Raw genomic sequence first — 143,035 nt, 5'->3', positions numbered from 1 at the left:
TTCTTCTTAACACCCTTCGCCCTTTTAGTATCCTTTTTACCTTCTACTTTCAGCGCATACATTTTTGCTCTGAGCCCGACGAATTCTGTCATTATAGCTCCGTTATTTTCATTTTATATAAGTCCTGGAATTTTTTTGTTCGTAAGCGATGTACCGTATATGTTATTTTGAGGATAATCGCTCGTATCAAACCCATAGAGCTAAGAATCTATGGACACAGCGCAAAGCATATAGGTTGGGAAATATGCGGTAAGGGGGGTATAGTGCTGTCTCTTTCTACAATAGGACACCGTCGGGTGTTTCCGCCACATACACGATGATTTCCGAAGTTAACGAATATAACATATATAAGTCTTTTCCCAGCAAATATAATATTACATGTAATGTGCATGTTAGTTGTAATTTCCTAATCAACAATATAATTGTTATATAACACTGTTATATAACAATATAACTGTTATATTGTTACAACAATGTAACAGTTATATTGTTGAGTAGAAAATTACAACTAACATGCACGTTACATGTAATACTGTGTTTGCTGGGGAAAGACTTATATATGTTATATTCGTTAACTTCGGAATTAAGATACGTAATCTGAATTGTTTCTAATCGTTAATTTAATGAAATATAGATGTATATTTAACATAATTAACATTAACATAAACTACGTTTACACAGCAAAGTTAATCCGGATTAGTAACAACCGTAGTTAGTGAATTTTTTGATTCGATTGGTATATTCTTTTAAATCTAAAAATATACTCTAATCAGATTCGAGACTGCACTAATTACGGTAGTTACTAAGTCGAAGTTAGAAGCCATGTAAACGTAGTCATACACTAAACATCTAAACTTACTTTAAATATGACTACATTTCACAATGTTTATAAACGAAATAAAGTTCAAAATCAAACAATATTATGTACTTGTGAAATGAAATTCTGCTACAATACTCTAGTTCGATCTGCAAGGCTCTTTTTCTTCTTGGATCGGTCCGATTAATACAGCCCGAAATTATGCAGGACGGCATTGTCAAAGAAAAAACACAAAACTTTCTTTTCATTCACAATAAGTTGAATAAAAAACTTCGAAGCTCAATCTCTTTGACATGTTTATTAACTATATATTTTAAGCTTCGGATATCTTCGGTCAAATTCGTTCATTAGCCGACAGTGTCTTATTGTAGAAAGAGACAATAGGTGAATAAAGAAGGAGAGTGCTCTCACTCCCCTTACCGCAAATTTCCCAATCCTCTTGCCACAAAGCTTACTTTGCGCTCTGTCCATAGATTCTTAGGCCCATGATCAAACCTAGCAATGTCACGTTTCATTAGCTCATACACATCGTCGGAGATTACATGGTAAATTAAACTATCTGTGTCCGTATACAGTACTTAACATTTCTCGCAATACAGAGGTGACATGTACTTATGGTGAAATTCATACAAGCAGGTCTTAGATATGTCGAGAATACACATACCCACATAGATCGGCTTGTTGAACTTCACTTCGAGTTTTCGCAATTCAGCGGCAATTAAATTTTCTGAAAAGATACTCCTGCTATGAAAATTTGGCATTGCGACCATTGCCTCTGCATCTTATCGTCCATCCCATTTTGTCAAAAGTTTTACATCGAAATGATTGCGAACATTTTCCATTGTTTTGCCGTGTTACGTCCTAGAGGAGGAGTGCAACTTTGCCGTTCGCGGTAAAAGCGAACCTCGTTGTACACACGTGTCAGGGAACGGGTCAGGAACCCGACGGGTCCCTTTACTCGCTCGCTGACGTACGACGAGCGTCCGTTTTTCGGTCAGGGAAGCGAATCCCTTTATCGGGGATAGGACCATGAGTCGACTGTTGGAAGGTGGGGCGATTTTGAAATTAATTAATGGAAAATTAGATATTTAACAAATTTATTAAAATACAGATGACAAACAAAATGATATAACGGCGCTATTTAAAATATGACAATTATGGTTATGCGAATGATTGTATGTGTATGTGTGTCTGTATGTGTGAGAGAAAAGGAAAGAGAGGAAAAAAAGAAGAATAAGAGGAATTAATAAAATGGTGATAGGAAAGGTAGATAATAATGAAAGTAAAACCTACTGCTGGTTCCAAAGCAGAGAGAGAGAGAGAGAGAGAGAGAGAGAGAGAGAGAGAAAGCAACCAAAAGAAAATGCTGCTGGTCTGTGTGGGTGTGCAACGCTGGCTCTGTCGCTCACAGATTTCCAATTCGGCACCGGTTATGTTACACACAACTATGTGTTTTTTTTTCCTTAGATAGCAGATAATAATTAAAACTGAGTGTAAACTTTCAAAATCAAACGACAAAAAGAGAAGTATCAGAATGCCGAACTTGTCGTTCTAATTCGTGTGCTGGTCAGGCGAATAATGTGCTAGACTTTTCATTTTACTTAAAACGTCACCTCGGTTGAGAGGATGGGGTTGTGGAAATTGTATCGGGGATCTAAGGTCTATCTCCATCTATTAGAACTTTGTTGTTAACATTTTCGGAGGTTGGGTTTTAGAGTTGCGTCAGGTCCAGGGTGCAGGGGTCCAAGGTTTATTAGAACTTTTCCAGAGGTGGGATTTTGGAGTTGCGTTGCATTGTTGTAAAGGATGAGGTATCTATGGCGATAGGAGTTTTCGTCATCTCGTTAGGTTTAGTGAGAATTATTGGGTAATATGATGGGATATGGAAAAGTTGTGAGTTCGTGAGGATTAACGAAATCAGATATCGACTGGTCAATCCGGAAAGTGACTCAGTGGATTTTCTTGACAAACAACTAGAGGACTTTGGTCTAGAGGGAGATAAAAAAAAGGAAATCGGTATGTGATGTCATCGTGCTCGAAATATCGCGGAACATGTTTGTTGAATATAATATTTAAAGTGTAGCGAGCAACATAAAATCAATTCGCTCTATTTATAAAAGGGGCTAGAATACGCGGAGTCCGCAGGACGCAGGACGCAGAACAGCCGAACAGCCGAATACCGTGTTGTTCATCAATTTGTATAAATGTTTCTCAAAATCGTTTGTTGCATGCGTTCGAAACTGTATATTTAATTCTATATAGTTGCGTAGCCATGGACATCGTGCGAATTGGAGTATGCGATGAATCTTTCCGATACGAAGACCATTGCGTGTGCATTGCTGCAGGTTGCGATAATGAATAACATAACGCTGCCTATTATATAAAGTCGCAAGGAGTTTTTTTTGCCTTTTGCTCGGGGGCTTCGTTTGCATCGGATAGAACGGTAAATCTATGTGTGCATTATGCAGGTGTTGGGGATATTCCAAATCAACCTCGAGAATATAACCTGTGAGCGAATCTAGCGAGATTGATGATACAGTCTGTAAAGTAAGAGCGTGTACGGGTTAATGTGTAGAAAAATTTATTTTTAATGATTTTTAAGTACATGGATTTGTTGTACTCCATGAGAAGAAAAATGCTATACCATTAATAATGAGTCCAGTCACCACCGGCATTGATAATTGCCTGGCATCTCCGAGGCATACTTTCCACTAAGTTGACTACGTATTCATTCGGTAAAGACCTCCAAATGAGACGAATTTGTCGTGTCAGCTGCTTCAAAGTGCACACTTTTTCCTCGAAGCTTGTGCTTGAGATATGCCCGCACATTTTCAATGGGATTTGCATCTGGCGACTGTGGTGGCCAATCAAGTGTGACAATGCCAGACTGCTCTTTCCACTCGGTGCAAAGCTTGCTCCGGGTTTTGGGTCGTTGTCTTCCTGTAAGATCCAGTCTTCGTTTTTTTTTTTTATGAAGCATCGTTCAGCAATCGGCAACAAACACTTCTCATAAATTTTAAGCATTTTCGGAGCATTTAAATTGTATGTAAACAGATGTAATGCTCCAAAACCTTGTTTTGAAAAGCAGCCCCAAAGATGAACTTTTACAGGGTGTTTAACAGTCCGTTGTATTAATCTATTGGTCAAGGTTGACCAGGAACGTCGGATGGCAATATATATCCTCAAACAGAAGCTTCGTCCGTAAAGATCACGTTGCTCCAATCTCGGTCCAAATTTTCCTTTGCCCAAGCGAGTCTTTTCGTCATATGTTTTTCGCAGTGGTTTCTTCACTTGTGCTTCGATATTTGAGGTTATGCGCAAGGAGATGGGTTCGAATAGTTGTATGTGATACTTCTATATCCTTCTGTTTTAATTTTGCTGCTCCTTGTCGCAATGTTAAGGTCGGGTTCCGCTTAAATTCACAATTTTTTTCCATATTCGACGTCACTTTGCCTATCGAGCCACGTTCTGGCAAGTCATCGATATTTTTTATCTTTTTATGATTGCTGAACCCAATTAGCGATGAACGATTTTGACTTTCCTATGTATTTAGCAGCCGATCAAAACTTGAAATGCGCTAATGGGGCAACGTGTTGACATTCAAAGATTTCTGCAGGCCAATTTTTACAAGTCATCATCTCCCCCGATGCGTATAGAAGAATTAATCATAACGTTATGTAAGATGTACAACTCACAATTTACATCCCGGCACGTTTTTCTCTGGACATATACGTGACGTCACGGTCGCCATCTTACCCCATAGAATCAAAAAATTCTGGGGAGGAGGGGTATCAATAAGAGGGGGTATCAATAAAGAGGGGGGAGAATGATAATTAAAATATTTAATTAGTAAAGTCAGGATTGAAAATATTTAATTAATAAAGTCAGGATTGAAAATATTTCATTAATAAAGTCAGGTTTGAAAATATTTCATTAATAAAGTTAGAATTTTGAAAATTCACTTTGAAAATTGGGTTAGAACTCGCCTTGTTTAACTACTTATACAGGGTGTTTGATAGCTGATCATGCAGACGAAAGTTGGAGATAGATTGGGTGTAGCCGAAAAGAAAAGTCATGTACCATAATGTCAAATTGCCAATAGTTATCGAGTTATTAATTAAAACATATGAGCCAACGAGCGCGTAGAGAGCGGAGGGCGACCGCAGTAAGCACGTAGACATTTGATACAGGCGGAGTCAGTGAGTGACGGTAGGCGAGCGCGCGCGGCGAGGGGTAACGTAAACAACAAGAGGCGAACGCGCGCGACGAGGAGCGAGCGAGCGCGAATGACGAGGAGCAAGCGAGCGCAAGCGACAAAAGGCGAGCGAGCGCGACGAAGAGCGAGATAGCGCGAACGACGAGGAGCGAGCGAGCTATAAGGAAAAAGCTATAAAGAAAAAGCTCGCTCGCTCCTCGTCGCGCGCGATCGCCTCTTGTCGCTTACGTTGCCCCTCGCCGCGCGCGCTCGCCTACCGTCACTCACTGACTCCGCCTGTATCAAATGTCTACGTGTTTACTGCGGCCGCCCTCCGCTCTCTACGCGCTCGTTGGCTCACATGTTTTAATTAATAACTCGGTAACTATTGCCAATTTGACATTATGGTACATGACTTTTCTTCTCGGTTACACCCAATCGATCTCCAACTTTCGTCTGCATGATCAGTTACCACCCTGTATATAACGTCTTTTTGGTTGGAAGGCTTGGACCCTGCAGGGCCTAACTTTAATGACTATCCGGAGCTCTGTCTCTCGTCCTCTGACGCGCGTTTCGTAGACATCATACATACAGACCAAGGATACTACGGTATTAACCTAAATAGAGGCACAGTGGATTTCTTCCCGAACGGCGGTTATCGTTTACAACCCGGTTGTCAGAGAGCTCTCTATATTTACCCGTATGGTATGTACGATGTACCTTCGAACTGTGAAGCAAATAAATGATACTTTATTTTGATCGTCCGTCGTTTCAGATATCTGCAGTCATAAACGTTGCTGTGAAATCTACGCTGAGTCTGTGAACAATGAGTTAGCCTTCCTGGGGGTGGAATGTTCTTCATGGGATAACTTTTTATCTGGCGAGTGTAACAATAATACTCAGGTCATCATGGGTTACGGAACTCCGAATACTGCGTAAGCAAAAGGACTTTTAAGAATCAATTTAAAAGAAAATAGAATGTACTTGTTATAGAGTTAAAGTGTGTTCTGAGACACGTAACTCTCATTTTCCTCTTTTGTCTTGCAGAAGCGGCACTGTTTATTTCAAGACGGCTGCGGAAAGTCCTTTCGGGTTGGGAGAAGAAGGAGTTTAAAATACGCCATCGTCATGTAGTACGATGATCGACGACTGCATCAAATCGAACTGCAACTTCATTGTATTGTTATTTATTATCCAAATATGTTGAATCTAAAATAATGTATATGAATAGAGTTCTGTCTCACAAAATCATTTGGAAGAGAGACAGTATGTTCTGGTAACCTATTTTTCGTGTAGAATTTGATAAATTAGATACTCGTGAGCCAGCACCTCGAGAACGATAGATTTCAGAGCCGTTAGTGTGTTTAATTTCAAAATCGAATAAGATGCACTACATATCACGCAACGAAAATTCATAGAATTATGTTTGTAATTTGCTTCATTATTGATCTGTTCTTTGTAGCTACACTGTTGAACTGGTGCAATAAGTTAGAGTGAGAAAACCTATATTTGTCTCACTTTAACTTATTGCACCAGTTCAACAGTGCAGCTACAGAGAACAGACCATATGATATCAATTTTATCGGCTTGGTCTCTGTACAATGTCGGATCGATTTTTATGTATCGATTGGAGTAATGGACGAAAGTATTTATGCTAACCTGAATTTTTCATAACTGTAATAGGACAGAATTACTGTTAAAAAGACAGCGCGACTATAATAACGTATGACAGAACTTCATAATTTACTTTACTTATGATTATTCTCCTACTTATATTCTGTATACAAACATATTGAATTACAGTTATAAAACAATTAATAATTTACGAGATATTTTATATTTCATGTAAAAATATGCCAAAATAACAATTTACGCAGTAACAAATGGCGATCATGATACTATTATTTATCATATGCATTCGGAAACACAAACATGTGTACAATAATAATAAAGTTATATGTTCAATTTACAATTAGTAATAGATAAAGAATTAACTGTAAACAGTTTGGCTCATTTTCTTATCGTGTGTATTATAGCGGTATTGAAGGCCATTGCATACCGGATCAACTGTTGAAAAGGCTCCGATTACTTCAGAGAAGAATATACTGATAAGGGAATAGGGGAAGATACAACTGATTTCCCACTGATTTTGATGCATTTATATATTAAGTGCTTGAATAAATTTTCGCTGTTTTTTGCAACAAAAACTTATGTTTATTTTAAAAGAATGGTTATTACATTATATTTCATTCAAAATATTTAGTACATTATATTTCATTCAAAGTATTGTCCTTCGGAAGCTACAACTTTTTTTTACTTTTCGGGGAACACATGGATTCCGCGGTAGACAAATTCAGGTTTTTTTTAGGCAATCCAGTCATCAAGTCATTTTTTGATATCTTCGAAAGATCTAAAGTGCTGCCCAGAAAGACCATGCTGCATCGACCGAAACAAATGGTAATTTGAAGAAGCAATGTCTGGTGAATAGGGCGAGTAGGGTAAGAGATCCCATTCAAATTTCTCCAAGATTTCCTTCACTGGTCACACATGTGGTCTAACATTGTCATGGAGAAGAATAATTTTGTCATGTTTTTCGGCATATTGCGAGCGGTTTTCTTTGAGTGTTCGATTTAAATTGAGTAATTGTCGTCGGTAGCGTTCAGCATTAATACTTGGACTCGGTGGCAGCAGCTCATAATATATTACACCGACTTGATCCTACCAAATGCACAGCATGACCTTCTTTCCATGAATATCCTATTGTGGCGTTAATGTTGATGGTGCGCCGGAACACACTCATGATTTCTTGCATTTAGTATTGTCGTAACGAATCCATTTTTCATCGTCAGTCATACTTCGATGCAAAAACGACTTCCGCTTTTGTCTTTGAAGCAGCAATTCACAAATAGTTAAACATTTCGGAATGTCTCTTTCTCTCAATTCATGTGGGAACTAATTTCCTAGCTTCTGGATCATTCCCATTGCTTTTAAACGTTTGCTAACGGTTGACTCATTGACATTTAGTGTTTCCGACAACTCTTTGAGCGTCTGACATGAATCTTCTTCCAATAATGCCTCCAATTCTCCATTTTCAAACTTTTTCAGCTGACCAGGGCGCCCTTTGTCATTCACGTCAAAATCGTTGTCTTTGAATCGTCTAAACCGATCTCTGCGAGTTGTTTCAGATAGAGCATGCTCCCTATAAGCTTCCACTAACAAACGATGACTTTCAGCAGCAGATTTCTGAAGGTGATGAAAGCAGAAAAGTAATGTTCCCCGCAAATGCTCTTTTTTGGTACAAAACCCGACATCTTTAATGCAATAAAAAATTGTGTTCTTTGCACTCCTATCTAACGTCACACATTGATTATTAAAGGCTGTCGACAGTACTTTCATCTACACCAGGGGTCACTTTCGGCCATGTTGAAATAGCAACTACTGACATTCATTAGTCAATAGTGAGAATTAATTCAAGCACCTAATATGATGAAAGTAAATCGAAAATGAGCACATATATATGAAAGCTTTTATTCAAATAGCTTTGCTAATAACATATTTCATACTTGAAAACTTAATTATTCGATTTAAGTTTACTATATAAGGCAAAATGAAACAAAATAAAGAATTTTTAACAATAGCACGTAGCACAGTAGTCAGCGCGTCTTATAAATAAGATGGTGCTCTTGTGATCGATTGTAATCTTTCTTTTTAAATAATCTATGTTTATTATTACATTAATATAAAAGGTAATGTTAAATTATATTAATTTAATTAATACGTAATGTAATTTGGTGTATTTATATAAGATTTTACAAGTAAAACTTATATAAAACTTGCCTTTTTAAACAAAAAGGTAAAAAAAGGGCGCCAAGTACAAGCGCAACACGTATTGTGTTATTTTTAGAAGTATCAAACTCAAATTATTTTTTTATTGTATATATGTGTATATAAGTTTTTACGAGTAAAACTTATAACTATAATAAAACTCTGTAACACTCTTCTACTGTACAAAAGAATTGATATATTAGAACAGTAGCGCCCACTGAGAAACCTAACATATATATATGATTATTGTATACTTAACTTAATATTTTTAGAAATCTCAAATTCTAATTATTTGCTTTTTTAAGATATATATTATGTACATAACATAAGTTTTTATAATATATGTACATAAACTTTTAAAAGTAAAAATAATATCGTGTTATAAAAATTTAACATGTTTGTTAATAGTATCCAATATTTAAAAAAGTATCTTTTCAAATATTATGTACATAACATAAGTTTTTATAAGTAAAACTTATCAAATTATTTTTTTTGTAAGATATATATGTACATAAACTTTTAAAAGTAAAAATTATATCGTGTTATTAAAATTTAACATGTTTGTTAATAGTGTCCAATATTTGAAAAGATACTTTTTTAAATATTGGATACTATTAACAAACATGTTAAATTTTTATAATACGATATTATTTTTACTTTTAAAAGTTTATGTACATATATTATAAAAACTTATGTTATGTACATAATATATATCTTAAAAAAGCAAATAATTAGAATTTGAGATTTCTAAAAATATTAAGTTAAGTATACAATAATCATATATATATGTTAGGTTTCTCAGTGGGCGCTACTGTTCTAATATATCACTTCTTTTGTACAGTAGAAGAGTGTTACAGAGTTTTATTATAGTTATAAGTTTTACTCGTAAAAACTTATATACACATATATACAATAAAAAAATAATTTGAGTTTGATACTTCTAAAAATAACACAATACGTGTTGCGCTTGTACTTGGCGCCCTTTTTTTACCTTTTTGTTTAAAAAGGCAAGTTTTATATAAGTTTTACTTGTAAAATCTTATGTATTATCTTTAAGTTTTACTTGTAAAAACTTATGTTATGTACACATACATACATTAAAAAAATAATTTGAATTTGAAATTTTTAAAAATAATACAATATGTGTTGCGCTTGTACTTGGCGCCTTTTTTTACCTATTTGTTTAAATTATAATATATCATATTGTCTTATACTATGTTACATTATTATTTTATATATACGTCACATACATACATCATTAATATATAAATATTATTAATTTATACTTACTTGTTAATTATCCAGCTAAATCGCGTAATACCTGCACCACGTATAAATTGTATGAAGCGGTCCTTATAATTGAAGGGCGAACACCCTGGACGATGAATCAATAAACACCGGTATTGATTTTTCGATGGCATAGCTCATCACATCGTCTGCTCAGCATCAGCTGATCTGCAATCAAATGACGTGCGTCATAACATACCAACGCATACCAACACCTTACCTTTTTATGCCTCTCTCTTTTACCCCTCTCGCCCGTTCTCTTTCTCGCTTGTTCCCACCCTCCCTCTCTTTCTCTCTCTCTCTCTCTCTCTCTCGCTCTCTCTCTCTCGCTCTCTCTCTCTCTCTCTCTCTCTCTCTCTCTCTCTCTCTCTCTCTCTCTCTCTCTCTCTCTCTCTCTCTCTCTCTCTCTCTCGCTCTCGCTCTCTTTCTCTCTATCACACATTTTTACCTCCTGTATTCTAGCAATATTCTTCTCTCTCTTACTCTCTATCGCTTGTTCACTCGCACTCGCTGCTCTTTGCTTCTTCAGCGCGCTCGTAACGCCTCTGCTGTCGGATAAACGAGATGCACAAATCCCGTCTCCTCGGCGACTTAGCGTTTCTTTCTTACTTTCTTACTGAATCGTAATTTTCCGTAATTTGGACTTTGTCTTAAAATATTGTTACGTCCTCGGGCAGCTTTTGCGAGATCTCACTATCACTCACTCACTTACTCACACCCGAAATGAATCAGTCGACTTAGAAAGTAAAGGAAATTTATTAATACAATGAAACAAGGTAGTCAAACAAAATAGAATTGCCCGAGAAACATTAATTCAAGAACAGTCTCGAATGCATTCGCTCGTTGCGGAAGCCAGACCAAATCTAACATGGTGTCAGGGAAACAACAGAAATACAGGTTGTTTATAAACAACTCTCCTAGCGATGATATTCAGGGGTTGAGAATCCAGGGACGTAACAATATATATACTTGGAGACAACGTACACAAAAAACACTAGGACACTTTTCTTCCTATTTTTTAAGGCTGAATCGATTGGGACTAAAAATACGTCGATCGGTTCAGCCATTGCTGAGATATGAATATCTCACCTCGTTTCAATCGCAGTTTCGCGTATAATAGGCACAGTTCGCGCCGTTCGGGCGCAACTTCGTTGCGCTTGAACTTGGCGCGAGGCACTGCCGTGCCTCTTAATGTAATGTAATTTAATAATCTCGCAAGATTCCGACTGAAGCTGGTGCTTAGCATCTCATTTTCTAATTCTACTCACAGCAATTTCCATTAGAATCCTGCAAAGTTATTTTAGTTAATGGTCAGTTTAACTGACGCTTACAAGCAAACCTACCTTTGTGTCAATCGTCGATTTTATTTAAACTCAGTACACTTGTAGAGTAGTAAAAAATAATAGACATGTATTTTTTTATATCGGCAATGGTGCAATTTTAAGGGTGATAACACTCTCTGAAAGGTAATTTGACATATTTGGTTTTGAGCGAATATCTTCGAAACCATGAGAGATAAAAAAAATGTTTGAAATGAAAGTTTAATGGTAATTAACGTTCTTAAAGACAGTATAATCAAATTTTGCAATAATTTGATATTTTGCAAAATATCCTCACCACCATCAATTAATTTTGCAAAATTAAAAAATTTTTTACAATAAAAATTAAAGAAAATTTCACTCCAAATTCAACCATGTATAACAAAGTTGGTTTCCGAAATGCCATTTTTGGAAAATAATCCGTAAATAACTCGATATGGTGGTATTTTGCAAAATATCAAATTGTTACAAAATTTGATTATACCATTTTCAAGAACGTTGATTACCATTAAACTTACCTCAAACAATTTTTTATCTTTCACGTTTCGAAGATATTCCCCCAAAACCAAATATAGCGAATTACCTTTCAGGGGATGTTTTACCCCTTAAAAGTAAGATTAGGCACGTATAAAAAATACGTGTCTTTTACAAATAAATCTACCTTTGTGTCACTCACCGATTTTGTGGGAACTACCTCTTGTATTTACAAGAACTAGTAATTAATTCGTTGTATTTAAGCTCAGGTTATTAGAGATGTTTTTAAAATCTAAGAAAATGATAAGGAATTTTCATGTCGCTGAAAACAAATCCGATGTAAAAATTGTAGATTTAAAAATGGGCTTTATACTCCATTTGTGGACCGTAAGCCATGTCCTCCGTCTGTCATCTCTGAATACGAACGCTCTTCGGGGCTATCGCGTGCCTGTACTTATACACAGAGCGGAAGAATTCACTCACTACAAAGCAAGTGCCGCATACCGTCTTGCAGTGGTGCGAAAACTAACATAGCTTTCTCGCGGACTGTATATTGAATATAACACCTCTGTTCAAGACCGTGCCTGAACACGCGACGAGTCAAGGTCTTGACACGGATCGGGTTGCCGTGCTGCCGACGCGGCCCGAGCGCGCGAGTCTCCCGGGCTGCGAGGACGCCGCGACGTGGCGAACTGGGCTGCCGTTCACTCGCGTACGAGTTCGGGTCGCCCAGGGTATATAAGTACCTAACCTATGTTTATTTCTTCAAGTATTTTTCTTTTTTTCTTTTTTTCGTCAATTTCCTATATTTTAGGAAATAAAATGGCGCTAAATCCAAAGAACATTTTAAAATTGTTAACAATGGCCTTTGATTTGCCTCAATATAATGTTGAAACTGTTATCAGCGAAAATGAGAAAATATTTAGTTTGCAATTAGATAATCTGATAAAAGATGCCATTCAAGATTATCTGTATATAGAAACCTACACTACTTTGAATTTAGAAGAAGCAAGTGTTATTCCACAAACAGTTTCAATTGCGGAAAATGATGATGACGATTACATTAAGGATATTACGAATTCTAATTTAAATTCGTCTATCAGATACACAGAAGAATGCGATGAAGAATATAAACGTAAAGTTATTGAATTTTGGAAGTCAGGGAAAAAATGTAAATTAAAGTTTGCGACAGTGCAAGCCAGATTTAAACGTGTTACTTCAAAGAAACAACTATATGATGGGAAAAAGACATTTTAAAAGGCGGAAGTATGTGCGAAAAGCTTCAGAATATATATTCACTCAATTTGAAGATGCTCTACAAAAATCATTACCAATTCATGATTTGGATATTCGCAGATGGGCTTTGAATGCTAGAAATCAATTGCAATTATCGGCAGATTTCTTTAAAGCATCTGAAAAATGGATTTTTAATTTCAAACAGAAACACCACATTGTTTCTAGAAAAATAAATAAATTTATAACGCAGAAAACCTTAACAGACATAAGTAAACTAAAAAGCTAAACTAGAAGCTAATAAATTTGTTGAAAAAGTAAAAACAGAAATTTCACTAGTTGGAGAAGAGAATGTTTTTAACTTTGATCAATCAGGTTTCAATTTAGAAATGCACACAGGACGTACTTTATCTTTCAAAGGATGAAAAAATTGAAATAATAACCCAATCACCAACCTCTATGGCTCACAGTTATACAATTCAGCCTATCATATCAGCAAGTGGTTCTCTTTTGTCACCGCTATTAATTATTTTACAAGAAAAAGATGGAGAATTTGGGCCTCGAGTAAAATCAAATCTTTTCAAGCCTGATAATGTTCTTGTGTTAGCTTCAAAATCAGGTAAGATGACGACGAACCTTGTACAAACATGGTTCACAAATGTTTATCTTCCTAATTGCAACCACAATAGTGTTTTGCTTTTAGATTCGTGGAGTGGCCAAAATTCGAGAACATTTGAAACAATGGACAAATTATAAAAAAATATAAAAATTTTAACAGTTCCCGCACGAACGACTGGAATGATTCAACCTCTCGATGTTTTCGGCTTCAGAATTTGGAAAAATTTTCTTAAACATTTTTCAGATATAGTTATTTTATACAATTACGATGTAAACTTACATTTACGAAACAACATTATCAAACTTCAATCGCTCATTTATAATCAACTATCTTCTCCTCGGTTTATAATATGTTTAAGTATTCGTGGTACAAAAGTGGATATTTACAAGAGAAACCACATGAGTTTAATAATCCCGTAGATTATTGTTTCAAAAATTGTGAAGCTAAATGTGGATTATGCAATAATATTGCAATTATAAAGTGTGCTTGGTGTGCAAATTCTTTGTGCATAAAAGAATTTTTTTTTTTAATATCATTTCTGCAAAGAATACAAATATAAAGAAATTAACATAAACGAGGTGTGAAAAATGACGTCGTTGCAAAGAAATAGAGGACATTAGTAACACATGCGAAAAAAAGAAAAATAGAAACAATAAAAAAAGTACAAAAGAATAATAAAAAAAATAAAAAAACAAAAACTGAAAAAACCAAAATGGGAATAGATTCTCGCTACCTCCTCGTCGATTATTCCTGGGTTCAGCAAAGAGCGAGATAAAATTGTTAATTGTTTTGATTGATCAGGTCGCCATATTGGATCCGTCATTTTTAATTCCACACTTTTTACATCGGATGTTTTCAGCGATATAAAAATCCCTTATCATTTCCTTAGATTTTAAAAACATCTCTAATAACCTGAGCTTAAATGCAACGAATTAATTACTCGTTCTTGTAAATATAAGAGGTAGTTCCCACAAAATCGGTGAGTGACACAAAGGTAGATTTACTTGATAAAGACACTTATTTTTTTATACGTGCCTAATCTTACTTTTAAGGGGTAAAACATCCCCTGAAAGGTAATTCGCTATATTTGGTTTTGGGGGAATATCTTCGAAACCGTGAAAGATAAAAAATTGTTTGAGATAAGTTTAATGGTAATTAACGTTTTTGAAAATGGTATGATCAAATTTTGTAACAATTTGATATTTTGCAAAATACCACCATATCGAGTTGTTTACGGATTATTTTCCAAAAATGACATTTCGGAAACCAACTTTGTTATACATAGTTGAATTTGGAGTGAAATTTTCTTCAATTTTTATTCTAAAAAATTTTTTAATTTTGCAAAATTAATTGATGGTGGTGAGGGTATTTTGCAAAATACCAAATCATTGCAAAATTTGATTATACTGTCTTTAAGAACGTTAATTACCATTAAACTTTTATTTGAAACATTTTTTTTATCTCTCATGGTTTCGAAGATATTCGTTCAAAACTAAATATGTCAAATTACCATTCAGAGAGTGTTTTCACCCTTAAAATTGCACCATTGCCGATATAAAAAAATACGTGTCTATTATTTTTTTACTACTCTACAAGTGTACTGAGTTTAAATAAAATCGGCGATTGACACAAAGGTAGGTTTGCTTGTTAGTAAAAGTAGCCCTTAACCCATTAACGTTCAAAAGTCCTAAAATATTAGCCTTACTTTGCAACTTGTATTTTATGTAGAGAAACATATTATATAAGGGTGGAATAGCATTTCCTTATGTTTTCGGAGTCGTTCTACAAAATTCCGGCATCAGAATTCGTTTAGATTCACAATAAAATCCAATATGGCGGTATTTTTGGGAAAAAGTCGTGAGAAATCGACAATTTTATGTTTTATAAGCTTGATTTCATATCAAAGACGTCACTTTGATACAAATACAAGTGTCACATCTTGTCTAAAAAATGTTGAACTTTCAAGGAATGCATTGGTGAAAACGTGAATTCAAGATGGCTGCCTCAAAATGGCGTTTTGAGCGAAAAAAACTTAAAAAATAATATATTTTTAGAATAACTTCGCAAAATCCTAGTATTTAGCATCAGTTTAGTATCCAAAGTATTAATTTTAGAATATTTGCTAACAACTAATTCATATTAGAGAATTTCAAAATGGCGGATCCAAGATGGCGACTAAAAGGTACGAATAATCGTGAAAATTTCCAGATTCTCATGAATTTTCTTCTATTATTTTCATATTCATGAATTATTTTCGAGACATACACATGCACATATTCAGGGTGGGTAATTATAAACTTTATAAAAAACATAAAAGCTATTGAGATGAGTACAGGACAACGGACGGGAAAAAATAGAAATTGACTACGTAAAGTTTTGAGAGAATTTGCTAAATAAATGAACGAATAAATGCTTAGTGGGCATGCGTGTGGGCATCGCAGGTATGCTACTCCGCACGGCTTGGGCCGAATTGGCAGGCAACAACAGTGGACCGGCGCGCGCCGTTGTTGCCTGTCAATCCGGTCCAAGCTGTGTGGAGTAGCAGGCCCGCGATGTCCGATACTGTGCATTTATTCGCTTATTTATTTAATAATTTTTCTCAAAACTTTACGTAGTCGATTCCAATTTTTTCCTGTCTGTTGTACTTATCTCGATATATTTTATGTTTTTTATAAAGTTTGTAAGTTTATAATTACCCACCCCGTATATACGCGTGTGTACGTCTCGAAAATAATTCATGAATATGAAAATAATAGAAGAAAATTCATGAAAATCTGGAAATTTTCACGATTATTCGTACCTTTTAGTCGCCATCTTGGATCCGCCATTTTGAAATTTTCTAATACGAATTAGTTGTCAGCAAATATCTTAAAATCAGTACTCTGGATACTAAATTGATGCTGAATACTAGGATTTTGCGATGTTATTCTAAAAATACATTATTTTTTAAGTTTTTTTCGCTCAAATCACCATTTTGAGGCAGCCATCTTGAATTCACATTTCCACCAATGCATACCTTAAAAGTTCAACATTTTTGAGACAAGATGTGACACTTGTATTTGTATCATAGTAAAAAGTATATGTATCATAGTTTTTGATACAAAACCAAGCTTATAAAAAATTAAATTGTCGATTTTTCACGACTTTTTTCCAAAAATTCCGCCATATTGGATTTTATTGTGAATCTAAACGAATTCTGATGCCGAAATCTTGTAGAACGACCCCGAAAACACAAGGAAATGCTATTCCAACCTTATATAATATGTTTCTTTACATAAGATACAGTTGTAAAGTAAGGCTAATATTTTAGGACTTTTGGGCGTTAATGAGTTAATTCACTAATTTATTCACTAATTTGCTCGGAAAATCTTGCATTCCTTTAACGATATGAACTTTCTTTCGATGCGAGGTAAGATGAGAATCTTCTCTGTAAATCTATACCTTTCGAGCATTAGACATGTACCTCGCTTAGGAAAATATTGAACAAATAAATTGATTATTCGCTGGACAACGTTAGCTCGCTGCAAACCAGACTGAATCACAACAGAAAGACGGTGCAGCACATTCATGGCTATACGAAAAATCTGCAGAAAGAAAGCGTGTAGATGGTGATGGAAGGTCGTTTCTTGCGTTAGACGATACGAACAATCACCCATTGAAAGCCAACTGAACAAACCATTGCATTGTTTCAGCTTAGTTCAAGAGATACGATTATAATATTGTTGTGTCCGAGCCACAAGGTTTGTAGCAGCGTCCGTTGTCCGTGAGCCTTAGGCATCTGATGCTGATTTTGACAACTGAACGAAGATTGTCTGGACGACGGAAAATCGATAAGAAGAAAACAACAACAGCTGACAGAGAGTCTCCGGCAAGCTGTCATCGTAGACAGACGGGAGAATTGTAGATCAGAGAATTATTCTTGTTTAAAGCTTGAGTGAGCTGTTCTGTTAATAGAAAGTTCCTTATTCTTTCACGAGTGTTTTCATTTACCCGTGTGCAAGTGTGAATGTTGGCGTGAGTGCAACAATATCATCGAGTTAAGTTACACTAAATTTGCGAATGCAACATAGCCGATAATGATACAGAAGGCTTAAAAAATTGCAGCCACTGTTGCGTTCTTTCTCAAACTCATGGTAGAGTAAAGTTTCGACCTGGCAGAATTGTACATTATCGGTTTTTCCATCGGCAGCTACATCACTGACAATATCGGCAAGTATCTCCTTTTCCAGCTTCCTAAAGTCATAGGTAGATATTAACTTTTCGTCAGTTGATTTGGTTCCGTGACACACGCGAATGTTCGTAGTACAAACGGTGAGGGGATTGAAAAATAGAATTGCAAAACGCACAATAATTTCCTTCTTATATGCCAAATGTTTGCAAGCTTTCGTGCAGTATTCGACAATTTTGCGTCGAACTTGCCTCGACCGAGGTTATTGAGAAATAAAAAAGATGTAATACTGAACTTGAAAAAGCAATTATAGACGAGTCAAATGACTAACGAAACTACGCGAGATTATTAGGTGATAAACTTAGTTTCCGCTGCTCACGATAGATGATTCCAGTAGCAAAAGTAACAAGCTCTGAGCTAAAGCTAAAGCTAATTGTCTTTTAAAGGTTAGACATCTATCAATAAAATTCAGTAAGCAAAGGTTAATTTTGGTGAAAACAGAAATAATTTTTCAAACGATTTAAAAAGAATCGTGATAAGAGTGGCTTCTTCGACATATACTTCTTCACTACTTTGATTTGGAGAAAATTGCAGCTAAAGCATCGATTGATTTCTGAAACTTATGGTAAACAAGTTGCATCAGAAAAAACGTGTAGAGAATGGTTTAAACGATTCAGATGTGGTAATTTTAATATGGAAGATAAAGAACAGTTTCGGACGGCTGAAAAAGTTTGACGCCAAATTGCAAGCATTATTGGATGAAAATTCAACTCAAACACTCGAAGAATTGTCAAAAATGTTGAATGTTACTTCAATGGCTAAACTAAAAATTGGCTAAAATTTTTGAACGTTTCATGCTATGGGAAAAATCTAAAAGGAAGAAAAATGGCTACCACATGGTTAGTCTCAAAATGAATGTCATCTTGAATCGTTTGTCCATCGCGACTTCCTTGCTTACCGGATTAAAAAAGAAATTTTTGTGGCATGTTTTAATTGACGATGAAAAGTAGATTTATTTAAATAATCCCAAGTGGAGAAATTTACGGATGGATTTCGGCAAACCATCCACATCAGCGACAAAAAACGAAATATTCACGATCATAAAGCATTATTCTGTATTTAGTGGGAAGGCATGCTTTATTATAAGCTACGGTAACTGAACGAAATAGTCACGGCTGACCGTTACCAACAACAATTATACCCGTTTAGCCTACTTAATAAAGACAAAGTTGCAAACGGAGATTATTTCGGAAGGACTGAAATTTATTATACGAACGTCTTGTTTAATCTAAAATAATGTTTATAAAGAGAGTTTTGTCCGGGGCGCAAAATCATTTAGGATAGAGAGACAATATATTCTATAATAGTAACCTATTTCTCGTATAGAATCTGATAAATTTGATATTCATGAGCCAGCATCTCGAGCACGATAGATTTCAGAGCTGTTAGCGAGATTAATTTCAAAATCGAATAAGATGTATACATAATTCACAGAATTACGTTTGTAATTTGCTTCATTATGATATAATTTTGTCGACTTGCTCTCTGTCGACTACAACTCTGTCTACTATAATGTCGATCCCTATATATCGATTGCGATAATGGTCGAAAGCATTTGTGCTAACATTAATTTTTGATAACTGTGATAAGACTGTAAGATAACTATAAACGTTTATACAAGCAACCCGACTAGACAGTTAATAACATATGACAGAACTCCGTAATATTGTAATGTCTCTTATGACGACTGGCAAAATTTATGTTTTATGAACTATCTATCGCAGCGGAAGTCGAGGTAATTTTTTTTCGTACGTTGAAGGCGATAAAGAGATGTAGTATGATGGTACTACAATAGTGATAAGAGATCACAATATGCAATTTTACGATTTCGGGAGACTGTGGTATCCGCAACGTATTTTGTTCCTGATCTTTACTCGTGAAAATCCTCAGAGTCTTCGCTCATGAGTCAAAGATTATATACACTCTTCCCTTGTCATTCGCGTTATTAATGTACATCGGCTACTGACGACTTGTTGGCTGTTCGTTGACTTCAATCAAATATCGGCCGTACAATTTCTACTCTGCCATCATGATTTTTTTGCTTCACTCGTTCGCATTTTGCAGTCTGGTCGATTGCATCTTAATCGAGGACCTCGACATCTTCATCAAGAGATTCTCGTTGTTTCTGTCGGTGCTGGGTGTGTGCTGCAAGGTGATGAACCTGGGGTAATACGTCGGGACAGAATTGTCGATCTGACTGAGATACTACTGAATGAAATTTGCGTGCCCAGGAACAATTACGAGGCGAACATCCAGCAACGATTCGATCGTAGTGCGCAAAGTGCGTATCGTCATAGGTTTGACCCAGAAGAAAAAGAAAAGAAAGAGAGCTTCAAATTATCTTGTAAATTAAAATTTAATGTCATATAAATTGCTTTTCGTACATAAGAGATTAATATCTAAGCAATAATAAGGTATTAGATATACAAATGAATAATCCAATTTTTTCAGCTACATTCAAGGTTTATTTTAAAAGAGAGTAAATTAAATTGTTCGATCAAAGTATTCGCCGTTGCTTTCTATAACTTTAAGCCATCTTTCAGGCAGCTGATGAATTCCATCTCGGAAAAATGTTACGTCTTTGGACACGATAAAGTCGTCAAGTCATTTTCGGATCTCATCCACTGATTGGAAGTGCATATCGGACAAGGCGTGTTGCATCGAACGGAACAAGTGATAATCGGATGGAACAATGTCTGGTGAATACGCCGGCCGTGCTGCAAGACGTCCCAGCCAAGACTCATTATGGTGTCTTTTGTATTGGAAGCAATGTGTGGCCTGGCGTTGTCATGTAACAATCTCACTGGACGTTCTCTTTTGCCAGTATACGGGCGTTTTCGTTCCAATTCTTGACTCAAGCAGATTAATTAACGTTGGTAGCAGTCCGCAGTAACTGTTTCACCCAGTTCCAACAACTCATAATAAAGCACGTCCTTGATATCCCACCAAATGCAGAGAAGAACCTTCTTTTCGAAGCGATTGGGTTTTACGACCGATTTTGATGATTCGGCGGGATTTATCCATGACTTTCTGCGTTTCGGATTGTCATAGAGTATCCATTTCTCATCGCCCGTAACGATTTTCCACAAGAAAGATTTTCGACGCTGCTTATTGAGAAGAGAAAGATACGCTGCCACTCGTTGATTTTTGTTAGTTTCAGTAAGTTCATGCGCAACCCATTTTCCTTCTTTCTGGACCTTTCCCATCTCATGTAGGCGTTTAGAAATCGTTTGCTGCGTTACTCCCAACTGTTCTGCAAGCTCTTTTTGTGTTTGTGCCGAATTCTCAGCGAGCAGTTGTTCCAAATCATCATTATCACACTTCGAAGGGCCTCCAGGGCGTTGTTTGTCGATTAGATTGAAATTACCGCTTTTAAACCGCTTAAACCAAATGCGCACGCATCGTACGATACAATACCTTCGCCGAGAAAGGAACAAATCGATTCGCACGCTCTTGCAGCATTTTTTCCTTGTTGGAATTCGTAAAAAATGCAGTGTCGGATATGCACCTCATATGTTGCCATTTTCGACTGTACTGAACTGAATACTTTTGAAGGTTATGTTGGACCTTTCGCCAAACTATATGTTCTTTTTAATAGCTATATGTCAACATTGCATAATCACAAAAGAGCGGGAAAATCTATTCAATTTAAAATTAATTTCATAACTGCTTAAAATAATTTAGATTATTCATTTGTATACCTGATAAATATTCCTATTTGTGACCATGACCCTATCTATGACCACTCGCGAACTTTTATTAAACTAATCATAAATTTTAAGTAATTTAAAAAAATATTCTTTATGTTTAGCAATTAATGAGCTACGGTTTGATATATGGTTTCAGTGGTATATGAGTAACAAATACGTGAAAATAAGGCGCTTGTGTCACTATTAATGACAGATCGAGGGCATGTTTGTCGGCACGTAGTAAATGTGACATTTGTCACGGCACAATAATAGTTTGGTTACGTTATCAGAAATAAAGGTTAAAGAGTAATTTTGCGCAAAAAGTATCAGTAAAGGACTGACGAGTGTTATACTATTTATAGATTGTAAAAAAAGTTAGTGGTTTTGAGTATTTAGGTGAAAGTTATAAATGGGTACAACTAAATACGCATGTCTCTGTTTGTGACCGGCTCAAGAAAATTAATCATAATAGTAAATTTCGCTGCTATTTTCTAAAGAAACATAATTAATACTTATCTCCATACGCTTTTAAATGAATGTAATTTGCATTTATATGAATAAACAAAAATATATTTGACATATGCTGGAGGGAAAACTAGCGACACCGCTATTAGTCAGGTTAGGTCACTAATTGGATCATCGTGTATTTTGTACCTATTTGTGACCACAGTTTCAAATTACTTACTTGTCCAATTATTTATTGAGTGATTTTTTTATCAAATACAATAAAATATTTTATTGTATAATAAAGTCATTTGATCAGCACTAAATAGAAAACAACAAATCTAATAATCCGATTATAGAGAAAAAACGAGATCACTAAGTACACTAGAAAAAAAATGGTACATTCAATTTGATACCCCGGTCATCAACCGGGACAAATCACGATCACAAATAGGGCCAAACTTCAATTAAGCAGTCACTAATATGTACATTTACATAGTTTGCAATTTCTCTTTCAATATTTATTAGATTATGTTTAAAACTCGAACAAAACAATTTTTTCAGTATAAAAATGATTAATCTTGAGTTCGGTATAATTTTCTTGTTTTGAATCACTCTAGAGTACTTTTTTCTTATTAACTCATGTGAAAACCTTACATGGTCACAAATAGGGACATTTACCTTATCTAAGAAATTTCTAAACGTATACCACCAATTTATGGAACCAAGAATATCTTCTCAGGACGATCACTATGCGAGATACTCAACGAGTTGGCTGTTTTTCTCGCCACAGTTTCCCAGTTCCGGTATTTCGCCAACATCCACATCCTACTGCTGTCCGACTAGGTATCCTACAACATCACACCGATGAATAACTTCTGGGCCACCATGTTGCACTAGACCATCGGTTTGATGGTTGCACTGGAACGCCAGCGTCGCTCACGAGACGCTCATCTTCGGCTTCATGCTACAGACTTGTTCCCAACTGGACATACACGTGCTTTGCCATCGTGCTCGCATGTTGCCGAACACGTTGAGAAGAGAGTCCCAAAAATAGCGTAGCTGCGCCTCGAAAAGAAATATGAAAACGCACGAACGATGGATAATTCGCAAGTTTGTCCGCCATCATCGCTACATATACGGGTGAGATCGAGGGAAAAAAAAGTCACTCGAGCATAAAACGCATCGATTGACTAATTTTACATCTTATGTAGACTCGCGGAACGCATCAATTCGGTGTTCGCAGTAATGATCTTCGTACAGTTCGCCGTGAACTCGACGGTGCTCTGTCTAAGTATTTACAAGATGTCCACGAAGAGTCTGTTGAGTTTCGAGTTTCGAGCTTATCTTATCTGGGTTGCGTGCTAATGCAGATCTATTTGTATCGCTGGTTCGACAACGAAGTAATGCTCAAGGCCGGACACTTTAAAATTAGTAATTCCAAGTTAGTAGTTCAAAGTTATATTTCTGTCGAAATGTATTCCTCGCGTTCACTTCGAGTTTAGAATTCACCAAGCTTGTCTTGTAAACTTTGGCCCTTATTCTTACTTGCGCTTAGAGCGCCAAAATCGATACCGCTGTTTATGAAATAGATTGGGAAATATTTCCCGTCGGCTTGATGAAGTCTCTCTTGCTGATTTCAAAGCATTCCAAGAAGATCTTTTAGAATAATGAGCCATATAATCGTTTTATCTAACGATTCGTTCATGAAGGTTAATGGAGATGATGTTATACTAATGTTAACGACGAGATGAGAACACACTTGAAATAACATGGGAGCGCATATTTTGTTCACAAATATTCGTTTGTCGATTTGCATGGTCTTTTAATGTCCATTCTTTCAGATCATCAAAATATCTTATTCGACATATAACGTTCTCAAAGATTCTTAGTCACGAGTGACGTATCCTCTTCGGCTTTGAGTTGTAAGAAACTCCGTGGCCAAACATAATTTCATAATCGAGAATTGCGCTTGATATTCAAGTCCTACATATTTTGTCTTAAACTTTTAAGTATTCTCAAATGTCTCTTGCGTAATTCGGAGATTACGCCGCGTTTCTTCCACTGGTTTCTTCCACAGACTTGACACTCTTATCTTGAAGCGTAAGATCGTTAATAAGATGACAGCAACAACTCGCAGGAATCGGGAATAAATCGCGAATGATGTCGCCTTGATAGGAGATGGCCGTCAGTTGGCGATAAATAAGTTTCTGCTTGCACGTTGTACTGTATCCTAAATTGACACCATCGATTGTTTTACAAGAAGTGCCTTCATTTCTAGAAACAGAACATACGTTACGTTACTTCATAACGTTCCATCTTACTTTCATGAAAGTAAAATATTTTGTAAATAGCTTTTCCACTTTTAATATATTATATAGCTGTATATAAATTTTCAAGACTTTTCCATTTTTAATATTAAGCCGTAGCGTACAAATTAATATTTTAATTTTGACACAACTTTCTGATATAATTACTTTTTTAAGAAAAGTAGATTTAATATAAAATTGTTCTTCTACAATATATTTGTTATTTAAATATTTCTTATTTTTATGTAGCCAACTATATTTCCAAGCTAATTAGATTCAATACTTAAATGTTTCAAATTTTTTAATCCTTAAATTTTAGTTTTTAAAGCAAAACTATTTTATACAACAGTTTTTTATATATATATATATATATTTCTTTTTTTTAATATCAAGGCTTGATATACAAATTTATATTTTATTGGATATAATATTTTTTTGTATTTTATAAAATGCCATATTTTTGTTTAAGTTAATATTTTATTGGGTATAACATTTTGAATGTCAAATATGATATAAATGATGTACAAATTTTCATTTTTATTTTGGCGTAACTTTTTAATATCATAATTTTTTTTAGAAAAAATTGATTTAAACAGATTTTTGTACTATATGACTTTTCTAAATATATTCTTTATTAAAGTTTTAACTTCTTATAATATATTTAACTAATAAACATTTTTATATAGCGCGTGTACTTGGTGCCATTTTTTACCTTTTTTAAAAATTTCAAGAAACAGAACATACGTTACATTACTTCGTAACATTCCATCTTACCTTCATGAAAGTAACTACTCATGTTCATGTATACCCATGTGTCTTTTCTCTTGTCATATGTTTGTATTATATTGTATTATACAATACATAAACATTAAAAAACCGCCAAACTATTATTTGTAAACATTTCTTAATTCAATACTCACCCGCAAATTTCGACTCGTACAGCTTGAGTGAAATTCGAGTCCTCTGATTGTACGATAAACAGCCAATCGTCATTTATGTTTTTGGCCGATCTGGGGTTTATCAAACTTACCTGAAATTACACCACTTTTATTAATGTCCGCGCAATCGAAAGCTGCTACATTGATAGTAAAACCCAAGTTTGAAGACGTTTCTACATACCATAGAAGTACAAAGCTCGTCGTCACCTAAGCCTGCCCGATGCGAAATAGTTTCCACCTGTTAATATGAGAAAAAAAAATTTTTAAAGATATAAAAGATAAGAAAAGCATACGGAAAAAGAAACGGTTCTACTGACGGCGTCCACAGTCGCGTAATTCATCAGACTGGGATTGTTCCTGAGGATTTCATTCACCAACTTCGTGGGATAATATGGAACTTTTTCGCAGAAATTTTTCTCATTACAAGTTGGCACCAAACCGTATTCAAGATTTGCAATATCATCGCCGGTACGCACTTGCAAGATGTCTTCGTCCGGAAATATAATATTGTTTTCCGATTCTTTGGGCTTACGAATCTTGTCCGCAGCTGTATACACAAGAGCGTTGCGTTTAAACGAAGATTGCATTATTATTTTGTAAGTTAAATTGTGTAAAAACAGAGAGATGATCTTTAACCACAACCCAGCTCCTAGTTTGATTGTTGAAATATTGTTTTGAGATCTTTATACATTACCTGAAGAACGCATCCTCACTTTCTCGTTTTTCACATTGTCGGGATCATCATATGATTCCGATATAACTATATCGGAATCTTTTGAATATTTACTATTGTCAGAATTATAACGGAACAATTTCAATGGATGGTTCGCACGATAATATTGTGCCTTTAGAATGATCTGAAATAAGTTAAAAAATATAAATGCGATTCTTTATTCCTCTTTTTTGTCTCATTGCTTATTTATCTTTCTAAAATATTATTGAAACTACATTCGCTTCTTTCATTGATGAAGTCTTAACGTACACAGATCTTATTGATTACATTATGATTAAAATATTTCGGCAATAATTTGATCAACAGCCCTTTAGATTTATTGCCTTTAAATTAATTGCCTTTAGATTGCCTTTAGATTTATTGCCCTTTAGATTAACAGCCCAATACATTTCTTCTTTCTTTTTACGAAATGGAATGATTGATTATAAATGTATTTACAATTTTATGTAAACGATTTTTATAATATAGCTAGATCATACAGTGTGTATAAAAAGTACCGGGACGTAGCGAAATATCTCGAAAACTAAGCATTTTGGAAAAATGTTTCAGACAAAAGTTATTAAAATTAATTGGTAGAAAAAGATGATATAATAAAAAATTGGGAAAATTTCCGTTTAAGAAAAATAACGGTCAGTGAATATTTCGAAAATGGCGTTATCTGTAAACAAAATGATATAATTGTTTTATGTCTCCATGCAATTTTTGTCTGGAATACTTTTTTCTATTAAATTAATAAAATGCTTAGTTTTCGAGATATTTTGTCGTCTCGGTATTTTTTATATACTCTATATATGCAGGGTGCACGATTTATCTGAAGACATTGAAATATCTCGAAAACTATGCATTGAATAAAAAAAAAGTGGTTAATGAAAGTTGTTAGTCTCGAAGGGGGATATCCAATGATACCAATGTCGACCTCCCACCTCACCCCCTGGGGGTGGAGGTTGGGGGCAACTTTGAAATCTTAAATGGAAACCTCCATTTTTTATTGCAGATACGGATTCTACGCCACAAAATACGTAAATTTTGTCCGAAACTTTTTTTTCGATTCGTGATAGATGGCGCTGTAATCGCAAAAAATTATATTTTCCGCAATTCTCCAGAAATGATCATTGGATTGAGAAATAAAAAATACCTGTTCAATATTTTTAAATCAACAAGTGCCAACAACTCATGAAAACATGGTAGAACGCATAAGAAACGCTTGCGCTGAAACTCCCGCAGATATGCTTCTATCCTGTGTACAGTCATTTGAAAAAAGGATCAATAAGTGTATTGAAGTTGAAGGTAAAAATTTCGAACACTTACTCTAATTAATTGAACAGTGAGTGGCAAGGGGACTCACATTAAAAAAGCACCCCGGTCTGTGAGAGGCAAGGGGACTCACATTAAAAAAACACCCGAAGGGAACATAAAACTACTACGTCCTCGTCGTTGTTCCTGTGTAACGCTAAAAGTAGTTTCTCGGAAAAATTCAACGCTATCTATCACGAATGAAAAAAATTGTTTCAATAAAGTTTCACGTACAATCTAATTCTGCAATGAAAAATATGAGTCCCCATTTGAGATTTTAACGTTATCACCCACCCTACTCCGAGAGGATGGGGGGGGGGAATAACTTTTATTATTTTCTTTAAAAATATTGAACAGGTAATTTTTATTTCTCAATCCAATGATCATTTCTGGAGAATTGCGGAAAATATAATTTTTTGCGATTACAGCGCCATCTATCACGAATCGAAAAAAAAGTTTCGGACAAAATTTACGTATTTTGTGGCGTAGAATCCGTATCTGCAATAAAAAATGGGGGTTTCCATTTAAGATTTCAAAGTTGCCCCCAACCCCCATCCCCAGGGGGTGGGGTGGGAGGCCGAGTTTGGTATCATTAGATGTCCCCCTTCGAGACTAACAACTTTTATTAACCACTTTTTTTTATCCAATGCATAGTTCTCGAGATATTTCAATGTCTTCAGATAAATCGTGCACCCTGTATAGATACGAATTGATGTTTAGAAACTTATTTACTTTCACGTTAGTTTTATATATATCGATCAAATATTGCACCACTTTTCAATATGTTAATCTATTAGTAGTAAATTTAGTATATTGCATCTCGTACTGATCGTATTGTTAAAATTTCTCAATGACGTTTTAGACCTTCGGTCGAAATAGTTTGAGCTGCCGGTAAATGTTTAGAAGAGATTACATTTTATCAATTCTATTTTGATATTAATATGTATTGGAAGTATACACGGAAGATAGTTGGAAACATGATTTCCGGGAAAAACTAAGTAAAGGACAGCATTTGTTGTCGACATATAAAAATATAATATAAAAAGTTTTGCTTTTTTTCTATATACGAGGGTAGTCCCAGAAGTACCTGACCTGACGTATAAATAGCGGTTGTTGTTAGAAAAGAATGACTATAGTAGAAAGTATCAACCTTATAAAGCTTAAGTTTAAAGTTTGATGACGCTACGTTGTTTGGTATTTGTTTGGCAGCCATCAATAGTGAACGCTCTCAGTGAATTTGTAAACATGGAAAAAATTGGTCATCGTTACGTGATACAATACTTTCATTTGAAAGGCCTCAATCCAACCAATATCAAAGCGGAGCTAGATTCTACTCTGGGGGAGTCTGCTCCTTCGTTTACAACAGTAAAATATTGGGTGGCAAGGTTTAAACGAGGCCGTATGAGTTGCCAAGACGAACATCGCAGTGGTCGACCAAATGAGGTGACCACGCCAAAAATCGTGAAGAAGATCCACAAATTGGTATTGGATGACCGTCGACTGAAAGTGCGCAAGTTAGCAGACATGGTAGGCATTTCAAAAAGTGCTGTACATCGCATATTGACTGAAAATTTGGATATGAGAAAGCTGTGCGCAAGATGGTGCCGCGATTGGAACAAAAACAGCGTCGTGAGGATGTTTCAATCGAGTGTTTGGCGAAGTTTCGCAGCAATAAAGCCGAGTTTTTGCGTCGATTCATAACCAAGGATGAAACATGGGTCCATCACTTCACACCTGAGACGAAGGAACAGTCAAAACAATGGACCAAGGTGGCTTGATGGCCATTTTGAGGAGCTCGACGATTCCCATTATAAACAGGGTATCGAAGCTATTGAACATCGCTGGGAAAAGTATATTGAGCTGAAAGGAGACTATGTAGAGAAATAAAGATATTTTTTCCCAGATTTTTTGTGTTTTCTTTGTTAGGTGAGGTACTTCTGGGACTATCCTCGTATGATCTGTGACACTGTAAGAAATATAAAATTTACATATGCTATATTGATTTGTTCATCTTTTTAGCAAGAGAAAAAAGTTTTTGTTTGCACTTTCTTAAAAAATAATTATATTAGAAATCGTTTTCAGCTATTTTTGTAATGTCTAAACTGATTTTGACGTGCAACCACACAAATTATTTTAATGTATTACATTTGTGTATAGAAAATATTTTGTTGTTGCTGAATTTTCTGCTTTACTAAATTGATGAGTTTATCACATGCTAAAAATGGAGATTTTGTAAAGATTATTAAAGATCTATTAAACTTTTGAATTTTAACCAATGTAAAACGTAACGTAGATAATAGTTTCTTATGACAAATACATATAGAAAAATATGTATATTGCATTCAAGTAAATGTTACTTCTTTAAGTTGTTTCAAGTCGCTTCAAGTATTTTCAAGTTGCTGAAGTATTTCGTAAATTTATATATTCGCAAATCTATTACAAATTCATCATAAGCGTCAAATTTACTTAAAATATATTCTGAATTCTAAGTAAGTTTAATACTTATAATAATAAAAGATATTAAGTTAAAACAAAGTTTCTGTATTGCTTTCTATGTATGAAGGGCCCCCTGCAGAATCTTTATATAGGATGTCCGGGATCTTTTGAAAACGGAAAATTGTGAAGATTAATTAGATCAAACTGAAGAGAAAAGTAATATACCATTTTGCAAAAATCGCAATAGTTATTAATGATTTAAAACGACTATATCTAAAAGATCTTTTAATTGATAATTTGAAAATTTACGTATTTATTTGCAAAATGGTAAAGGACTTTTTTATTCAGGATAACTTAATTTACAATTACATGACGGCTATTGTGTCTAACGATAGATATGGATATATTGAATTTTGAACTCTGAATTTTAAACCTGTCGCTATTATAATATAGCCGTCATATAATTGTAAATTAGGTCATTCTGAACAAAAAAGTCCTTTACCATTTTGCAAATAAATATGCAAATGTTCATGTTATCAATTAAAAGAGCTTCTAGATTGTGATGTTATTAAGTTATTAATGATTGAAAATGTGATCATTTTAATAACTTAATAACTATTGCGATTTTTACAAAATGATACTTGACTTTTCTTCTTAGTTTAATCTGATTAATCTTCACAATTTTTTTCATTTCCAAAAGATCCGTGGTGATACGTTTGATTGTGGATAACTCTTTGAAACTCTTTGAAAACGAATGGAATCTTCGAGAATGTTTTTGTCTTGTATATGTAAGCTAGATGTACGCGGCGCGGAAAATCCTGAGAGATCAAAGTGACCGAACAATAAAGACGCATCCTGTATAATCCTCACTATTCACGTGTTTTTTTCCTACAATAGAAAATGGCTTTCGGCTAAACTTTTTAAAAATTTTCTACATAATAGTTTTTGATATATAGATCCAAAGTATTAATGGATTCAAAGTTCTGTACAGCGGCTCAAATTTGCGGTTTCTGGGAGTTTGGGGGCAAATCTTCAAAAAATTTAGCCGAAAGCTACTTCCCCTAAAGATTCTGCAGAATCCTTTAATAATATTATTGAAAAAAGAATAAATTCTTCTTTTGAGTGTTCTTCTAAAATTTCTAAAGAAAAAACAATGAGTATATTTTAAGACTATTATCAAGAAAATATTTTTTAACGGAGATAACTATTACTTAAAAAAAGGAAGAAACTGAGTAATCGCTTCTTTTAGCGATATCTCTTGGTTCATATCAATGATATTTTTCATAAAACATGATATTTTTCCCTGTATATGGTGAATAATAATATCGAAAAAATTGGTAAGATATAATATTTCTTAAAACATCAACATACACACACACATACCGGTAAGATGACAAAAACTGTTATCAAGAATGTCGGAGATAATTTTTCTGACACCATTGTCACAGTCGTATTTCTTCTTTCTTTCACACGAAGTAAAATATAAATGTAACACACTGTGTAACGTGAAGGTAAGTAAATTGCACGGGAACGATTTGAGTAAAGAGGACAAATGGAGCAGATACTCTCGAAAAATTGATACTAATTAAACAGTGGCTGCTGTTGAACTTGTGAGCCTTAAGCCGACTCTTCGTATTTAAGTACGCCTTTCTCTCCCTCTGTTTAAACTGACTCGGATATATGACGACTTCCTATCGCGTCAGTAAATGTGGGTTCTCTCTTATCAGCCGCATATTATCTGCTTCCGAGACTTTTATCTTAGATCTTCAGACTACCAATCACGAGAACGTTGATTTTTTATTGTTGCAACAAAATGGATGGATTAGCTCTATCTGACGAAGAGAAGGAAATTAATCTCTGATAAAATCTTCCGGAAATGTGTTATGTCCCTTAAAATTACACTATTTGCCGAAATATCGTGAAACAAAAAGAGACTCGCGGGAATTGATGTCGCATAGTCATGAATCTGTAACCATCGAGATCAGAAATTAACTTTACAGTTTTCTTTTCTTTGCTATTTAAATCTCTGAATAACATAAAATATTTTTATTGTTCCGGATGTGTATGTGTATGTCCTAGTTATCTTGAAAAATGTTCCAAAACTGTTTCAAATGTTTTATCGCTCGTATATCCAGAAGGATCTTAAGGTGTTTTGTACTATTCGAATTTCCATATCCTATCAATGTCTGTCTTCCGATTTTGTTGTACATAGTTTTACTTACGACTGCGCTATTTTAATATTTAATTAATTATTGTTTTACGATTCTTTCTTTTAAGGGCACGGTTTTGATTCACTGCTATTTATTCTGTAGGAAAAATTAGCACAATCGATAGATTAATCGTCAGAAAGTAGTATAGGAATGGCTGACGATTGCGATGTAAAAGTATTTCTAAGATTTCTAAGATTTCTAAGATTGCGCGTCCACTTTAGGCGAACGAATACCCGCTAATTCCTCTCGATTATCTCACTCGTATGTAAGTCATTGCAAAAAAACAAAGTATATTTAGCGTCTAACACCGCCTAACATCGTCAGCAAATGCGGTCAGAACTTATTAGATTTAGACCGCCAGCAGGAAATCTGATGTCATATCCTCGCCAGATAGACTGCACCGGTTTAGTCGTTAGTTAGTAAGCTAGGATTATACGATTTCGAACTACATACGCACTTCGTCTGGACGTTCGTCATTTGCAACGGATAGACTGCAACAATTTTAGGCGCGCTGAATCGGGGATTGCACAATTTTCTCGCCGAGTCGCACGCGATATTCGTCATCTGCAGATAGTGAACGCGCACATTAAGAAAGCTTGACGAAAATCACATCGCAAGGATCCTACGAGGCATCTACTTCCATTTCTGCAAGTATCTTCGCAGAAAATTCGGGTGAATTCTCAAATTGATCGTCCACATATACCGAATGAAAGAGATTGCTAAATGGACGTGGTTCAACATTATTGCGAAGTTACACATATGTGGTCCATTTGATTGAATGGTGGAATTTTCAACTCCTCATTAATTATACGTAATCTTATTTGACAACGTCCACAAAAAAAAATATTCTATTTGTAAAGTGATTTTCCCCATAGTCTCATATTCTTAGCGAAGCCTCTTATAACAGAGGATTTCACTTTCGATAAAGCGATTAAAATAAACCATTCATCTAAAATTTATTAGATATTATTCTAATTATTCTCCTCTTATTTCAAGAAGATTTCCTCTTGTATCAATTAATTCTCCTCTTATATCGAGAGGAACTCTTGTCGACATTTTTCTTCTTCCATCTACTCACACAGAGACTCTCTGCATATGACAATCGTCGCCGTTGTTTTTTGTCTTATGGATAACGTTGAGAAATATAGAGCAAAGGAGAAAAGAAGAAAAATCATTATTCAGTGTATGTTGTTTCGTCATGAACGAAGTGCAAGAATTTTTAGAGAAAAAAGTCTTGCTTAAAAATATATTGGCCTATATTTTAACGTAAATACATACATATAATATATCCATTTATTATATCGCGTTGCACACTACATTAAATGCCATTTAGAATACTTAAAATTACAAATTTGTTTTTTCTTACTTTTACAGCAGAAAGTCACAAAAAATTTAACTAGAATTTTTTCTGGACAGTTTTCTAGACATTGGAACAAACATTGTTTTTTAATAATTTTTAAAACGTCGTGCTAACTTCACAGACACGACGTGCTAGAGACACTCGCTGCCGAAATGATAATAGCGTATAAAAAATTGCCAACCTAATTAACGACTTTCGCATTGGCGCGGAAAAAGAGGAATTTCAGCTGCACCGGCGCTTTCGCGTAGATTCGTGCATTTTTCACATCGCAGTTGTGTCTCGAGAGATATAAATAATAAATATGCTGGTGCATAAAAATACATATATAACAGCGTAGAAAGGATCGATCGTTCAAGCCGAATCGTTATCTTTGAGAAGTTTTTCGAACCTCTTCGACTAATCTTGAACTGCATTCCGACATATCCATTGCCAGTACTGAAAATCTATGTTTCATGAATCACTCGAATTAGAGAGGTTCGACTGTCATTTTAGTGTTGGAGCGGAATTTTATTTTTAAATATGAAGGATGCTGTTCAAAGCTCTTCTTCTTCTTTTATTGCTAAAGTCGCTTTAAAAGTGACTTATAAGCCTTCTGATTGGCTGTAAGTCACTTTTAGAGTTATTTTTAGTGATAAAAAAGAGTTCAGAATATGGGCCTACGAGGGCAGTCTGAAAAGTTTTGAACCTTAATATGAAGATGGCTCTATTCCAAAACCATTCTGGTACTACAATGATATATGCTTTGAAAGATGACTGAAAAATTTCAGCCATTTTGGACGCTCAGTTGTTGTTTGGCAGTCGTTTGTGTTAGTCGATGTCAGTGTTTTTGTAAAAATGGAAAAAATCGAATATCGTGCCGTGATTAAATTCTTGCATTTGAAAGGTAATACGCCTGCGCAAACAAAAACCGAGTTGGACGCTGTTTACGGGGACTCTGTCCCATCATTTGCCACCGTGAAAAGATGGGCAGCTGAATTTAAACGTGGTCGTACCACCTTGGCTGATGATGAGCGTTCGGGACGGCCAAAAACTGCGACCACCATCGATAACATTGAAAATGTTCATCAAATGGTACTGAACGACCGTCGAATCAAGGTTAGAGAGATAGCAGAGGCTATGGGCATATCGAAAGAACGCGTTTGTCATATATTGACTGAAGAATTGGACATGCGTAAGCTATCCGCGCGTTGGGTGCCGCGCTTGCTCACTTTGGACCAAAAACGCAATCGGCGGTCGCCATAGCCAAAATTCATGAATTGCACTTTTAATTGGTTGACCACCCACCGTACTCACCAGATCTGGCCCCCAATGACTTTTTCCTTTCTTCCAAGCTTAAAGTTTCGCTTGGAGGACAGAGATTTTCATCGAACGAGGAGGTCATCGCATACGTAAACGCCTATTTTGCGGAGCAAGACGCCAACTACTATTTGGAAGGGTTAAAGAGATTAGAGCATCGTTGGGAAAAATGTGTCGACTTAAAAGGAGACTATGTTGAAAAATAAAACTACATTTGACCGAAAAAATACTTGTTTCTACGTTAGGCTCAAAACTTTTCAGACTGCCCTCGTATGTGTAAAACCGTACCCTTTTTTAGTCCTGGCTTAGTTAGTTCTTCGATGGTCTAGTTTCTATCTATGGACTAACGATGAACTAAGGCTATATTATTTAGACATTTGTCCGAAATGGTTGAAATTTGATATCCGGACTAAAGAAATTAAGCTCTTCCGACAGTATTCATTCCGATAGTAAGATCTTATATTTAATAATTTCAAACTTATTTTCAAATATTTCGTAGCGAATGAAATGTAATCACCAAGGAATTGTCAAACTGCGGCTTTTGAGGCTATAAACATGTTTACATTTTGAGATTCTTCTTTTTTTAATTTGTGAGAGTAAAATTATTCTCAATGGATACAACAAATAAAAAAGTAGGAAAGCTACTTGGACTACAGAGCAGAAAAGTTTCCTTAAATATAAATAAATATAAATATAAATAAAAAATAAATATAAATATAAATTAAATATAAATAAATATAAATATTAATTAAAAAGAAAGACATTATCGAGGGAAGATGTGCAGACATGAACACGAATAAGGCCAGGGCAAATAAGAATGTTGGAAGGAATTTCTTCATGATATCAATAGATATACAGTGGCGTGCGAAAGTTTCGAGCCATAGTATCTTTCTAAGATACATGACAATATATTGATTTACTCTAAAAATTAATTACATAAAATAGTTGACATGACATTCTTACAAATAATAGTACAGTTACAAAATTTTGAAATTACATAGTTTTTAATTATTTAGTCATATAATATTTACATGTGTTCAAAAGTATTGAGCCGTATTCTTGTTGTGACTTTATGAGCCTGGTTTGTTTACGTTTCTTATGAAACTCCTTCGTAAATATTTGCTTTAACTAAGTTTCAGTCTATTGTCTACCGCAATGCCGAAACATACAAGCCTTCAGTTACGCAAAGCCGTGGTTAATCTTTCTTGAGAAGGAAAGGTTTCTCGCGAAATTGCTAATTGCTTATTAATTGATAAAAGTACTGTAAATAGGATTATTGCTAAATATAAGTTGACGAACTCTCTAGCTGATAAACCACGAAACAATAGACCTTGCAAAACCTTGCAGAACCTTGCAAAACTACAAAGCGCGTCGATAAAATAATTAAAAGAAAGTCGATAGCAGATATTAGAAAAACTGCCATGAATATTTCTCGAGAACTACGAAATGAAAATCTTGCTGATGTTAGTCGAAGTACAATATCTCGACGTCTAAAAGAAGTAGACCTTTTAGGACGTGCTGGTGTAAAAACAAACATTAATTAGTGCACAAAATAAGAAAGCTCAATTAGATTTTGCAAGGAAATTTGAATATTGAGCTGAAGTTGATTGGCGAAAAGTACTTTTCTCTGACGAGTCAAAGTTTCAGTTATTCGGAACAGAAAATAAGAAACACTCGAATAAAGCTGAATTGTGGCAAGATTTGCAAATTCAATGGCAAAATTTATCTCAAGATCGCATTTCTAATTTAATAGCATCAATGTCTTGTCGTTATGCTACAATGATTGCTTCTAAAGGCATGGCAATAAATTATTAAGTTTAAAAAACGTTGACAACATTTTTTGTTATTATTTTTCAATAATATATTTTTCTTATGCATAAGAAAACTTTTTGGCGCAATACTTTTGCACTGTTTGTAATAAGACATTGTGTAAATATAAAGTATTTAGATTATTAGGAGTTTGTAAAGTTTATACAATTGTAGGACAAATAAATACATTTTGTTTATATATATGTGTAAAGTTTTTAGCGCTCACTATGAAATGAATATATAATAATAATTGTGTGGCTCAAAAGTTTTGCACGCCACTCAAGACGTATCTCAAGACGTATACTGGGTGAGTTAGTTAAAGAGTTACAGACTTATATCTCGGAAACGTAAGGCGACAGTCCGCGAAAAGTGGAGGGGATAACATTGGTACCAATGAAAATCTCTGCACGATATAATTTTAGTTTCTGTAGATTAGTACCACTGTTGAAGTAGTAAGTCTGTTAGTTGCGTAAACCTTTCGACAGATGTGCGCGCGTGTAAATAATACTGTACAACTATTATATAGAAAAACGTAAATATAAAATATATTGTAGTATTTCATTAAAATAAAATTAAGAAAAAATGACAAGTAAATGGAAACCTAAAATACGTAATAAGTGAGATAAATAAATGAGAATATAAGTAATAAAATAATAAGTGAGCATACAAAGTGAACAAGAGAAAAAAATAAATAAAACAAGAGAAAAAAATAATAAATATTGTATTTACATAAGTTGCGTGTGTGTGTGTGTGTGTGTGTAAGTAGATAAACAATAATTATATGTAATTAAATAATTTTAATTTTTCACTGTTTTGACATGTCACAGTAAATATTACTCGTTGTTGGAGCATAGTTCTTCGCACTGGAATCAATTTACCTTCATTGTCATCAACAAATATATGTCAGATAAGTAATTTATATTTACATAAGATAAAAAATTAAATATTCATGTGCTGTTTATAATTGTAGATGTTGTTAAATTGATTCTTTCCTTTGATTTAATTTTTGTTCCAGTTTTCCCAGCTATGTACGCGTTTGCAGAATGTTAATAGAGAATAATTATTGTGGAATAAGGTTGCCAAATTCCAAGCCTTGATGAACATCACTCATGGTTATAGCATCGTTCTTCGCACCTGGATCAATTTGCCATCATTGTCATCTGTGGAATGAAATTCATGCATGATGAGAGAAGTGTAAGCAAGGAAATTAGAGAGATATAAATCAAGGATAAACAATTATATCAGATAAGTAGTTTATATTTACATAAGATAAAAGAAAATATTTATGTTCATGCTGTTTATAATTGTACATGTTGTTGAACCGATTCTTTCTTTTGAATTTTTTTTCAATTTTCCAGCAATCCATATGCTCGCTGAAAGTTGATACCCAGAGAATAATTTTCTGTGAAATAAGGTTGCCAAATTTTGAAGGTACTGTGTCCTAGTTATAAACAGAAGTTGAAATTACATTCTGATGTCAAATATCCGTCACCAGCAAAGCCACGACAGATTGACGAGAACAGATTTGTAAAATTGATGTTTACTATTATTTTTTATCGACGTTTTCTATAGATATATTCGATGTTTATTACCATCTTGTTGAGTGTACTGAATCATATGTTTTTTATCTTTCAGCTTTTATCTTTCAAATAGGATTTATTGCCAATACTTGCCTCTACAAATATGGTTATTAGGATTTGAAATCTGATACAGAAATATATAGTTTCTCCAAAAATTGAGGATCAATTTTTAAAAGAAATACCTGTAGCAAAATAAAAATCATGTATTATAAGTAGATGTATAAGCCATGAGAAGTCAGATAATCGCAAGTTTGTGCAACAAGAAGGAAAATTAAAAGAAGAATAAAAAAATTAAGAACGTGTTTATAAATTTATTTCTCTTCCTATTAATTCTGACAGTTCGTATAAAATTAATAACATATCTATGTTTGTATTATTATTTATTTTGCTCCAAATTTTTTGTAATTTTTCTTCTTTTTCCTTTAAAATATTATTCTCAGATCTTGACCAAAATGCAAGGTGATTAATAATACTGTATATATTTTTTTGATGGTCTGCCAAGTTTGCTGTAAATAATATTTAATTATAAAAACATTAAAAATATTCTGAAAATAAGTGTAACACTGTGTACAAATATCTAAAAATGCGACGATTATAGAATGTTTATTCAGTTTTTCTTTGAATCCTCTATTATGTCGCTCTGATATATTATTAGTTTTATGTAATTGTTTATATACACAGAACGACTCGGGTTTAAAACCGTTAAGCCATGTTCTTTTATAATAATTAAGAAATGGCTCACTATATTTGCAATTGGCAAAAATTATTGTTGAAATTGTATTGAAGCCTTCCTTTATTAAAGATTCAGGCAACAAAGCTAAAGATATTAATAATTTAATTGCACCATATCCTATTTCTTCATTATTATTTTTGTCCTTTAATATTCTATGCTTTTTTGCATTATGTACTAACGCTTGTAATAAGGAAGTAATATAAAGAAAAGTGATGTACATTTCATGTTTATTATTATATGTGTTGTTATTTTTTATTACCTGGCTATAATGAAAAAAGCAGCCAATTACTTTAATACTAGGAAAAACAATTTTTAATGCGTTTCGTTCTGCTCTTTCAAAATCTGCTATTCCTATATTTGGTTGGATTGGATATATATATCCAATATATATTGGACCAATATATATTGGACCAATATATATTGGTCCAAGATGGAAGTATTGTTACAAGATGGTAATAAACATCGAATATATCTATAGAAAACGTCGATAAAAAATAATAGTAAACATCAATTTTACAAACCTGCTCTCGTCAATCTGTCGTGGCTTTGCTGGTGACGGATATTTGACATCAGAATGTAATTTCAACTTCTGTTTATAACTAGGACACAGTACCTTCAAAATTTGGCAACCTTATTTCACAGAAAATTATTCTCTGGGTATCAACTTTCAGCGAGCATATGGATTGCTGGAAAATTGAAAAAAAATTCAAAAGAAAGAATCGGTTCAACAACATGTACAATTATAAACAGCATGAACATAAATATTTTCTTTTATCTTATGTAAATATAAACTACTTATCTGATATAATTGTTTATCCTTGATTTATATCTCTCTAATTTCCTTGCTTACACTTCTCTCATCATGCATGAATTTCATTCCACAGATGACAATGATGGCAAATTGATCCAGGTGCGAAGAACGATGCTATAACCATGAGTGATGTTCATCAAAGCTTGGAATGTGGCAATCTTATTCCACAATAATTATTCTCTATTAACATTCTGCAAACACGTACATAGCTGGGAAAACTGGAACAAAAATTAAATCAAAGGAAAGAATCAATTTAACAACATACTACAATTATAAACAGCACATGAATATTTAATTTTTTATCTTATGTAAATATAAATTACTTATCTGACATATATTTGACAATATATTTGACATACATTTGATGACAATAAAGGTAAATTGATTCCAGTGCGAAGAACTATGCTCCAACAACGAGTAATATTTACTGTAACATGTCAAAACAGTGAAAAATTAAAATTATTTAATTACATATAATTATTGTTTATCTACTTACACACACACACACACACGCAACTTATGTAAATACAATATTTATTATTTTTTTCTCTTGTTTTATTTATTTTTTTCTCTTGTTCACTTTGTATGCTCACTTATTATTTTATTACTTATATTCTCACTTATTTATCTCACTTACGTATTTTACGTATTTTACGTATTTTAGGTTTCCATTTACTTGTCATTTTTTCTTAATTTTATTTTAATGAAATACTACAATATATTTTATATTTACGTTTTTCTATATAATAGTTGTACAGTATTATTTACACGCGCGCACATCTGTCGAAAGGTTTACGCAACTAACAGACTTACTACTTCAACAGTGGTACTAATCTACAGAAACTAAAATTATATCGTGCAGAGATTTTCATTGGTACCAATGTTATCCCCTCCACTTTTCGGGGAACTGTCGCCTTACTCGAATGCGTCATGCGCATGAAACACAGCTGATGCCGCTCGCTTCATCCTAATTCCCAATGGCCACCGAGGATCCACGGGGATCTAATGGGATTTAAAAGTGCGTCGCAACATTTCGATGTATGCCCGTCGTTTGCCGCACGGCAAACGCAAGAGATATGATTCTAAGGTGAGCCTCTGAGTTGATTGATTGTCTTCCCTGCTCTCGTTGTCCGACGAAGACGTTGGATATCACCAAGTACTACTGACTTCCATGAAAATCGACGGCACGTCTGTTTACCGGGCTCTCGAAGCAGGTGACCAAACCTCTCCTATTACCCCGGTAATAGTGCACACTGTCATTAGTTGCCGTCGTTGGAAACATCGCTGTCATCGCAAAACGCAAATCCAGCAGAAGCAGACATGAAAATAGCAAAATCCACCGTTGTCCTCCTGATCTTTGTGCTGATGCTGTCCATCTTCGTAGCGAACGTGGCTGATCTTATCAATGTTGACTCTCATCTGCAGGATGAATCAGTACAAGAAATTGATGCGGAGACCCATGGGTCTAGACCAAAGTATTATGATATAGGAAAGTCATATGATCATGTGATGTGGTTCCTACAGGTTTGTTAATATATTCGTTCAGGTAATTAATAGCACGATTTACTTTGGCATCTTGTTATACCAAAGAGATACATTGTAATAGAGTTTTTTATGTCTTCAGATATCAGACATACATATAAGTATCTTTCAAGATCCATCTAGAATATCAGAATTAAAGAAATTCTGCAATATAACAGTAAATGCGATTAAGCCTGTAGTTGTCCTTGCTTCAGGTAATATACATTTTATCATATGTCAAGCTATTTTGTACATATATCAATTGATGTATCAGATTGAAGTATTTCACAGTTTTATCTTTATAGGAGACTTGACTGATGCCAAAGCTAAAGATAAAATGGGTTCTAAGCAGATACTCGCAGAATGGCAGTATTATAAACATGTGATAGATGAGACTAATATTAAAGAAAAAACATTGTGGTTAGATGTTAGGGGAAATCATGGTGAGAAAAACTGACGTGTAAATTTGCATAGTATAATACTCAGCAAGAGAATTATGTTATAGGATTATTAATGTGCTTTCAGATAACTTTAACGTGGTCAGTCTTAATTCCAAAAACAATTATTACTCCAATTACTCTGTTCAGGGAAAAAAGCACCCGAGATCTTACATATACAATGTTGTCGTTGGTTCTGAAACATATTCCTTCCTTGCAATCGATGCATGCTTGAAGCCTGGTCCCAAGAGGCCATTTAATTTCGTGGGTGTTTTAGATCAACGTGAGATCAATAAGATACAGCACTTGATTAATCAGTCCAGAGATATCAGTGCAGATTACATCATTTGGTTCGGTCATTACCCTACATCATGCATATTGTCACAATCTGATACCGGTATCAGAAATATTCTAGGTAAAATAATAATTATATAATATATATTATATAAGAATTGAATAAGTACACGAACAATCCTACTAAATTCGTTATATATTAAAAGGCAGACATAAAGAAAGCATGGTGTATTTATGTGGTCATTATCACACGCTCGGTGGTATGGTACCCAACATGTACACGTTGCAACAAGCGGGCTTCCTTGAGCTGGAATTGGCAGATTGGAAAGACAATAGAATGTACGGCAAATGTACTTTGATATTTTCCAGAGAAACATACAATTGCAAACATATAACTTCACTTTCGCTAGTTTTGTTTTCTGAAATATGCAATGTTTGTGATAAATATCAATTACATAATATATTGGGCGTACAGTATATAATTTTAATAATGAATTTATTTATATAATAAATATATAATAAATATATAAAATATTAATATAGACTGCTTTGCTTGGTCACTTGGTCACCTGAATGTTTCTTTGCTGTCAAGATACATATAATTTTTAGAATAACCATGCTTGGAATATTTTATGTTTTAGAATGTTATATTCTGCTCTTAACTTCTTTGTTATTCTGTTCACATATATTAGATACGCTGTTTATATATGCTTATCTGATACACGCTTTTGCTAGGTATCGCCTTGCGGCAGTAGATCATGGCCAATTCTCATTCATTGATGTAAAGCACAATGATTGGCCTGTAGCATTAATCACGAATCCGAAACACGCGTTATACATGATGCCACGAAGAGAAAATTTAAAATCCATTATCGCATCCACGCATATCAGGTAAATGTGTTCTTTAACTTGACGATTCTTCCATTTTTAAAATGTCCATAAAAATTGTGTGTTCGCTGCAGAGTGCTGGCGTTCTCAACAGTTCCGGTGAAGACCGTGGAAATTCAATTGAGCGATAGTGTCTGGCAAACATGTGATCATGTAAAGGGACCACTTTACGTATTGCCGTGGAATACAACAATGTACAAGGACGGTATTCATCAGATCACAGTTCAGTAAACGTCTCGATTGCTTATCAATGTTCAAGCACTATAAACTTTGCGTCAAATGGCCGAATCTATATGGTATATTTCAGGTACGTGTAGTTGACGAGGAAGATAGAGAAAAAATTTTATCGCATCCGTTTTCTCTGGACGGCTCGAGGCTGTCGTTCAGAATTTTGCCCCGATTGGTGCTCATGTTCGACGTCAGCCATATTGTGAGTTAAACGCTCAAAGATTGTCATGATTATGATTATATCTCCATATATAAGGACGTGCGTGTTATAACTTAACGTCATCGTTTCATATAGTTTCAGTTCCTATTCTGCACTATATTGGCATTGCTGGTAGCTCCGCTGTGCTTACTTCGCTTTCTTCATATACTCTGTGAAAGTAAATATAATTTATATGAATCTTATCTTATACCTCTCGATAAGAAGCATGCATACTAAAGTATCTTTTAACGCAGATAAATATATGCATCGACCGCGGCTGCCCATTAGATTTTTTCATTGGTGGTTAAGGAAACTGTGGATACTATCTACTATCGATAGATTATTTTTCCCGTTGGTACTGTACTCTTTGTATTTGGCCGTTGGTGAGTATTCAAGTTTATATTACAAAAGACACTTATGTGTACATTTTCTTCTTAATCACTTATTGCAATAATATCACTAATATGTACGTCAGTTAATACACACGTCATTTTTAAATGTTTATAAATTCTAAAACTTTGGTTCATCTTTGCAATATAGGCCCTTGGACAGTGGGAGAAGTAATTGAGAATCACATAGGCGTGATCTTCGCGTGGGGTACATTCGTCGGAAATGCGTATCTGCCGGGTGCTTTCACCTACGCTTATGGATTCTTTCAGCTGTTCTCTTTCCACCTACCACTGATGCTGATTTTGGCGCATCAAGTCGATCGTAGGTGCGTGATATCGCTATGAGGTTGAAGAAAAAAAGTACTATACTGATTCAAATCACTTGTGCTTCAGACTGCAAGACGCTGAGCATTCAGTGAGACAGCCGTTGTCGAAATTAAGATTAATCTGGCGACACTTACCGTTTGCGTTGTTAATTGCGATGCAAACCACAATGGCTTATTTCTTTTGGTTGGCGTATGGCACACTAGCTACGATATTGTGCCCATTGCGCACTTGGAGCATTCTTCTGGCAGTGATACTATACTATCGCGTCAACACAATGCCACTCTCATGTTTGAGGTAAGTATCGTGTCATGAATACATTAGAATAACAAACGTTTATATGATTGTTCTTCAAGGTCCGTTGCATTACTCTGGTCACCTCGTGAGGTACAAACCACCGACTTCATCGTAACGTAAACCTCCGATCCTAACAATACAACTTAATGAAAATAATAAGAGAATAATTGTAAAATCGGGAATGTTGGTGGTGAGCTAATAATATTTGAAAGCGGTTAACACAATAGACATACAGGAAAGTTAAATTAGATTCTTTTGTAACATATTTCACACTTCGAGTAAAGTCCTGAGATTAAGAAGCCAACTGAAAGATAACCAGTTCTTAAGAGAAACAATCAAAGTATCTTTTTATTTTATATCGATGCTCTTTCAAATATTCTTTACATTTCTGTGACAAAGTTAGTGTTCCTTTCATATGTGCCACATTATGTTCAATTGTATATTCATGCATTACATCAAATTACGTACATTAGTAAATATTGATCAATTGATTATGTATATATTTCAAAAGTGCAATACTCTTCCAAAGCGGGTATTACAATGTGATAATTATTGTTGATATAATTTTATATTAACGGTCGCTACTTTTACTTCCGTACAATGTACATAATCTAGGCTCAAGAGTTCCTCTTCGACAAAATTGATTTTTATTTTTATTCCTTTTATAATAAGAAATCTCGAATATAAGAGAGTTGTGCACACAGAAAGGGAGGATGTGTGTGGAGAGGGAGAAGGAGAGAGGAATAGAGACACAAAGAGAATATTTAGGTATTAGAGATATCGCTATGTATTTATACCTCTGTTACGCTTTATCTCTTTGCTGGAACTGAATTGTTAGAGATATATCGAACGAAGAATGTGATATTTTACGATTTAGAAGACAGATCTTCGAAAGGCAGAATTATAACTTTAGTACTCCTGTTCAGAACTCTCAACTGAATGCCCCGAGCACTTTCCTGTGACATATATATTTTTCTATTTCTATATTCGGGATTCGCACATATTCTTTTCCCAATAATAGTTTAGGTACATTTAGAAATGATATCTCACTGGAGATTTATATATATGTTAGATGTTTTTACTGTGACACATCACAAAGATAGTCAAGCCATGCGTAAATGACACATAGAATTCGAGATAGAGATTATCCTCTTGTTTGACATATTTGTCGTATAAAGAGTGCATCAATTTACTGACAATCATACGAGCCAAGCTCTGTGCTTTAGAAACAGCAATTAGATTTGGATTATTTGTGTCATAAAATATAACTAGTGACAAGGATTGGCTATCTTTGAGCATAACGTGCTAAAGGAATCCAGTGAAAGTAACATTGTTGTATTAAAATGCAATTATGTGCTGCGATCAAAACAATATTACGGATAGTATTTGGTAGATATATATAAAAAGCAAGTGACAACTAAATTGAAATTAAAGATCTTTCAAGAGGTATATAAAAGTGTTGCATACATGTACTAATAAATGTAAATATGATCTGCGGAAAGTGTCTGTCTTTTTATTTTTTTTTTATATTTTATTATATTATTTTTATTATATTGTTATGCCCGCGCGTGAAAGAAATAACTCGGGATAAACTAAACGAGAAAAGCTTTATTTACAGCCAAGAAAAACGGATCTTAATCAATCTCAAAATAATCGCACGAATTCGCTTTACGTCCGTACGCCGTGACAGGACTAGAGCGACTCTCAACTCTAGTTGTTAGTAAACAAACTCCTTGACAACGATAACAGCTGTCAAACATTCTCTATATGCCTTCTTCACAGTCTTCTCCCAAGAGCGTGGGAACAATACGTTCCCCAAAGGCGTGGGCACAACAATATCATTTCTTGTTTTCTTTATATACCTTATCAAAAAATTACGTTATTATTATTTAATACTCATTTAATAAATTTAATGTGCTTGAATAGGGACTCCAAGCTTTAAAATCCTTGTTGAATCATTCTGTTATCGCTACTTTTGCTGATATTACAGTTGGATTTTATTTATGTTAACAATATAAACTTTCATGACATTCCGACATTGTGTCATTGAGTTACAGTGGTTTTAGTGACGTTACACCGTGTCACAAGTTGATGGTAACGATGGCCAAATTGCATGAGTTGTGAACTTCGAATTGCTTCCGCACCCACCGTATTCTCCAGATTTGGTCTCCAGCGATTATTGGCTGTTCGCAGACCTCAAAAAGATGTTCCAGGGAAAGAGATTTGGCTCCAATGAAGAAATGATTGCCGAAACTAACGCCTATTTTGAAACTAAAGATCGTTCTATACGGCTGGCATAGAAAAGTTAGGAAAGCGTTGGAATGAATGTATCGCTCTTGAAGGAGACTATATTGATGAATAAAGAAGAATTTTGGCAAACAAATGTTATTTTAGTAGTTAGTCCCGGGACTTATTGATCGATGTGTTATAATATAAAAAATTCAATATGTGGCTAATATACATTATTCACTAACTTGAATCATATCGCCTCAAATCCTTGGTACTAAACTTTGTTCATTTTCCTGCTGCAAACGTTCAATAATCCATCATATAACTTTGCATGCTGATTTATGAAAATTTCATACAAAGAAATTTTTTTTAAATCAGATAGATATGTTTGAATTTCCTTGCAAGAAAATGAATATCTTAAGTTACTACTATCATTTAAATTATTAACGTTAACCAAATGAATTAATATTAATAATAATTAAAATTTATTAATTATTACATGTTAATATTTACAACATATATATATGTGTGTATTCATAATTGAGTATGAAAGTTATAAGATCAAATATAAAAATCATAAAAAATTACCACCTGTTGGTGTTATTGTATTATTGCTAGAAATTGTCTGCGTAATTTCGAAAAAAACATTTTTTTTACAAATAAAACAAGTTTTTTTACAAATAAAACTGATCTAACTACTCAGCACAACTCGCAGAATTCGAATATCTACCACGGTTTAAAAGTGTAGTGATCTGAAAATTATTTCTAATCTTGTGCAGAATTGTGGTAGCCGAGTACAACAAGAAACGACTAACAAGGAGATGCCACGAACTGCTAACTCTACTTTTGAATGAGCTATAGTGCATTCGAAAGGGGAGGTCGAGAATATAAACCGTGTCAGAGCTTTTGGGTGTATGGGCTTTAGTTTCGGAGAAAATTTATTGTAAAATGATGTATTTTTCAGCTGTACGGTAAGTACAATGGATAGCCATAATTTTGCATGAAGCGCGCTGGCTGTGCAGGTTAAGCGTGCGGCTACTACTTTGCGTCCGTGCGAGCAGAGTTCAATTCCCCGTAGCGACAACTTTTTTTTGTTTTTTTTAGAATAAATGATTGTTTATGAATTAATTGTAAATTTATTTATTTATTATTCGTTATAGTAAGAGAACGTATACATAATGAAAAATATCAATAAATTTTGTGTTTTTATTGTACTGTGTCTTTATTCATTATAAAATTCCGACATCATTGTACAATGTTACGGGTGATAATTTATATAAAAACATTCGAAGCATAAATGGATCGCACACCATGAACATTTTATAAACGAAAACTGCGTATTGCAGATACATTTTTTCTTATGTACATCTGGTGGAAAACACAATTGATTAACATTATAAAATATGTCACGTTTATCTGCTAATTTTGACGCGTACCAAGCGAATTCAATCATTTTTACATATCGCGGAGCACATAATAAACAATGAGTTAATGATTGAATTCGAATTGCATCATATCGCGAATTTAATTCTTTCTTTTCTTCGCTAACCATAATATCCGGACAATTTTGAATACGTTTTATAATAATTTTCACTTGCCTATAAAAATAAACGTCGCAAAGTTGGCAGATTGGAGTACATTTTGGCGGTATTATTTGCAAATTGCAAATAATACCGCCAAAATGTACTCCATGTACCAAATGTATTGATAATATAATCAGAATTGTAATCCGTAGAAATTGATTGTATCAAGTTTTGAAATTGTATTGCAGATTTGGAAACTTCTTCTGGCGATTTCATTTCTCTTTTGGATACATAGCGAACGATGCGACGATTATAAATGCCATAATTTTTAATAAAATTCGTTACCCAAGATGCTGATGCTGTAAATTGAAAAACGTTTCCTTCTGTTTTGTTGCCTGCATCTCGAAATTGCATTGCAGTAGCCCACTGCTGTAATTGTCGCCTTGTTACTAATTGTTTATGGTCACATGCTTCAGAAAATCGATCATAGACACATTTTTTTACATTATCCAGTTTTTCTGCATAAGTGCCACCATTTATTACATCTTTTCTAAATCGTGCAATATCAGTTTTGTGGCGTAAATGTTGTTTAAATCGCTTTTGTAGACCATGAAAACTCCACGTTGGATGCTCGTTTGCGGTCATAACAATCTTTAATTTTGTATCAAAAGGCACTCTATCCTGATATGAAACTTTCTCAGGTGGCACATATTCTTCCTCCGATGTTGATGATGTCGATTCTTGCAGTTCCTCTTCTTGAATATTCTCTACTTCTTTTTTGTTTGGTAAAAAATATTTCACATCTTCTACCATCATACATTTTCCTAACATTGAAACAAAGCTTTCGAATAATTTTCCAGCAACCTCTTTAGCCGAATGCGTAAATTTTTTAGGTACTTCAGCATAAATCAAATCAAATTTTATTAGCATATCTGCAAAAAAGGAAATATCTTTGTATATTTCTACATATGTTCACAAATGTGAGTGTTTATAAAATATACACACAAATTATTTAATTATTGTTATTTGATTATTAAATTATTTAATTATTTATTACCTTTAAAATATGTAATGCTGTCAGTTAAATCTTCTTTTGTAATATCACACTTTGCCAATGCTTGGATATGTTCTTTCAAAAACAAATCCACACTTGACCCTTCCATTTTTATTATATAAAATCAATTTAACACAAAGGATGCTCGCAGACTTGCTTACTGATCGACACACGTGAGAACAGTGAGGGAAATTGAACGGACTTTAGGGTCACGGTCCTAACGGTTGTTGTCTGTGAGCATGTGCCACAGACAAATACTAGAAACTTCTTAAAAAGTCCGTTATATGATGCAATTCGAATTCAATCATTAACTCATTATTTATTATGTGCTCCGCGATATGTAAAAATGATTGAATTCGCTTGGTACGCGTCAAAATTAGCAGATAAACGTGACATATTTTATAATATTAATCAATTGTGTTTTCCACCGGATGTACATAAGAAAAAATGTATCTGCAATACGCAGTTTTCGTTTATAAAATGTTCATGGTGTGCGATCCATTTATGCTTCGAATGTTTTTATATAAATTATCACCCGCAACATTGTACAATGATGTCGGAATTTTATAATGAATAAAGTACAATAAATAAACAATACATAAAAACATACAGTACAATAAAAACACAAAATTTATTGATATTTTTCATTATATATACGTTCTCTTACTATAACGAATAATAAATAAATAAATTTACAATTAATTCATAAACAATTTATTCTAAAAAAAACAAAAAAAAGTTGTCACTACGGGGAATTGAACTCTGCTCGCACGGACGCAACGTAGTAGCCGCACGCCTAACCTGCACAGCCAGTGCGCTTCATGCAAAATTATGGCTATCCATTGTACTTACCGTACAGCTGAAAAATACATCATTTTACAATAAATTTTCTCCGAAACTAAAGCCCATACACCCAAAAGCTCTGACACGGTTTATATTCTCGATCTTCCCTTTCGAATGCACTATAGCTCATTCAAAAGTAGAGTTAGCAGTTCGTGGCATCTCCTTGTAAGACATATTCCGAAAATTGCAAAAATTTTGCAAAAAGTGGGCAAGACAAATCTTTTTTATATTTTCGAAATTTTGAAAGTTGTGTCGAATTGTGCTAGTTAAGCCTAAAAAGTCCGGAGCTGGCAAATTTTCGTTTTTATTTTTTTTCTCAAATGTTATTAAAGTTATCGGTCTCGCGTTTGCGGCATAAATCAGCACAAATATAGCACAATAAAGAAAAACTCAAAATTCGTAAAGTGCAGGGCTACCAAAATTTAGTTTTTTTTATTTTCCTGAGTACACTTTGAGTTACAGAGTTGCGGATTGTGGAACAATATGACACAAATGTAGTACAATGCAGCACAATTCGAAAAAAAACAAAATTCGAATTATGCCTCGTTATCATTTGATCTGTTCTTTTTAGCTGCACTACTGAACTGGTGCAATAAGTTAAAGTGAGAAAAAATATAGTTGTCTCATTCTAACTTATTGCACTAATTCCGCACTACAGCCACAGACTTCTATAGTATAACTAGACTGCTAACTCCCTTGTATACTGCAGCACAAAATTGACCCCAAAAAGTATGTATTACATAAGGGAATCAAACATCTGCGCATGCGTGAATTGGTAGTCTACAAGGAAAGGGACTACATAAGCAATATGGCCCATCCAATTAGAAGAAATGTGTTTCGGTTCAACCAATCAGACATGAATGTTGGACACCAGGACAGTACATACTTTTCAGGGTCATGTATTGAGTCGGAGTTAGCAGTCTAGTTATACTATAGAAGTCTGTGACTGCAGCTGAAAAAAATAAACCAATTAATGGGTGCATTCAGTACTTACAACCGCTCACTGAGCGCTAAGTGAGCTCTTGCATCTGATTGGTGTATATTTTTAAATCTAAAAGAATATACTTATCAAATGTAAAAGCTCATGAACGCACCCAATTCTTACATTTTGAAAAATCAGCAGCGGAGGGATAGATACATAGTGCAAGTCATTCAAATGGGAATGCGTCTTTTGCAAGGTATTGAACAGGTATGTATATTAAATTTTAAGTGAAATCGTATTTATTTAGTCACTAATCGCTCACTGAGCGATTTCCCCTGCTGAACAATGACTGTTGACATACTTATGTCAATTCAATTCAATTCAATAAATGGCTCTGAGCAAAGTAGGGTACTGCTCCAACGCCACTCTCACGGTGTAGATAGATTAAATTTTGTAAGGCTATTTTCCAGCAGAGGTAAAAGAAAACAGGGACAACGCATACGCAGTCCCAACGAACAAAAAAATATGCGTAGTTACAGAAACCATATCCAACCGCCACGGAAGCGAACAAAAGACTGACATACTTATGTCATACCACGTATATTTCATTTCTCGCCTTTCGTTGTGAGTTACTGCGCAGGCGTGCTCCGCAGGCGAAGCAGCAGCTCTCATCTTTCTCGAATCGGGATGCGTCCCGAAAGTCATTAAAAAAAAGTGATAACCTTTATGTCCACGATCGTACGTCGAACATCAGACACAATTGCTGCATTCAGCAGACTCAACAGTAAAGCTAAGACTCCATGCATGCGGTGAACTGCGGCAAATGCTGCGGTGACCAATCAGGAGGGAGGCGCAAGTCCGGTTGCGGCAAGCTCCGGCATGCGTCTGTCTCCTGATTGGTCACCGCAGCCGTTTGCCGGAGCTCACCGCATGCATGGAGTCTTAGCTTTAGACAACATTACTAGATTTTCCACTGAATCGCTTCTGATTGGTAAATACTTCTGGGTCTATGAAGAATCTAACAGAATGCTCCAATCACAGATAATAATCACTAAGCGCTCTCTGATCACTTTATTCTACTGAACGCGGCCAATGTGAATCCTTTATTACTGACTACGTTTACACCAGGGTTGTTAAACTTCCATGTAAAATTTCTGACCAGTATTTTAACGCCATCTAAAAGATGACCCCCAATAATATATGAACTACGTAGCAAAGTAACTTACCGATCGATAAAGATGAGCTCTTATTCGTTTTAGTATATTTAATTTTATATTTAAATTTTAATCAATTTATTGGATTTGGAACAAAATGAATAACTAAAAAGCAATTTTAAAAAAATAAACAATTTAAAACAATGTATACTTATTCTTTATTTTATTTTTTTTCACTGTTTTTTTTTGAATATTTTGTTGATATTCGCATTGCTGCTTTATACATATAATTATCGCTATCTGTTGTTATCTTTTTACATAAAATGTTGTTGATATGTGTACACCAAGTTTTAATAAATTGATATTTTATAGTTGTAAAAAGTATTGTTATTAAATGTGTACATTGCGACAGTAATGGCTACACAGTAATAAATGCTGTTCTTTTTCTAAAATTGTTTGTACCTTCTCTGCTACTTTAAGTTCACAGCAAATATCTAGGAATTTAATTTCAAATGTAGCATTCACATGTTGTATAAAATGTAAAAGTTTTACATCGTTCAGATTATTGGAACATATTGTGCATTCTACAACATTCTGATCATGACTAACAATGGTAATAATTTTGAGAGGATCTATTGTTAATTCAGTACTTGTAGTTTGAGAAATAGGTGTTTCTTCTGTTTCTTCTATATCTTGCTCGACAGCTTCTCTTTCGTGTGCTATTTCATCCAAATCCATCAAATGTGATAGAGCTAAAGATGTTCCTACACTATCTTCTGCACAGTTTGCTCCAAAAGAATGCTTAGATGTTACATTGTATATTAACAAAGCTTTGAAAGCTTCTTGGTATTGCTTCGGATTTGGATTATTGTTACTGCCTCCAAAATTTCTAATTTGGCTGAAAAAGTTTTCGATAATATCCTGATTAAGAAACTTCAAATTGAATGTTTCAAAATTAGCATCCTGTAATATGTTCCATATCTCTTGTACAGCTTTAATATTACGAAACCAGTTTTTCAAACATTTTGGGCCATTCTTTTTAATTATTTGACGAGTTCCTTTTTCAACATATTGCATGTTTTTTAATTTATTGCATGCTTCTTTCCAGAAAGAAATATGTCCACTGTTTGCTGTTAATATGCTGCTCAGTCCTTGTCCTTTATTCCCATTAAAGGAATTAAACAAATCATTGAAAAATGATAAGATGGTGGATGTAGTTTCAGCGGTTTCAGAGAACGTTATATTACCATGCTGTGTTTTAACAACTCCTGCAATAATAAAGATATAATGCAGTAGGTTATAGAAAGTATATAAAAATCATATGTTTATATATTACGTACAATTTCACAGATTTTAAATATAATTTTACCTTCACTAAAATTTAGGATTACGTCTATAAAGTTGGAAACAGTACAACTTAAAACTTGAGTCGCATATTTCACTCTCATTTTGGGAATCATTTTAATATAAATATGTTTATCTGTTAGTTTTGGCATTTGACGTAGTTTGAGAAAAGAAAATTTATCAATTTCGTATGCCATAATAATGTCATCCCAAGAAGCATATTTCTTTTTTTCATTAGGTTTTATATTTGTATTTGTCCATAAGTCTCTTATTAACAGATTATTTCTAATTCCCTTTATTAAGTGTACATAATCGAATACTGGGATAATTTTTTTTCCTCTTATAAAGAAGCCATCTGAAACAACATCAATATTATTATTGTTAATTGTAGAAAATTGTTTTGTTATATACGATTGTTAATAAAAATATTATTTAACAATATAGTAATTGTACCTGTGTGTATATTCGTTGTAATATAAATCTTGTTACTCTCATCTATTAGGGCATTGATTGCTGCCACGTTAGTAGCACTTTGGTCACATACTGTGGCTACTGGTACCAAGCCGCACTTAATTATATGAAACAACCATTCCTTTATACATCGTACTAGTTGAAATGTCTTAGTACTACCTTGACAAAAACCATATCCTAAAGGCATCTTATTTCCTGTTTTTAGGCATCGTAAATAAAAAGCAATAGCATGATCTGCAATTTTTATTGTTCTCTTATGACCCCAATCTTCAAATCCGATGACCTTATCATGTGTTTTATCATATGTTAAAGCAGACTGCAGAGATATTTCGTCCCATATTAAAGCTACAAATTTATCTCTTTCATCATGTATATCTTGTGCAACTTGTTTCAGGTACTTAAGAATTAGTTTTGTACATCCAGCTTGTAAAGGGATGTTAGTAAGTTGAGAATTTAATGTAACAATTAATGGACAGAGCAAATATTTTGATAAGAAGTTATAAGCGGAACGGGACCTCTTATAAACTGAGATACAAAAAAGTTTATCTTCCACACTATATCTACGAGCCTGAAAGAAATTTGAAATTTGAATTTTTTTTTATTTTATTTATTTTTCTTTATTTTATTTATTTTTTATTTGAATAGTCTTATTTATAGCAAAATGTTATAAGTGTACTTAGTTATATTTATGTATGAGTATACATTTTTATAACCAAAATGTGTTCAGGTGAAAATATTAAGCAGCAAAATAAATAAATAAATAATTTCTATATAAATTTAATTATATAATGAATTTTGTATATGTTTTTAACGTATGTATGTAATATACATATTCTTGAGGTACATGTAAAATGTAGTCTGTCGTTAAAAAAAAATATATATATATACACAATTGATATGTAAAATATTATATACATAAATAATTTTTATAAAGTTCATGATTTAAAATATAAGAATATTTTTTTTCTGTGACACTAAGTGCTAAGTACCTGGGGAAGTACATCATTATTTTTTAAGATCATTCGGACGAAATTATCTCGTACAGCTGTAATACTATTTCTTGGATCTGAAGTACTGGATACAATAGGTACTGTTCTTCTTTTTTTCTGCTGCTTATTATTATATATTAAGCGCTTTAAATATCTATTGCGACGTTTAAGTTTAATATTCATATCATAAAATCTCCTACATATGGGGCTTAAATTTTTAGATTGAGTGATTTCCTGTAGCTGAGGTCGTTTTTTTATTGTATTTTGTATACTTTGCATTTGCATTTTTAATGTTTGCAGTCTGTTTCCATAATTATAAAGAACAGAAGTTATTTTATCTTGTTCAGATACTGAGCTTTCACAAGCTTTTTCATGTGTATTGCTGCAATCCATTAACTTTTCATTTTCTTCTACAGATATGTATTTATTATTTGCACATTGTGGATCTTGACTATGTTGTGCATATTCTGATATATCAATTATTGATTGCTGTTGCTGCGATATATGCATCTTGTTAGATTCCGCATCTATACTATTATGTATAAACAATACAGGAACCGCAACATTTAATAAAACACGTTTATGCAAACATGGACTATAGTCTTCTGGACGAAAATGTTTATGGCACACTTTATTTTTTTGTATCTCATTGCTTGGATAATTTTCTAAATGTTTCAGTTTCAAACTTTGTACCCATTTTGAGCATCTTTCAGGATCTTTGGGAAATCGATGTGAAGGCACTTCTTTCCCAGACTTGCATCCAGGAACACAACATGTCCTCCCCATATCTATGCTCAAATATCTTAGAGGGACGTTCTTTTAAAATCTATGACGCAACGTACGCTGAAAACATTTTCAATGCTACAAATAAAAAGTAACGTAACAAATACTTACGTCTAAATAACAAGCGTGTTAATATGTCTTTACCTTCACCGTATATATGGTAGTTTGGAGCGAGCGACGATGACCACACACAAAAAAATTCCTTTAATTACAAGAAGTGTTAAACAACGTTCAAATATTTATTGTAGAAATATAGTTGGCTGCGTTCAGCGAACATAAGTAACATATACACGCACCAGTCTTATAACAGACGCCATATTGAATTTTTGGCATCGTAGTTCATATTTCCTGGGGGCTATCTTTTAGATGGCGTTAAAACACTGGTCAGAATTTTCCCATAAGAGTTTATCAAGCCTGGTTTACACGGCTTCTAACTTCGACTTATGCCCATTTCTACCAACTTTGGTTAACTTAACCGGTTGATTACTCAAAAGGTATTGACCAGTCACATTTGTCGTTAACTAGAATTATTAAATGCGATTGGTCCATTCCGATGGAATAACCAGTCGGTTAAATTAACCACGGTTGGTAGAAATGGACATTAGTAACTACCGTAGTTAGTGCAGTCTCAAATCCGATTAGAGTATATTTTTAGATCTAAAAGAATATACCAATCGAATCAAAGAATTCACTAACTACGGTTGTTGCTAATCCGGATTAACTTTGCCGTGTAAACGTAGTCACTGTAAAGGTCAGGCCTGGTCTACAATACGTGTCGTAAGTTATAAGCCGTAAGAATTGGCGAATCACCGTTGGTTATTACAAAAATAATCGACCATAATTGGTCAGTTCTTACGGCTTACAGCTTACAACACGTATTGTAGACCAGGCCTCATTCTACAATACGTGTCGTAAGTTGTAAGTCGTAAGAATTGACCAATTATAGCCGATTATTTTTCTAATAATCGACTGTGATTCGTCAATTCTTACGACTTACAACTTACGACATGTATTGTAGAATGACCTTTAGATCCTTACATTCAGACCAATAAAGGTCATTCTACAATGAGGTTGTAGCAGTATGCAGTAGGCAAATTGACCAATCACAGTTGATTTTTCTTCGATCGTAAAGAGAACAATTGATCGTGATTGGTCAATTTGCCTACTGCATACTCCTATAACTTCATTGTAGAATGACCTTAACGTTGACGAATTAAGCTAAGACTCCATGCATGCGGTGAGCTGCGGCAAATGCTGCGATGACCAATCAGGAGGGAGGCGCAAGTCCGGTTGCGGCAAGCTCCGGCATGCGTCTGTCTCCTGATTGGTCACCGCAGCCGTTTGCCGGAGCTCACCGCATGCATGGAGTCTTAGCTTTACTCAACAGTTACGCAACTGTTGAATGTTGTGAACGCACCCAATGGTCGCGTTCAGCGGAAAAAACTGCTCCGCTAATGTGCCGTACTAAACGTCTCTGATTGGTACGTCTGTTCGGATCTGTCAAAGATTTAAAAGAATTCTTCAATCATGAACATTTGTTACTGAGTGGAAGCGGAGCTATTTTCTCCGCTGAACGTGACCAATAAATATCAGAACACAGCCAAGAAACACCATTCATCTGCATTTGCCTCCTAATCCTGGCGGAAAAAGTTTTACAAATTTGTACAAAAAATAAAAATAAAGTACAAAAACGACCAAAAATAAGTGTCAGAATCTCTACATATGAAATTCTACATAAATGAAATTCTACATAAATGAAATTCTACATAAATTTACAAAGTGCTTACAAAAATCTACTTGAATTTACAATGTGCTACATAAAAATGCTAGAATTGGAACACTTTTATAATTTGTTGTACTTTTCTATTGTATATTTGATTTATGAAATTCTCAGCAAAACTACGTTAAACTACAAAAAGTACTGATATTCTACAAATTTCTATGTCCATAAAAATACAGTATACTACAATGAAATGCTAGAATTAGAATTTTGTAGATTTTCGTAGTTTTCGGTCGAAACTTATAATTACATTGCTACGACTTGATCTACAGGGATCTTTGCCCTGTAATTAGATCTACAGATCTAATTACAGGGCAAAATTACATCAAATTACTGTTATTAGCGATGTTCTACGTATGTTTATGTCGAAATAAGTGTTGTATAAATAAAGAAATGTTACAATGGAAACAGTTGTGTAAATTTTGTTTTGTTTTGTGAAAACGCGTAGTTTATATTGTATTTCCAACAATATGTACTTAAATAGATGTTTTCACAAAAATTGTTACAATGCAGTATACTACTTTTTGTGTACAACAATCCATGTTCACGAATAATAGTATATTGTACTGTGAAGATTTTGGTAAAAACATTAATTGATTTACATATTGTTACAAATAATTATAATATCTTCAATTACCTTTTTCCACCCCAAACAATTCAAAACTGATAAAACAATTACTTTTAGTTAAATATATAACTTTGTACACAAATCTACCAACATTTATTCAATATTAATAACTTCTTCAATTAAATGAATAACATTAATAATAAATAATTTTTAATAAATTTGTATACAAATTTGTACTATTTTAGTGAAAAGTACAAATTTTAATTAGCAGTAATTGTAATACATTGTACAGCCGTAAAAATAAATCGGTATTTGCAATTATATGTAAAAAATTGTTGTATTTTATAGGAAACTAAAAACTACATTGGATTTAAAATTACATAGTTTTAGGATATGAAAATTCTTGTAGATGTGCATAGATATTTCTAAATATTTATAATATTCTACAAAAAGTAAGTATTTTTATTTCTACAGACTTTGTTGTCTTTCAATTTTTTAAATTTGTACATTTTTGTAATTGCTTCTATAAAATTGTAGATTTTTACAAAATATTACTTGCAATGATTTCTAGATTATAGAATATTGTAATTTGTGGTATTATTTTGTACAAAATTCTACAAAGAAACAAATTTCTCTACAAATATTTACATCTGTATACAAATTTCTACACATTCTTATTTTTAGTAAAAATTTGTAGTTTTTTGTTAAAGTTTTTTCCGCCAGGTAGGAGAATGGCGTAGGGGCTTACTTCCACACACTTCCACAGGCCCAGAGCCATCTATTGAAGAAAGAGAGGAAGGCATTTGCCTCATGTGGTGGTGAAATATCGTGTTTGTAGTTTCTTAGTGTGATACGAAAGAAGAATTTCTGCAGATACAAAAATGAATGAACAACGACAATATTCAGAAGATCCCAATATTCAATGGGCACTTGAATTACTAAAGCCAGATCCCACTTATCAACCCAGTATCATGCAAAAATACTCTGCAGAATTTTGGAGTATGTCTGCTGGTTTCACAATGGCAAGCCTGAGAAATTGTTACTATCGCAGGCCGTTTTTTGCCGGTAAATATATTTATTAACATGTAATACCATTACTTGCTGTAAACAGAATATCTTTCTACACATACTTTATAACATAACCTCATAACACGCTTATGTAATATGGCGATCAGTTTTGATCAATTCTTATCTGTTCTTATATGTACTACTTATATATTTTTTACAAAGATAAAGATTCTTAATTAAAAACCCGATTTTTAATCAATACAATTTTATAATATTAATATAAAAAAAATTAATATTAAATTTAAGATCGTATTATGGACATTGAATATTCTAAACGGAGCTTGACAATTGATAATACAATATGTTACTATATTCTTTAATTCTATACTAATAATCATTTATTATGAAACTATTTATTAATATTAATAGAAAATATTTATTAATATAATTATATTAATAAATATAATTTATTAATATTAATATTATTAATATTAATATTAATATAACATTTATTAATAAACATTTATTATGAAAATTTATTTTATATAATTGAGCAACATTAATATAATATTTATATTTAGGTTTGCAACTGCATGCTATGTTTGTAGCAGGAGGATATATTTTTTCACAATATGCAAAGAAATTTATTCATTTTCTTGAAGCTCGACGTGATACCAGATTAAGAAATTATATTATATTACATCCAGAACTTTTTCCTGAACCAGGTATGAATCTTTTTGATATCAAAGGAAGAAGATAATGAAAAAATATTAAATTGATTCAAATGAACTGCTTATCGTCTGTTATTTATACCATAATTTATATTATATGGATAAATAGAAGGATAGTAAATGTTTATATTAGACATGACCAATAAAAATGACTTTGACATATTGTCATTATCCAAAGGTCACAATTCTGAGTGACTATCAAAAGATTTTAACCGTTGCTTATTGTTTATTAAAAAACTATTAATAAAAATGTTCAAAAAATATAACAAGTATCATCAGTGAACATAATTTAAAGATATAATTTGGTAAACACTTTTGCTTTACTAGATTGATGAGTCTACCATGTATTAAAAATAGAGGCAAAGATTAGCAAAGAATTCTGGTACAAGATTAAATTTAAGTTAATGTAAACCTTATGTAGGAACCTTTACTAATTTTAGTGAGACGAAAGATTTTAATAACAATTTAACAAAATATAAATTAATAAGAAAATATAAAAAATATAAAACTGTGAAATGAAATCCTCTGGAAAATCGACATTTTTTTCATTCCAGTCAAAAGAAGTGAACTGGATTTATTATTATTAGGTACAAAATATATTATAATTAGGATTTATTATTATTAGGTACAAAAAGCTACAATAGATATATTCAAATTATCTTTTTAAATTATGTTCTGTAGCATTATTTAATATCTATTAAGTTTCCTGAATTTCTTTTATTATAACTTTTTGATAATAACGAGTGATGATTTATCTTTAGTTAGATACTCAAGGTGGTGACTTTCATGACATAATCAAAGTCATCATCTCATCAGTGAGATTATTCCTAATATAAATATGTACTAGAAGAATATCAAAATTTTTTTTTTCATTATCTGATTAGATTTAATAAAACATATTATTTGATTGCTTTTGTCTTCTTTCTCTTTTCAGTACGTGTAAAATATGGTGATATTCTTGAACCATGGACTCCAATACGTTAGGTAATTACTGTTATTTATTTAGATTATTGTAAACACTTCTTTAATAGTAAGCAAGCAATATGGCTCAACATAATGGATGTACTATGTGTTCGTGTGTGTGCATATAATTTTAAAATATATTGTTAAGGCTAAAAAACGAAAAATAAAGACAAGATTCATTGCTATGAACGCATAAAGCTCAAATATATTATATGAGAGAACATAGTATGTATATATAAGAATAATTATTTCAGATTGCCGTTATTCTGTGAAAGAAAGAATAGTTCATGGGATTTCATACAGCATGAAAACACTTTATTTTCTCTTTGTTAATAATCCAGATCGGGCAGTATATGCTTAACATTATAGATGCCTGTGAATGATTGTCAAGTATATGCTCTGTACGAGAATAAAAGTACAAGTTCACGCACGCTGGGTCGTACATTTGAGATAGAACTTTATCGATAGTTTCTATTCCTGACATTGAAGGAGGAATGAAACGTCTGTTACAGTCGTTATTAGATATATCACACGCAGCATCCATATTGATAACAACAGGCGAGACGCGCGAACCGCTTGCGCTAAAATTAAATCTAACTCGCTTAAGTGACGCTCCTACTTCCTTTCAGGATTGTAATTATCGTTGTACAATCCCGTACCCTTTGAGTCTCCTAACCACGGATACTTGTTCGGACACTCTCTACACGTCTCCATATACCTGAAGAAAACAATTTTACATGTATACGATTATTCTGCCGAAATAACGGCCTGTGTTTAATATTAGTTGACTTGTACCTCGTCGTTGTGAAGTTCGATTCGGTGGGCTTGAAGTCCAAGGCACACTTGTGCGGGTTGTTGCATGGTGGCCCCGGCAAGTTCTCTTTCTTTTTACACGACCATCCTTCGAAGTTGTGCAAAGCCTTGATCGGTTTCGGATCGGTTATCCATGTCAACGCTTGCGTGGCAGTAACGAAGTAAACGTCAGGTCTGCGAAAGGAAATTGAATTTACGTTTAGACACATCGTTCATGATCTTCGATGATGCTGACGTCTTCTTCTGTGTCTTCACTCACAGCGTCGCCGCCCAATCGAGGAATTTCGACAGACCGCGTTCCAGCTCCTTAATCTGGAACCAATTTGTATGGAAAGGCATCATGTACGGCGCTCGGTTCTGCTCGTAGTATCTGTTGAAGTCCTCCTGCAACCACTCGAACACTTCCTCGGGATCGTGGTTGTGAAGGACGCATTGATCTAGATAAGGACAATGCCCGCCTTCGTAGCTCTCCACGTAGTGCGCATTTAGAGGCAGCTCCCAGATGCCTTGAATGATGAGTTAAAGTTTCTTTAGAACTACGCGGCAAATATCTCCGATATATTTTGCATTCCTATTCTTTAAAAAGTCTTGATTGAATATTACAGAGCAAACTAGACCCTCTCATCGTCGATTTCATTACCCTGGAACGACTTGGTGGGACAAGTGCCCGCTTTACACTCATGCGGGATCTTGTAGTCGAGGGTGTACGGCCAGATCGGCACCTTGAGCGGCGAGATTCCAATGCTACTATCGTATATGTAGCCGAAGTCCTCGAGTACTTTGTACTGCGTGTTGCGACCGGGCTTTAAGTAAGGCGCTCGCATACCGACCACTTCGCTAGTGGAAATGTTGCTGAAGTGCTTCAAGATCTCTCGCATGCCGATCATCTCGCCGGCCCACTCTTCGTAGCCCTTGTCCTCCAAACCCTTCTGTAGTCTGAACATTTTGTCATCGTGGTGAACGGAACGCTGCTCTAATCGCGACGAGGATCACAACATACTACGACTGGTCGATTCCTTTCGACTCTCGCGAGTATCGAGAATCGGTCAGTCGCATGTCGTGAGCTCCAGCTCATCATAGCTCGGCTACTCACGAGATCGTCTCCGTGGCTATTTCGTGACCATCGTGCGCCAGACTCTGGACCATGTTGTAGTTGCAGTACTCGTGGGAGATGAAGAATGTGCCCTTGAGCGGGCAGTTGTTGGGGTTCACGCGATCCTGGGTGAAGATCTTCTGGTAGTGGTCGAAGTTGTTGTGATTGATCGCCCCGTCGAACGTCATTATGATCATCTGCGGCGTCTGGAATGATTTGATGGCCGGCTATGCGATGATTATGTCTCTATATTCTGCCTTTTCTACGACAGATCGCCGAGCGGGCTGACGGGTCGCGTCACGTTTACGGGCGCATCACTCACCTCGTCCGGCTGAAGACCCCCGGGAATGATCGTGCCGTCACGGGAGCAGAAGCAATACGGAAGCTGACAGTTGGCCGTGTCGCATCGCTCGGCTAGGTCTGTCGGCGGCTCGGTGATCGGTGCTGGGGCTGGAAATCAAAATGTCCCGACGGCTGCGAAGACTGCGCTCACGACTCTCACCGAAAATTATATGCTGCGACGAATAGAACGAAGATCGGCTGCGCGCCCGATAAGCCCGACGAGCGTAGTATCATTAGTCGAATTGCCTAGCGCGAGGCTGCTCTGTAAAGGTCCTTGCACAATGTCAGGTAACAGGCAATAGGAACAGGCAATAGAAATAAAGAATAAGAAATTATTGGCAACGACATAATCCAAAAGTAACATAGTTCTAAGATCTTCTGTATTTTAGATTCATGTTGTAAGTTAAATATTAATATATTTTAAAGCTTCTGTTGTGTATGTGAACAAAGTAAATCAGTAATATGTATAAAAAAAATTATATATATATATATATATATATATACAGTGTGCCCCAAAATTTCCATCAAAATATCTCTTTAGAAAAGCATTTAAGAAAAAAATGTTTCAGACAAAAGTTGCTTGATTTGAAGGAAGACATAAAACAGTAATATTACTTTGTTTATAAATGGCGCCACTTTCGAGATATTTATTGATCATTATTTTTCTTAAATGGAAACCTGAATTTTTTATCATCTTTATCAATTTATATCATCTGTTTTGTACTAATTAATTTGAACAACTTTTATCTGAAACATTTTTTATTTGCTTGATATTTTTTGAGATATTTAAGGAAAATTTGGTAACTTTTTCAATATTTAACTTACAATGTCTCGCTAATTATTTGTCGGAGGAAAAAATAGTACTAGACTTCTTTATTCTATTTGGTTTCAAGAATATATTGTTACAATAGTGCTTTGACTTTTGTTAATTTGATAATTTTGAAATTTCCAAAGGTTGATAAATTAATAAAAGTTAAGGCACTATTATAGCAATATATTCTTGAGATTCTAAATAAGAATTTTACAACATGAATCTAAAAAAATATAACTATATTTTTTTTCGATAAACGGCGAGAGTAAAGTAAGTTGAATGTTGAAGAAGTTATCAAGTTTTCCTTAAATATCTCAAAGAATATTGGGCAAATAAAAAAATATTTCAGACGAAAGTTGTTCAAATTAATTGGTAAAAAAGGATGATGCAATAAAAAATTGAAATTTCCATTTAAGAAAAATAATGATCAATGAATAACTCGAAAATGGCGCCATCTGTAAACAAAGTGATATCGCTGTCTTATGTCCCCCTTTAAACTAAGCAACTTTTGTCTGAAATATTTTTTTCTTAAATACTTTCCTAAAGAGAAATTTTAGTGGAAACTTAAAAATGGGACACCCTATATAAGAATATACTGTATATGGTTTTATTAGTATAATATTTTCATTGACATCCTTCGTCATTAGCAATGGATGACAAAAACATGATGTTATTTCTCTACGCAGTGCAAGCTACTAACCTATCATTGTACACTGCAATTTATAAATTTAACCTAACAATCCGAATGCTGTGATTAGTTGGCAACAGGTAATAGGAATAGAATTTCCAACATGACGGAAATCCTGTGTTTGTTGCTTGTGTCATAGTTTATTCTACATTGATATACGGTTTCTGATATGCTAGAATTCTTCGTTCCTATTTCTTATTTCTATTGCCTGTTCCTATTGCCTATTACTTGGCATTGTACAAAGATCTTAATTCTTGCCTCGCGATCTCAAGTCATCCGATTCGCCGAGTCCGCGACATATGCTGAAATATGTAGGCTGATCTTACTGGTCTCGATGGGTCCGCATCGCGCCTCGTTCTTGAACGTGCAGAACTTGCTGATATCGTCGAAGTGCAGACCAGACGGACACCGGTTCAGGTAAGGGTATCCATCGACGCACTTCCGGCGAAGGCGGTTAAACAGATGTAGACGATTAGGGCGCGAGCGAGAATAACGGAGGATATCAGATTGACAATAAAAATAAGAACATGCACATCTCGAGGTATACGTGAATCATGATTACTTGGTAGAACCTCCTGCAGGTAGCCGGATCGGCGAAGTTCCCGTTACCCTGGCCTTCCGGACACCTGAACTCCTCGTCCTTCTTGTCCTCGTCCTTCTTGTTCTTCTGGCAGTGAACTGAAACGGTAAGGGAGGAGAATTGAGGATGAAAGAGATGCACGGCGGATGCGCGAGTAAGGATTTTTCGCACGAGAGACATGAGTGCCAGGAACGGCCGCGCGAACATGTCGCGCGCGAGAGGATTTTCTTCTCCTTTTCCCGTGCTCTCTCGTGAAAGTACGCGAGAAGTATCGCTTTCGTAACCGGCTGATCTCGCGCACTCAAAATCAAATTTCAACGCGCACGCGCGCGCCTTCGCTCGTCGACCCTGGAGATGATCTTTCTCTCTCTTTAGCTTTTTTTCTCCTCTAGAGGAAAGTTCACGATGGCTTGGTGCGATCGTCCGCCGTGGGATCGAATGAACAGCCCGTCGTGAACAGCCAGGAAAATGTCAAGGTTGGGAATCTTGCTCCAAACGCGTTTATGCGCCCGAGGATGTTATTTATTGCGTTCTTGTGGTCCGGGTGGCCGACTATATATACGTTCTACTTTTACCATATTTTCCGTCTCCATTCGTTGTTCGACGGTGCAGGCGTCGTCGCGATTGCGCCAGACGCCGGCGATGACTTCGACGAGAGCGGAAGGAAGAGCCTTCGCCTTCGTCGGTGGTGCGACGAAAATTCACGGACGACCTCGCGATAATTAATAATCGTTCTGATGAAACAGCAGACTCTCAATGCCACCGGAATCCAGGCGTCCTTCCGCCAAGGTCACGGGATTTCGGTTTCTCTACTTCGATGAATATTCAATGTGAAATTATGCCGAGTCGATAAGAATGAAGACGCGCATCGCAGGCGTAGAAGATACTCCCAAGCGGGAGAAATTCCAGAAGAGAGGCTCGAGAAAGCGAGAAACGCGATTGCGGGCGTTCCAACATGTTTGGGCGCATACGAACGTGTGCGAGCTAGGGTTGCCAGATGCGAAATGACTATTTCCGGGATATTTTTTAGGCGATGGTTTGAAAATAAGTTGTTAGAGAATTTTAGTTAAATTTGAGAGATAAAGGAGTAAGACGGCTAAGAGACGGCTGCTGTGCACTTGCAACAAACAATTGCATGAATTAGGTACCAACAGAGAGAAGTTTGAACAGAAGTTAAACCGTGCGATTGTATTTTTACCACGCGAATGGCTTAGTTGACATCAATTTTCTTAGGTGGCATGTCGAAAAATTCGACCCTATAAATCGCGGTGACCGCTCTCATGTTTCTTCTACCAGTAAGAAACATGAATGTTATAATTATGATTTTGTTGAAATTCTCATTTTCCGGGACAGAAGACTTCAATTCTTGGACAATGGGACATGGGACAAGCTTCAGAATTCCGGGAGATTCCCGAAAATCCTGGCAATCCTAATGCGAGCTGAATGTTTACGCTCACTTCGGCCGTGTAAAATTTCTCGGGAACGCGTGAGAGGACGATACCCCAGTTAGAACTACTGTGTTGATTCGACGTCGACGAGGGTTGATTTAACGGTTGATTCAACGGTTCATCGACCATTTCAACGTCAAATAAATGTCAAATCAACGTTATGGTTCTGTCTGGGACGGAGGCGCTCGTCCATTTTTGACGAATCGCTCAGCGAGCCTTCCCAGATAATCAAATCTGCACGTGCAAATTCTGAGCAGTTTGCCATCAATTTTTGATGGCAGATGGGCAACAAATTTGATGCAGGATCTGTGTTATCAAATTTTGTTGCAACAGAGCTTGCTATCGGGTAACTTGTTGCAAGTTACCCGGCAGCCTTGACGCCAAAACACGAGCTGAATGCGGGCATAGATGGCTATAGTTTAGATATGGGTTTTTGATCGAATTTCGTTGACGGAAAAAACTTTAACAAAAAACTACAAATTTTTACTAAAAATAAGAATGTGTAGAAATTTGTATACAGATGTAAATATTTGTAGAGAAATTTGTTTCTTTGTAGAATTTTGTACAAAATAATACCACAAATTACAATATTCTATAATCTAGAAATCATTGCAAGTAATATTTTGTAAAAATCTACAATTTTATAGAAGCAATTACAAAAATGTACAAATTTAAAAAATTGAAAGACAACAAAGTCTGTAGAAATAAAAATACTTACTTTTTGTAGAATATTATAAATATTTAGAAATATCTATGCACATCTACAAGAATTTTCATATCCTAAAACTATGTAATTTTAAATCCAATGTAGTTTTTAGTTTCCTATAAAATACAACAATTTTTTACATATAATTGCAAATACCGATTTATTTTTACGGCTGTACAATGTATTACAATTACTGCTAATTAAAATTTGTACTTTTCACTAAAATAGTACAAATTTGTATACAAATTTATTAAAAATTATTTATTATTAATGTTATTCATTTAATTGAAGAAGTTATTAATATTGAATAAATGTTGGTAGATTTGTGTACAAAGTTATATATTTAACTAAAAGTAATTGTTTTATCAGTTTTGAATTGTTTGGGGTGGAAAAAGGTAATTGAAGATATTATAATTATTTGTAACAATATGTAAATCAATTAATGTTTTTACCAAAATCTTCACAGTACAATATACTATTATTCGTGAACATGGATTGTTGTACACAAAAAGTAGTATACTGCATTGTAACAATTTTTGTGAAAACATCTATTTAAGTACATATTGTTGGAAATACAATATAAACTACGCGTTTTCACAAAACAAAACAAAATTTACACAACTGTTTCCATTGTAACATTTCTTTATTTATACAACACTTATTTCGACATAAACATACGTAGAACATCGCTAATAACAGTAATTTGATGTAATTTTGCCCTGTAATTAGATCTGTAGATCTAATTACAGGGCAAAGATCTCTGTAGATCAAGTCGTAGCAATGTAATTATAAGTTTCGACCGAAAACTACGAAAATCTACAAAATTCTAATTCTAGCATTTCATTGTAGTATACTGTATTTTTATGGACATAGAAATTTGTAGGATATCAGTACTTTTTGTAGTTTAACGTAGTTTTGCTGAGAATTTCATAAATCAAATATACAATAGAAAAGTACAACAAATTATAAAAGTGTTCCAATTCTAGCATTTTTATGTAGCACATTGTAAATTCAAGTAGATTTTTGTAAGCACTTTGTAAATTTATGTAGAATTTCATAGATTCTGACACTTATTTTTGGTCGTTTTTGTACTTTATTTTTTTTTTGTATAAATTGTAAAATTTTTTCCGCCAGGGGTTGCGCACAATTTGCTTACTGGGTAGCGCTAGGTTATGCACAGTAAGGTTTACGTGGTTTTTACTGCAAGTGGCCTGGCAGCAGACCTTGATGCAAGCCAAAACACGAACTGAATGCGAACACGGATGGCTATGGTTTTTGGCATGGGTTTTTGATCGAATTTGCGTGCAATTTGCGGTCCATTTGCTTAGTGGGCAGTGCTAGGTTATGCGCAGCAAGGTCGCGCGGTTTTTGCTACAAATGGCCTGACTCTAGGCCTTGGCGCCAAAACACGAGCTGAATCCAGATGGTTATGGGTTTTTTTATCGGATTTGCTGCAAATTTGCGCACAATTAGTGGTCAATTTGCTTAGTGGCTCAGTCCGCTTCGTGCTTCTCGTTGTTCTTCCAGATCGATGATTTGACGGAACTCCCCTAGCAGCACACTTCATTGACGTTACATTGGTACGAGGGTAGTCCCAAAAGTACCTGACCTAACAAAGAAAACACAAAAAATTTGGGAAAAAATATCTTTATTTCTCTACATAGTCTCCTTTTAGCTCAATACACTTTTCCCAGCGATGTTCAATAGCTTCGATACCCTGTTTATAGTGAGAATCGTCGAGCTCCTCAAAATAGCCATCAAGCCACCTTGGTCCATTGTTTTGACTGTTCCTTTGTCTCAAGTGTGAAGTGATGGACCCATGTTTCACCCATGGTTATGAATTGACACAAAAACTTGGCTTTATTGCAAAACTTCGCCAAACACTCGATTGAAACATCCTCACAACGCTGTTTTTGTTCCAATCGCGGCACCTATCTTGCGCACAGCTTTCTCATGTCCAAATTTTCAGTCAATATGCGATGTATTGCACTTTTTGAAATGCCTACCATGTCTGCTAACAATGTCTGCGCACTTTCAGTCGACGGTCATCCAATACCATTTTGTGGATTTTCTTCACGATTTCTGGCGTGGTCACCTCATTTGGTCGACCACTGCGATGTTCGTCTTGGCAACTCGTACGGCTTCGTTTAAACTCTGCCACCCAATATTTTACTGTTGTAAACGAAGGAGCAGACTCCCCCAGAGTAGAATCTAGCTCCGCTTTGATATTGGTTGGACTGAGGCCTTTCAAATGAAAGTATTGTATCACATAACGATGACTAATTTTTTCCATGTTTACAAATTCACTGAGAGCGTTCATTATTGATGGCTGCCAAACAAATACTAAACAATGTAGCGTCATCAAACTTCAAACTTAAGCTTTATAAGGTTGGTACTTTCTACCATAGTCATTCTTTTCAAACAACAACCGCTATCTATACATCAGGTCAAGTACTTCTGGGACTACCCTCGTATTATTACATTGGCTACGATGACTTAAATTGGGGTTATATTGGCCCAGTGTATCCCAATACAGTCAATATTAGTTAGATATTAAATTACAATATAACACCAATATTGCATAGCATTGTTATACCAATATTGACTTACATTGGCCCAGTGTATCCCAATATGCAGCCAATATTGGTTAGATATCAAATTACAACATATCGCTAATATTACATAGCATTGTTATACCAATATTGACTTACATTGGGGCTACATTGGCCCAAGGTATCCCAATATGCAGCTAATATTGGTTAGACATTAAATTACAATATATCGCCAATATTGCATAGCATTGTTATACTAATATTGACTTACATTGGGGTTACATTGGCCAATATTGGGGGCCCAATTTGTAGCCAATATTGGTCCAACAATATGTGCTACTACGGTCTACACAGCGCTTGAAAAAAGACATTATTGCCACAATGTTGCAATGTTGCAGCAATATTGCCGCAACTTCTGTGCTGTATAGGATATTTCTCCGGCGCGCAGATGCGCGAATGAAGCCGCGACGCTGTTTTGTCGGGCGTCGATTAAAGAATTGCGAATTCCGCGAACGATTGTAGCGAATGGCGTTGTACCGTTACGCTCGAATTTCTCCGCGATGCTCGCGAGCGTGCCCTCTCACTGATTTGCATGTCGTGACCTCTCCTCCTTTCAGTTGTCCGTCCGAGCGTGGAGGGTGCCGCGATTACGCTTACGTTACGGAACGTGCGAGGAATTTCTAAGCGCCGGAAGAGCCGGCGACAGCGGCGTGTAGCGCGAGCGGGGAATTGCACAAGAAGCGTTTTATGAGACTTATAATTCGCATTCTCGACAATGAGCGGGAGCCGTGCTGGAGAGGTAAAACCGCCTTGTGTATCTACCAGCGATGCATTCAAGGTTCCTCAAGTGTCTCGCGCGTTGCGCTGCGTCCTTCTGTCTTTCTCTCTCTTTCTCTTTCGTTCGCGAGACGAATTTTAACCGCGACGCGCGCGCGCTTCGCACTAAAATTCAGATCGATGAGACGAGCGCGCGAAACACGACGCGAGCATGAACGAGAGAAATTGCCCGCGCGACCAACGCAAAGAGCCGAAGGCGCGCATGTGAGAGAAAAAAGAGGGAACGAGAGGGCAAGAAAAGGAACAAGCGCTCGCGAGAGAGAAAGTGGCACCTGCCGGGAGTCCTCCCGGTGCGACCTTATAATCGTTACGTGTAGCACGCTACATTTTTGCGCACAGCGACGCTTTTACGCTCGTGGGCGATTATTAAATTAAATTACGATTAGATGAATATTACGCGTCTCGCGGCGGGCTCTGTCTCCGCGATGACATGCGCCATCTTCGTTCTGTCATCTTAAATCCAGCCACTCGCCGTCGCCGAGCGTTTTAACCGGGGATTTCGTTTTTAATTAAGCCGCGTGGGATGATGATGATGATGATGATAGACGGTGAGGTGTGAGGCAATTATACCACCCTACTCCCGACGGATAAAAGCCGCAGACGAGTTATCGCGGTCGACACCTCAGTGGTGGAGGATCGGCAGCGGTCGGGAATTGCACGTCGAGGACATTCGATACACGCGGCTCGATCGCTCGACAATTAAGGCGCACCGCAATGCCACAAAATCGGCGAGACCACCGCTTTCGCCGGACTTCCTCTGAAGCGAAGACGACTGTATATATAATATACATATACAGGGTGATCCGGAACAGTCAGTTGTCCTTAATATATCATATTCTTGAGCAAATTTTAAGACTATTTTTCCTCTTGCAAAATGTTATTCAATGCTTAGTTGCTGAGTTATTAAGATAAATATTTCGCCTATTTTACGGACCGGGTACAGAAGGCAGGCAGGCAGGGACGGAACAATTAACCGTTGAACCACACGCCGTATAGGCGCTAATGTTGGGCGCTTAGTGCTAATTAACGTATGTGATAACAATCATCTATATTATTTTCGAAACTAAAAAATTTTAACAATCGCTGGTGTAATAGCAAATATAATATTATAAATTAGTAAGATATTACAACGTAAGTATGCTAATAAGTGATAAAAATTGTTAATCTGAAGATAAGCGATCTTTACCGAAGAACATAAATTCGTAGATTCACTCAAAAGTAAGAATATCCTATGCTTTCTAAACGTAATTAACACTCCGTTCTTCTCGTTCGTAATTTTATAATTTATTTTACAATTAAAAAGCTCGCATAATATCGAATATTTTACTCTTAAACGTTACGTTATAATATCCTATTAATTATTTTAATTAATTTATTAAAAAATTTGAATTAAAATTATTAAAAAATTAATTTATAATATTATATTTGCTATTGTTCATCAGCGATTGTTAGAATTTTTAAGTTTTAAAAATAATATGGATAAATATTATCACATGAGTCGATTAGCACATCGTACCAAGCGTCCAACATCGGCGGCACGCCGCCCCACGCGGTCAATTGTTCCGTCCCTGCTTGCCTTCTGTACCCGGTCTGTAACAGACGAATTATGTATCTTAACAATTCAGTAACTAAGCATCAGGTAACATTTTGCAAGAGGAAAAATAGTCTTAAAATTTGCTCAAGAATATGGTATATTAAGGACAACTGATTGTTCCAGATCACTCTGTATATGAATACGTGGTTGGAAGAGCGACATTGTGAAACGAAGAAGCGGGAAATCGTAGCGCGAAGCTACGAAGTCGGAGGACTATCGACCGGGTTCTCGCGGATTCCTTTCTCTTCCTTTCAATTCGGCTCGATGCCGTCGACGAAAGTACGAATGGAGACGTGCAATTTCCCGTCGCGAAAATACGTGTGAATTGCCTTCAAACGAAGAAATGAAACGAAATATCGCTCAGTCCTCTCATTGCGTCTACAGATCGATCACACCAGTTTGCGCGTTTTTGAATTTTGAGGAGGAATCAGTCGGACGGAGGTGACTTATCAATTTTACATTTTCATGAATGTTCTTTTCGAATTTCGAATTGATCCCTCGTGGGAGAAATACTTGGCGTGCGCGACGCCACGAGTGAATTACGATCGTAACTTGTCGAGAGAGGTGCTCGCACTCGCGGATGTCAAAGAGATCCGTTTAACGCGCGGAGTGGAAAGTGAAGGTACACACCGTAACGTTGGCAATGACGTGCGCTCGTGAGTTCCTCCCCCCTCCTCTCGCTCTCTCCTTCTCTCTCTCCCTCTCTCAGGTGCAACATTTTCTCGCTATCGTCCAGACCCATACACGCACACGTGCGGCCGCACGTGTGTGTGTGTGTCTATGTCAGTACACCATATGCGCGTGAAACAAATCTTATGTAAACGCGAGTGAAACCGCGGCGTGCCGAATTCTCGTCTCGACGCATCGGAGCGACATCTCCCGTTTCCTCGGATCGTCCGCGCCTCTCTCCGCCTCATTTTCTTCTTCCGTTGATTTACTTTGCTTCAGCAGTAGAATTCGTCTCTCTCCAGAACTCCAGGGACTTCGAGATATAATCCCGACATATATTCCCGATCAAATTGCAAGTTTCACTTCCGATCTGAAGTTCTTCATCAATGAAATAGGCATCCCTCGTAATCGGCGAATTTCTCCTTGCGACTCGAATGCGAGTTTGTGGAGCTCGCAATATGCGAACGAGAGGTAATTAGCACGTGATCGATCGCGGATTATCATACACGGTTTCTCCAACGCAGCTGATCTTATCGGTAAGAAAACATCGAGAGCACGAAGAAGAGGAGCATACGGAGAAGGAGAAGCGAATAAAGAATGCGTGGCCGTAGAACGCTCTTCGAGGGACACCGTCGAGGAGTGCAGGAAAAGGGAAAAATCAACGCGAGCGACTCACTGCAGGACTGGTTAGGCGTATCCTGCGAAGGCAGCGTGAAGCGACTCGTCTCGGATTAATGCGCGTCTTGAGAAATTTCACGCCGGTGTCAGGCGACCGTCCGGGAATGTTATAATTTTGGGAAAGTCGCTCCAGTTATCGGAGCGCCCTGATAGCACAAGTCTCCTGTGATGCAATTCTATAACTCGTTATTGGAATTAACGACACTTTCGTTATCGTTGCGCAGCTTTTGTATGCCGTAGAAAAGCTGCGCAACGATAACGAAATTGTCATTAACTCTAATAACGAGTTAAAGAATCCCACCACTGGGGACGTCCAGAGACATCCCAAGGCCGTCCTGAGGAAATAGGACATCCCCGGGAAGTCCTTCGATGTCTTCTGGACATATTTGCTATCAGGGGACGATCGGTGAAAAAAAATCGCCGCTCGGCACGAATGGTCCGCGGTATCAGATCGAGAATTCGATCGCGGAACCTCGCTATTTCTGCGGAGGTCCGTCGACGAAGGCACAGCGACAGGCGGACGGAAACGTCCCGCGGGAATTCCAGCGATTTCTTCCCCGATATTTTCCAGCTCTCCCACGCGGACTCGCGCGTGCACCTCGGTCACTGGGAGCCGGCGAAGGAGAGAAAGGCGGCCCGATCGCGACGTAGGGAATATATTTCGCGCGAAGGTGCGCCTACCTGCGACGGTCAAGACGGCGCAGAGAAGCACCGCTTCCTGGAGCCTCATCGTTCCGCTTGCCGTCGGTGTGTACGTGCGTCGCACCGGTGCCGGGATGCTCCTGGATGACTACTCGGCGCGTCGTGTCACGTCGCGTCGCGTCGCGTCCCGTCCCGTTTCGTCTCGTCTCCGGATAGCCGAGATGCTTCCGCGTGCTTTCCTCGCTACGGTTTCTCGCTTCAGCTCGAGCGACCGCGGCCACGAAGACGTATCATCAGCCGACCGACCACCACCGGGCTGATCCGCCGTCACGACACTGCCGGGGGTACCCGCGCGGTGAGGGCCGGCGCGGCACTCCGCGGGAACTGGCAGGGCCGAGGAACCGCCGTTCCTCAGCTCATTGGCTGACCACTTTCTACCGGCATGACTGCTCGCTAAGAGTGAGCCGCGATGAGAAATGCCGTCTCTCGGACAGGACGCGTCGTCGGCGTGAGGTGCCACGGCGAGGTGCCCGGGATTGCTTCGCCTTCGGCTTTTGTTTCGCTTTCGACGCCAGCGGATCTTCCTTGCCTCTCTCTCTCTCTCTCTTTTTCTTTCTTTCTCTCTCTCCCTCTCTCGCGCGCGTCTACTGAGGCCCGAAATTACGACGCGACGCATTCGCAGACGAACTGCGAATTTGTCACGCGAGCGATGCAGGGGTCTGACCTTGGAAACTGGTGGCGGGTCGGAGAACACCGGAGTGTTCTACGCGAGTTGAGTTAAGGAAACGCGAGCGGTATGATCTTTCTCTTTATTTCGTTACGATCGCGACTTGAAGATGCTCCGCTGAGCTGCGATATGTGTAGCGATCTCCGTTATCTAACAATGCAACAGTACAATTAACAGCAAATGCGCGCCAGTCTCGGGAGACTGAACGCTCTCCGTTAGTCGCAATATTTTTCATCCACGACTGCTCGCGATGGATCTTACACACTAGTTCTTCCCTTATTTTTCTTTGTTTCTTGAGGACAATTTTTCTTCCAGCACTTGGCTAATAGGTCAGACACTGAAGTACAAGAAACAAGGAAGAACCAATTGGCGAGTATTAGGATGGATAAAAATACGGCTTTGAGGTCGTGTAACAAGTAATAGCCTGTAGCCTGAACTAATCTACTGGATGTCGTGCGATTAACGGAGGGTTGAATAAACAAAATTTTCAAATAGAAATGCAGTCGAGGTAGGCCGTCGTTCGGAAGCCCGTCGCTGTTGCTCCGACTCTAAGAAGCACAAAACGAAACCTGGAACCTTCGTTTGCGACGAGAGCTCTCAATAGGTCGTTGACTGCCTTAGGATCCTGAGGAGCTCGCTCCTCAATGAGGCGATACAGAAACCGGTCGTAGGAATCTCACGGCAAGGGCGACTAAACTCGGCCTCACAACTCAATCTTGGCGATCCGTGGGCCCTTTTTGCACTTGTCCTTCTTCGTCGATTGCTTCTTCTTCTTCTTCTTCATCACCGTCGTCTTCGAGTCATCCTCGAGCTCACCTGAGTGAGCGGTGAACCGATACCGATTGAAGTAATTCGGATCCCGTTCCGTAATGTTTAGCTCCTGCTCGACCAGATGGATCATCGCGATAGTTGATTTGTCCAGCAAGTGGCGCGTCTGATTGACGAAGTTCAGGGACCAGTGTATCGTGGAGTTCAAGCTCTGCTGCGCTCTCAGTATCCTGTGAGAGATATCCGGCAGGTGCAGGATGATGTCTCCGAAGAGCGCGGTGTTCTCCAGGATGCTGGACAACGCTGCGACGAATACAGAAACCGATAAGTAAAGAAGAAAGACATTAAAAGCGCTTTAGTCTGTCACAGCCGACGGAACTGACATTATCATCATAATTTTCAAATGATTAATAAGTACCTTATGTATTAATTTAACCGAATTATCATATCAGACATCAGTGAGAAGAAGAATCAATCGAAATTTAAACACGAAAGTGCTGGTACTTCAGTGCTGATTCGCGGAAAACGATCAAATCAGCGTACCTTCTTTGACGTTGGTGTCTTCCGGGAAGGAACTGTTGCTCGGCACGAAAGCAGCCTTCTCGATGACGTTCCTGCTGGATTCGATGACTTCCATCACCTTCTCGGCCAACACCGCGATCATCTTGTACAGGCGCTCATAGTTGTCCATCTTCAGGAGAGTATGCACAGCTTGTATGTGATCCTTGCGCCGTTGAACGAATAGCTTTTTAACTGTGTAAGATCAGTCATCAAGATATCATCACAGATATGAAACGAGCGGAATTGCGAGGACAGAATCTCTGCTCTTCTCAGCCGCATACTCTCGCGCGTCTTTTTACGTTCAAAATACGACAAACGCGCTCTCTGGCGATCCGGGAGGAAGCGTTAACCTTCTCATTGTCCGACTTTCCTCGAAGTCGACCCAATAAACAAGGAACATGAAATTAATGTTTAGAAATGTTGATTTTACGTGAATTTTTGAACGTTTCTTGAATAATATTATATATACATTTAAAATTATTATTATTTTGCAATATGATTTTTCTATATGTTGTTAAAACATTTTATAAAACATTCTAGCAAATATTTTTTAAATATTATTTTAACATTTATTTGATGTTAATGCAACAGTTAAAAAATGTTTATAATTTGATATTAGATTTGCAACATTATAACATTCTCATTTAAACATTACTGAAACTTTGAAATTATACCCAGAGTAAACACGTTTATATAAAGTGAAGAATTGGTATAATGTTAAAGAGTGATAGATTTGTAATCCAGAGCTCTTTCGGATAGTTCGGTCGGAGTTCGGTCCCACCAGTACTAAGTGTGAGTTTTTCAAATGTGACGTGACATGGTATCAATAAAGTAAACTAACTTTCAAATAAAACCAGCATAACAACTTTAAGAATCGTTTCTATTAGAAAAAGAGCAATAATTAGTTTTTAATTTTTGTACTGAGAAATTACCAAAATGTTAACAAAATTATTGGAACAACATTACTTATGACAACTTTACATTTGTGAATTCAACATTACCGAAACCTCCAAATCGAGTTCAAAGTTTGTTCATTATGATATTGCATACGTTAGATACGACATATTTGAAAACGTTACATGTTACTGAATATCGTTATAATAACGTTGTAATAATGACTTTTTGCTCACTGGGCGAGAGAATACGGCCAAGAACAGCAGAGTCAGTCGAACGGGAAGGTAGAAACGAGGGAGAGAATCAAGTTCAGCGAATATACATAGTTCCTCGTCGAGCTTCGACTTGGATCCCGCGCTCTTTTGCGGCTCGTCCTCCATTGGCCCGTCGCTTTCCCGCTGCGTGTGCGCGCTGAGTGTCAACAACAGCAGGATCACGAAGACGTGGAGGAAAACGCGTGATGACCGGTGTTCCCGTGAGCGATTCATCGCGAGGAAAGTCCAGCAACAAGCTGCGTGATAACGTCCTTGATTCGGCTCGCTCCGCCGTGTCGCATCGAGAGAAATTAATGTCACTATTCGATGTTCGTGCCGTTCGAACGCAGTCACGCCGCAATCTCCGTCGTTGACGACTCGCTGTGACAGCGGGTGACATCTGTCGACGCGCTGGGACTTTCGTCGGATGTCATTTCTAGCTAGCCCGTCATCGAGATCATCGAGTCACCGGCGGTTCGTCTCGGTTATGAGCGCGCGCTGATCGCGGGTCCAGTGAGGTCGCGGATTGCCGATTAAATGCCGCGTCTTCATGTTTTAATGTTAGCCGCAGTGACATCGGACTGTAAATCGTCGGAGCGAAAGAACGTGCGTGCGAGCGCGTTGTACAGCGTGGTGTGCGCGATACGCGTGTGAACGTTCGGACGAAGTTGCCGATACACGTGACGAGTTTCCCGTGATATGCCGAGACGTATCATCCGTGGAATCGTCGACAACACATCTCTCCGCAGTAGTTTCTTGCAGTAATCTTCGAATCCGCGTCGGCAGTAAACATGGCGGCAATAACCGAGGCGAAGCTGGACGCAAGTATCATCATCTGTTAGGTGTACATGTCCCGGCGCAAGTGCGATGGCATGACTTGAAGTTTTGTATTATGTTCAACAGATGTACGATGATGCCGCTTACACTGTGGATCCTCAGCATGTTGAAGGCGAGATGACAATAGGTGCAAAGCAGAAATCTACTTTAGGAGAGCCAGAATTTAATACGCTAGATGAGCCCATCAGAGATACAATTGTAAGCGGCTGTTATTATTCTCCTTCTGTCCCAACTTGGAAGTTATCACGAATCGTAAAGTTTACCGTTTGTGTTTAATACAGTTGAGGGACGTCCGTGCAGTGGGCAAGAAATTTTTCCATGTTTTATATCCTAAAGAGAAGAAAAGTCTGCTGAAGGAATGTGAGTCTATGCAAGATGAGTCTTTCTGAGACATGTTATTAAAATATAGGTTAATTATTTTGTAATGTAATGTCACATATTTCAGGGGATCTATGGGGACCATTAGTATTATGCACATTCATGGCGATGTAAGCTATAACTCTATACACATGTATTATTAGTCAATTTTACTTATACTTCAACATATAGCCAAAAAGTAGGGATTTGGTTTACAATTTTTACTTAACACACTCATATCTTTCAATCACACATCTTTGGTGTACATTCTTCTACTTCATCCTATCCAGTTTCTTAATCCTCACCTTATAAGTAATTATTGGATCTTCTGTTTTCTTTATTTACATCGATCCATTGTCTATTTCAATCTATGCTTAAATGTTTCTTTATACAGTCTTGTTTATTATAATATTCTATCGTATTAATTAAACTTTAACAGTCATATTTTCTGTACTAGCAATTGTGCTGTAACATTTACAACATACAAATACAATATGAGACTACCTAACTATTCAAAACTATTGAACATGAATCATGAATCATTAACTATTAATCATTAATTATAAATACAAGTCATATAGATCATAATCAAAAGTTATATGCAATCTATGCTTTTTCCTACTGTTTTTATTAAATTTATTTTTCTTTTATCCTGTTTCTTTATCTTTTCCTTTTCTTAATTTTCTAACCTTTCCTTTTTCTATCCAAAATATTCTTAATGCATGTCCTTTCTTCTTTATCTAATAGTTCATCATAAATTTTTTTTCAGTCTTATATTATCCTTTCCTGATTTTTTGAACCATTCTTTCATTATTTCACATTCCCTTATATAATATTCCCTATATGTGTATGTATTAATACATGAAATATAATAATTTAAATTTCATCTGATTTAAATTTATAATCGATTCAGGATATTACAAGGTTCCTCAGACACACCAGATTCAAATGATGGAGGGCCTGAATTTGCAGAAGTATTTGTTATTGTATGGATCGGGTCTATGGTTGTTACATTGAATTCAAAACTTTTGGGTGGAAATATGTGAGTTAATGTATTGTGAATTGTGAGTTATAACCTATCAGTCATATTGATCACTGCAATATACAATGATACAAATTTTACAGATCTTTCTTCCAAAGTGTTTGCGTCCTAGGATATTGCCTACTACCAACTGCCATCGCACTAATTATATGCAGAATTATATTGATGGTGCAGCAAACTACACTTCTATTTATCATTAGGTTTGTGATCACTGTGATTGGATTCTTATGGGCAACATATGGTAAGTGGTGGCGTATCAATTGCATTTTGTAAAATTTACTTATCGGGTAATTATTTTTTATTACAAACTTGGGTTGTATTTTAGCGTCGATGGCATTCCTTGGCGACAGTCAACCTGTAGGGAGAAAAGCTTTAGCAGTATATCCAATTTTTCTATTTTACCTCGTAATATCGTGGCTAGTTATATCCCACACTGTGTAAGATGCAACGCAATAACTTCTCCATCAGAAGACTGTATACCGCTCTGGGCTTCCAAATGGATCCCAGACGACAAAAAATCAAGCAAAAAGCGGATTAAACGACGCAAGTATTTCATAAATATTTTCCAAGTCCCATGTTTGGACATATATTCCAATATCGTGCTTTTTTGTGAATGATACACATAACTATAGTGTGACCGAGTATTTATTATCTCCTTAGAATATTATTCGATAATGTCAATTACCAGATCTGTAATTAAATATTGTGAAAACTTCTGAGGTTATATACAATCCAGCTAAATTATTATCGGTACAAAAATATACTTTTTCTCATCCGGTGAGAAAAACCATCAGATTGGTATATATTTATACAGACTTGATAAGAAAAGACGGTGTTAGATGTAACGGACAATCTCATCATTATTATCTAGATTGCTACATTTGCATATCGATTTCTGTACTTCCGTGAACTTTAACGATCATCATATTTCGTATCAAATTTCACTTTTGATTACCATTTTTTCAATTTCAGACGTATGTATGGACAATGTAGAAATTTGTAACAATTTCTGTACCGTTTTGTACATGTATATTATGTATATAGAATTGCGTTTAAATATGTTACACGTTAAATAAAGTAATGCGGTGTAGAGTAAGGAACATTTCTCTCGTTGTTTTTCTCATATGTGCGAGAAATATCGTTGCAGCTTCCGCAAGAGAATCTTGCTGTCGTAATGCCCTGGATAGGTGCTCAACGACTTTTGTACCGCGTTGTAACTGGTCTGCAAATCTCCAACCTGTACATGTGTGCGAACAGATCTGCAATATCAGTCGGTACACGTATGATCAAGACGGATGAAGAATAAATTACCTCGTAAGCCAAGTGGGCGCTATTGAAGTGCGCTTCGTACACGTAACCGGCGATGTTAGCAGCCGCATGGAAGTAGGTCCTCGCCGCCGTAATGTTGCCATTCCGCACCTCTATCACACCGAGATTATTGTAAGCTAGAGCGTGCCTATTGTCGGCCGCGATGGCCAGCCTTAAGCATTCCTCGGCCATTATCAGGTCGCCCAGAGTCTGTATATAATCGTGATTAATATGTAGTCTACATTTTAAGATAACAGATCAAAATGATGCACGTGTGTACGTACGATAGCAATGTGAGAAATGTTGTACCACACATCGGCTACGTTCTCATCGGTAGCGAGACTCAGCGCTCTCTCAAAGCACGATATAGTATGATCGTACTGCTGAGCGTAGAAGCAGCAGAGCCCGAGATTGTTGAACAATTCGGCGTTGTGCACGCCCATTTGCAGGAGACGCCTGAGGATCAGTCGAAGACATTTTTCAGTGGTCACAAATTTTCTATTGGACTACGTCCACTTCCGCTCAGATTTCTCTGGTAGAAAAATATGGCATCTTGCAGAACATAGATGTTCAACGTACCTGTAATAACGCAACGCCAACTCCGGCTGATCGTTGTAAAAGTGATGCATGCCTATACTAGCTATCGCCTCGGTATGAGAGGCGTCCTCTTGCGCGATTATTTTATAATACTTCATGGACATCGACATGTTGTTTAAACCCTCGAATATGCGACCCATCTCCGTGAGAATCGTTACGTCGTTGGTGAAATAATCAAGACCTCTCTTGCACGTGTCTAACGCGGCCAACGGCTGATCTAGCCTGACGTAGACTCTGATTAGCCTCAGGACCGTCTCGACGGCTCTGTGGTCCTTCAATGCCGACTTGAACTGTTGCTCCGCATCTCTTACTAATCCCAGGGTGTAATAACACTTGCCCAGCTGGACCTTCCACCACCAGTCTTTGTATTGACAGATCTGTGTCGCCTGAACGGCCAAGTCTAGCGCCTGCGACACGTTTTAGGACGATTTGCAGCACATGATCGCGCCTTGAGTGGAAAGCTAATATTTTACTCATACAACTATGATCGCACAATACTCACGTATCTCGCATCGTTCTCGTGATAGTATATATACTCGAACAACGGCTTAGCTATGCTCTGCTGGCTAGCATATTTGGTCACATTCAGCCGCGATAGCTGGATGAAGGGCCCACCAGGCTCCGTCAGCATCGACGCGGTACCAAGCCTGGGAAGACGAAAGTCTCATTCGTTGATAGATACTCGTTGATAGATACTAAACATAATTGCGAATATACTACCTGACGCTGCGTCCTGAACTCGCTGTGATTGGCCTGGCGGTCATCGCTGTTCTCGGTGTTCTCAACGCCTGCTCGATCGATTGGGACATCGCTGCCTGAGTGGCGGGCCGCACTACTCCGGTAACAGGTCTACCTTTGAGGATATTAAACATTGCTTTTCTTAAAAACCTCAAAGAAAACCGTCGACTGAACATTCATAAATGAGCGAACCAGATTGAGACTTTGGCCGCACTCCTTGACCGGTGTAGCTGGTACCAGGATTCTTCAGCGAGGTTCCTGGCCTCGGCATTGACGATATCGCGTAGTTATCTAACAGAGTCTCCGCGATACCTTCCTCTTCGCCCTCGATGTCGTCTACATAGACTTGCAACGTCAAAGCGCGCATCTTCAACACCCACACAGCCTGGTGAAGCAATATTGTCAAGTCACTCGCTGATGATTACTGCTGTCTTGGAGAGAAATAGCAAGACACACACCTGATCCAATGGATTCTTCCGCAGGAGATCCGTACATATCGCAGTACACGCTTCGTACTTTTGTCGGCTGAATAAACTCAGAGCTGTAAACAATTCCATCTTTAACAGGTGAATTTCTCCGGAATGTAAAACACCAGTTTCCTCGCATTGATCCGGCCGCGATGGTATAGCGCGTGTGTATACGCTTTGGACAATCACGTACCCCTTATATCTATTGTACATACACGGGAGTTATCGATTATTCTCCTCCCGCGTTATTTTTCCTCCTAGAACTGCACGATATGCGGATTTTCTTCCAGTACTGTGATATAAATATAATTTGTGCGTATGTTATTAAACTAAGTCTGTATACAGGACAAAATACTTAAAACAGGTTGAGTAACTTTGAAAATATGCAAAATAGAAAAAAAGTTGAATATAAAAGTTATACAGGATTTTAAGTGACGTATCACATAGCAATACTAGTATGACCTTGAATAGCATCATCAAGGTTACAGGAAGATCACCTTGAATTTTTTTAACGGAAATTCCATTTTTTATCATATTATCTTTTTCTACCAATTTATTTGAACAACTTTTGTTTGAAACGTTTTTTTATTTGCGTGATATTTTTTGAGATATTTAAGAAAAACTTGGTAACTTTTTCAATATCTGGCTTACGATATCTTGGTAACTATTTGTCGGAAGAAAAAGTGAAGGGTGCTAGACTTTTCTATTCTATTTGGTCTTAAGAATCTACTACAACAGTGCCTTAACTTTAACATAATGATTTTGAAATTTTCAAAGGTCATCAAGTTAACAAAAGTTAAGACGCTAACGGGAAGATTATCTTAAATTTTTATAATGGAAACACCCATTTTTTATTTATATAATTTCTTATTTATTATCATTTTTTATTTATAATTTTTTTCTACCAATTAATTTAAACAATTTTTGTCTAAAACATTTTTTTATTTGCATGATATTTTTTGGGATATTTAAGGAAAACTTGGTAACTTTTTCAATATTTGGCTACGATATCTCGAATTATTGTCGGAAAAAAATGGCGGGTGCTAGACTTTTTTACTCTATTTAATTTCAAACTTTTGTTTGTTAACTTGATGATTTTGAAATCTCCAAAAGTCATCAAGTTAATAAAAGTTAGGGCATTATTGTTACAGCATATTCTTGAGATCAAATAAAGTAAAAAAGTTTAGTATCACTTTCTCTTCCGACAAATAGTTGCCGTGATGTCGTAAGACATATATATTGAAAAAGTTGAAATATTGAAAAAGTTACCAAGTTTTCTTTAAATAACTACAAAAATATTACGTAAATAAAAAAAATGTTTGAGACAAAAGTTGTTCAAATTAATCGCTGCAGAGAATTCAATGCTTGAACCAGGCGACGTTCGTTACTTCGTTGCACGAAAGAAATGAATTAACTTGAAATCGTGAGAGCATAAATTTATAAGAAATATGAATAAATATATAAATGATGCAGGTTGTACCAGAAGGATAGATACCCTGAATTAATTTGAAGGGATGACGTTTTTGAAGAAAATGTTAAATAGAAAAGTCTTAAGATTTGGAAAATCCAGTAGTGAACTTGAACTTGATCTAGGGATCAAATTTAAAAGTCAAATTAAGATCAATTTTATGTTAACTGATGATTTTCAAATTTCCAAACATCATTAAATCAACAAAAGTTAGAGTAATATTGTTACAACATATTCTTGAGACCACATAGAGTAAAAAAGTCTAGTATGACTTTTTATTACGACGAATAGTTACCGAGATATCGTAAGTCAAATACTGAAAAAAGTTATCAAGTTTTTTTTAAGTAGCTCAAAAAATATTACACAAATAAAGAAATGTTTCAGACAAAATTTGTTCGAATTAATTGGTAGAAAAAGATGATATAATAAAAAATAGGGGTCTCCGTTTAGAAAATTCAAAATGATCTTCCCGTAATCTTGATTTAAGGTTATACTACTGTTATAGTACTGTTATATGATGCGTTATTTAAAACCCTATCATTTATGTATTTAACATTTTTTCTATCTTGTATATTTTCAGTTATGCAGATGGCCCGTTTTATGTAGGTATCTCACCCTATACATTCTGCTTGCTTATAGCGATCGAAAACTGTTGAACGAGAATCTGCCTACCTGAAATTAAAAGACATGTAACATGATTGGTATTTGTTCTTAATCATGGAAAACCATACGATGCCGATGTAATTTTTGACGTTCTTCTTCGTGTAAAAATTTGAGTAGATGAATTGACAGATATATTCCTAGTGTGATTCTCTCTAATTCCTTCGTTACAGCGTCGTCTTCGGTTGAGTGAAACATCGTTGGAGAGCCGGAAGCGCGATGGAATTCGTCGGTAAAAATCATCCAAGGTTAGCGAGAAGAAATAGCTAGTCGTTCCCGCAATGTGAGACTTACGGATATATAATTGTATCACCGCAGCATTCAAGAAGCTTTTGAACGGTTTTTCAAGACAAAAACAATAGCGGAGCAATGCACCAAGCAATCTCTGAAGCAATTACATGGCGCTTTCTTGGTACGTCGCGTAGATTTTCTTTCTCCCTGAAGGACTCGCTCTTAGAATTTTGATCTTACTTTGTAAAAATTGTCGCGCTCAGGCAACACAAAACAGCGAAATGGACTGTTTTCAACTGCACGTCGCTTTCCGAGAGATCCTCGAGATAGAAATGTCGCAGGACGAATTCCAAATCCTCTTCAAGAAAGTCAGTTAATCCTCTCGTTCATCCCTTCATGGTCCGTTGAGCTTCACGCGAGCGTCGATTTCAGATTGACGTGAAACGTGACGGCAAGGTGACGTGGGACGAATTCATCTCCTACCTGCTGATAGAATTTCAAGTCCAAGACATCAGTCGGAAATTGCGAATGTTGGAAGTGCCGTTGACGAGCTTACCGAAGTTGTTGAGAACGCGTCATCGCACCGCTGTCTGCAGAATCGCGTTCTGCCCGGAAGTTCTGCCGGTTAGCGTCCGGACCGCGGTGTGCAAGTCAGTCGGCTCCCGTCTTACACTCAGGATTTCTTTTAATTTTACACAAAAAAGAGAGACATAGAAGCTCCCTATATATCGCTTCCCTCTTATACACTGAAAAACTGGTTTTTGCCCGGGAAAGGTAGCTGACCGATTGATGCATCGGTCATTCTTCTGAAAATCTGTCTGTACAGCCTATGTCCTTTTATGGTGTCATAGGCTTGTTGATCCTTTAGGACAGAAGCACGAGTTTCCAAAGAGGCTGTTACCTGACCGTCAGCAGAGAAGGAACAATCAATTACTGGTCGTTAGATCTCGAATACGAGCGCACCGTGCAATCCAAGAATCGTTAGTATCGCGGCATCGTGATTCTATGCCGCGTCCTGACTCACTACCCGCTCACGATATCTTTCTCGCAGCATTCTTGAAGGTGCAAACCACCGCTATAACCGACATGATCGTGATGCCGGACATCCAGGTGGTCTGCACGAGCTCGACGGAGTGCGACCTGAGGTTCTACGACGTCGCGGCGAAGAAGTTCGATCTTCGTATATTGGTCAGTGATGCGAGACCTTACAATGTTAAATTGATCCATTGCCACATAAGTCCGACTGATACGACCAATCTGATATCGTCTGTCGAATCTCTAGATCGCCAGTTTGGAAAGCGCGGTCGTCTGTATGCATTACTACTTCAGCACGAACGTAAACGAACTTTCCTACATCACCCTGGGCGATACCAGCGGCTCCGTCATGATCATGGCCTTCAGTTCCATAGACAGAGGTCCCTTCAAGCAATACACGGAGCGAGACTCGACGATTCTTCGTTACGACGAAGTGATCAGGGTACAAGGGGCATCTTGTTGCGGATGGGATACGCATTAGATGTAATCTACGGAAAGCCAGCTCGCTAAGAGAGCGTACGTTGCGAACAGGGTGAGCTGTCGGGGCTGCACGTGATGGAATTCAAGAGCATACATAGCAACTGGACGAGCCAAGTGGCCTACCACGGAAGTCTGCGGGCGTTCATCTCGAGCAGCCAATGCGACGAGTGCTCGCTATGCGTTTGCGACCTGACGGGCACGTGGAGACGGTATCACTTCAAAGTTCTCATGGGAATCTCCTGCTTCGCGCTTTGCGAAGGTTTCTGCGTTTTGCCAAATGTGTTCTCGTCGGCTGGAGGTGCTATGTGAAACGCGACTCGTTCTTTATAGAGAGTCACACGTTGGTGACGGGCGGACCGGACTGCATGCTGCGCATTTGGAACCCGTTTGTTCCCAAGAAGGCGAACGCCGTTCTCTCGGGACACCGTACTACCATCTGCGCGTTGGTTATACTGGACGCCGGCAAGCGGCTTTATTCTCTGTCCAAGGACAGGTGCATCAAAGTGTGGGACGTCCCGAGCCACAACTGCATCCAGGTCTGAAGAAACAATCACGATCATTTGTCTTCTTCCTGCTTGATTTGCTCTCCTTAGTACCATCGTAGTTTTATTTCCGATGTTTCATGAATAGTTTACTTCTTCAGGGCAGAGGAACTACCTGAAGTAGTTTCCACTATAAACACCGTGCAAACCCGGAAGCCAAGTCAAGCATATCTTCTTCTTCTTCTTCTTCTTTTCCAAAAAATGAGCAGTCTGTCTACAATGTCTACAAACACATTCATCCTATGATAATTACCATAAATATACCAAAACTATGTGATAATTACCATAAAAGCTTAATGAGACAATTATCACGAAATTACTATAATAGTGTTTCCCGGACAGACGTATAATAAATTACCGAGCGAACTGAGCGAGCACACTCCGATGACGTTAGTCTTCAACACGCTGACCCGTACGATGATCATCGCCAGTGTAATGATCGCCATTCTCGTTTGCGAGCCGGTAATTAATGAAGAGACATCGGACGGCCGCACGCACAGCAAAGGCGTTAGCTGCGTTCTTTACAATCAACTTTACCGTGTGGTGACCATTTGATACTTCTTCATCCGCAATGATGTGATCTTCCTCACGAGATACTAATATGATGGCGCCCTACAAGTAGATTGTCTCTACTGGATTAGATTCGCGCATCATCGTCTGGGACCCTTGGTTGGGGCGTTATTTGCAAATGATGACGAGCGCTCATAGCGTCGTACGATACGGGCAACATGTCGACATCGAGATCACGGCGGCATGCTTCGACGATACGGAACAGTTCTTGTTGACCGGCGCCAGAGACGGGTCGCTGAAGATGTGGAACTTCAACACTGGCACTTGCATACGTCACGCCACGATGGACTACCAATGGTACATTCAATAAAACAATTAAACTATTTCCTATAATAATTAAAGATTGATCCCTTGATAGATCAACGGAATGGTAGTATATTCTTTCATAATGTATCAGAAAAATAGGTACCCCATATTAACTTGAAGGGATGACGTTTTTGAAAAAAATATTAAATACAAAAGTTTTAGGGGTTTTTTGTTTCGGAATAAAGCCTTCCCCGAATTTCGATTTTTCTGCGGTTTTCTTGGTAAAAATCTTTGTTACAACTCTAATAGTGATAATCAATCGGGGAAGCCTGAAAAATATACCATCTATATATTTTTTAACTATTTCTTTCCAACGTGGCTTTTCAGATCTGTTAAGATTAAAAATATATGACGGCCCTTGAAAGGATTGATTTTGTGTCTGTTTATGCTTGAAAACAAGACTACTGAAAAAAATTAGCAAGAGTTCTATGCAAGGTAAAATATACAGGGTATTCCATTATAAAAAAATATGCCCAAACGTGCTAAAAACGTCGCGTTTTAGAAAAAAATGTTTCGAATAAAAATTGTTCGATTTTGAAGAAGACAAAAATGATAAAGTCAGTTTCACTTGCGTGACGATTCCAAGGTCGCGTGAAGGTTATATTGAAATTTTTAATATTTTCAATATTATAAATCTCTATTTTTTATTGTAGTTGATATCGAGATTTTTTCAAAACACTATAGATAAATTAAATTTTTTTTCAGAATTTTCTAAAATATTAAAGTTTGAAAACCACCAATGTGCAAATATTTATAGATATTTTAATTAAATAGGTTAAGTTAGGTTAAAAAATAGACAGTAGATAATATATTTTTCAGGCTCCTTCGATTATTACTCTTAAAGTCATAACAAAGATTCATATCAAGGAAACCGCAAAAGAATATCAAAATTCGAAAAAGGCCTTATTTCGAAAATTATCACTGTTTTAGGATTTAAAAATGAGCATCTAATGGTGAGCTTGAACCTGATCCAGGGATCAAATTTAAAGGTCAAATTAAGATCAATTTTAAAATCGTAAATGGAAATCCCTATTTATTATTGTATCATGTTTTCCAATAACTAATTTGAACAATTTTTGTCCGAAATATTTTATTTGCCTATTTTTTGAGATATTTGAGGAAAACTTAGTAACTTTTTCAATATTTGGCTTATACGACATCTCGCTAACTATTTATTATACTAGACCTTTTAATTCTATTTGGTTTCAAGCATACATTGTTACAATAGTGCCCTAATTTTTGTTAATTTGATGTTTAAAAGTTTCAAAATCATCAGTTAATCTTAACATAAAATTGACCTTGATTTGACCTCTAATTTGATCCCTAGGTCAAGTTCAAGTTTACTACTAAATGGTCATTTCCAAACCCTGAAACTTTTGTATTTAATATTTTCTTCAAAAACGTCATCCCTTCAAGTTAATTCAGGGTACCTATCTTTCTGGTATACTCTGTATGTATCATTTATATTTTATTTATATTTCTTATAAATTTGTGAGCTCATGATTTCAAGTAAATTCATTTCTTTCGCGTAGCGAAGTAACGAACGTCGCTTGGTTCGAGCATCGAATTCTCTGCAGCGGCTGGAACAAGCAAGTCATCGAAATGGCAGCTACGGAGTCCGACGTGCGCAAGAAATGGGGAACCGGCCACACCGACGACATTCTGTGCTCGGCTCTGCGATTTCCTCATATATTAGCTACCGGAACGTACAACGGTGAATTGATTCTGTGGAGGCTTGAAACGGGTCAACACTTTAGAAAGTACCAAGTGACTGATGTTGATAGAAGGTGATGTCGGGTTCGGTATATTTTGTCACGAACGATAATTAGCGCGGGAAAGCCGTACGCAATGCCGTTAACAGCTAAAGATCGACTGATTCAACAGGTATATTAAAGCGACGGGAACGAGTGCGCTGAGCAAGGTCGGAAAGTCGAGCAAGTTCGACAGGTCTACAGTAGACCGGCCAGCGAAGTAAATTATACCGCTTGCGAAAGACACATTTCACTCTCTCTAAAACTGAATTGAATGCCTGCGTGACAGAGAATTGACTCCGTGCGCTCATCAAGAATCAGCATTGAACATCGTTCGCGTGGTTGCAGTGCGCGCGATGATCTTCTTAATAGCGCGGGAATTGGCACCGAATGTCGGTACGCTGTTTGTCGCGCTGGACTCCGGATTGGTGCAGGTGTGGACGCATCATCCAGCCGCAGGTTTCTTGGGTGCCTTCTCGGTCATCCACACGGTGGGCGATTGTGCCACGTCGTTGGCTACCGACCTTGACAATAATTTCCTCGTTACAGGTTTCGTTTCATAGATCGACTAGTAATATCAGCAGGTTTATTTTAATAACTTTTTTCACGACAATATCGTTATTGTTATCGTTATCGCACAGGTATAAAGGTGGAAGAGATAACGACACTGTCGTTAAAAGATATAAAATAAACCCAGCGCTGAATGTCTCTTACAACTTGTAATATTTCTTTGCTATTTTTTGCAAACACTTGTGACTTTATTCTCCTGTCCTTCTCTGTCTTCCTCAAGCAGGTCACAGCATCGGGTACATCAAGGTCTGGTTGCTCTCCAATTATATGCGACCGAACCCGCCAAAAGTGTCCATGCCACAGCTGAGGCTGCAATTCCCGTTCTTATGGAGGGACACAATAGACGGGAGAGCGAAGAGAGCGGTACGGGGGCAGGCACTTCCGCTTTTGCTGTCGTCCGTACGGGCTCACACGCGGGGAATTACTACCCTCCAGATGATCTCCAGTGTGCGAATAATAGTCAGGTACATGGTAGACAGGAACATTCGTAGGGTCGAGGTATGTCTTCGCGTGACTCGAGAATGCAACCGACATATTTAGCGGCAGTGCGGATTGCACGGTCCGTTTGTGGAGCTACGACGGCCGTTATATATCGACGCTCGGCACCTTCAGAGACTGGAGCCCAATTTTGCCCACAGTGCCGGTGAGCAGATACTTCGAGGACTACAGGATCCCGGCGGACATTAAAGGAACCGCCAGCTCGACTACTATGAAAGTAAGACTGACGAGTTCACGGGGAGACAGGCTATATGTGATCTCGTGATCTTACGAAGGTACTTTGCGGCGGCATGAGGCAAATGCAAGTCCAAGTTGAAGCAGAAGACGTCGAAGTTTCAAAAGAAATTCTGGAAAATGAGCGACAACTGCTGTATGGCAAGACGTTAGATCTTCTAACTTTGAAGGTTTACTACGAATCGAAAGCTCCTAGCATAACGTATCGGGAATACTTGAAATTGGACAATACTTTACCATATGTAAGGAAGAGGTGCATGTAGTACGTCCTATTGTGGAGGTCCATTTGTACTTACGACACGATGTATTTGCAGATACCGATTTATACGCATTTACCAGTTTATCCTTTGACATCTGTAGAGGCGCAAAGAACACTCTTGCTCGGACAGAAAATGGAACTTACGTATGGATTTTCATTTTGTGTCATCGGAAAGAGGTGTCGCACAAGACGTCCGTCCAACATATACTAATTCTGATTTCAGTAAGAAAGTGTACTTAAGAAGGGCAATGAAGCCACTGCATTCAATCGTAACGAACAGAGGCAGAGACACGTTTGCGAAGGCTACTTTGTCGCAACGTTGAATCTTTAATAAGAAATCAGCAATAATATACGTATTTCGTAAGTAATGTATATCTGGGATGTATAATCAAGTATCAATTCATCTAAATTACTAGAGTAACCATTTGTATAAAAACTTCTCAATGTAATCATTTACTAATACCGATACAATATAATGACTACTAATACAATATGACTTACTAATACCGATTAATTCACTAATGCTACAAGACTTCAACTTTCTTTCAGCAGAGATATTATACTAATTGATATATAAATAAGTAAAAGGTATACTAAACATTGTCGAATAAAATACATGTTACATACATTATTGTCATGTGAACATTAGTGTATAACAATGAATAGAATGATTGAATTTTTTCTTGGTTCATACGATATCATTATGACACAACATCATCTCCACATCGCATGAGATAATATTTAACGACCATTGGTCGTTTGCACTTAGAGATAACTGCAAGTGCAACATTAAATTTACAATAACCGTGGTTCGATTTGAGAACTCTAGTCGCCTTCCATCATGGAAAAACGCGGCGGCGTTTTCCAGATTGCACTGGAGGTACGCTTCAATCGATTTCGATCTATACCATGGAATAACTCTGTCAAATCCGGTGTACATTTACGAGTATCGAAAAATTTGTACACTATTTCCTCGGGAATATATCGTTGCATCGCAAGTTGTGTCTTACGCACGTGCGCTGAAAGAATTTAATTGATTTAAGAATTTTTTTAAAATAAATAAATAAATATATATATATATACTTTTTAAAATATATATATTATATACAGGGTGTCTTAAAAATACCGGAACCCCCGGATAACTTTGCAGGATCAAGTTTTCATGAAAAACTTTAAATACAAAAGTTGTAGAAAATCGGGTAACGGACTTGATAGTGATCTTGACCTTGAATTTGACCTTGGCCATGACCTTCAAGGTTATTTGGAGGTAAAGTTGAGCTTTTTAAATGGAATCTTTATTTTTTATTATACTTTTTTCTACCAATTAATTTGAACAAATTTTGTCTAAAACCTTTTTCTTATTTGCCTAATATTTTTTTAGATATTTGAGGAAAACTTGATAACTTTTTCAATATTTAACTTACGATATCTCGCTAACTATTTGTTGGAAGAAAAAATGGTACTAAATTTTCTTGCTTTATTTAGTCTCAAGAATATATTGTTAATGCCTTGATTTTTGTTAATTTGATGATTTTGAAATTTCCAAAAGTCAGTAAGTTAACAAAAGTCAGGGCGCTATTGTAACAATATATTCTTGAGACTAAATAAAGCAAGAAAGTCTAGTACCACTTTTTCTTCCGAAAAATAGTTAGCGAGATATCGTAAGTTAAATATTGAAAAAGTTATCAAGTTTTCCTCAAATATCTAAACAAAAATATTAGGCAAATAAAAAAAATGTTTTAGACAAAAGTTGTTCAAATTAAAAAAAAAGTGTAATAAAAAATAAGAGTTCCCATTTAAAAAACGCAAGTTGACCTTTAAACGACCTTGAAGATCATGGCCAAGGTCAAGGTCACCATCAAGTTCGTTACTCAATTTTCTACTACAACTTTTGTATTTAAAGTTTTTCATGAAAACTTGATCCTGCAAAGTTATCCGGGGGTTTCGGTATTTTTAAGACACTTTGTATAATAAATACATGTATTATATACAATGTGTATGTATGATTTTAAATCTTTAAGTTTCATTTTCAAATATATATAGGAAGAGATACCTAAGACAAGTCACTTGAGTATCTTTGAAAATATGCAAGATAGAAAAAAAAGAATAAGTAAATATAAGATTTTAAGTAACGCATGATATAGCAATATTAATGACACCTTTAACAACGCCATTAACGGGGTTATGTAACTGGTCCAAAAAATTCATTTTTTTTTCATAAATCAGTAATAAAACATCTCAAAAATATATCCTCAAAGTTATAGAGTGAAATTCTGAGTCCTACGGATGCTACGGCTAGTGAACGTTATGCGCATTAATGCCGGCAGCAAGTATACCGACGTGCACTCGGAGCGCACGACGAACCTGTCCTTCTATAATCCCTATACCATTATATGATGCAGAGCAGATCTTTGTGAAATATTATACTTATATAATATTTGGTTTACTTTACTTCGTATGGTTAGTCGTGCTCCGAATTTTAGGCCGTGCGGAACAGTTTTAATCGGTAAAATGTCGTATCCGAAAGAAACTAAGCAGCAACGCAGCTAAGTATCTATGCTAGTAAAAAGATGCTTTCATGGCAATCAATTTAGTGATAAAAAAGGTGAAAATATAAGACAGAGTGTGAGTACAAGGAAACTAAATCTAATGCTAGCAGTGAGAATATTAATTGAAGTCCAATGTACTGTTACAAGATTATCGAATTTTGTATTGCTTTTACTATACTTTCAAACTATCTTAGTTGTCGTGAGTATAGCAAAATGTGATATATGAGCAAGAAATCATGGTCTCGGTTTGAAACTTGCACTTGTATGTTGTTGCGGTCAAGACATCAATTTTATCGACAATAAATTTGAAATTAATCGCTGGATTGTGTTTGTCACGCGATTCTTAAGCATCGGTAGAGAAAGAATAAATGTTTTCTGTAGTCTTACGTAAAACCTATGCTGAAAACTACGACAAACATCGACTGAAGAGGCAGGAGCGCTGCAGCTTGAATAGCATCAGGGAGGCTCGACTGGCTCGACAGCAACTTTTAGAGCAAAATGAATTGTACGAGGAAGAGGAAAGACTATTGTACGGTCCTATAATTGCAGATTAGTACTAAGTTGCCGTAAGTAATTAAAAACTTTAACTTTTTGCTTTTCGAAACTTTAAACGCGTTTTTTTTCGAAAGTAGTTTTCTCAAATTGGCTCGCATGATAATTCAAAAACTACTTAACCAATCATTCCGGTTTTTTGCACATATCTAAATAAAAGTATTCTCTTTTTGTAAGCCTATAATTCTGACTAAATAATTACATTAAACGATTCTTTGTCTTGAAAGAAGACAACCATTTTCTCTAAAATTGGAAATTTTTACTTTAAAGTCATGCCATTTTCTTTCAACTTTTCTCTTTACTTTTAAGTTTACCAGCAGCCCAAGTTCATAGAGAGTTAGGAACAATTTGATTTTTTGGTTTCAGAAAACCATTTGAAACCACTGGTATCAACAATTGCTTTTAAAATTCACTATATTGACATTATTTTTTTATTATATTTTTCACTTGTTTAAAATACCAATTAAGTCGTTTGAAAATTTCAAAAATATCTGCTTAATACTTTTCTTGTAATCAATTCATAAAAGACTGTCTTTTTCTTGTCAAATTACATGGATTGCGCCCCTTAAAGTTATGAAAAGGTTACCTTGAATTTTTTAAATGGAAACTCTTATTTTTTATTATATCATCTTTTTTACTAATTAATTTTAACAACTTTTATTTGAAACATTTTTTATTTGCCAAATATTTTTTAAGATATTTAAGGAAAAATTTGGTAACTTTTTCAATATTTGGCTATGATATTTCGGTAATTATTTATCGGAAGAAAAAGTGGCATGGAATTTTTTTACTCTATTTGGTTTCAAGAGTATGATGTAACAACAGTGTCTTAACTTTTGTTAACTTGATGACCTTTGGAAATTTCAAAATTAATAAATGTTCAAATTAATTAGAAGAAAAATACGATGTAATAAAACATGGGAGCTTTCATTTAAAAAATTTAAGATGACTGTCCTGTAACGACGCTAAGGTCACACTAATATTTTTATGTGATGTGTCACTTAAAACCTTACAACTTCTATATCTGACATTTTTTTTCTATCTTGCATCTTTTCAAAGTTATTCAGATGACCTTTTAGGTGTCTCCACTTATGTATAGATATTTGAAAATAGAATTTAAAGATTTAAAATTACGCATGGATTTCCCTGAAACATGCCTCTATTTAAATCAGCCTATTTTATCAGTAGTTTAGAAAGTTCCTTGGAAAAGATACATACACTGTGCCCAATACGGTATCTCGTGTTTCGGTCTGCTCTCATCATCCGACTCGTCATCGTCAGGTTCACTATCCAACACATAATTCGTTGTACCCTGCTGCTTATTAGCAGCTTGTTTGTACTGTAAAAATTAGATCGCAGATGATAATATACAATAATCAAACACTAATCTACTCGGATTAGTAATAGCTGTGTTTAAGTAACAATTTTTCACTTGATGTAACAATTCACTAACCAGATTAGTTGATTACATACTACAGACTTCAATCTGCTTTTGGCAAATGTAATGCTAATTGATGTACAACCAAGCAGAAAACATTAAATATCATCGAGTACAACATATGCTACTTATTCTCATGTAAAAAAGAAAAGTATGTAATAAACTATGTGTCTTCTCTACTTCTGTACATGATATTATGGATTTACTTTAACTTGAGTCGCCTGCAGCATATTTTTCTGCCTCATTGCTTCCGCATGTTGCTGGGCTCTCATTTCCATTTCTTTACGTCTCTCGGCATCTTGCTCCCGACGCTTCTGTTCGGCAAGTAAACGTTCCGCCTCTTCTTGCTCTTGCAATCTCTGTAATCTCTGTTGTTCTTCCAACTTGCGACGTTCCTCCTTTTCCTGTGCTCGTTGCAATTGAGCCAGGCGCTTCTTCTCCATTTCCTCGCGTTGCTTTTCTAGCATCAATTGAGCCAACTTTGCCTTCTCCTCCCTCTCTTTCTCCGCTCTCTGCCGTTTCTCCAGTTCCTGTTTCTCTCTGGCTTCTCTGGCCAACTTGTTCTTCAGTTCCTTCTCCTCTCGCTTTCTGTTATACAAGATACACACATGAAGTTAATTGTTCGCGAGAAATTGAAAAAACTCCTTGAGAGCTACAATATTGCAGTTCCAGAATCAATTCTATTTTTTAGCAATTATCACATCTTCATACCTTCTCTTCTCCTCCATCTGTAATCTCAAGGTTTCCTTTCTCTTTTTCAGTGCGTCTTCCTCGTATCGTTTCTTATCTTCCAATTTCTCAGCGGAGTTGTTCTTGCTGGCGATTTTCGGAATTTGGATAAAAGAATCTACGGTAGTCACGATATTTCCGCGGGAGGCCGTTAAAGCTTTCGCATGCTAAAATCACAAAGTATATGTCAATTTATTACAGAACATTTAAGGTGATGAAATTAAAAATTAATCTCACGTTCACAAGATTTTGCATGTTTGACGGGGTTTGAAGACGATTTGCAGACATTGGAATTATGATTTTCGGCTTGCTTAAAGGTGTCACTTTTAATTGTGGCATTTGCAATGTACTCAGCTTGTCGTATTTAATTACTTTATTGACTTTCTCTGACATTTGCTCCTTGTTCTGAAAAGAATTAATTCATTATTAAAAAGTATAATCACAGTACAACAGAATGAGAAATAATTAATAGAGAAAATTAAACTTGTACACATGTATTAATTGTAGAAAATAATTGTTTGCACGAATATTCTTACCTCTTTAAATTCTTCATTGTCTTTCTTTTGCTTTTCCACAAGGCAAGCTATTTTCTTGGCTTTCGCAAGCGATTTACGAGCTAGTATCTGTGTATAATTTTTATCTGCATTCTTCATTTCTGCTTCGGCTTCCGCGGCGGCCAACGCGCGCGTTTTCGTTCTGGTCATTCTGGTAGGAACATTTATATCGACGGGTTTTGGGCTCTGCATCCTTGCTTGTTCAAATGCTTCGACCCTTTTCTTCACAGACTCCTTCGCGTAAGGACTGAACAATGCATTCGATTTGTATGTAATTTTGGTATCCTGTGTGATCAAGACAGTTGGCTCTTTGAAATATTCTTTTTTAGTCTTTACAGGCGTGTTAGGGATTTCGTCATCATCGGAGCTCAATATCGTCGGTTTCATTTGCTTCTTAGCAATCCGTTTCTTCGATTTCTTTAGTTCAGGTGATGATTCATCATCTGTAATTAACTCATCATATAGGTCTAAGGTTTTTTCTTGTTTTTCAGCTTCTATATTCGACTGCTTATTGCTTTGCTGTGCTTTCTCCAAACTTGTTTTTTCTCTGCTATTTTCCCTACTGTTCCACTGATTGGATGCTTTTTGGATCACAACTGTTTCGTTTAATTTCCTCTGCTGTAAAGGTTCTAATACCACAGTGGCATTTAGCATCTTCTCAGATACAACAGAACTATATTTTAGGGTTGAATTCATTATCGGAGTTGGTTTCCCTATCGCATCCTCATATATAGAGTCTTCAACAACATCTGTAATAGGAGAAATAATGGCATCGTTCTCTTTCTTTACTTCTTTTTCTTGAGATTTTTTAGATGCTGATCTAGAGGAATGTTGTGATTTTGGAGATGCACTCTGTCCCTTGACCTTTTCAGTTACTTCCTCATTAGATTGAGCAATATATTCAGTCACTTTTCTACTTGTTTTCTTTTCTGATTCTGTTGTTTTCTTTCTTGACTCTTTGTCTTCCATATCCTTATCCAGTTTACTGTACTTAGAAACTACCTTACCTTCATCTTCGTCAGAACTATTCCAAGCAGATTTCTTTCTCTTAAGTTGACTCTCTCTTTTTCTCTAAGATTAAGAAATCAGATATGAATTATCTTTTACAATTACAGTACTATATAACATCATAAATAAACAGAATATAACAGAAAAATGAAAATGCTACACTACCTTCTTTACCGTACTATTGACAATCATATCAGGCAGCATTCCTAGTTTTGTACTGTTCATAAGCAAACTTTGTTTTGTGATATTATTCACTGCTTTCAAAGACGCCATTCTTTTTGTTCTACCACTCGCAATGTTGTCTGCATCTTGTCCTTTCTCACTGATAGCTTGGGCATCACTTGTTGCAGTATTCTCTTCTTGCAGCACATCATCTTCTGGTATAGTCTCGATACGTGGAAATGCTTTCTTTCTTATAATCTTCGGCGTTTTTGTGACAATCGGGACAAACGATGATTGCGACAACTGATCAAACAGTGTTCGTAAATATTCCCTTTGATTCTTGATATTCTCATTGAAATGATTCCCCATTTCCTCATGTCGGTTGTGGATGCTCGAAAGATCCTTCACGATTATATTCCAAACACTATCCTTGGCTTTAGGCTCCATCGTGGAAGACCGGACAAAACAATTCTTGAGGATAATGTTTCGCAACACACGGTGCTTTCAATTTAATTCGGTTATCCAGTAATAGTTTATTGGTTGAATGGCGCTCAGTCGACTTCCGTTATAGCCAATTTCGGTTATTCAAACAGTTATCCCAAGCAGAGAGAAACCTGAGAGCGGTCACTGGGCGAAAGCATATGTCTGATACGCCCCCTGAGAAAATAGACGTCAACTAACTCGATGTCTCGGTAACGATACGAGGTTTGTGTCTGTGATTTGAGTCTGGTTAAGGTCCAATTCCACAACTTGCTTTAAACGGAGTTTAAAGCTAAACCGATGGTTAAAAGCAATAGTATATGCGCAAATACTATTGCTTTTAACCATCGTTTTAGCTTTAAACTCCGTTTAAAGCAAGTTGTGAAACTGGGCCTAAGGGTCTACACAGGGCCGTTAAACTCCCGTGTATAGGCCTGTTCGTTTTGTCTGCACTGCTGAACTGGTGCATTAAGTTAAAGTGAGACAAACATAGGTTTTCTCACTTTAACTTGTTGCACCAGTTCAACAGTGCAGACAAAACGAACAGACCTTATATTTAGCGTCCAACGTTTGTAGCGCTCTCTGAAATGGGACATTTCTTCGGTGATATTAAAATTCAATATGACGTCATGTGTCAATGTGTGTGTATGTATAGCTGTCTATGCACACATATTAACACGTATGTGCGTGTAGTATATATAGGAAATACGAGGAATATTAGTGCGAAGTAAAAATGCAGAAAATAATGTGTATTCTGTGAAATGCATATATTTGACGAAAAAAATGTAAATATGTATACATAAAGAAAATATTAATACCTTAAACATAAATATAAGGACAATAATTTGTTAATAATACTAAATTTTATAATAATATTAAAAGAAATTTATAATAAAATTGTATATTATCGCTGTCCCTAAAATGGTTGTGGCATACTTTACTTTTTCTCCTCAGGTCCCTCCACTGGCTCCATTTTCAAATTCTTGAACCATTGTAGCCTACATTCAGCATTTCGTGGGAATTTATGCAATGGTGCTGTCTTCCCTGTCGAACATCCTGGTACACAACATACTCGTACCATCTTGAGCCCGCTGTTATGACCTATAAAAAAAATAAATCTGTATTTAGTTAAACAGATATTTGCATCATCAGTATACAATATTACAGTATCATGCATACTCAAATAAAACAAGTTGTTTGTCGCTAACAGGGAAAAGATTTTGGTGGTTCTTGAGTAACTGTTTCTTCTTGTTTTTTCTTCTTCCCTTGTTGAAGTCTTCTTGTAGTCCTTCTGCAAGAGAGAGAGAGAGAGAGTACATAAATATCTTCATAAATTATATATATATATATATATATAGTAGATTCCATGAAGAAATTTTAGCTATCTATGCCTGCATGCAGCTCATGTTTAAAAAGCAACCAGCTAATATAACATGATTTGACATTACGTTCAAGGATAGTCATAACATATTCTTCTTGTTTTCAGTCATCAATATGCTGAAATAGCTAGTTCACAAGGTGTATCAAATTTTTTAGCAGCAGATTAACAGCAGAAGCTAAGCACAAACTTCATGCAGGCATGCATCGCTAAGAATTTCTACAATCTTTATCAAACTTGCTCTTGCTATGTTAGCATATTGCAAAGCTTACTTTTATTTTTTATTTATTAGTTTCTGTTAGTAAAAAGTGGACAATTATACTATTGCATAATATTTATATATAAATACAATACAATATATAAAAACAAAACTTACACTTTGGTTGTCATTACTGGCAGTAATATTAAAAGTTTTTCCTTCTCGCACCTGCTTCTTCTCGTGCTTCTTCCTCGTAACACCTCTTCTTCGTAACACTTTTTTTTCTTATTGAAGGCTTAAAGCACTAAAGCATTAAAGCGAACGCAACTGTAGCAATATGGTAGCCACAAATTAGCTCCGATTTCTCACATGTCCCATCTCAGAGAGCGCTGCTAACGCTAATCATTTTCGCTCCATAAAGGCTCGTCTACAATAGCTGTAAGAGTAAGGCTGTAAGGCTGTAACGTCAGCGAATGAAAATATTTCATTTCGTGCCTTGCAACCTTACAGCCTTACTCTTACAGCTATTGTAGACGAGCCTTAAGAGTTTGCACGCCCTAGGTCTACAGGAGCCTACTAGAGACCTCTTGCGGAGACTCGCGAACTAGGCAAAATTATATTGCAAATTATGAACAAAATACGAAGAGAATCACCTTATATGTATGATATTTGTAATCAGGAGAAACGTCCGCATGCTCGTACAGAGCACTTTTTTGGAAAAAAGGTCTGAATAAAAATCGAATAAAAATTTTGAATAAAAGTGCATCCCGCGGTGCAGCACGAACTTATATTTCCATTTATTACAAATTTTCAAGAACCTAAATGCAAAATCGGGCTCTGTACCGACCTAGATACTAATATAAGGAAGATGTCTATGTAAGTCTGATAAGCAAATATGATGTCTGCGTGGCAAAATATGCTACACGGAAAAATACACGGAAAGTGTAGCCTAGCTGCACTAAGGTGCAGTCTGTATGGCCTAACCTTCCCGCCTTGCGTTCGCGCGAGCAATGCATTAGTAGTGTATATATGAGCAGTGTATAAGTATTACCGTGTGTATGTGTATGAATACCTTCCAGCTTCCACTGTAAAACATAAGATATTTTGCCACGTTGACGATATATGTAACCATCAAATTAATATGGAATATTCCTTGAACTATTATCGAGGTCCCTACAGAGCCAGATTTTGCAATCCAGCTGTCCATAATTTATGAAAAATAAATGAAGCGTCCGCTGTGCCAATCATCGCTGCGAGTCATTCGAAATATCATTTTACGAGATGCAATGTTTCGTTTCTTTGACGATACGTATTATTATCAAATTGTTGCAGCATCTCCTTCGTACTATTTCCGAGATCGGTACAAAGCCGGATTTTGCAATCCGGTCGTAAAAAATTTATAATATATAAATAAAGCCATCCGTCATACCAGGCGTTGGAGCGAATCAGTCGAGAAATTATTGTAGGTGATGCAAAATTTCACCTCGTTAACGATATATTTAACCGCCAAATTGTTACAGCATCTTCTTTGAACTAACCCCGAGAAACCTACAGAGCCAGATTTTGCAGTCAAGCCGTGAAAAATGTATTATAAATAAATAAAGATGTATGAAGCGTCGGAGCGGATCACGTATAATACCATTTTACAAGAAGAGATCCGCCTCATTGGCGATATGTAACCGCCAAATATGGAATATTCCTTGAACTATTATCGAAGTCCCTACAGAGCCAAATTTTGCAATCCAGCCGTCAAAAATTTCTAATATTTTAATAAAGCAAGCGTTGTATGAAACATCGCAGCGAGTCCCGCGAAATACCATGTTACAAAAAAAGATATTTTGCCTCGTTGCACTCATATATTATCACCAAATTGTTACAACATATTTCTCGATCTATTTCTAAGGTCTCTACAAAGCCAGATTTCGCAATCAGGCCGCCTAACTTTTATTATAAATAAATAAATATGCATCAAGCGTCAAGGTGAATCACGCGAATACAATTTCACAAGAAGAGATATTCCGCCTTGTTCGCGTAATATATGTAACCACCGAATTGATATGGAATATTTCTTGAACTATTATCGAGGTCCCTACAGAGCCAGATTTTGCATTCCGGCCGTCAAAAATTTATCATATATTAATAAAGCGTGTGTCGTACGAAACATCGCAGCGAATCCCGCGAAATACCATGTTACAAGAAAAAATATTTTGCCTCGTTGCTGTCATATAACAGCACCAAATTGTTATAACCAATTCCTCGATCTATCCCCGAGGTCTCTACAAAGCCAGATTTCGCAATCAGGCCGCCTAACATTTGCAGTATGCCACATACAATTTTGGAAAATGAGAAATATTGCCTCGTTAATGTAATATATCACCATCAAATTGTTCGGCTGTATTCCTTGTATTATTTCTAACGTCACTATAAAGCAGGGTTTTGATTATTAACACATACATGGGGCATTCTTTGCGAAACCGACCACCCTTTCTCGCCAAATTTGGTTTCAACCAAAAAATTTTTTCCGGGGCTGAAAATTTTCTAGATGATGTCTACTTTCATTAGCCATGTGGCCTTTTCGGAAATTCTCAATGGCGGATTCAGAATGGCGCCAGTAAACGTGGAAGAAGGGGAAAAAATTAGAATTATTCCTTCTCTCCATGATTGGTTTTAACAAAAAAAATGTTTCCGGGATTCTAAATACTCTTTGTGATATAGACATTCATTAGCCGTGTGGCCTTTTTGAGAATTCAACATAGCGGATGCAATATGGCGGATGAAACATCAAAACTGAAAATTTTACAGTTGCAAAAATATGATCATATTCTATGTCAAATTTTGAATACAAATGCTCTCTTGCGATTTTTCGATTAAACGTATCGTTGTCGAAAGAAACATTCATGAACATTGAAATGTTAGTTAAACCTAGAAAAGCTGAATTTCAAATGTCGTATCGAAGAGTGTAGAACCCATCAGATAAAAATTGCGGTCGTGATGAGAATATTTTGGAGTGGCTAAATATAAATCCGGGATGAAAGTTGCTAAATTCAAAATGTCGGATCCAATATGGCGGATGAATATCGCTTGAAAACATTTGAGCATAAGCTAACCAATCCTATGGGAACGCAGTGATCAAAGTAATGAAAATTAAACCATTTATTCGTGCTGTTTGGCCTTTTTCCAAAATCAAACCTGTCAATTTGAAATGACGGCAGCTTACGAAAATGGAGAAATGCGAGTCTTCTTAGTATAAATGTATATTACATTTACAAATAATTAAAAAAAAAATTTTTTTCATCTAGTAGTGTTTCAAAATATAAAATTACATGTATTATAGATCAAATTCGGTAAATAGATTCTGGATTTATTTGCGTACGTTTAACTGGCTAGCCTGCTCTTAGCGTTACCCGGGGTCAACGAGGTGGACGTGACAGGAATCTAATTCCTATGTGTATGTGCGTGTGCGTGCATGCATGTGTGTATGTGTGTATGTGTGTATGTGTGTGTGCTTTGAGTGGATGGTTACGCGTGTAACTGAATGATGGTTGTGTGCTCGCAATTTATTACGAAGTTTTCAAAGAAAACTTTACACTTCTTCATCATTCGAGAATTGTTTCATTAAGAGTGTATTTCCTGCAACTATTGAAAAAGAATGATTTTTTTGTATTTTCAGTATTGCAAGCGCTGAATCAAATCTTTTCTTTAATTTTCTGCTAATTTTTTGGTGTTCGGTTTTGCTGAAATGAAATATCTGTATCGTTTTAAAATAACTTCTTTTTTAAAAAAGCATTTTAAAACGATTTTCAAAACTTACAACTTTATATTTTGAAACACTACTAATTTAAAATTTTTAATTTTAAAATTTTTAATTAATTTAAAAAAAAGATGTTTTCAAGCAATATTCATCCGCCATATTGGATCCGACATTTTGAATTTAGCAACGTTCATCCCGGATTTGTATTTAGCCACTCCAAAATATTCTCATCACGACCGCAATTTTTATCTGATGGGTTCTACACTCTTCGATACGACATTTGAAATTCAGCTTTTCTAGGTTTAACTAACATTTCAATGTTCATGAATGTTTCTTTCGACAACGATGCGTTTAATCGAAAAATCACAAGAGAGCATTTGTATTCAAAATTTGACATAGAATATGATCATATTTTTGCAACTGTAAAATTTCCAGTTCTAATTTTTAAAATATTTAAAATTTGTTAAATAAATTTTTTTTTAGCATAAGCTAACCAATCCTACGGGAACGCAGTGATCAAAGTAATGAAAATTAAACCGTTTATTCGTGCTGTTTGGCCTTTTTCCAAAATCAAACCTGTCAATTTGAAATATTAAAATTTTTAAATTTATTAAAATTAAAATCTATTAAAATTTTCAAAATAGTAAGTGACATACTGCAATGCCCGGTACAGTCTTTTATATACGAAAATGTTAGGCGGCCTGATTGCGAAATCTGGCTTTGTAGAGACCTCGGGGATAGATCGAGGAATAGGTTATAACAATTTGACAGGATTGAGAAAGTTACTTTTTAAAAGTAACTCGTTGCCGTTATCGTTACTTTTGATAAAAAGTAACTCGTTACTGTTACTCGTTACTGGTCTTAAAAAAATGCTTTACTTGAAAATAACGATATTTTATTTTCCGTTACTTTTTCTTATTGTAAATCCAGGATTATAAGAAAGGTGCTAAGACAAGAGATAAATCGGACATAAGATAATTAGAAATATATACATATACAGGGTGTTTGATAGCTGATCATGCAGACGAAAGTTGGAGATAGATTGGGTGTAGCCGAGAAAAAAAGCCATGTACCATAATATCAAATTGGCAATAGTTATCGAGTTATTAATTAAAACATGTGAGCCAACGAGCGCGTAGAGAGCGGAGGGCGGCCGCAGTAAGCACGTAGACCAGAGCTGGAGACTAAGTGCCCTTTTTGGCCGGATTTCAAGCGGTGACACCCACCGTTCCTCTTCCATCGCTCCGCGCTCAGCGGCCGAGGCGACGATCGCGGATCGCTCAGGCCCGTCGCTACGTAAGATGTCAGCTGGAGCGTACCCTCGTGTTTTATTATAATTATAATTTTTTCCTCCCTTAATAATTGCTTTAAAATATATATATTTATGTGTTTTATACACACATACATACATATATATATATATATATATATATATATATATATATATATATATACGAGGTCGGTCCGATAAGTATTTAGCCTCACCGCCCGGTGGCGCCACTATCGCAAGAGAAATTTACTATTGTGTAGAACATTCTCGTAGACGGCTACTGTCGAAATTTCAGCCGAATCGGACTCGTAGTTTTGTTTTGACCGCGTGTGGAAGCGGGCGTGGCCGCGGATTTTAGAAAAATGGAAAAAGAGCAATATCGGTCGGTGATTCGATTCTTGTTTTTGGAAGGGAAATCGCGCAGCGAAATCAAAGAGCGCTTGGATGCTGTGTACGGTGACTCTTCTCCTTCGATGGCGACCGTCAAAAATTGGTTTAACGAGTTTCAACGTGGTCGCACGTCGGTTTTTGATGAGCCACGCCCAGGTGCCCCGAAAACGGCTACCACGGAGGATAACATGACAAAAATCTACGATCTCGTATTGGCAGACCGCCGATTGAAGGTGCGCGAGATAGCTGAGACAGTAGGCATCTCAAAAGACCGCGTGGGTCATATCCTGCATGAAATTTTGGGCATGAGAAAGCTGTCGGCGCGATGGGTGCCGCGTTTGCTCACTCCGGACAACAAGCGCAACCGTGAGACCACTTCAGAGCAGTGTTTGACGCTGTTTAAGCGCAATCCGAGGGAGTTTCTGCGTCGTTTCGTGACCGTCGACGAAACATGGATCCACTGGTACACACCAGAGACCAAGGAACAGTCGAAACAGTGGACTTCACCCGGCGAACGTGCTCCGAAGAAGGCGAAGACTGTCCTATCGGCCGGATGGTGATGGCCACCGTTTTCTGGGATTCACAAGGTGTGATCTACATCGACTACCTGGAGAAGGGCAAAACGGTCACAGGGCTGTACTATGCCGAATTATTGGGCCGATTCGACGCCGAATTGCAGAAAAAACGGCCCCATTTGGCGAAGAAAAAAGTGCTCTTCCACCATGACAACGCACCGGCTCACACCTCCGCCCTCGCCACGGTCAAATTGGTCAAATTGGGCTACGAACTGCTGCCCCATCCACCGTATTCTCCAGATTTGGCCCCGTGCGACTTCTTTTTGTTTCCAATCTTGAAAAAGTCACTCGCCGGGCAAAAATTTGAGTCGAATGAGGAGGTCACCGCCGCCACGGAGGCCTACTTTGCAGACCTCGAGTAAACGTATTTTTCAGACGGGTTAAAGAAGTTGGAGCATCGCTGGGTCAAGTATATCGAGCTAAAAAGAGACTATGTTGAGAAATAAATCGCCACTTTCCCAAAATTTTCGTTTTTCTTTTGTAGGCTAAGTACTTATCGGACCACCCTCGTATATATATACAGGGTGCACGATTTATCTGAAGACATTGAAATATCTCGAGAACTATGCATTGGATAAAAAAAAGTGGTTAATGAAAGTTGTTAGTCTCGAAGGGGGACATCCAATGATACCAAACTCGACCTCCCACCTCACACCCTGGGGGTGGGGGTTGGGGGCAACTTTGAAATCTTAAATGGAAACCCCCATTTTTTATTGCAGATACGGATTCTACGCCACAAAATACGTAAATTTTGTTCGGAACTTTTTTTTTTATTCGTGATGGCACTGTAATCGCAAAAAATTATATTTTCCGCAATTCTCCAGAAATGATCATTGGATTGAGAAATAAAAAATACCTGTTCAATATTTTTAAATCAACAAGTGCCAACAACTCGTGAAAACATGGTAGAACGCATAAGAAACGCTTGCGCTGAAACTCCCGCAGATATGCTTCTATCCTGTGCACAGTCATTTGAAAAAAGGATCAATAAGTGTATTGAAGTTGAAGGTAAAATTTTCGAACACTTACTCTAATTAATTGAACAGTGAGAGGCAAGGGGACTCACATTAAAAAAGCACCCCGATCTGTGAGAGGCAAGGGGACTCACATTAAAAAAGTACCCGAAGGGAATATAAAACTATTACGTCCTCGTCGTTGTTCCTGTGTAACGCTAAAAGTAGTTTCTCGGAAAAATTCAACGCTATCTATCACGAATGAAAAAATTGTTTCAATAAAAATTTCACGTACAATCTAATTCTGCAATGAAAAATATGAGTCCCCATTTGAGATTTGAATGTTATCACCCACCCTACCCCGAGAGGATGGGGGGGAATAACTTTTATTATGTTCTTTAAAAATATTGAACAGGTATTTTTTATTTCTCAATCCAATGATCATTTTTGGAGAATTGCGGAAAATATAATTTTTTGCGATTACAGCGCCATCTATCACGAATAAAAAAAAAAGTTTCGGATAAAATTTACGTATTTTGTGGCGTAGAATCCGTATCTGCAATAAAAAATGAGGGTTTCCATTTAAGATTTCAAAGTTGCCCCCAACCTGCACCCCGAGGGGGTGGGGTGGGAGGTCGAGTTTGGTATCATTGGATGTCCCCCTTCGAGGCTAATAACTTTCATTAACCACTTTTTTTTATCCAATGCATAGTTCTCGAGATATTTCAATGTCTTCAGATAAATCGTGCACCCTGTATAATTACAACATAATGAAAAAATGACATAAAAAAGGTATAATTAAAGGATTATTGCAATAGATTTCCACATCACCTGTGAGGTACTGTTGCTGATGCGTTTTTTTAAAGTGCTTTCCCCAGTAGCCTACTCCACTAAATAATAAAGAACAAATACGATAAAATGTATGGCTCGGCAGGAAAACTAGATGAAAAGAAGTAAATGATCATTTGGGAACAAGTAAACTAGGATTTTCTGGGTCGTTTAGACTGTACTATGGATGATATATCCAAAGACATTTTAAAAGAACTAGCTCGCATCAAGGAAGAAAGAGAAGTATCATTTAAAGAAGAACGTTTATTAAAAAATGCGTTATTGCAGCGGTCGAATCATTTGGAGATTCGATGACTTTCGAAAAAGCTGCAAGCATTCCATTAAATCTGTAAAATCACGGATAGATGATACAGCTTCATCTCTAAAAGAGAAATTAAAATGTTCATTTGCGTCTTATTCGTATTATTCATTATGTATTTATGAGAACACCGATAATCGGCACATGGATCAACTGTGTATTTTTGCTCGAATCGTACGTAAAACGATTTTTCAGATGTCAAAGACCTCTCAGACTTTGTATCGTTGCAAGGGAGAACAACAGGTGTTGAAATCTTTAACGCTGTTAGCCAAACTCTGCAAAAGTTTGACATTGATTTCTACAAATGTTCGGCTGTAGTCACCGATAGCGCAAAAGCAATGATAGGTTTGAAAAAACAGCTTCTTTGAACAAATAAGACAGAAAGGTTTTAAAATCTTTGTTACTCATTGCATCATTTATCAAGAAGCGCTGTCTTATAAGCTTAACCCCTTGACTGTGAATGACATAAATATGCGCATGAAAATTTTTCCTCTCCGGCGTACTCTCTGCTCTAAAATTTTGTTTCCCTACCGAGCCATGCATTTTATTGTATTTGTTCTTTATTATTTAGTGGAGTAGGCCTACTAGGGAAAGCACTTTAAAAAAACGCATCAGCAATAGTACCTCACAGGTGATGTGGAAATCTATTGCAATAATCCTTTAATTATACCTTTTTTATGTCATTTTTTCATTATGTTGTAATTATATATATATATATGTGTGTATAAAACACATAAACATATATATTTTAAAGCGATTATTAAGGGAGGAAAAAATTATAATCATAATAAAACACGAGGGTACGCTCCAGCTGACATCTTACGTAGCGACGGGCCTGAGCGATCCGCGATCGTCGCCTCGGCCGCTGAGCGCGGAACGATGGAAGGGGAACGGTGGGTGTCACCGCTTGAAATCCGGCCGAAAAGGGCACTTATGATCTGTTCTTTGTAGCTGCACTGCTGAACTGGTGCAATAAGCTAGAATGAGAAAACCTATATTTTGGTCTGTTCTTTTTAGCTGCACTACTGAACTGGTGCAATAAGTTAAAGTGAAAAAAAATATAGTTGTCTCATTCTAACTTATTGCACTAGTTCCGCAGCTAAAAAGAACAGACCATTTGTCTCACTTTAACTTATTGCACCAGTTCAACAGTACAGCTACAAAGAACAGACCATTAGTCTCCAGCTCTGACGTAACATTTGATACAGGCGGAGTCAGTGAGTGACGGTAGGTAAGCGCGCGCGGCGAGGGGCAACGTAAGCGACAAGAGACGATCGCGTGCGACGAGGAGCGAGCGAGCTTTTTCTTTATAGCTTTTTCCTTATAGCTCGCTCGCTCCTCGTCGTTCGCGCTCGCTCGCTCTTTGTCGTGCTCGCTCGCCTCTCGTCGCTTGCGCTCGCTCGCTCCTCGTCGTTCGCGCTCGCTCGCTCCTCGTCGTTCGCGCTCGCTCGCTCTCCTCATCGCGCGCGTTCGCCTCTTGTTGTTTACGTTGCCCCTCACCGCGCGCGCTCGCCAACCGTTACTCGCTGATTCCGCCTGTATCAAATGTCTATGTGCTTACTGCGGTCGCCCTCCGCTCTCTACGCGCTCGTAGGCTCACATGTTTTAATTAATAACTCGATAACTATTGCCAATTTGACATTATGGTACATGACTTTTCTTCTCGGCTACATCCAATCTATCTCCAACTTTCGTCTGCATGATCAGCTATCAAACACCCTGTATATTTAAATATTTTTATTATTTTATGTTATGAAGTGTTGTACTTAATGAAAAGTTTCTTAATTAGTGGATATGAATTTAATATTTGGACATTAGTGCCTGTTGATTTAAAAAATCTTTGCTATTCATCATAGGCAAATTCCTCATTTGATGTTTGCTGTTTGAAATTTAAAAAGTCATCGTTATCATCGTGCTTATTAGACATCAAAGAATTTTCAGCTGAAGGAATTCCTGATAAATCTTTTAAATATGTTTGCGCAAGTTTTCGCTTATCTCCGGCTAATCAACTCAATTTGAATTTGGGGTGCAAACAGCTGGCAGTTATCAATTCTTCTTTTTCGAATGTACAAAATCTAAAGTTAAATCAATAAAATTAAATGTGAACATACTGATTTTTCTTTTTGATCAGATGAATGTTGTTTGATGAGCATATGTTAATTCAAATTACACCAACTTATTTAAACATTTCTGTATAGCTACGGCCAATGGATGACAATATGTGAGTCCATCTTTATCGGTATCTCACTCAATCTAGCATAAAACAAGAAATGCATAGAAATTAAATAAATTAAGTTTAATTTTATAAAAATTAAAAAGTAACGATTAAAGTAACGTTTCGTTACTTGTTACAAAAAATGTATCGCCATTACTCTTTCGTTACTGACACAAAAAAGTAACGGCGTTACCTAATCGTTACTCAAAAAAGTAACGATACCAGTAACGGCGTTACAAGTAACACGTTACTTCTCAACCCTGCAATTTGATGCTGTTATATGATAGCAACGAGGCAAAATATTTTTTCTTGTAACATGGTATTTCGCGAGACTCGCTGCGATGTTTCATACGACACACGCTTTATTAATATATGATAAATTTTTGACGGCCGGAATGCAAAATCTGGCTCTGTAGGGACCTCGATAATAATTCAAGGAATATTCCATATCAATTCGGCGGTTACATATATTATATATTATATATATTATATATTATATATATTATATATTAATCTTATGTATTATCTTTAAGTTTTACTTGTAAAAACTTGTTATGTACATATACAGGGTGTCCGGAATGTGATCATTAATATTCTATGTATTAGTAGATTGGGTGTAGCCGAGAAGAAAAGTCATGTATCATAATGTCAAATTGGCAATAGTTATCGAGTTATTAATTGAAACATGTGAACCAATGAGCGCGTAGAGAGCGCTGGGCGGCCGCCTCTTGTCGCTTGCGCTCGCTCGCTCGTCGTTCTCGCTCGCTCGCTTCTCGTCGCGCGCGTACGCCTCTTGTCGCTTACGGTTGTCTCTCGCCGCGCGAGGTAAGCCATCTTCTTATACACAGAGCCCGTCCTGTCGCATTCTCGTGCGCTCATTCGTTTACACATTTAAATTAATTACGGAATAAATATTGAAAGAATTGTAAAATGGCACAGGACTTTTTTAATTGTTTTAACGAGTTCTACCAGTACACAAAATATTAATGATCACATTTCGGACACCCTGTATATACCTTTAAAAAAAATTTGAATTTGAAATTTCTAAAAATAACACAATACATGTTGCGCTTGTATAAGTTTTACTTGTAATTTTATATATACGAGGGTGGTCCGATAAGTATTTAGCCTACAAAAGAAAAACGAAAATTTTGGAAAAGTGGCGATTTATTTCTCAACATAGTCTCCTTTTAGCTCGATACACTTGACCCAGCGATGCTCCAACTTCTTTAACCCGTCTGAAAAATACGTTTTCTCGAGGTCTGCAAAGTAGGCCTCCGTGACGGCGATGACCTCCTCATTCGACTCAAATTTCTGCCCGGCGAGTGACTTTTTTAAGTTTGGAAACAAAAAGAAGTCGCACGGGGCCAAATCTGGAGAATACGGTGGATGGGGCAGCAGTTCGTAGCCCAATTCGACCAATTTGACCGTGGCGAGGGCGGAGGTGTGAGCCGGTGCGTTGTCATGGTGGAAGAGCACTTTTTTCTTCGCCAAATGGGGCCGTTTTTTCTGCAATTCGGCGTCGAATCGGCCCAATAATTCGGCATAGTACAGCCCTGTGACCGTTTTGCCCTTCTCCAGGTAGTCGATGTAGATCACACCTTGTGAATCCCAGAAAACGGTGGCCATCACCTTTCCGGCCGATAGGACAGTCTTCGCCTTCTTCGGAGCACGTTCGCCGGGTGAAGTCCACTGTTTCGACTGTTCCTTGGTCTCTGGTGTGTACCAGTGGATCCATGTTTCGTCGACGGTCACGAAACGACGCAGAAACTCCTCGGATTGCGCTTAAACAGCGTCAAACACTACTCTGAAGTGGTCTCACGGTTGCGCTTGTTGTCCGGAGTGAACAAACGCGGCACCCATCGCGCCGACAGCTTTCTCATGCCCAAAATTTCATTCAGGATATGACCCACGCGGTCTTTTGAGATGCCTACTGTCTCAGCTATCTCGCGCACCTTCAATCGGCAGTCTGCCAATACGAGATCGTGGATTTTTGTCATGTTATCTTCCGTGGTAGCCGTTTTCGGGGCACCTGGGCGTGGTTCATCAAAAACCGACGTGCGACCACGTTGAAACTCGTTAAACCAATTTTTGACGGTCGCCATCGAAGGAGAAGAGTCACCGTACACAGCATCCAAGCGCTCTTTGATTTCGCTGCGCGATTTCCCTTCCAAAAACAAGAATCGAATCACCGACCGATATTGCTCTTTTTCCATTTTTCTAAAATCCGCGGACACGCCCGCTTCCACACGCGGTCAAAACAACTACGAGTTCGATTCGGCTGAAATTTCGACAGTAGCCGTCTATGAGAATGTACTACACGATAGTAAATTTCTCTTGCGATAGTGGCGCCATCGGACGGTGAAGCTAAGTACTTATCGAACCGCCCTCGTACGTCACGTACATACATCATTAATATATAAATGTTATTAATTTACACTTACTTGTTAATTATCCAGCTAAATCGCGTAACACCACTTATAAATTGTATGAAGCGGTCCTTATAATTGAAGGGCGATCACCCTGGACGACGAGTCAATAAACACCGGTATTGATTTTTCGATGGCATAGCTCATCACATCGTCTGCTCAGCATCAGCTGATCGGCAATCAAATGACGTGCGTCATAACATACCAACGCATACCAACATTTTCACCTTTTTATGCTCTTTCACCCCTCTCGCCCGTTCTCTTTCTCGTAAGTTTTACTTGTAAAATCTTATGTATAATCTTTAAGTTTTACTTGTAAAAACTTGTTATGTACATATATATACCTTTAAAAAAAAATTTGAATTTGAAATTTCTAAAAATAACACAATACATGTTGCGCTTGTATAAGTTTTACTTGTAATTTTATATATACATCACGTACATATATCATTAATATATAAATGTTATTAATTTACACTTACTTGTTAATTTCGAGAATCCCAAACGCAAAAAATCGTGGCTTTCACCTGGTGAAGCATCAACATCGACGGCACGGCCAAATCGCTTCGGAAAGAAGACAATGCTCTGCGTTTGGTGGGATAAGAAAGGAATCGTGTACTATGAGCTGCTGAAACCGGGCGAAACTGTCGATGGGCATCGCTACCGACAACAACTGATCAATTTGAACCATGCATTGCTCGAAAAACGGCCAGACTCGAGGGGCTCGATGGGACTCGAATGGGACTCGAGACACGAACGAGTGATATTGCACCACAACAACGCTCCGTGCCATCGCACTTCCATCGTCCAGGACACCATCAAAACGCTGAAATGGGATCTGTTACCGCACCCGCCGTATTCGCCAGACCTGGCCCCTTCCGATTATCACTTGTTCCGGTCGATGGCCAAACCATGGCTTGGCTGGGCAACACTTGGTCAATTTCGAAGAAGTGCAAAATTGGTTGGATGAATGGTTTCGGTCCAAAGACGTATCGTTTTATCGTCGCGGTATTCATGTATTGCCAGACAGATGGCAAAAATGTATAGCTAGCGAGGGACGATACCTTGAATAAATCATTTTTTGTATTTCTCTTGAAATTTTCCATTTTTCATTGATCAAAAAAACCCGGAAACTTAGTTGAGCACCTAGTAACATATTTCTATTCTATAATTCGAAAATATCAAGCATGTGTACAAATGGACATAGACATGTAGAACGTTTATTGTAAACAAAGCAAAATTCCTCAGGAGAACTTTTAACCCATGTATACACAGGATGAGTGTCTCAAGAGAGAGAAAGAACCCTGCAACATATTATTATGTCCCATTATATTGGGTTGGCAAATAAGTTCATTCGGTTTTTTAAAGTAGAATAAAACACAATTTTTTGATACACAAGATAAATTTTAATCAATTATATATTAGCCATCTTTATCGATGACCTCTAGCCATCTTTCCGTCAACTTCATTATGCCGCGTTCGTAAAACGTCTGGGGCTTATCGGCGAAAAACCAATTCAGATAGTTTTTAACGGCCTCTTCATCCTTGAAGGTTTCCCCGTTCATAGAGTTCTGCAGCGACCGAATTAAATGATAATCGGAAGGGGAATGATCCGATGAATACGGAGGATGAGGCAAAACATCCCAGCCAAGTTGAAGCAATTTGTTCCGAGTGGTCAATGACGTATGAGGTCTGGCTTTGTCGTGGTGGAAAACGACACCCTTGCGATGTGCTAATTCTGGACGTTTTGTGCGGATTGCTTGGTTCAATTTCATCTGTTGCGAACAGTATACAGTTGAATCAATCGTTTTGCCTGACGGTAACAGTTCGTAATACATGACACCCTTGAAATCCCACCATACGGAGAGCATTATTTTCTTTGGATGCAATCCCGTCTTCGAGGTTGTTTACAGTGGCTCGTTGCTATGTTCCCATGATTTTTTACGCTTTACATTATCGTAGACGACCCATTTTTCGCCACCCGTCACAATTCGTTTAAAAAATGGGTCGTTTTCTTAGCGTTTCCGTAGCGAATTGCAAATGAATATGCGTGTGGTTAAGTTAGCCTCGGTTAATTGATGCGGCAAACATTAAGCCGAAAAATCCAGTTGGTGCAAATACTTTTCTACGCTTGTATGGGATACACAGTCTGTCCCAGATCTAATGAGACTGGTCTAAAAAGAAAGTCTAAAAAAAATTTATTATTTTGATTTTTTATTCTTGTTTATTCAAAATAGTCTCCTTCTGAGTCAATACAGCGCTGGAAACGTTCAACAAATTTTTCGAAACATTTTTTATACTCATCGGCTGGAATGGCCTTTAGTATGACGGTCGAAGTCTTTTGGATGACCGGGATGGTATCGAAACGATTTCCTTTCATCGCCAATTTCAGTTTGGAAAATAGCCAGAAGTCGCACGGAGCCAAATCAGGTGAATACGGTGGATAATCGATAACAATGATGCCTTTTTTGGTCAAGAATTCACGTACCATGATGGCTTTGTGCGATGGTGCATTATCATGCAACAAAAACCAACTGCCTGGCTCTCGATATTCCGGTCGAACTCGTCGAATTCTGGCCCACAATCGTTGTAGAACTCCCAGATAATATTCTGCGTTCACCGTCTGACCTTCTGGGATGAATTCACTGTGAACAATTCCCTTTGAATCGAAGAAAACGGTCAGCATTGTCTTGATTTTGCTCTTCTGAAAGCGTAATTTTTTCTCTTTTGGCTCTTCTGGTGACTTCCATGCCGCACTCTGACGTTTTGTTTTTGGCTCGTATTGAAAACACTACGTTTCATCACCAGTTACAATGGCTGACATGCTTGCCGGATTCCTTCGGGAATCCCCATCATCCAAAAGACTTCAACCGCCATACTAAAGGCCATTCCAGCCGATGAGTATAAAAAATGTTTCGAAAAATTTGTTGAACGTTTCCAGCGCTGTATTGACTCAGAAGGAGACTATTTTGAATAAACAAGAATAAAAATCAAAATAATAAACGCTTTGTATTTTTTTTAGACCAATCTCATTGGATCTGGGACAGACTGTGTATATTCAATGTCGTAGCAATCTCTCGTACCGATTGGGATGGATTTACTTCGATTATAGCCTTAATGTCATTCGAATTAATCTCGGTTGGGCGGCCGGAGCGAGACGCATCATTGACGTCGAAATCTCCAGAACGGAAATTGGCATACCATTTTTGGCATACGCGTTCTGTTAAGGCATCATCTCCATACACACGGCATATTTTTTTATGAGCATCCGCAGCTCGTTTGCCTTTTTAAGATAATACAGCAAAATCTGACGATAATGCACGTTATTTGTTTCCATGTTCACAGCTACGCAGCACACACAATATTGATGTTAGCCAAACCAAACACCGTACAACATAAACAGTATAACATAACCTTTCAAATGTGTATTCGATTTGCACGATAGCGCTGAGAAAAAAAGCGAATCCGCATGAAACTTATACTGAAACAAAAACTGAATGAACTTATTTGCCAACCCAATAGAACGTTGCTTACTATTAGAATAACGCATGAAGGTGACTGTATAATAAGGGTTAAATTCTTCAAACGCGCCTTCTTAACATTAAGTTAGTAGAACTGTTGGAGGTATGTCTTTTTTTTCCTTTTTCGCGTCGCGACATGTAAAATTTGTCTGCGAATATATTTTGCAAAAGGAAGAAAGGACTCCGCAACCAACATATGGATTTTGGTTTCCGGCCAATTTTCCTGGAACTAATATACTAAGTTTTCCAAAAGTAACGGACCCCCCCTCCTATCTTAGAATCTATGCATTATAGGGAAAAGTGACCCAAACAAAAGGAATCCCCAACATATGGATTTTAGTTCCCGGCCAATTTTTCTGGAACTGATATATGTATGTTGTACTATATGACCGCCCGAGCAAAAATCACCTTGGAACTTAGGCCTTAAAATTAATAATTATCGAGGTACAGAGGTGAACAGTTTCGTTTTATCCTTCATCATTGTCAGAAGTCTAGCGGTAGGTGGGATATGTTTATGTGTGCGTGCGCGTGCGTACGTGTTGCGTGCGTGCATTTCTTGCAGCCATGTTTCGACAATTAATGGAAACGTCTCGTTTTGGAGAATACTTGACAACAATTCATCATGAACAGTAGTCGTGAAAACGATTGGTGAAAAGCTGTTCGCTACGAAGTGTCAATCGAAGAGTAGTCTTAACAACTTTTTAAAAACACACCAGAATTAATCGTAAAAACGATGGTTTCAAAATATTATTCGGATAATATTATCGGCAAGTAGTAATATTATTAAAATGGGGAAAGGGAAATAAAAACATTTTTGTTAATTTGATGATTTTGAAATTTCCAAAAGTCAATAAGTTAACAAAAATTAGAGCGCTATTGTAACTGTATATTCTTGAGACTAAATAAAGCAAGAAAGTCTAGTACCACTTTTTCTTCCGACAAATAGTTAGCGAGATATTGTAAGTAAGTAAATATTGAAAAAGTTATCAAGTTTTCCTCAAATATGTCAAAAAATATTAGGCAAATAAAAAGATATTTTAGATAAAAGTTGTTCAAATTAATTGGTAGAAAAAAACAGTGTAAGAAAAAATAGGGATCCCCATTTAAAAAAACATAAGTTGACCTTCAAATGATCTTCAAGGTCGAGGTCAAGGCGAAATTTATGGACCCTAAAACTTTTGTTCGGGTCATTTTTCTCTGTAATGCATAGATTCTGAAATAGGAGGGGGTTCCTTTACTTTTGGAAAACTTGGTATATTAGTTCCAGGAATATTGGCCGGGAACCAAAATCCATATGTTGGGCGCGGGGTCCTCTCTTCGTTTTCCAAAATATATTCGCAGACAAATTTCACACGTCGCGACGCGAAAAAGGAAAAAAAGAGTCGTACCTCGAACAGTTCTGCTACTAACGCACATGCGTCAAGAAGGCGCGTTTGAAGAATTTAACCTTTATTATATAGTAATCTGCATGCATTATTTTAATACAGAGCTCGGCAAAATGTGCACGCGCCTGCCGATTTTCCACTATCTCCGCACACCGCTATTCCCTTTACCACGCCACTCCGCGCGCTGCCCACAAGCCGCTCGAGTCTCAGGAGTGTGTTTCCAATAATTTTCACGTCATCCATGAGGTACTATTGTTGACGTGTTTTTTTTTAAGTAGCATCCCCAGTAAGCCTAATCCACTGATGACTATAACAACCCGTAACTAATTGAACAGAAGCGAAATAAAATATGTTAAATGAAGAATATTCGATTTTCGGCGTCTTTTATTGGTAAGAATGGAAGCGTCAATTTGGATATTGCATGTAGCGAGCCGCATAAGACGTGGTAAGGAATCGTCGCTTAAAGAAGAACACTTTTCATTTTTTATAAACTTCATTTTTGAAAAATGAAGAGGCCTACTGGGGATGCCACTTAAAAAAAAACACGTCAACAATAGTACCTCATGGGTGACATGAAACTATTGGAAACACGCTCTTGAGGCTCGAGCGGCTTGCAGGCAGCGCGCGGAGCGGCGAGGTAAAGGGAATAGCGGTGGGCGGAGATAGTCGAAAATCGGCCGTTGCGTGCACATTTTGCCAAGCTCTGTTCTAATAATATGCAACGTTCTACAATGGGACATAATAACGACGACGAAAGAGCGAAAGAGACAGAGCAAGATTAGGGGGAGGTCAATCGAAACGAAGAGAGAAACAATGAATAGAGAGAAATACAGCACATATCGATGACGTAGAAAATTGGTATAAAATGTTGATGTTAATGCGTTCGATAGCAATCGCATCGAGGATATCGGTATATTCGTGTCTATCGATAGGTTTCACAAGCATCTTCGTTCTGGTTCGATCCACAGCAACTAGTATTCAGTCTCAAGGTATGCATCTGCTGCTCTTAGGATATAATGCGAGATGACGTGACGTAATAGATGGGAAATATTTTGAACTTCTATTCTACGTGTTAGCGAAGGAAACAACGCATTTTCGAATTCGGGTTTATGTTACATTTCTCTTACGCAGGAAAATAACTTGTGAAATAAAATTGTAGATTTATTCAACGTCCCGTTTGATCGTTTTATTTATTTGTGTCTGAAAGAGCAGAAAGTATTTTGCACCATGTTTTCAGTATAAATAGATTTACTAGTAAGTCGAAAGTATGGAAGGCAAAAGCTATAATCCATTCGTGAAAGTTCCTTTGGATGAAGAGATTGTGATTTCCGGTATTGCCGGACGGTTTCCTAACGCTGACAATATGAAGGAGTTGCAAGAAAATCTTTTTAACATGATAGATCTGGGCTCGAGCGACAATCGACGGTGGGACATCGGTAACGTATAACCACCATTCGAATTGAATATTAAAGAGAAAGTAAAAAAGAAAAAAGTATCAGTCGTGACTTGGCAGATTATGATCTTAATACAAAGAATAAATGTTTGGAATTTTATAGTCCACTATGACATGCCAAATCGATTGGGAATGAGTAATAACGTAGACAAATTCGATGCGCAATACTTTGATATTTCATCTGTGGAAGCTCATACCACCGATCCCCTGTGCAGAATGTTACTGGAGCACACTTATGAAGCGCTTATCGACGCCGGTGTAAATCCTGAAAAATTGCGCGGAACGAAAACCGGTGTCTTCATAGGATCGTGTTACCCTGCGACACTCAACGTATTGCTGTATCACAATGCTGAAGTACAATACTAGTTGATATTTGAGATATAAACATTCTGTGACGACAGAAACATTAAACGGAAAAGAATCTTTTTATCGTAGCAATAATATTACGAACAAACATTTCTTTCGAAGAGATTTTTGTTGAATTATTTTCACAACAAATGGCTTTGTTTCCGAAATATTCGGTCGTGTCGGGACTTATCAAATATCCAATATAGAGATATGATGAGAAACGTTGCAAACGTTAAGCACTAGATAGCGATCACATGAATAAAAGTTCTGAAAACAGTTAATTAATATTGGCATACACATTGTTTGAGATTTTTCTTTGAAATATGACAAAAATAGTATATTTTGCTTTGAAATATGATAGAAAAGATATATTTTGCACATGTAAACTTAAGCATATACGAGTAGCAGAGGAGGATCCTATAGGCAGAATTTTGTTCGAGCATACTTATGAGACGCTTGTTGATGCCGGTGTAAATCCTAAAGAATTATGGGGAACGAAAACTAGTGTCCTTATATCGTGTTTCTCTGCGACGGCTAATACAATCCTGTATCACAAGCCTCAAATATAATATCAGATGATATTAAACATATGAAAGTTTTCTGGAACGGCAAAATATTACGGAAAAGAAACATTTTTTTATAGAGTAATAATATTACAAGCAAACCTTTTATATATATATATATTATATATATATATATATATATATATATATATATATATATATTATATATATATATATTATATATATATATTTATATATATATATATATATATTATATATATATATATTATATATATATATACAATATTTTTTTTTTATTTTTAAATTGTCCCTCTAAATGGTTTTGTTCTCGAAATATTCGTTCGTGCTGAAATTTATTAAATCTAACATAGAAAAATGATTAAAACACTGCAATCGTTAAACACTAGATAACGATCATACGATTAGACGAAGTTCTAAAAAGAGTTAATTAGCATTGGCATAGACATTGTTTGATACTTTTATTTGTAATAGGAAAAGTATATTTTGCACATATGTAAACGTGAGCATATACAAGCAGCAGAGGGGAATAAGTAAGAGGCATAAAACCCAACAACATAATTTACTTTCAATTAGGTAGCTGGATTCCCAATAATTGGCTGCGGTAAACACTGGCAGGTAAACAGCATTTCTAACTGGCTTGGTCTTACCGGACCATCTTATATCGTGGATATGGCCTGCAGTTCAAGCCACTTCGCTATTGCAGAAGCTTACAGAATGATACGAGGTGGCGAATGCGATGCAGCTATCGTGGGTAGTAGCAATCTGTGTCTTCATCCCAACGAAACGTATCAGTTTTTTCATCTCGGTAAGTATTTATACTTGAAAATGGAATTATTCTCTATAAAAGGTTCTGTCGATTATGTATGAAATATTATAAGTGCTGACAATAGTCCAACAAAGAAACATTTAGTTGTCAGCCGATTAAATAATTTTAGGAGTCCTCTCCGCTGATGGTTATTGCAAGCCATTTGATGCCACTGGTACTTTAGTAGGAGATCCAGTAGAAATTAACGCCATCGATCAGGCTTTATGTTCAAGGAGGACTACTCCATTGTTGTTGGGTTCTGTGAAATCAAATCTCGGGCATTCTGAACCTACTAGCAGCCTTTGTCAAGTGGCCAAAGTATGTATTTTAACTCGTTGATTGGCAGAAACGCAAGACTGCGTTCGCAAAAAGCGATTTATACTAGCGAGGGATATAATACTTCATTTTGATATTTCTAGTAGTTTAATATTTCTAAAATTGTGCATTCAAAAATTTTGGGGTTGCTGCACTTAATAGTGAGCTTAAAAATTTAACATGATATATTTAATAATGTGACCGACTTAATATTGAAAAAAAAGTGTCAGAATTTTACAAAAATTTTTAAACGCAGAATTTTTTAAGTCGCTTTTTTCAATGACAAAATTTAACACAAAAATATAAAATGGTGACACCTTAAACCTATATAAACGAGAAACTACAACATAATTTTATCTATCATATAACTTAAAGTTATAAATTATATTTATTTATTATTTCGGTATTTCGTTATATTTTATAGATTTTAAATATAGACTTGGTTCATTTTTACTGTTTACTGTTTTTTTCATAACAATTATTCAGTTTTATTTTAATACTATAAATTTGTAGCTTTAGTAACTATATTGAGTTCACTTTCTGGAATTTGAAAAATTTTGCTTTATATTCATAAACAATGACCTAGAAAATCTGTAGTTACAATATTTTAATAACTCTTTTTAAACATTGCAAATGCATATTTGCCCGTTTAAGTATTTTCGTGCAATTCAGCTTGCCACACAATCAAATGACTAATGGTGTTATACTACATGCCTATATATCTAAGTGGTGTTTTATAACTTCATCACATTGCAGTGGTGAAGTTAAGATTTTGTTGCAGTTAAGATTCTGTAGCTTTTAATAAGATTGAATGTGTGTGTGTGTGTGTGTGACATTTTAACGTTTCCAAGGCGTTGATAGCAATGGAAACTGGCATTATTCCACCAAACATATACTACGAGACACCGCGAAAGGAACTTATGCCTATAATCGAAGGTAGAATAAAAATCGTCACTGAACCTACTTCATGGAATGGTGGTTACATTGGTATTAGTTCCTTTGGATTTGGCGGCGCAAATGGTCACATACTGCTGAAATCGAACCCTGAAAATAAGATTGACATTAAAACCTTGGGTGACTTACCTAGACTTGTAGCGGTATCTGGTCGTACTGAGGAGGCTGTTCAGACTCTATTAGATGATTTAAGTTTAACTAAAGATATATTTTTACAAAGCAAATAAAAATAGGAATTATCCAGAGAAAAATTATCCAAGATCAAAATAATTTTTTCCGTGATGAAATGTATATGTCCAACTCTGTCGCGATAGGTGAATAGCCGACAGGTAGACGCGGAATATATAGCTCTTCTGCACAGCATTCATGCAAAAGATATTGAGGGCCATCCGTACAGAGGATATACCATTGCTGGATCCGAAGTTACTGTTAATCAAATAAGAAAAGTTGGAAACTGCATAAGCCCAAAAAGACCAATCTGCTTCGTACTTCCTGGAACAGAAGTTAAATGGCGTAACGTAGGTACGAAAGCAACTATCAAATTATGTTAGATTTCTGCACGTACAGGATGTAACAGCAACATACAGGTCAGTATGACGGATTGCTTGCCTCTATTCGGACGATAATGCAGAGGTTGCCGAAAAAGTCACTCGTTGATTTTGTTGATAATGATATTTGCAGTGCTCCCAGTTATGACAAATGCAATTAATTTTGCACCTTGATCGTTATGACAATGACAATTTATCGACCGTTTACCGACAGGAGTCGAGCCTCATTGAAGTAAAAAAGATGATTAAAAAATGAAACTGAGAATTAAATAAATATTACGTAGATTAAACAGAATTAAACTGATTAAACAAGAGTAATACTAAAAGAGATAAATAATACAACACATTTCCTGGTTTCGCATAATTTCTTAATTGCTTTCTTACGTTGAAAAGTTTGGTAGAAATTGGAAATTAGAAAGAACAATACAGAAATATTTAAAAGTTTTATGTACTGTATTTCATCCACGTTTCAATAAAAGATCGCTTCTGCAAAAGTATGAATGGACTAGAAACGCAGTATAAATATTGGTTGCAACTTAATCGATCGCAACTAACAAGCTGCAAAAAATTTTTTAAAATAGGCCCTATTTTCGATAAGCAATACTTTTCCGGCAAGCTCTGTATTATCGTCCGAATAGAGGCAAGCAACCCGTCATACTGACCTGTATGTTGCCGTTACACCCTGTATATTTTAGTTTTAATACATAAATTTAATTAAATGAATACATACAATTTCATGCATATTCCTTAATATGTGATTAATAAGTTTGTTTTGGATATGTCAAAGAGCTGATGAAACTATCGGTGTTCGCAAAGGCAATTGAGAAATGTAATGAAATATTAAAGCAGCGGGATATATACGTTATGGATATTATAATGAATGATAATAAAACCACCAGCAATAACATCGTAACATCATTCGTAGCAATTATTGCTACACAGGTATAAGAAAGAAACATTATTTATTTTATATTCACAATATATAAGGCGTCCGGTAATTAGCAGACACCCCGAAGTGTGAAGGTAGATTGGGCTAAGCTGAAAAGAAAAGTAAAATATAATTTTGCGAGATTCGCAGTAATTATCGAGTTATTAATAAGCTTGTTTTGGATATGTCAAAGAGCTGATGAAACAACCGGTGTTCGCAAAGGCAATTGAGAAATGTAATGAAATATTAAAGCAGCGGGATATATGCGAATCTCGCAAAATTTATTTTTCTAATTAATAACAGCTGATACTTAAATTACTAACAGCTTAATAACAGCTAATTACCGGACACTCTGTATTTATACTGATACTTATTCACGTAAAACCACAACATATGATGTAATAAATTTCGGTTAAAAGCCAATACTTTTATGAACAACATTTCAGATTGGAATAGTGGATCTCTTAACACACGTTGGTATTCTACCCGATTACACGATAGGTCACTCCATTGGTCAACTTATATGCGAATACGTTGATGGACGTTTTACTGTCGAGAAAACAATTTTGGCGGCGTATTACATAGGCACGGCGTTTGAGCAAGCCAAGTCCCAGGTTTTAACAACTTTTGAATTAATTAACTAATTTGCGCGTTCTCCAGTTAGAAAGATATATTTCATTCATATATACTTATAAAGCCATGTATAATAACATTAATAATCGTTTGTCAGATTGAGGACATTACTACAAATCGAGGCAGTTATATTGATATTCTTAGATCAAAACTTATCGAGCATCTCAACCGAATATTATTGGCGGAACCTTCGAATAGCCGTGGTGTAACACAATTGGGCAGATCACGAAGCAAACGCGACATGTTTGAGACAGCTGTAGAATATTATGCAGACGGTATCCTAAATCCAATACCATTACGAAACATTATACCTTTTTTACCGAAAGATACGATACTCGTCGACATAATACCGCACAATGCTGTTCAGTCGATCATGAAAAATTCGGTGGAGTCAATAATCACGTTGATTTCATTGTATAAAAGCGGCGAAGAACATACTTTACAAGACTTTTTAGAAGGAATCGGAGATCTTTATAGTGTAGGACTTCAGCCACAGATTGCAAGTTTGTATCCGCCAGTGGAATTTCCTGTTAGTCGCGGGACACCAATGATATCTCCTCTTATTAGGTGCGCTCCTTCCTGCATATAAAGAAACGAATCACGTTCCTTTGTTTACATTACTAATTTTAAAATAATATTGCAGATGGGATCATTCTGAGGACTATCTCTTGTACCGTTATGTAGGTGAACCTAAAATTTACAGCAGAGTAAGAGTCGTCAATATTACAACCAGTGAGGAAGATTTTGAGTATATGTCTGGTCATATAATCGACGGAAAAAATTTGTTACCAGCTATGGGTTACCTTTATGAAATTTGGTACACGATTGGGTTATTGAGCGGCATTGATCGTAGGAATATACCGATTGTATTTGAAAATGTTAAATTTGTACGCGCTACTTACTTATCGCAACGAGACGGAATTAACTATTATAATACGAGGTGGAATTAACTATTATAATACAAAAAGGTAAATACTTTTGTAATTATTAGAAGCTTCAGCAATATTAACTCGATATTACCTTTCAGCGATATTATAACATAATATTAATAATAATGTAATCAACATTAAGAAATAAGACAGAAAAACATTGCGAAGTCGTAACGACGTCCAATTTTCCACAAAAACCGAGCCGACAAGGTTGATTTTAAAGAAAGAATGATATATACTATCCTCTAATAATTGTAATATTCTTACAGGCAGTAATAATTTTGAGATTATAAAGGGAGGAAACGTGATCGTCAGTGGAGTCGTGAGGATTCCTGATAATATTGCGAATGAAAAGCTACTCGTTCATTTTCTACCTAAGGACGACGATGCTAAAGAGTGCATGAATACCGCAGGTATTTACAAGGAACTACGACTCCGTGGCTACCAATATAATGGCCAATTTCGTTCATTGAAGAGCGCCTCAATTAATGGAAGCGTAGGGCACATCAAATGGGCGAGAAATTGGGTGGCGTTCATGGATAATATGCTACAAATAAAAATCCTATCGCTTGATTTTCGAGAAATCTTTACGTACCGACTCAAATCCGCAAATTGGTAATCGATCCTACATATCACATGAAGCAGTTTCATAACCTCTCCATTGAAGAAAGAAGTGCATAATATAATTGAAAACAGTTTCATATTTTGCAATAGTTTGCTCTTAGTACCTTCGTTCCTTCTGTCATCTTTATATTGTGAATTTTATTACAGATATAGCCGTACACGTCTATGATTCTTTCGACGCCATTGTATCCGGAGGAATAGAAATTTATGGTCTAAAAGCTATGGCCATATCTCGCCGAGTGATACATGCTCAACCTGTACACGAAGAATACAAGTTCATTGCTTACCGAGGTCATAACACGATCTCCTTGAAAGATGCGGTGCAAATATCGATACACATTGCGCTTGAATGTTACGCTTTGATAAACGTCAAAGTAATCGAGTTTGTCGAGTCTTGATGACAAGATTCTACTGGAGGATCTAGTTACTCCAATTGTCCACAAAGTTCTGTGCAACTTGTCGTTAGTACGACCTAATCTCACGTTGGTTGCGACGGAGAACAGATACGACAGCTCCTTATTACCATCTAATGTATCGATCATACAGCATAACGAAGTGTTAAAGGGCGACACGTTCCTGATGGTCGTTGGAGTTCGAGTATTAACGAAAGATGCACGCACATTACTGTCCAATGTAATGCCTGGCGGCTTTCTGTTTATCCGAGAGGACCTAAACGCCACGTACGACAATGAGCTGCTGCAACAATACAATTTGGATATCATCTTGGAGAAACGCATGGAACGGGAATCGGTGTTGCTCCTGAGAAAGGCGCAAAGTGCCATAATAAGAAGAGAAATTGTGCACATAAACAATTACGAGTTTTCGTGGATCGGAAAGCTCAAATCCGTGATGGACGCCGATAATGAGACGAACTCAAGAGTAATACTTGTTACGGAAGATAACCCTGAGTGCGGTGTCTTAGGACTTGTAAATTGTTTGCGAAGGGAGCCAGGCGGTGATACAGTTAGATGTGTCTTCATTCAGGATAAAGATGCGCCCAAGTTCTCTTTGCAGGAACCTTTCTACATGAATCAGTTGCGACTGGACTTACCCATTAACGTCTTACGTCCCGGCGAAGTTTGGGGCTCTTACAGGCACTTGTCAGTACCGTCACTGGAACCGATACCTGTGCAGTACGGTTACGTCGCTCAAAGAGTACATAGACGTAGAAGTTTAAACATGACAAGAACGAACGACACGAAAAGGAATTTACGTAAAACTTTGTTCATTGTTGTGCACAGTAAAACGCACAAGAAATTAATTCAATTCATATCAACTAGCAATATTCCTTTACAAGCAAATTTGTCACACACATAATAATGATATTATTACGAAATTATAAAATGAACATAATTTCTGTTAGATTCGAGGTGATATGAGCACGTTGCGCTGGCTCGAAGGAGAAACATCTTCCAAAATCAAGCATGAAAATATCATACGTATAATTTACACGACACTGAATTTCAAAGATATTATGATAGTAAATGGTAAATTAGAGTTGAAATCCTTTCAAACATTTGCACGAAATATCGATTCCTTATTAGGCATGGAATTTGTCGGATATAACGAGTCTGGACAAAGAATAATGGGGTTATGTCGTAACAGGTGAGATAATATAATGCAAAATATCGTTATTATTATATCCATGATAGAAATTCAATGACAATGTTGTATCGAAGAACATTAGATTTTGCAGACTAATATGCAGATATATAATGCAATTATCAATTTTTCCTCCGTGATTGAAAGGCAATGTCAACTTGAACGATACATTATTTATTTTTTTAGAGGAATATCAAATGTAATCTACGGCTATTTTATGTCCTGGGTTATTCCTGATGAATGGACATTCGAAGATGCTGCTACAGTTCCGTGCGTTTATGCAACAAGCTATTATGCTCTCTACCAGAAAGGAAAGATTAAGAAAAGAGACAAAGTTCTCATTCATTCGGGCACCGGCGGTGTCGGCCAAGCCGCTATTCACCTCGCGCTTTACGAAGGATGCGAAGTATTCACGACTGTCGGAACTTTGGAGAAACGACAATTCATTAGAGAAACCTTCCCTTCGATCCCTGACGATCATATCGGCAATTCTCGCGACACAACTTTCGAACAAATGATCTTGCAGCAGACATGCGGTCGAGGAGTGGATATCGTATTGAATTCTTTAGCTGATGAGAAGCTCCTGATGAGGCATCTGTTCGCTGCTTGGCAAAAGGCGGCCGATTTTTAGAAATAGGAAATTATGACTTGATCGTCGATAATACCCTAGACATAATGGTTTTCGCAAAAGGCATCAGTTTCCATGCGATTATGTTAGACAATGTAATAAATTCCGTCACAATGAAGGAAGTTATATATAACTATATTTTGCATGGTCTGAAAAACGGTACGATAAAACCGCTTCCGAGGAAAGTCTTCGAAAAGATCGAAGTAGAGGCTGCCTTTAGGTATATGGCAGCACATAGGAAAGGTAATTTCTCGGGCAGACTAAAAATTCATGTCTTTAGTGTTATCACAATTGCTTTGTATACGGTTGCGTAAAATTCTGTTGCTATCATTCTTATTTTCAGATCCTGATAAAAATGCGCGATGAAAACGAGCCGTTGGATCTTCCCATTCTCGCTTATCCCAGATTTTTCTGCAAGTCGCACATGTCTTACGTCATTCTGGGCGGCTTAGGTGGCTTCGGTCTGGAATTGGCCGACTGGCTGATTCTTCGAGGAGCAAAGAATCTTCTTCTGACTTCGCGGGACTGCGATTCGCAGGATTGCGAAACGGTTACCAGCGCTCGAGGGTGGAACTATGGAAGTCTTATGGAGTGAATGTGCAGATTATCGCGGGTGTTGAAGCATCTGATCACAAGGACGGCGCGTTCATCTTGAAAACTGCCGTTGAAATGGGACCGGTGGACGCTATATTCAACTTTGCCGTAGTGCTGAAAGATTCTCTGTACCAGAATCAAACCACTGAGTCCTTCGAGGAAACATTCAAACCGAAAGCAATGGCGACGAAGACAATGGACAAGTTGTCTAGGAAAATGTGCCCTGACCTTCGATACTTCGTTGTCTTCTCGTCCGTCTCGTGCGGCCGAGGAAACGCCGGGCAAACTAATTACGGTATGGCCAACTCTATCATGGAGAGGATATGCGAGAGGAGAGTACAAGACGGATTACCTGGTATGGCTATACAGTGGGGCGCGGTGGGTGATGTGGGTCTCGTGGCCGATATGCAAGAGGACAATAAGGAACTGATCATCGGCGGGACTCTGCAGCAGAAAATACAGTCCTGTCTGCAGTCGCTGGACACTTTCATGATGCTAAATCGGCCGATCGTGGGCAGTATGGTTGTGGCAGAGAAGCGCGCGGAACTAGGTGGAGTGATGGACATTTTGGAAACCAATGCTAGTATCATAAGTAATCTTCTCTAAATATGTGATAAATCTGTTGTATTGGGTTGGCAACAAAGTGATTGCGGATTTTGTCGACAGATGGATTTTACATTTTCATTTGTTTCGTTAACGTGTTCAAAGTACCTAACCTATATTTTTTTCTTATTGTTTGGACTTCTACCTTTCATTTAGTACAAAAATTATATCGATTAGTTCTTTAGTTTTGTTTTTATCCTAATTTAAAAGTGGAAGAGCAAGACGTGCACTTCAGACATATTTTATTGTATTATTTCCGAAAAGGCAAGAACTCATCGCAAGCACACAAGAAGTTATGTGCCGTATATGGGAATGAAGCCTTGAAAGAGAGGCAGTGTCAAAATTGGTTTGCCAGATTTCGTTCTGGTGATTTTTCATTGAAAAATGCTTAACGATCTGGCCGTCCAGTTGAAGTCGATGATACCCATATCAAGGCCATTATCGATTCAGATCGTCATAGCACAACACGTGATATTGCAGAGAAGCTTAATGTATCGCATACATGCATTGAAAAAAATTTAAAAAAGCAAATTTAAAATTTTGAATTTTCATTCTTATTTAAAATCCGCAATCACTTAGTTGCCAACCCAATACATTTCCAAATGTTTTTGCAATGATACATTGGAGATGAATCTGAAAAATTATGGTTAATGATACATTGCTGCCTCTATACAGGGTGTTTCACAGAACCATAATAGTTAATATCTATTGCGTTTTGGTCAAAAAAGAAATAAAAAAAATAAAGGAATGTAGGAGAAAGTTGGATGTTTTAATGAACGCTATTGTCTGATGAAATCAATTTTTTTGTTAGTGCAGCTACCAGAAAAATGCAGTTCCATTTTTATCTTAAATTGAACCTTCCTGATTTTTCTTTATACAAGTTAATTCTTTAAAATATTCCGCGGAAGAAAGTAATAGGATAAGATGTCCAGAAAATGAGTGGTTAAATGAGTAGACATTTCAGATTTATTACAGTAAATATTTGAATATTCCATCATACAATAAATATTTGACAGCATCACGGATGTGCGATAATACATAATTACAGCATCTATAGCATTCCTATCACAAAGCACAGAAATGGCGAACATGTCTACTTTTGTTTACTGTTTGAAAATTCCATAATGATATACTGTCTTTATTGAATTATGATTCGTTACTAAGTACGATTTTTACCGTTAGAGAGACGTAGACAGCACTATTTTTTCGACTCAATTGAATACCTGCGCAGTGTTCGCAATGTTCTTCTCGACGAATTCGATGCTAAATGTTTATTGTGTGACGGAGGAACGTTCGAATATTTGCTTTAATAAATCTGAAATGTTTCATTAACTACTCATCTTTTGCTCATCTTACCTCTTACTACTTTTTCATGAAGAATATTTTAATATTCTATTTATACAAAGAATGTGCAGGTTGTATTTAAAATAAAAACGCAATTACATTTTTCTGAACTAACCTTCATTGCACTATAACAAAAAAATCAACTTCATGAAAAAATAGTTTGTGCCCGTTATTTCATTCAATTTTCTTTTACATCATTCTTTTCCACTGCCTATTGTGCAATAGATATTAACGGTTACGGTTTTATGAAATACCTGCTATATAGCAAGAATATTGTGTGCATTTTTTTCGTGCCTTCTGTTGTCGTGAATAAATATATGTAATCGTAGTGAGAAACACCAAGGGTCTTATCTTCTTCTGTCTTTGCTTGCCTAGGAGTAAAGGATGTTAAAACGGTTGGACTTCGCACCCCACTGTCAGAGATCGGTATGGATTCGATGATGGCGGTGGAGATCAAACAAACATTGGAGAGAGAGTTCGACGTTTACCTTACGGCGCAGGACATTAGAACTCTCACTTTTGAGAAACTCCACAATATGATGGACAAAGACAAGCGCTTCGAGCAGACTGAAATAATCGATTCGACGAGTATAAAACTTCTAACTCATTTAATGAGCAATTTAAATATAATTCCGGATGTTTGCTTGGAAATGACTACGAGAAATAAAGCGGGCACAAAGCAGATGTTTCTTCTACCTGGAATCGGAGGTTGTGGGAGCATATTTAATTCGTTGGCTTCGAAAATTGAAGGTCCCGTGACATGCTTACAGCACGGAACAAACAATATCCCTACGAGTGAATCTGTGCTGCAGTCGGCTGCCAGTTTGTTATCTGTACGTATTAATGTAACAGGGAAGCTGCCTTTTCGATATTTCAGTGATTCCATTTCATTAGACTGGAATTGCATCACATCGATTAAGAAACTAATAAGAAAAAAAATTTGTGTCTTTCTTATAGCATATAATATCAAAGATAGAAGATTCTACAGAATTCGTAATAGCTGGGTATTCATATGGGTCGTTAATCACTATCGAGTTGACGAGACTGTTGGAGGCGAGGAATTTCAAAGGACGGTTAATATTAATCGATGGTGCACCGGACTATATGAAAACTCTGGTAGATCAACATTTTCCTTTCACAAATCTTCAAGAATTTCAGAATAACGTTCTCCTGGCCCTTATGGATTTCTCCCACTCTGCTGATAATACATCGGTACGTTGTATAAATTGAGTTTGTTGTTATAATATAAGATAATAACCATGACATGTAAGATAATAACTATGACCATCTGTTAACAGATCCTGTTAGAATTATCCAAGCACGACACGTGGGAGAAAAAGTTGGACGCTTTTATCGAATATTTGTCAGACGATTTTCTACAAGAAACTTCTCTTGAAAATTACAAGATTTATTGTACGTCGGTTTATAAGCATCTGATTGCAACTCACGAGTATGATACATCTTTATCGCCGCCGCTGAAATCACCTATATTGTTATTAAAACCCACAAAGTCCTATCTGCCTCCTGTCGACAAAAATTATGGCTTGAGCAAGGTAATCTTAGTACAATGGCGCGTCTCAATCTCTAGATTGCGTTTTTGAAAATCGCTCGCTCCTCGTCGTTCGCGCTCGCTCGCTCCTCGCCGCGCGCGCTCGCCTACCGTCACTTATTGATTCCGCCTGTATCAAATGTCTACGTGCTTACTGCGGTCGCCCTCCGCTCTCTACGCGCTCGTTGGCTCACATGTTTTAATTAATAACTCGATAACTCTTACCAATTTGACATAATGGTACATGACTTTTCTTCTCGGCTACACCCAATCTATCTCCAACTTTCGTCTGCATGATCAGTTACCAAACACCCTGTATATATTATGTACATAATGGAAATTCGGAATTATTATTATGTCACGGCATAATAAAAATTCGGAATTATTATTATGCCTCGACATAATAAGAATTCCCGAATTAATATTATGTCATGTTTAATACATACATGACAGCATTTTTATTATAATAAGATGTTCTTGTAAATTCTCTTTATACATATACGCTATAATGTTTTATTTAAGTTTATATACTATTAGGTGCGCAACTAAGTTCTCGCTGTTTTTTTTATGAAAATGCAACTTTATTGTGAAAAAATGGTTACAAATGAATCATTCAAAATATTGCCCATCGCTAGCGACAACTTTTTCCCATCTTTCTGGCAGAGCTCGAATACCGTCACGGTAGAAGTGTTCGTATTTTGAGGCTATCCACGAATCAAGCCATTTTGAGATGTCTTCATATGAGCGGAACTGCTGATTAGCCAGACCATGTGCCATCGAACGGAACAAGTATTAGGTGCGCAACTAAGTTCCCGCTATTTTTCAAGTGATGGCTCCAGTAGTAAGTGCTGGACGATTGTGACATATCCAAAACGTCATGAACTAAGCTTAGATATATGGTAAACAAACCGCTTTGACACATTAGTGATTTTGTTTTTGCGTCATATACTTTTGGTTGTATACTTTGGTGAAAATGTCTGATTTTGTGCCAAATAATCGTCATTTGCGGGAAGTGTTGCTTTTCTTCTTTCATTCGAAGAAAACGGCGGCTGAAGCGCATCGAGAACTCCAAAAAGTTTACGGAGATGCTGCTCTAAGTGAAACAACGTGCCGTGATTGGTTCCGTCGCTTCAAAGACGGTGATTTCGATGTTGACGACCGTTCGCGTGAAGGAAGGCCAAAAACCTTCGAAGACGCTGAATTGGGGGCATTGCTCGATGAGGATCCGTGCCAAACGCAAAAAGGGCTTGCTTCAGCATTAGGAGTTACCCGCCAAGCCATTTCCAAGCGATTGCATGCGTTGGAAATGATTCAAAAACAAGGAACTTGGGTTCCTTATGATTTGAAGCCAAGAGACGTTGAGCGTCGTTTTTCGCCTATGAACAACTGCGGCAAAAAAGGAAGGGTTTTCTTCATCGCATCGTTACGGGTGATGAAAAATGGATTCATTACAGCAACCCAAAGAGAACAAAATCATGGGGACTGCCCGGTCATGCTTCTACGTCGTCGGCTCGGCCGAATATTCACGCTGCGAAGGTTTTGCTGTGTATTTGGTGGGACCAGGGCGGTGTTATTTATTATGAGCTGTTGAAACCGAACGAAACCATCACTGGGGAACGGTATCGAACTCAATTGATGCGATTGAGCCGAGCACTGCGCGAAAAGCGGCCGCAATACGAGCAGAGGCACGAAAAAGTGATTCTACAGCATGACAACGCTCGGCTTCACGTTGCCAAACCCGTTAAAACCTACTTAGAAACGCTCAAATGGGAAGTCCTACCCCACCCGCCATATTTCCCAGATATTGCACCGTCCGATTATTACTTGTTCCGTTCGATGGCACATGGTCTGGCTAATCAGCAGTTCCGCTCATATGAAGACATCTCAAAATGGCTTGATTGGTGTATAGCCTCAAAAGACGAACACTTCTACCGTGACGGTATTCGAGCTCTGCCAGAAAGATGGGAAAAAGTTGTCGCTAGCGATGGGCAATATTTTGAATGATTCATTTGTAACCATTTTTTCGCAATAAAGTTGCATTTTCATCAAAAAAACAGCGAGAACTTAGTTGCGCACCTAATAAATTGTTCCTTGTTAATCTTTATTAGGTATAAATACTACTTTCTACAACTAATGTACAATAATTCTCACAACAACAACTCGTGAGAATATGATTGAACGAATCAGGAATGCTTGTGCCCATTACTAGAGACGTACTTCTCAGTTGTGTACAGTCATTTGAAACGCGGATCGACAATTGTATTGAAGTTCAAGGTCACCATTTCGAACATTTACTTGAACAGTGAGAGGCAAGGAGACTCACGTTAATCAAGCACCCCGAAAGTTGTTCCTGAGTTACGCTAAAAGTAGTTTATTAACCAACCATTCCACCCATAGGAGGTGGGGGGGGCAACCATAACATCATTGAATAGCCCGCCGAAAAATACTAAATACGTGCTTCTCTGTTTTTTAATTCTTTTGATTTCTGTTCCATTTCTTGCGATTACAGCGCCATCTGTCGCGAATCGAAAAAACTTTTTCGAATAAATCGTACGTAGCTTTCGATGTAGAATCCGAATCTGCGATAAAAAATTAGGGTTCCTATTTAAGATTTCAAATTTGCCGCCCGCCCCGCCTACAGGGGGTGTGGGGGTGGGCGTAATTTAGTACTAGCGGATGCCCCCCTCGGAGATATTAAAGTTTCGATTCGGCAAATTTATCTGTACGATGCGTATTTTTCAAGATATTACAAAATTCCAGGTTAAATGATTCACCTTGTATATACACTACAACATATGTCAGAGCCATCATTTTTCTCGAGGTACTTCGCCTTTAAAATACAATTTTTTTGCACACTTTATTACGCTTGCGTCTGCAAAAGAAGAACAAATCCTTTATCTCAAAGAGAATTCCTTCAAAAAAACATCAAAACAGATGAAGATCAACCAAAACTGATAATGAAAAGACAGTTCACTTAGAAATGAAGTGTGAAAAAGGTTTATTCTATTGGGTGAGTGCAAAAGTTCGTACGGAGTTTCAATAGATGGAGTTATAAGCGTCGTAAAGTGTTGTCATTAATACTTCCATCTACATATTATATAACGTTGGAAAGGTGACGTCTTCAGCTGTTATTAAAAAAAAAATCATTTGTTTTCATACAAACTGCTTCGAGAAATATCACTTTAAAAATGAGTATCGATAAGGTGCATTTACGGCATGTTATGCTTTACGAGTTTCGGAAGGGAATAAACGTTGCCGCAGCCGTAAAAAACATTCAGGATGTTTATCAGGATGAAGTACCAGCTAAACGAACTGTGGAAAAATGGTTTGCTAAATTTCGGCGCGGAGAATTTAACATTGAAAACGAGCCACGCTCTGGTCGACCTTCTGACATTGATGACGATGTTTTGCGTACTTTAGTGCTCAATAATCCGCGAATTTCAACAGAAGAAGTTGCTACAGCACTAAACGTTGACCGATTAACCGCTTTTCGGCGTTTAAAAAAGATGGGATTCGATTTGAAGCTCGATATATGGGTGCCCCATTTGCTGACCGAGAAGAACAAAATCAAGCGAATTTCTGCAGCCGTTTCTTTACTCGGGCGGCTCAATAACGAGTCGTTTTTGGATCGACTAGTGACGGGCGATGAGAAATGGGTCCTCTACAACAAATGTTCAGCGCAAATGGACATGGAAACAATCAGGTGAGCATGGTGACGCAATGCCAAAGGCCAGTTTGCACCCGATGAAGGTGATGCTCTCTGTTTGGTGGGATTGCAAGGGCATAATCTATTTCGAGCTTCTCCCCGCTGGCGAAACGATTGATTCGAACAAGTACTGTCGCCAATTAACCAATCTGAATCGAGAAATAAAAGAGAAACGTCCGATTTTGTCAAATCGCAAGGGAGTCGTCTTTCATCACGACAACGCCAGACCACACGTTTCGAAAAAGACGCTGCGCAAACTGAAGAGCCTGAAATGGGATGTCTTAACGCATCCACCATATTCTCCTGATATCGCACCATCTGACTATCATTTGTTCCGGTCATTGTAAAATTATTTAAATGGGAAAAACTTTGACTCTTTGGAGGCCTTAAAAAACGGCGTCTCTTCGTTCTTCGAATCTAAACCGCGCAGTTTTTATGATCGAGGCATCCGTATGCTGCCAGAACGTTGGGAAAAGATTATAGAAAACGATGGAGAATATATCATTGATTGAATAAAGATTTTTGTTTGCCTAATCACTGTGTGACTTTTACTCACAAACTCCGCACGAACTTTTGCACTCACCCAATATATCAGTATTGGAAGAATCATCTGAAGATAGTGCTCCTTCTTCTTCAGACCAACACGAGGCATCCTTGAGATGACTTTTGAATTCGCTTGAAGATCTGGTAGTATTCTGATGATATCGAGAGTAGCCGAGATACTACAAAACACTACCAACATGAGCGCAACATCCTATTACTCTTGCACCACTTTTGCATTGGCAATAACAACTACTTATTGGATTTGGTCCAGCAAGACTTATCGGATAATGGAATGTATTCCCTTTTTGTCCACAAACAAGACGAATACATTTTGAGAGTACAAATTCAGTCTCGTCACACATCCTCCAAAGTATACAACTTATGGATAGAGACTACTGCTGGACCAAATCCAATAAGTAGTTGGTATTACCAATGCAAAAGTGGTGCAAGGGTAGTAGGATGTTGCGCTCATGTTGGTAGTGCTTTGTGGTATCTCGGCTACTCTCGATATCATCAGAATACTACCAGACCTTCAAGCGAATTCAAAAGTCATCTCAAGAATGCCTCGTGTTGGTCTGAAGAAGAAGGAGCATCATCTTCAGATGATTCTTCCAATACTGATGTGGAATAAATCTTTTTCACACTTCATTTCTAAGTGAACTGTCTTTTCATTATCAGTTTTGGTTGATCTTCCTATGCCTATTTCTCTGAATTAAATCATTATTAGGAAAAATCCTTACAGTATGTAATGAGGCCCACTTAAATGAATAAAATGACGTACATTGAAACCAATCGGAGGTAGGCCCAAAAATCGGCCTTATTGACCCTCCTCCTTTACATGTCGCGACGCGAAAAAGGAAAAAAAAGACGTACCTCGAACAGTTCTACTAACTTAATGCACACGCGTTAAGAAGGCACGTTTGAAGAATTTAACCCTTATTATATAGTCACCTTCATGGGTTATTCTAATAGTAAGCAACGTTCTATTGGGTTGGCAAATAAGTTCATTCAGTTTTTGTTTCAGTGTAAGTTTTATGCGGATTCGCTTTTTTTTCTCAGCGCTATCGTGCAAATCGAATACACATTTGAAAGGTTATGTTACACTGTTTATGTTGTACTGTGTTTGGTTTGGCTAACATCAATATTGTGTGTGCTGTGTAGCTGTGAACATGGAAATAAATAACGTGCATTATCGTCAGATTTTGCTGTATTATTTTAAAAAAGGCAAACGAGCTGCGGATACTCATAAAAAGATATGCCGTGTGTATGGAGATGATGCCTTAATAGAACGCGTATGCCAAAAGTGGTATGCCAATTTCCGTTCTGGAGATTTCGACATCAATGATGCGTCCCGCTCCGGCCGCCCGACCGAGATTAATTCGAGTGACATTAAGCCGAATTATAATCGAAGTAAATCCATCCCAATCGGTACAAGAGATTGCTACGATATTGAATATATCCCATACAAGTGTAGAAAAGCATTTGCACCAACTGGATTTTTCGGCTTAATGTTTGCCGCATCAAACCGAGGCTAACTTAACCACACGCATATTCATTTGCAATTCGCTACGGAAACGCTAAGAAAACGACCCATTTTTTAAACGAATTGTGACGGGTGACGAAAAATAGATCGTCTACGATAATGTAACGCGTAAAAGATCATGGGAACATAGCAGCGAGCCACTGTAAACAACCTCGAAGGCGGGATTGCATCCAAAGAAAATAATGCTCTCCGTATGGTGGGATTTCAAGGGTGTCATCTATTACGAACTGTTACCGTCAGGCAAAACGATTGATTCAACTGTATACTGTTCGCAATAGATGAAACTGAATCAAACAATCCGCACAAAACGTCCAGAATTGGCAAATCGCAAGGGTGTCATCTTCCACCACGACAACGCCAGACCTCATACGTCATTGACCACTCGGAACAAATTGCTTCAACTTGACTGGGATGTTTTGCCTTATCCTCCGTATTTACCGGATCTTGCCTCTTCCGATTATCATTTGTTCCGGTCGCTGCAGAACTCTATGAACGGGAAAACCTTCAAGGATGAAGAAGCCGTTAAAAACTACTTGGATTGGTTTTGGATAAGCCCCAGACGTTTTACGAACGCGGCATAATGAAGTTGGTGGAAAGATGGTTAGAGGTCATCGATAAAGATAGTCAATATATAATTGATTAAAATTTATCTTGTGTATCAAAAAATTGTGTTTTATTCTACTCTAAAAAACCCAACGAACTTATTTGCCAACCTAATATATTTGCTCAAATGTCAGTTTTATTAGATATTTATGATGATGATGAAACAAATAATTTTTATGAAGAAGAAGTGGAAAAGTGTTTAACTTTAACATACACACATACACACACATACACACACACACACGTACACGCACGCGCACGCACGCACACACGCACGCACGCACGCACGCACGCACGCACACACACATTTAAACTGCTACTTAATAGAAATTCATGCAATTTACTATTATTTATGGCTTGACGTAATAATTGTGTTGCAAAAGTAATATCTGGAAATAGAAAAAATACAATAGCCTAAAAAAGATGAAAGAAGAAAAACTAAAACGTAGAAAAAATAGGAAAAAGAGGAAATGTTTATAATATCGAGTGTAATACACTTACCTGTTTCCAAACGTTTTGCATTGTCTGGTGAGATAAGAAGCTTATATGTTTTGTTACTTGTAATATATTTTACAGTTATTCTGGCTAAATTATTAGGTGCGCAACTAAGTTCCCGCTGTTTTTCAAGAGATGGCTCCAGTAGTAAGTGCTGGTCGATTGTGACATAACCAAAACGTCATGAACCAAGCTTAGACATATGGTAAACAAACTGGTTTGACACATTAGTGATTTTGTTTTTGCGTCATATACTTTTGGTGGTGAAAATGTCTGATTTTGTACCAAATAATCGTCATTTGCGGGAAGTGTTGCTTTTCTTCTTTTATTCGAAGAAAACGGCGGCTGAAGCGCATCGAGTACTCCAAAAAGTTTACGGAGATGCTGCTCTAAGTGAAACAACGTGCCGTGATTGGTTCCGTCGCTTCAAAGACGGTGATTTCGATGTTGACGACCGTTCGCGTGAAGGAAGGCCACAAACCTTCGAAGACACTGAATTGGAGGCATTGCTCTATGAGGATCCGTGCCAAACGCAAAAAGAGCTTGCTTCAGCATTAGGAGTTACCCGCCAAGCCATTTCCAAGCGATTGCATGCGTTGGGAATGATTCAAAAACAAGGAACTTGGGTTCCTTATGATTTGAAGCCAAGAGACGTTGAGCGTCGTTTTTTCGCCTGTGAACAACTACTCCAGCGGCAAAAAAGGAAGGGTTTTCTTCATCGCATCGTTACGGGTGATGAAAAATGGATTCATTACAGCAACCCAAAGAGAACAAAATCATGGGGACTGCCCGGTCATGCTTCTACGTCGTCGGCTCGGCCGAATATTCACGCTGCGAAGGTTTTGCTGTGTATATGGTGGGACCAGGGCGGTGTTATTTATTATGAGCTGTTGAAACCGAACGAAACCATCACTGGGGAACGGTATCGAACTCAATTGATGCGATTGAGCCGAGCACTGCGCGAAAAGCGGCCGCAATACGAGCAGAGGCACGAAAAAGTGATTCTACAGCATGACAACGCTCGGCTTCACGTTGCCAAACCCGTTAAAACCTACTTAGAAACGCTCAAATGGGAAGTTTTACCCCACCCGCCATATTCCCCAGATATTGCACCGTCCGATTATTACTTGTTCCGTTCGATGGCACATGGTCTGTCTAATCAGCAGTTCCGCTCATATGAAGACATCTCAAAATGGCTTGATTCGTGGATAGCCTCAAAATACGAACACTTCTACCGTGACGGTATTCGAGCTCTGCCAGAAAGATGGGAAAAAGTTGTCGCTAGCGATGGGCAATATTTTGAATGATTCATTTGTAACCATTTTTTCACAATAAAGTTGCATTTTCATCAAAAAACAGCGAGAACTTAGTTGCGCACCTAATAGTTTTTCGTTGAAAGCCATTTTGACATTCCAATTTGGGGTCTGTTCTTTATTGTAATAAGTTAGAGTGAGAAAAAATGTAATTGTCTCATTTTAACTTATCGTACTAGTTCAGCAGTATAGCTATAAGAACAGACCCTTGAATCGGAGGTTAGATTGCTTCAAATAATGTGCTTGTGTTCCTTTTGGAAAATAAGCGCTCATTAGCGCTCACGCTTTTACTGCCTTACCTCGATAGAAGAAGCGATTGTAAGCGCGAATCATGACGTCACACATGTCAGCGTGCAGTTTGTGAGCGCTTATAGCGCCAAAGAGAATGATGTGAGCGATGCTTATAAGCGCTTAAAGCGTGTAAGCGTCCAAAGCGAACCTACCCCTATACAGTTGCTACATTAAAAAGATTTCTTCGAGAGCGTGGACTTCAAACTACGAGCTCAAAAGCCGAACTCATCGTGCGTTTGGACGAATTAGGTCTAGCAATATGGATTGAGCAAGAATTCAAGGCTGCGAGGGAATCTGTGACTGAAATACGTGAAGAAGGAGACTTCGAAGATGGCGTAGTAGAGTCGTCGGGAATTTTTAGGCCTGGTCTACAATACGTGTCGTAAGTTGCAAGCCGCAAGAATTGGCGAATCACAGTCGATTATTACAAAAATAATAGGCTATAATTGGCCTTCCCACTTTCCGGGTAACACATGGTAAATACGCGGTAGAAAAATTCAAGTTCTTTTGAGGTGATCCAGTCATCGAGCCATTTTTTATATCTTCGAAAGATCTGAAGTGCTGCTCAGAAAGGCCATGCCGCATCGACCGAAACAAATCTGAAGGAGCAACGTCTGCTGAATAGGGCCAGTGGTGTAAGATATCCCATCCAAGTGCCTTTAAGATTTCCTTCGCTGGTTTTACAACATGTGGTTTAACATTGTCATGGAAAGGAATGTCTTTTGGCGTATTGCAGGCGTTTTTCTTTGAGTGCTCGATTCGAATTGAATTCGAATCGTCGTCGGTAGCGTTTAACATTAACCCTTTGAGGCATAGTAGTAAGTATACTTACCATTTATTTATTTTCACATTTTTATGAAATATTTCATATTTGAGGGATTCTTGTTGGGTTTTTTGCGTTTTTTAGCTTCTTATATTAATGATATGGGAACATACATGAAAGGTTGAAAAGTGTTTTACATAAGTTGTCCATTTATTATAAATAAACAAAGTGTGAAAAATACACATTTTTACAGTAAGAAATCATTTTCCAGGAACTATGAGTGAATTTTTTGCTCAAAATCAAAATTTGGAGGTTTTTTGGGTCGCTGATTATGAATCTGAGGTCCACATTTTAAAATTCATTTTCCAAGATGGTGAATCATAGAATGTACATAAAATTGTACTTTGGTGAGTTTTTGAGCTCGTTGATTACGAATCTGAGGTCCAAATTCTAAAATTTATTTTCCAAAATGGCTGATCATAAAATTGTTATATGATTAGCTGAAATTGTACTTTGGTTAGCTTTCAAGGTCGCTGATTACGAATCCGAGGTCCAAAACTCATTGTTCAATATTGCAGATTCAAGTTGGCGGATCATGGAATTCTAATATATTTATCTGACATTGTCTTCTGGTTAGTTTTTCAGGTTTTCGACTATAAATCTGAGGTGGAAAATGACGACTTTGAAATGGAAATTATGGATTTCGTCGATTTAAAAAATCGCGAATCATATAATCCCTATATGATCGGCTGATATTGTACTCTAATCACTTGTTCTCTATCGTTTTATTTACTGATCATGAATCTAAGGTCGAAATCCAAAGATAAATTCCCAAACTTGTGGATCGAATTATTATAATGAAATGCTAAAATCCTGCACTGATTGATTTCCCGCATGATTAATCACGATTTTTACGTCAACATTTCAAAATCGATTTTTAGAGTGATCGATTGGGTTAAAGTGATAATGCTTTACGCAGTGTTTAGTTTCCAATACCGCTCAATTCGAAGTTTCGTAGAAAATTAAAAGTTTGTTTTTAAAAACGACTGATTGGGAATGATATATCGGATGTGTCTCATATAATAAGATGAATTCGTAATCAGCGACCTTAAATATCCCTTGGTACAAATCCTTGTCAAGATTGTCGAAGTTTTCTCTCTTTTGGCCACTATCTTGAATTTTCTATCTTTAATTTTGAAAATCTGATAACGGATTCGTAATCAGCGACTCCAAAAACCCCACAATACTCATTATCACCGAAATTATCGCGATTTTTCATTTTTGCATCCGCCATCTTGAACCTGCCATTTTGAATTTCGAAAATCTGATAACGGATTCGTCATCAGCGACCCCAGAAACCCTCGTATATAAATTTTCATGTGATTCGGACTTCTGCAAAATACGTGCCTGAAAGGGTTAATGATTTGACTCGGTTGCAGCAGCTCATAATACACTGCACCGATTTGATCCCACCAAATACATAGCATGATCTTCTTTCCATGAATAT

At 36.8% G+C, this 143,035-nt stretch overlaps 14 protein-coding genes and 1 long non-coding RNA gene across 21 annotated transcripts; 8 read left to right on the top strand and 7 right to left on the bottom strand.

Annotated features, from left to right (window-relative positions):
* The first annotated feature begins 4,397 nt into the window (after positions 1-4,397).
* On the top strand, positions 4,398-6,900 carry LOC112588644 (phospholipase A1 member A-like). The gene is made up of 4 exons (XM_025299291.1): positions 4,398-4,494; positions 5,481-5,717; positions 5,788-5,947; positions 6,060-6,900. Exons 1-4 carry the CDS (start codon positions 4,398-4,400, stop codon positions 6,124-6,126), a joined length of 561 nt encoding a protein of 186 aa, XP_025155076.1. The 3' UTR covers positions 6,127-6,900.
* Positions 6,901-22,781: 15,881 nt separating this feature from the next.
* On the bottom strand, positions 22,782-31,485 carry LOC105185868 (uncharacterized). Of its 2 annotated transcripts, none has more exons than XM_011145705.3 (6): positions 31,211-31,485; positions 26,072-26,234; positions 25,695-25,924; positions 25,559-25,615; positions 25,360-25,469; positions 22,782-24,407 (listed from the first exon to the last, which is right to left on the bottom strand). In XM_011145705.3, the coding sequence occupies exons 1-6, from the start codon at positions 31,277-31,279 to the stop codon at positions 24,176-24,178; spliced, it is 861 nt and encodes a 286-aa protein (XP_011144007.1). In that variant the 5' UTR covers positions 31,280-31,485; the 3' UTR covers positions 22,782-24,175. The 2 variants fall into 2 exon arrangements, with proteins under 2 accessions (XP_011144007.1, XP_011144008.1); XM_011145706.3 differs by having other exon boundaries at positions 22,785-24,407; positions 31,223-31,482.
* A 9,066-nt stretch (positions 31,486-40,551) lies between these two features.
* Positions 40,552-46,604, top strand: LOC105185869 (transmembrane protein 62). Of its 2 annotated transcripts, none has more exons than XM_011145707.3 (14): positions 40,552-40,725; positions 40,902-41,162; positions 41,263-41,374; positions 41,465-41,602; positions 41,685-42,011; positions 42,097-42,229; positions 42,626-42,781; positions 42,853-43,000; positions 43,086-43,208; positions 43,302-43,383; positions 43,460-43,588; positions 43,746-43,920; positions 43,988-44,215; positions 46,273-46,604. In XM_011145707.3, the coding sequence occupies exons 1-14, from the start codon at positions 40,675-40,677 to the stop codon at positions 46,337-46,339; spliced, it is 2,130 nt and encodes a 709-aa protein (XP_011144009.1). In that variant the 5' UTR covers positions 40,552-40,674; the 3' UTR covers positions 46,340-46,604. The 2 variants fall into 2 exon arrangements, with proteins under 2 accessions (XP_011144009.1, XP_011144010.1); XM_011145708.3 differs by lacking the exon at positions 46,273-46,604 and adding an exon at positions 44,275-45,716 and having other exon boundaries at positions 40,554-40,725.
* An 8,093-nt stretch (positions 46,605-54,697) lies between these two features.
* Positions 54,698-55,939, bottom strand: LOC105188400 (THAP domain-containing protein 1-like). The gene is made up of 2 exons (XM_011149820.3): positions 55,672-55,939; positions 54,698-55,587 (listed from the first exon to the last, which is right to left on the bottom strand). Exon 2 carries the CDS (start codon positions 55,528-55,530, stop codon positions 54,730-54,732), a length of 801 nt encoding a protein of 266 aa, XP_011148122.2. The 5' UTR covers positions 55,531-55,587; positions 55,672-55,939; the 3' UTR covers positions 54,698-54,729.
* A 2,693-nt stretch (positions 55,940-58,632) lies between these two features.
* On the top strand, positions 58,633-62,938 carry ND-B14.5B (NADH dehydrogenase (ubiquinone) B14.5 B subunit). 2 transcript variants are annotated; one of them, XM_011149817.2, is made up of 4 exons: positions 58,633-58,940; positions 59,465-59,608; positions 60,549-60,598; positions 62,755-62,938. In XM_011149817.2, exons 1-3 carry the CDS (start codon positions 58,757-58,759, stop codon positions 60,596-60,598), a joined length of 378 nt encoding a protein of 125 aa, XP_011148119.1. In that variant the 5' UTR covers positions 58,633-58,756; the 3' UTR covers positions 62,755-62,938. The 2 variants fall into 2 exon arrangements, with proteins under 2 accessions (XP_011148119.1, XP_011148120.1); XM_011149818.3 differs by lacking the exon at positions 62,755-62,938 and adding an exon at positions 60,832-61,124.
* Cda4 (chitin deacetylase Cda4) lies at positions 60,871-74,396 on the bottom strand. Its single transcript, XM_011149819.2, has 9 exons — positions 74,070-74,396; positions 64,887-65,002; positions 64,651-64,762; positions 62,806-62,933; positions 62,484-62,689; positions 62,031-62,326; positions 61,650-61,896; positions 61,373-61,564; positions 60,871-61,295 (listed from the first exon to the last, which is right to left on the bottom strand). The coding sequence occupies exons 1-9, from the start codon at positions 74,116-74,118 to the stop codon at positions 61,193-61,195; spliced, it is 1,449 nt and encodes a 482-aa protein (XP_011148121.1). The 5' UTR covers positions 74,119-74,396; the 3' UTR covers positions 60,871-61,192.
* Positions 74,397-74,825: 429 nt separating this feature from the next.
* Positions 74,826-77,518, bottom strand: LOC105188397 (coiled-coil domain-containing protein 134). The gene is made up of 3 exons (XM_011149816.3): positions 77,303-77,518; positions 76,069-76,278; positions 74,826-75,828 (listed from the first exon to the last, which is right to left on the bottom strand). The coding sequence occupies exons 1-3, from the start codon at positions 77,466-77,468 to the stop codon at positions 75,461-75,463; spliced, it is 744 nt and encodes a 247-aa protein (XP_011148118.1). The 5' UTR covers positions 77,469-77,518; the 3' UTR covers positions 74,826-75,460.
* Positions 77,519-77,623: 105 nt separating this feature from the next.
* LOC105188396 (protein YIPF6) lies at positions 77,624-80,223 on the top strand. Of its 2 annotated transcripts, none has more exons than XM_011149815.3 (7): positions 77,624-78,055; positions 78,138-78,269; positions 78,353-78,431; positions 78,517-78,559; positions 79,342-79,470; positions 79,554-79,711; positions 79,796-80,223. In XM_011149815.3, the coding sequence occupies exons 1-7, from the start codon at positions 78,026-78,028 to the stop codon at positions 79,909-79,911; spliced, it is 687 nt and encodes a 228-aa protein (XP_011148117.1). In that variant the 5' UTR covers positions 77,624-78,025; the 3' UTR covers positions 79,912-80,223. The 2 variants fall into 2 exon arrangements, with proteins under 2 accessions (XP_011148117.1, XP_019699307.1); XM_019843748.2 differs by having other exon boundaries at positions 77,624-78,059.
* On the bottom strand, positions 80,098-82,780 carry BBS8 (tetratricopeptide repeat protein 8). 3 transcript variants are annotated; one of them, XM_025299272.1, is made up of 8 exons: positions 82,572-82,780; positions 82,306-82,498; positions 82,096-82,228; positions 81,878-82,022; positions 81,358-81,782; positions 81,063-81,234; positions 80,782-80,988; positions 80,098-80,729 (listed from the first exon to the last, which is right to left on the bottom strand). In XM_025299272.1, exons 1-8 carry the CDS (start codon positions 82,668-82,670, stop codon positions 80,532-80,534), a joined length of 1,572 nt encoding a protein of 523 aa, XP_025155057.1. In that variant the 5' UTR covers positions 82,671-82,780; the 3' UTR covers positions 80,098-80,531. The 3 variants fall into 3 exon arrangements, with proteins under 3 accessions (XP_025155057.1, XP_011148116.1, XP_025155058.1); XM_011149814.3 differs by having other exon boundaries at positions 80,098-80,707; positions 82,572-82,774; XM_025299273.1 differs by lacking the exon at positions 82,572-82,780 and having other exon boundaries at positions 82,096-82,224; positions 82,306-82,328.
* Positions 82,781-84,927: 2,147 nt separating this feature from the next.
* LOC105188402 (WD repeat-containing protein on Y chromosome) lies at positions 84,928-89,792 on the top strand. The gene is made up of 12 exons (XM_025299290.1): positions 84,928-84,956; positions 85,027-85,120; positions 85,203-85,307; positions 85,372-85,563; positions 85,808-85,919; positions 85,991-86,127; positions 86,222-86,416; positions 86,506-86,713; positions 86,785-86,990; positions 87,339-87,539; positions 87,619-87,863; positions 89,405-89,792. The coding sequence occupies exons 1-12, from the start codon at positions 84,928-84,930 to the stop codon at positions 89,661-89,663; spliced, it is 1,983 nt and encodes a 660-aa protein (XP_025155075.1). The 3' UTR covers positions 89,664-89,792.
* LOC112588643 (WD repeat-containing protein on Y chromosome-like) lies at positions 89,721-91,500 on the top strand. The gene is made up of 6 exons (XM_025299289.1): positions 89,721-89,756; positions 89,899-90,172; positions 90,417-90,657; positions 90,734-90,908; positions 90,967-91,167; positions 91,240-91,500. The coding sequence occupies exons 1-6, from the start codon at positions 89,721-89,723 to the stop codon at positions 91,393-91,395; spliced, it is 1,083 nt and encodes a 360-aa protein (XP_025155074.1). The 3' UTR covers positions 91,396-91,500.
* A 116-nt stretch (positions 91,501-91,616) lies between these two features.
* Incenp (Inner centromere protein) lies at positions 91,617-98,679 on the bottom strand. The gene is made up of 7 exons (XM_011149813.2): positions 98,180-98,679; positions 96,989-98,077; positions 96,690-96,857; positions 96,435-96,619; positions 95,930-96,311; positions 95,504-95,624; positions 91,617-92,203 (listed from the first exon to the last, which is right to left on the bottom strand). Exons 1-7 carry the CDS (start codon positions 98,621-98,623, stop codon positions 92,010-92,012), a joined length of 2,583 nt encoding a protein of 860 aa, XP_011148115.1. The 5' UTR covers positions 98,624-98,679; the 3' UTR covers positions 91,617-92,009.
* A 918-nt stretch (positions 98,680-99,597) lies between these two features.
* Positions 99,598-100,617, bottom strand: LOC112588638 (uncharacterized). The gene is made up of 3 exons (XR_003112974.1): positions 100,411-100,617; positions 99,836-99,947; positions 99,598-99,757 (listed from the first exon to the last, which is right to left on the bottom strand). It is a non-coding gene; the product is annotated as an uncharacterized LOC112588638 (long non-coding RNA).
* An 18,519-nt stretch (positions 100,618-119,136) lies between these two features.
* Positions 119,137-129,381, top strand: LOC105182083 (fatty acid synthase-like). The gene is given in 18 exon segments (XM_025299287.1): positions 119,137-119,305; positions 119,426-119,676; positions 120,789-121,020; positions 121,151-121,338; positions 122,187-122,495; positions 122,622-122,811; positions 123,625-123,779; positions 124,212-124,379; positions 124,496-124,965; positions 125,042-125,247; positions 125,597-125,740; positions 126,099-126,271; positions 126,357-127,106; positions 127,315-127,556; positions 127,740-128,139; positions 128,142-128,462; positions 128,525-128,713; positions 128,716-129,381. Coding segments are annotated over 18 exon segments (5,223 nt in total).
* Positions 129,382-131,150: 1,769 nt separating this feature from the next.
* LOC105182081 (fatty acid synthase) lies at positions 131,151-132,343 on the top strand. Its single transcript, XM_025299286.1, has 3 exons — positions 131,151-131,555; positions 131,680-131,934; positions 132,021-132,343. The coding sequence occupies exons 1-3, from the start codon at positions 131,151-131,153 to the stop codon at positions 132,321-132,323; spliced, it is 963 nt and encodes a 320-aa protein (XP_025155071.1). The 3' UTR covers positions 132,324-132,343.
* Positions 132,344-143,035: the final 10,692 nt, after the last annotated feature.

The sequence above is a fragment of the Harpegnathos saltator genome, unplaced genomic scaffold (genome assembly GCF_003227715.2).
Source record: "Harpegnathos saltator strain DR-91 unplaced genomic scaffold, Hsal_v8.6 scaffold259, whole genome shotgun sequence".
Taxonomy (NCBI): Eukaryota; Metazoa; Arthropoda; class Insecta; order Hymenoptera; family Formicidae; genus Harpegnathos; species Harpegnathos saltator.
Note: the sequence above shows the minus strand (reverse complement) of the source record. Positions and strands in the feature narration are given on the sequence as shown.

Coding starts and splice junctions, on each gene's coding strand:
- LOC105185868 (XM_011145705.3), bottom strand. CDS start 31,279: ATGGTGTCAGAAAAATTATCTCCGACATTCTTGATAACAGTTTTTGTC. Junction 25,470..25,558: donor ACGAGCTTTGTACTTCTATG/GTATGTAGAAAC, acceptor GTGTAATTTCAG/GTAAGTTTGATAAACCCCAG. Junction 24,408..25,359: donor GTACGAGTCGAAATTTGCGG/GTGAGTATTGAA, acceptor TTCTGTTTCTAG/AAATGAAGGCACTTCTTGTA.
- LOC105188397 (XM_011149816.3), bottom strand. CDS start 77,468: ATGAATCGCTCACGGGAACACCGGTCATCACGCGTTTTCCTCCACGTC. Junction 76,279..77,302: donor GAAGCTCGACGAGGAACTAT/GTATATTCGCTG, acceptor GATCTTACACAG/TTAAAAAGCTATTCGTTCAA. Junction 75,829..76,068: donor AGACACCAACGTCAAAGAAG/GTACGCTGATTT, acceptor TATTCGTCGCAG/CGTTGTCCAGCATCCTGGAG.
- BBS8 (XM_025299272.1), bottom strand. CDS start 82,670: ATGGAATTGTTTACAGCTCTGAGTTTATTCAGCCGACAAAAGTACGAA. Junction 82,499..82,571: donor GGAAGAATCCATTGGATCAG/GTGTGTGTCTTG, acceptor TTGCTTCACCAG/GCTGTGTGGGTGTTGAAGAT. Junction 81,783..81,877: donor ACGAGAACGATGCGAGATAC/GTGAGTATTGTG, acceptor AACGTGTCGCAG/GCGCTAGACTTGGCCGTTCA.
- LOC105188396 (XM_011149815.3), top strand. CDS start 78,026: ATGGCGGCAATAACCGAGGCGAAGCTGGAC. Junction 78,270..78,352: donor AGCCCATCAGAGATACAATT/GTAAGCGGCTGT, acceptor TGTTTAATACAG/TTGAGGGACGTCCGTGCAGT. Junction 79,471..79,553: donor AAACTTTTGGGTGGAAATAT/GTGAGTTAATGT, acceptor CAAATTTTACAG/ATCTTTCTTCCAAAGTGTTT.
- Cda4 (XM_011149819.2), bottom strand. CDS start 74,118: ATGAGGCTCCAGGAAGCGGTGCTTCTCTGCGCCGTCTTGACCGTCGCA. Junction 62,934..64,650: donor ATGCGGACCCATCGAGACCA/GTAAGATCAGCC, acceptor TTTGATTTCCAG/CCCCAGCACCGATCACCGAG. Junction 61,565..61,649: donor CTCGATTGGGCGGCGACGCT/GTGAGTGAAGAC, acceptor TTCCTTTCGCAG/ACCTGACGTTTACTTCGTTA.
- ND-B14.5B (XM_011149817.2), top strand. CDS start 58,757: ATGAATGAACAACGACAATATTCAGAAGATCCCAATATTCAATGGGCA. Junction 58,941..59,464: donor TCGCAGGCCGTTTTTTGCCG/GTAAATATATTT, acceptor ATTTATATTTAG/GTTTGCAACTGCATGCTATG. Junction 59,609..60,548: donor AGAACTTTTTCCTGAACCAG/GTATGAATCTTT, acceptor TTCTCTTTTCAG/TACGTGTAAAATATGGTGAT.
- LOC105182081 (XM_025299286.1), top strand. CDS start 131,151: ATGGATTCGATGATGGCGGTGGAGATCAAACAAACATTGGAGAGAGAG. Junction 131,556..131,679: donor CGGCTGCCAGTTTGTTATCT/GTACGTATTAAT, acceptor TCTTTCTTATAG/CATATAATATCAAAGATAGA. Junction 131,935..132,020: donor ACTCTGCTGATAATACATCG/GTACGTTGTATA, acceptor ATCTGTTAACAG/ATCCTGTTAGAATTATCCAA.
- LOC112588644 (XM_025299291.1), top strand. CDS start 4,398: ATGGGGCAACGTGTTGACATTCAAAGATTTCTGCAGGCCAATTTTTAC. Junction 4,495..5,480: donor AGAATTAATCATAACGTTAT/GTAAGATGTACA, acceptor CTGCATGATCAG/TTACCACCCTGTATATAACG. Junction 5,718..5,787: donor TCTCTATATTTACCCGTATG/GTATGTACGATG, acceptor CCGTCGTTTCAG/ATATCTGCAGTCATAAACGT.
- LOC105188402 (XM_025299290.1), top strand. CDS start 84,928: ATGGAATTCGTCGGTAAAAATCATCCAAG. Junction 84,957..85,026: donor GTCGGTAAAAATCATCCAAG/GTTAGCGAGAAG, acceptor GTATCACCGCAG/CATTCAAGAAGCTTTTGAAC. Junction 85,920..85,990: donor CACCGTGCAATCCAAGAATC/GTTAGTATCGCG, acceptor TCTTTCTCGCAG/CATTCTTGAAGGTGCAAACC.
- LOC105185869 (XM_011145707.3), top strand. CDS start 40,675: ATGTATGCCCGTCGTTTGCCGCACGGCAAACGCAAGAGATATGATTCT. Junction 40,726..40,901: donor GCAAGAGATATGATTCTAAG/GTGAGCCTCTGA, acceptor CACTGTCATTAG/TTGCCGTCGTTGGAAACATC. Junction 43,001..43,085: donor ACGGTATTCATCAGATCACA/GTTCAGTAAACG, acceptor GGTATATTTCAG/GTACGTGTAGTTGACGAGGA.
- LOC105188400 (XM_011149820.3), bottom strand. CDS start 55,530: ATGGGGAGGACATGTTGTGTTCCTGGATGCAAGTCTGGGAAAGAAGTG.
- LOC112588643 (XM_025299289.1), top strand. CDS start 89,721: ATGCCGTTAACAGCTAAAGATCGACTGATTCAACAG. Junction 90,173..90,416: donor CAATAATTTCCTCGTTACAG/GTTTCGTTTCAT, acceptor TTCCTCAAGCAG/GTCACAGCATCGGGTACATC. Junction 91,168..91,239: donor TGGACAATACTTTACCATAT/GTAAGGAAGAGG, acceptor ATGTATTTGCAG/ATACCGATTTATACGCATTT.
- Incenp (XM_011149813.2), bottom strand. CDS start 98,623: ATGGAGCCTAAAGCCAAGGATAGTGTTTGGAATATAATCGTGAAGGAT. Junction 96,620..96,689: donor ACATGCAAAATCTTGTGAAC/GTGAGATTAATT, acceptor TTGTGATTTTAG/CATGCGAAAGCTTTAACGGC. Junction 95,625..95,929: donor TGCAGGCGACTCAAGTTAAA/GTAAATCCATAA, acceptor TAATTTTTACAG/TACAAACAAGCTGCTAATAA.